General features: G+C 33.6%; 8 protein-coding genes and 1 long non-coding RNA gene across 11 annotated transcripts; 6 read left to right on the top strand and 3 right to left on the bottom strand.

The window, feature by feature from the left end:
* The first annotated feature begins 43220 nt into the window (after window positions 1-43220).
* LOC123654240 (probable serine/threonine-protein kinase DDB_G0282963) lies at window positions 43221-60538 on the top strand. The gene is made up of 19 exons (XM_045590157.1): window positions 43221-43392; window positions 44551-44688; window positions 45628-45825; window positions 48788-48868; window positions 49252-52185; window positions 52269-52352; window positions 52479-52595; window positions 52687-52755; window positions 53503-53613; window positions 53861-53956; window positions 55824-55925; window positions 56076-56171; window positions 58328-58429; window positions 58597-58701; window positions 58783-58863; window positions 59088-59180; window positions 59260-59358; window positions 59453-59520; window positions 59595-60538. Exons 1-19 carry the CDS (start codon window positions 43368-43370, stop codon window positions 60057-60059), a joined length of 5064 nt encoding a protein of 1687 aa, XP_045446113.1. The 5' UTR covers window positions 43221-43367; the 3' UTR covers window positions 60060-60538.
* Window positions 60539-60944: 406 nt separating this feature from the next.
* On the top strand, window positions 60945-77777 carry LOC123654239. The gene is made up of 9 exons (XM_045590156.1): window positions 60945-61096; window positions 68716-68823; window positions 68907-69820; window positions 69911-70035; window positions 70122-70229; window positions 70797-70948; window positions 73998-74129; window positions 74677-74761; window positions 77437-77777. The coding sequence occupies exons 1-9, from the start codon at window positions 61037-61039 to the stop codon at window positions 77544-77546; spliced, it is 1794 nt and encodes a 597-aa protein (XP_045446112.1). The 5' UTR covers window positions 60945-61036; the 3' UTR covers window positions 77547-77777.
* A 6210-nt stretch (window positions 77778-83987) lies between these two features.
* LOC123654237 (protein misato) lies at window positions 83988-86261 on the top strand. 2 transcript variants are annotated; one of them, XM_045590154.1, is made up of 3 exons: window positions 83988-84031; window positions 84089-84600; window positions 84827-86261. In XM_045590154.1, the coding sequence occupies exons 2-3, from the start codon at window positions 84127-84129 to the stop codon at window positions 85985-85987; spliced, it is 1635 nt and encodes a 544-aa protein (XP_045446110.1). In that variant the 5' UTR covers window positions 83988-84031; window positions 84089-84126; the 3' UTR covers window positions 85988-86261. The 2 variants fall into 2 exon arrangements, with proteins under 2 accessions (XP_045446110.1, XP_045446109.1); XM_045590153.1 differs by having other exon boundaries at window positions 83989-84600.
* LOC123654238 (calcium homeostasis endoplasmic reticulum protein) lies at window positions 86097-93367 on the bottom strand. Its single transcript, XM_045590155.1, has 14 exons — window positions 93117-93367; window positions 92867-93037; window positions 92482-92765; window positions 91904-92066; window positions 91669-91816; window positions 91281-91357; window positions 90912-91110; window positions 90269-90836; window positions 89270-89403; window positions 88767-88934; window positions 88500-88609; window positions 87618-87726; window positions 86994-87178; window positions 86097-86304 (listed from the first exon to the last, which is right to left on the bottom strand). The coding sequence occupies exons 1-14, from the start codon at window positions 93139-93141 to the stop codon at window positions 86201-86203; spliced, it is 2445 nt and encodes an 814-aa protein (XP_045446111.1). The 5' UTR covers window positions 93142-93367; the 3' UTR covers window positions 86097-86200.
* A 7088-nt stretch (window positions 93368-100455) lies between these two features.
* Window positions 100456-101854, top strand: LOC123654236 (transcription elongation factor 1 homolog). Of its 2 annotated transcripts, none has more exons than XM_045590151.1 (3): window positions 100456-100560; window positions 100675-100792; window positions 100873-101854. In XM_045590151.1, exons 2-3 carry the CDS (start codon window positions 100677-100679, stop codon window positions 101003-101005), a joined length of 249 nt encoding a protein of 82 aa, XP_045446107.1. In that variant the 5' UTR covers window positions 100456-100560; window positions 100675-100676; the 3' UTR covers window positions 101006-101854. The 2 variants fall into 2 exon arrangements, with proteins under 2 accessions (XP_045446107.1, XP_045446108.1); XM_045590152.1 differs by having other exon boundaries at window positions 100647-100792.
* Window positions 101855-104545: 2691 nt separating this feature from the next.
* Window positions 104546-116171, bottom strand: LOC123654598 (vesicle-fusing ATPase 1-like). Its single transcript, XM_045590494.1, has 16 exons — window positions 115886-116171; window positions 115525-115613; window positions 114837-114966; window positions 114265-114350; window positions 114039-114184; window positions 113609-113747; window positions 112491-112633; window positions 109954-110153; window positions 109448-109580; window positions 109061-109263; window positions 108175-108363; window positions 107838-107970; window positions 106925-107082; window positions 105788-105972; window positions 105483-105641; window positions 104546-104681 (listed from the first exon to the last, which is right to left on the bottom strand). The coding sequence occupies exons 1-16, from the start codon at window positions 115895-115897 to the stop codon at window positions 104546-104548; spliced, it is 2241 nt and encodes a 746-aa protein (XP_045446450.1). The 5' UTR covers window positions 115898-116171.
* A 1561-nt stretch (window positions 116172-117732) lies between these two features.
* On the top strand, window positions 117733-122088 carry LOC123654234. The gene is made up of 9 exons (XM_045590148.1): window positions 117733-117904; window positions 117983-118097; window positions 118293-118527; window positions 119301-119517; window positions 119619-119812; window positions 120072-120232; window positions 120321-120425; window positions 120936-121409; window positions 121773-122088. Exons 1-9 carry the CDS (start codon window positions 117847-117849, stop codon window positions 122056-122058), a joined length of 1845 nt encoding a protein of 614 aa, XP_045446104.1. The 5' UTR covers window positions 117733-117846; the 3' UTR covers window positions 122059-122088.
* A 1303-nt stretch (window positions 122089-123391) lies between these two features.
* On the bottom strand, window positions 123392-125334 carry LOC123654235 (protein FAM32A). Its single transcript, XM_045590149.1, has 2 exons — window positions 124939-125334; window positions 123392-123609 (listed from the first exon to the last, which is right to left on the bottom strand). The coding sequence occupies exons 1-2, from the start codon at window positions 125143-125145 to the stop codon at window positions 123487-123489; spliced, it is 330 nt and encodes a 109-aa protein (XP_045446105.1). The 5' UTR covers window positions 125146-125334; the 3' UTR covers window positions 123392-123486.
* Window positions 125335-141286: 15952 nt separating this feature from the next.
* LOC123654158 lies at window positions 141287-141874 on the top strand. The gene is made up of 2 exons (XR_006743197.1): window positions 141287-141366; window positions 141498-141874. It is a non-coding gene; the product is annotated as an uncharacterized LOC123654158 (long non-coding RNA).
* Window positions 141875-144179: the final 2305 nt, after the last annotated feature.

The following is a 144179-nucleotide window of genomic DNA, read 5'->3' as shown; positions in this document are numbered from 1 at the left end:
AATAAATTTATTATTTTTTGAAGACATTTGTAAATAAACATAATCTAAAATTGGCCACGACGTTAAACCCCTACCTTTTACGAAGCAATTAGAAAGCGGTATAATATTAAGATTTAACTGCTTACAACATGCGGTGATTATTAAATTATTATTATTATGTAATAACCACATGTATATGTATATTATACATATAGGTATGAACATTTTTAGGCACACAAACCTGTGCCGTCGACAGAAGCACTGTAGAGCGAGAACAAGATAAGTCTTTATCAACGCAAATAGCACAGCAATAATTGTTAGAATTGTTGTCTATTTGTCTGTGCGTTCATCATTACATCATTACAGCCTATACAGTCCACTGCTGGACATAGGCCTCCACAAGTTTACGCCGAAAATAACGTGAACTCATGTGTTTTGCCCATAGTCACCACGCTGGGCACGCGAGTTGGTGACCGCAGTACTGGCTTTGTCGCACCGAAGACGCTGCTGCCCGTCTTCGGCCTGTGTATTTCAAAGCCAGCAGTTGGATGGTTATCCCGCCATCGGTCGGCTTCTTAAGTTCCAAGGTTGTTGTGGAACCTTGTTATCCCTTAGTCGCCTCTTACGACACCCACGGGAAGAGAGGGGGTGGCTAAATTCTTTAGTACCGTAGCCACACAGCACTGTCTGTGCGTTAGTGTATGCTAATCTCAGAAACGGCTTATTTGAATTATATGTCGTTTTCACTTATATATTGTAGTAGGCTTCACTTAACAACATTTTAGTGTTTGTTTCATGTCAGTCGGTTTGTAAAAGCTATACCAATTTAAAGAATCACATTGAACATGTAAATACCGAAACGACAAAGTTTATGTTCTAAAATAAATCAAAAGATATATCCAAAAAATGCTGTCCGAAGGCACTATATTCCGGATATATCCAGATATACGCGGACGAAGTCGCGGGCACAGCTAGTCCTTAATAAATTCAAATTTAGATAAATACGCGGGCAAGGATTTAAACGGACTACGAGAGTATAAATGGCAGCGATCATCCTTAATACAAATTTAGCTATGTGGTATTTAGCTAATGAAGTAATGATATATCTTTGTATTCTCCACTGACTTCTGATTAAAGAATAATTAAATGAAAAACAATGTTCACGTGGGTAAATTTACAATCGAATCTATTTAAAATTGTACACAAACATTTAAAAAAAAGATTTTAAAATACAAATCCTTGATATCTATCAAAAATATTATTACAAAAAATATACCACATAAACATAAAATAAGTGTATTAAAATTTGTATTTTTGTGGATACGCAACACTCATCGAAAAGCGTGGTGGCTGTATTTGCGTGCGAGATATTGTTCGAGACGACTTATCTTTATTATTTACGTAAAGTATTGCTAGAGCGAGGTAAACTGTGCGTTTCTTGCGTATTGGTATAGATTTTACATTGATCACGAATACAATTTGCGAAACAATCAAACATTACCTATATTATTATTACTAGCGACCCGCCCCGGCTTCGCACGGGTGCAATGCTGACACTAAATATAATGTCTTTATTTATAGTGTGAAGCTAGCTTATGACATGGTTATTAACATAATAACAACAACATTCAAATATGCGTCGTTAGATTACACGTTGTTACAGAATGCGTTGAAGAAATAAAGGTTCACTGCTCGTTCCCCGTAGGTGATAACGTGATAATATCTAGCCTATATGTTGACCCGACTTCTTAATAATATTCGTGCCAAATTTGAAGTAAATCTATGCAGTACTTTTTGAGTTTATCCCGGACATATATACAGACAAACAGACAAAAATTCTAAAAACTATATTTTTGGCTTCGGTATCGATTGTAGATCACGCCCCAAGTATTCTTAAAAAAAAATTTTCAGTGTACAGTTTTGGCTTTCCTACCCTTTTATTATATGTATATAAATACTGTTATGCAAAAAAAAATCAAAGAGATCATCAATATTAATGTTTTTATAGCGTTAACTGCGAAAACATAGTTATCTAAAAACGTCGAAAGTTTTTAGCCGACGCTGGACATTCCATTTTAAAATCAATTAAGTGAAAGATATAAGTCAACGCCAAAATACGCGGAAACTCGTAACGGTCAACTAGATCTTTCCATATTCATGAATAACATTCAGGGCAAGGTGCTATTCCCGAAAAAACGTTTGGCGCTTTACTTGTCAATTTACCTAACAAATAATATAACTTATTGTCGTTAGAGAGCGATTCATTACTATGAATATTAGATTGAAAACTTATATAAAATAAAGAACAATTTCGAATGTCACCGCCGAAATAAGGAATTTCCATTGGTGGTAATCGAGGTTGAGAGTATATTAAAGATTTTTCTTTATTATTTTTGTATCAAATTCCTTACACAATGAGCGTACACACATAATATAAGAACACATATCTTTAATTTGGAAAGAATTACATTCTCTATTTTAGCGTCATATCTATTGATATAAGTAAAGCGTTATAGTTATCTAATATTCTACTAAATTGATATATCGTACTTATCTCATCCAAAGTTTGTACATATAGGTACTTGAAATAAATATTTCTGTATACTCGCTATTAATAAAAACACGGGTAGATTATTCGAGAAGGTAAGTAATACATATAACAAAGGAAAGCGTCATTTATAGCGTCAGCCGATACATGTAATATGAAAAAGCAAATTTAAAGCGAAGGATAATTATTAAATAGCGAATGAAAACCCCAGATTAATATATGAATTATTCTTATATATAAAATTGAAACAATGTCGACGCGTCCAAATTGGTGGCGTGTTGATCACTTTGTTTAAAGCGTTTTACATTATTTGAATGCTAACTTTGAAACACTAGAATTTTATTAAGATCGTCTTGTTCATTGTTGTCTTGTCAGATTTGTTCTTCGGAAAAGATAATGTTTTTTTCAAACACGGTGAAAAAAAGTCTTGCGCCAGAGACTCTCACTCGCGATTTTGCTTGATTTTTTACTTTTATAACAGTTTATTACATAATCTAGCGCAAGATATGCCATTCAATCACGCGAAGTATTTTCAGGTTCCGTACCTCAAAAGTAAAAAACAGAAACAAAAAACGAGGTATCAAATGAAATTCATATCAAATACTCAGGTCTACTGTCCCTTGGAGCTATGACAAAATCAAATTTCTAAGCCAACGTAATCAAAAGATACAGCCGTTTATGCTTCAGATTTTCGAAAGTCACAAGGGAATCAAAACCGTAACAGGATACTTCACGTGAACTCAGAATTTTGAAATTTGGTACGAAGCAACGTCTTATGAGCACAATTAAGAATAATTGTGTTTGCTAGCAAACAAAAATTCTGTCAAAATTATACGTAAACGTCGAATTCGAAATTAGTGTCGTTGAATGTCACTTTCAAAAGAACCGCGTTGTTCTCGAAAATTCGGTGCATTTTAATTAGCGGCTAGACGGAAATGGGAGTAACGCTATTAGATAGGTAATAATATTTATAGATGGCTAATAATATTTTTAGAAATTATTTATTTTAATATTATATAAAATGGTAAAGACAGGAAGGCATTATCGATAACTGTAGTCAATATACGGATTATTAATTTTTTGATGTCTATGCGGCATGTAATTATCCAAATGTACACTTATTATTAAAGCCAAATCATCTATATGTTTCCATCTCAAATATTTATAAATATCATTATGTAAAAAGAAGCACAACAAAAGAATTAGAAAACAGTCTTTTTTCAAAACTTTTAACACATCAATGAATATTTAACATTATTGATATAATTAATTCTAATATTTAACTTTTTTAACAATAATTTTCAAAATTATAATTTCTGATTTATTTACTATAATTTACTTCGAAATATAAAACAAAATTTACGACAGCAAAAACAAACAAAATTGGTTGTGTAAAATATTTCGTCGTATTTTATTCGTTATATTTGAAAAGTAAAGCAGTCATAAGTTAACTCAAAACTCACAAAGAGACGCAATGCGATAAGATTACCTATATCAATACAGCTTATGACATAGCTTCACTTTGTTCCGTCTAAATTCATACCGTCCGTTGAAAGCTAAACAGGACACAAAGGGCATCAGAGATAAACTATGTAAATCCTCTGCAATACAAACACAAGCCGATCTCTTTCCTGAAACTGGACATTCCATTTATCTATCTAACGGTTATACTAATAGTTGAGTGCTGCTACATCATTAATCTTAAGTTCTCGTTTTAAATGCGTTTCGAGGAAATTTGTAATTTTACTGCAACGAATTTTTATTAAGTTATAACTGAGTATTTGTTGTAGTATTTATTCGTACGCGTATTAAATTCTGAAATATCTTGAGTCTCTTATTTATTTATCTTAATGAAGATAAATTTAAGATTTTTTTTTAAGCTTTCTGTTCTAAATTTATATATTGTATATATAATGAAATCCTACAATCGATTTTAAATCTCTGGAAAGTACTTTAAAGTTTATATTAAAAATGAAGTTTTTAATTGCTAATGTATATCATTCGACTCAAGATTATTGTTAATAATAAAGTTGTGTGGGTTTAGGTGAGCTTCTATTTCTAATCTCTGTTTTTTAAAAGAGTCATGCATTGCTTGCCGATTTGTCTCAACAAAATCTACATTACGATTCGGTGGTATATGACCATAATTATTTTTGAAAGAGTAATATAATTGCAATTTGAATTATCAGTATTCAAGTGCTTTGAAGCCTACTTCAATAAAGATATTTTTGATTTTGATATTTAACCCACTTCAAAAAAGGAGGAGGTTTCTCAATTCGATCCCATATATATATATATATATATGGGATCTATATATATATATATATATATATATATATATATATACCATGATAAAGAAACCAGGATCTCATTGTGGCATTCTAGAGAATCTGTCGAGTACGTTTATTCTATTATTCGTTGTATTACTTGTCGATGTAATTGAAGTCGGTTTTTTTCGTTTCCTAGCAAACAATTATGACTAATACTATATAACCTACTTAAAAACTGAGTTAGGGCACAGCAGGAAATTTCCTGCTCAAATATGGAGCAGCCTGACTGGAGAAGTACCTTGATTACCTCGATTACCTCGATACCAGTGTTGTAGTCATATTGGTGAGTAAGGTGACCAGAGTTCCTAGAGTTAATCGGGGATACAGTCGGCAACGCGCTTGCAATGCTTCTGGTGTTGCAGACGTCTAAAAACGACGGTAATCGCTTATCATCAGGTGAGCCGTACGCTTATTTACCGACCTAGTTATACAAGAAAGAAAAAAAACTATCGCTAACTTTATCTTATTTATTAATAACCAAGTTTAAAAAATAAAAAAGGTTCTGAATACGATTGTATGTTTTAACTCTAAAAGTTGCAAAATTAATTTCTACATAATAAACTACAGTATTGCATCGTCGTGCTTCCTGTAACGCAATATACGAGTATTATAGTGATAACGTACATTATATTGAAGTCTATTCCGATATTCAGTCTCAAATTCCTGAGGCCATCGATCATTTAACTCTTGGCAGAGCATCGATGCCTCGGGGCGCTTTGGCACGCCTCCAGAATCGCGCATCTCTTCAACATAATCTCGTGTAACTTTCGCATAAAAACATTAACCGTTCAAGATTAAAAAGGTATTTTGTGTTGTTATTTTTTAATTTTGTTGCTAATTTTCTGAGTGTATTTTTTTTGTATTTTATATGAAATGTATTTTATATACTACACATAAAAAAATTAAGCGTCTTCATTTTTAGAAACTGATCATTTTTCAAAACATTAACAAATAGCAACATTAACTTATAACATTATTTATCATACTAGGTACTACTGAATTTTTGTTTGTCTTTTGAACTACAGTAAAAGTACTGAATTAATTCTTAAAAATTCAGCATTACTACAAAAGATATTAGTAACCTTAACGAAGACAATAAATAATCATACTAATATTAGCAAAATAATATTAATAACTTCAAGGCAGGTAAAACCGGATGAAACATTGAAGCAAATAATACGAATGAGAAATGTAATGTAATCCTTTTATTATCGTATCTTTTTATCATCACAAATTGAAATAAATCATAAAAAGAACCCATTGATAAAAGTATGTATAACTCTTCCCGCAACAATGCCTATACTATAAAATAACATTCTCTTGTTCAGCTGTTCTTGAAAAAATACTTATTTGAAAAGGACAAAAAAGATACGCTGCTAAGAAATAGCAGTAGCTTTCAAATTGATTAAAGTCAAGTTTGACCTGATTTTATATACTGGTGGTAGCTTTACAATATTCTCATATCTATTCATACAATAAATAGGAATGAAAATCTAATTACGTTTCATAATAAAGAAAATTTTTGGTACATAGCAAAAACAAATTGTAACGATAATGACTACATTAGTATAAATATAAATAGTTAAGCTATATTTAACAGATAAATTACATTAAACTAAAAAAAAAACCTTAAGTATATAATTATATATATACATAATATAATAAAGAAAATGTTTCATGTTAACATGACGACAGTCTCGAACATTACTCCAGAACGTAACTGTGTCAAAGTATATTTTCTAATTAAGCTTGTAAGTTTCCTATAACTTAGGCAAATATGTTATAAACTTGGTCGTCGCAGCGTGTTGCAGGTAGCCATTTTCGTTACATTTCTATGAAGCATAAGTTTCAATAAGTTAAAGACACCGTTGATTTTTTAAGAAATAAAATTCAAATATTAATTTATTTTCATTATTGTCTATCTTTTGTTTCAAATTTTGTAACATAATTAATTAACAAATGCAACAATTTCAACACACAAAAGGTTATTTTCAAATAATTTCAATTATGATTTTATATGATGCAGTTTATAAAAAACTAGGCTATAAACATTCTTAATATCATATCAAAAATACCGACCGTTCCAGCGGGGATCGAATAATAATAATACAAAATAATACAAACAAAAAAAACTAGGTTTTATTTTTAAAAGCATGTAACAGTTATCTTATATTCATTAAAATAAAAACAAAGACTATGCCACTTTCAGAATTTAGGACAACAACGTAAAATAAAAGAGGAACGTCGAGCATACTCTTAAAATGCATAATTATATTTATAGCTACATCGTAGCAATCTCCGTAGCACTCGCGAATCGCGATAACTTACGTAGACGCGGCTTTACTTTGAAACTCCTACGTGCCCTGCACTTAAAAGTTAATAGTTTTAATATTATTAAATGGTTCCACGTTTCTATTACATTCATTAAAATGAATAACAAATAAAAAAATCGTCATTGAAATACGCATGTAGTATATTCCTTACAAAAAACTGAAATATATATATATATATTACTAGCTGACCCCGCAAACGTTGTTTTGACATATATTTTATTAACCCCGTTAACCCCCCCCCCCCCTTTTAACTTAGTGGTATGAAAAATAGATGTTCGATTCTCAGACCTACCGAATATGCACACAAAATTTCATGAGAATCGGTCAAGCCGTTTCGGAGGAGTTTAACTACAAATACCGCGACACGAGAATTTTATATATGAGATAAGTTAATTGTCAATAAATAAATAAAATAATAATTATACAGGTTTTTTTTGTTTGTGACAGTAACAAAGTGTTCATTGCTCGCTATGTAACAACTTAAATGTAATTTTTTTATTTTCATTGTTTTATTCATTGTTCACCTTTTTCGTTTTAATTTTTCAATATCATAAAATAACTGAGAGTACGGAATGGATAAATGGTTATATAGGTTAGTATAAATAAATGATTGTTGTGTGTCTGTGGTGAGTAAGGTGACCAGAGCTCCTGGGGGAGATTCGGGGTAAGGTCGGCAACACGCTTGCAATGCTTCTGGTAATCGCTTACCATCAGGTGAGCCGTACTCTTGTTTGGCGACCTAGTTGTATAAAAATATTATAAATATTTATCATGTCTTATTTTTATCAAAACAGTTGGGATATATTTTTTTTTATATTATCTCATCTGTCATGGCTACGAAAAGAGATACATTTTTTCGATTTTGGAATATTTTTATTTTATTAATCGTTGTAGCGTAATATTTTATAGATTGCTTTCGTCAATGCATTGGCTCTCAAATATCATATCATATATTATATTATTACACTTAGGTTAAGATGTTTGCCTTCCTATTTGGGAAAAATCTCACAATTACTCCACATAAATTGTATATCGCACTGTGAGGATTTATGGGGTAAACTTGAACTGTTAAATACCAACGGTCAAACCGATTATCTGTACATTTGCTCCGTTTATATTCCCCCTCCGGTACAGAAACATATCTTGGAACACTTCATTTTAAATACAAATAATGTAATTGATAAACTTAGCTCCTTTAACATAATCGTTCTTGGGGATTTTAACTTGGATGGTCTGTGTTGGAACTAGACGACTGGCCCTGTACTGACTCCGATAACAACGAATAATTTGTTGAATAACATGATTACTGATTTAATGTCATTAAATGCTCTTACACAGCATAAATGTTGTAAAAATAATAAAAATCGCGTTTTAGACCTAGTAATTAGCTCTCTGGTTATCTCGCAATTGAGCTAAAGCAAGCACCCTCTTTCCGGGATAGAACCATTACATCCTCCTATTGAGTTTTCCGTTAAAATTAACTTTCAGGAAAAGCTCGAATCTTGTATTGGGGCTAGGTTCCGCTTCTACAAAGCTGACTATGACAAAATTACAAGTGCCCTGAATAATATTCTTGGGAGAAGAAATTGTCGAGTTATGATTGCTGTTCTGAGAATTATCATTGCTAAACGTGAAATAATAATGTGCCCAAATCCAAAACATGGTCTAGTAAATATCCATTATGGTTTTCTGCAGCACTGATAAAAGTCATCAATGAAAAATTTAAATATCGTAAAAATGGCAACCCTCGTGATTTAATTACTTTTAAGTTGCTCAGGGAGCGTTGCGCGAAGCTTCATAATCTAAACTATAAATTGTATTTGAATAGGCTGGAAACAACTTTGTCTTCAAACCCTAAACTTTTTTGAAGCTTTATCAAGCGCAAAAAGGGTAAGTCAGTTTCCTATCCTGCCACGATGTCCGAATTAGATGGCGAAGTGGCTTCTTCCGGACCTTGGACAGATATAATATCATAAATAACGGTTCGTTATTAAACCAGTTTTGTGTTGGCGTGTTGGCGTGTCGGCGTGTTGGCGTGTTGGCGTGTTGGCGTGTTGGCGTATTGGCGTGTTGGCGTGTTGGCGTATTGGCGTGTTGGCGTATTGGCACATTGGCGAGTTGGCGTGTTGGCGTGTTGGCGTATTGGCGTATTTGCGTGTTGGCGTGTTGGCGTGTCGGCGTGTTGGCGTGTTGGCGTGTTGGCGTATTGGCGTGTTGGCGTGTTGGCGTATTGGCGTGTTGGCGTGTTGGCGTATTGGCACATTGGCGTGTTGGCGTGTTTTTTTTTTTTTTTTTTTTTTTTTTTTTTTTTTTTTTTTTTTTTTTTTTTTTTTTTATGACTATGCCCCCGCACGTTATGCGAGTCTGTATTCTCGAAACTCATTCATACCAGTTCTCGCATTAATTCTTCCGCACTTTCATTCAGCATACTATATCTTTCTTTCATCCTTCTTCATTCACACTGGCTTAAGGCTCTTAATCATTATGCTTATATACTATGAACTCGGGGATAGTGAGGGTGGGGAACAGATGTATCTTTTATTTCATTTTAACAAGTTGTATCTTACAAACCAATTTTTTAACAGGACTTACGACCTAACTTAAACGAGGGAGCACAGGTATTTCCTTAACTACAACTAACAAATTCTACTATATTATACAAATTATTATATCTAAGAGCTAATATTTTACAGATTTGTTACTTATCCTAATTCCTTAATTTAATAACAATATTATATGTTACATTAAATATTCAATAATATTTATTTAACATATTTTGCTTATGTCTTATTCCTAATGTTAACTATTTTACAAATTTTTTTACAGAATTTAAGGAACAAGTCTCTATCCTTACTGCTTATTAACTCTGATAAGGAGTTTTTGTCTATTTTGGCGTCCATTTCGAACTCCAATTTCTGCCTCTCGCGGTCATGGGCAGGGCACTCCAGAAGAACGTGAAGGACAGACTCCGAACACGCAGGATCGCAGATGCACGATGGACTCTCCTTGCACTTGAAACGATGCAAGTACTCGGAGAATCCACCGTGCCCCGTCAAAACCTGGGTGAGGAACCCGTCCACCTTTATTTTTCCGATGATTCTGTATGCGGCTATCGCGTCAGGGAAGAATACCCTGGTGACGCCAGCCGTTTCACCGCCACGATACCGCTGGTTCCATTCATCAAGCGACTGCATACGAATGCTCCGCTTGATGAATGATACCGGGCAGCTGTCGTAGTCGAAGGCGCGTTTTAGCTTCAGCGCAGCCTCCTTGGCCAGATAGTCGGCACGCTCGTTCCCCTCTAATCCTGCGTGAGCTTTGATCCAGTACAAGCTGACTCGCCTGTTCTGGGACAAAGCCCCTCGCAGATGTTCCCGCGCCTTGACGGCCAGGGGATGGGGGGCTTTCGGATTTTTCAATGTGAGTAGTGCCGACAAGGAGTCTGAATAAATCCCGACTGATCCGGCCAAGTGGTCTGCGGCCATCCGCGCCGCCCGGCATATAGCCAAGAGCTCCGCCTGGTAGACCGTACAGTAGGACGGCAAAGCAAGCTTGAGGGTTTTTGTTTCGGCGGCGCCGGCCCATACGGACAACGCCGCCCCCACTTTGCCCTCAATCTTGCTGCCGTCCGTAAAGATATTGTAATCGTTTGCGCAATTCGCTTTAAATTGATCTTGGTCGGCCAGGCACTCGAACTCGAGGTCGATATGGCAGGCGGGATGCGGAGACCGCAGAGCCGAGGACATCCGCTCCACCTCCCGATTCCCTATCATCCGCTGGGGCACCCCCCTCCGCGCCTCGTATAAGGTCGCTGCTTCGCGAACGCGGAGGTCGAGGGGGAGTATCCCAGCGAGCAACAGTGCCGAGTTCAGGGAGGTGGTCCGGTATGCCCTGCACAGCTTCTGCGCGAAGCCCCGCTGGACCACGTTCAGCTGCTTGCGAATACCTAGCTTGTCCACGGCCGGCGCCCAAACGGCAGCCGCATACAGTATCACAGGCTCAACCACCGCTCTGTAAATAGTGCGGATAACTTCGGGATGGAGGCCCCAGCTGACCTTAGCCGCACGGGCCAGCTGGTGGTAAAAGGCGAGCGCGCGCCTGCAGACGTTTGCAACGTGGGCGTTGAAGGTTAATTTCCGGTCTATGACGACCCCCAGCAGCTTGATCTCGTTCGCTAAGACAATGTCGACCCCGCCCATATGAAGACGCGGGGCGCCATACTTCAGTTTGCGCGTAACAACCATCGCATTTGTCTTGTGAGGCGCAAACCGAAGTTTATTAGTCACGCCCCACGCCCTCACACATTCGAGGGCGGCATTGGCCCGACGCTCGATCTCGAGGGCCGTCTCACCCTCAAACACCAACACCACATCGTCGGCGAACGCCTGCACGTAGTCGCCTTTGGCCTCCAACTCCCGAAGTAGTGGATCCAGGAGCAGGTTCCACAAAATCGGCCCGCCGATAGACCCCTGCACGCAGCCCTTCCCGGTGTCTCTTACGTGCTCCTCCCCCAAGTACCTCACTCTAGCACGCCGGTCGCTCAAGTAACTGCCCAAGAGCCACCGGATATTATCGGGGCACCTTTCCTCAGCCAGTCTGACCCTAATCTTAGGCCACCAAGCGTTGTCGAAGGCGCCCTCTATATCCAGCGAAACCAGCACAACAATCTTTCTCCTCTCCAGATTGTGTCTGATATGCTTCACCAGGGTATAGAGGGCGTCCTCGGTACTACGCTGGGGCATGAATCCAAACTGGCGAGTACTAAGCTTGGGCAAAAGATGGTGCTGCAACCTGGCGACGAGCATTTTTTCCAAAATCTTCCCAAGCACCGGAAGCAGTCCGATCGGACGATACGACTTTGGTGTCGTGTATGTGGCCTTCCCCGGCTTGCGGAGGAAGATCACCGTGGCCTCCTTCCAGGGCCTAGGAAAATATCGGAGCTCGAGGCACTTGTTGAAGAGGCACAGGAAGAGGTCCGGGTCCAATCGGATCGCGTGCAGACATATATCGGCGGTGAAACCGTCCGCACCTGGGGCCTTCTTCGGGTCAAAGGACCGGCTAGCCAACTTCAACTCGATGTGAGTGAAGGGAGGGTCGCTTTGGCCCGAAGAAGTCTCGATGTCGGCCAGCCCGGCCAGGACCCTCACCCGGCGGTGCTCCTCGGAGTCGTCCTCTTCGGAGTCCTCCGGGTAAAAGGTCTCAGCCAAGAGCCGGGCCGAGCCCCTGGCATCTAACCCCATATCGTTTACCACCAGCGGTGGATCAACGTCTCTTCTGGAGGTCCTGCCGAGGACCCTGTAGATCCCCCTCCATACTGATTCCCCATTCTGGCGCTCGCAGAAAGCAACCCAGCTTCGCGTTTGCGCGTGCCTTACCTCGGTCTCATATCTCTCCTTCGCTTCCAGGTACTCTTCCACAACCTTGCGGCGCCTGACCGGCGCTGCACACCTGATCCTACCTTTCCTGGTGGCTACCTCACGCTTAAGCACTGCCAACCCCTCGTTCCACCACGGCATTGAAAGAACCTCCTTGTGCTTGATTTGTGGTATGCTGTTGGTACATGTTTCGTCAATTATGTTTTCTAATTTTATTATTGCTTCGTCCAAAAATGTTTGTGTTTGTATGTTTCGGATTAGGTCTATTGTAAAGTGTTCTCGCGTTTTAATTAGACCCAGTTTCTCATGAAACTGAGCCCAATTCGCCTTTTTTGTGTAAAATTTTCTTGTAGTGTGCCTAATAGTATTTTTGTTGATGTGTCTAATTTTTAATAAGAAGGTGATGGCGTTGTGGTCCGAGTTGGTCAGGTCTTCGCGCACGCGCCAGCCGTCCACCAAGCCAAGCAGGTCAGACGATACAGCAGTTATATCAATATAACTGCTGTACCTTTTGCCGCCCCGGACAGTGTCGAAGGTGGGGGTTTCCCCTTGGTTCAGGAGGCAGAGACCAAGATCCTCCAGGAACCCGTGCAGTTCTTCGCCGCGGCGATTTGTCGCGGGACTTCCCCACCAGACGCAACTGGCATTGGAGTCGCCCCCAATAACAATACTCCGGCCTCCCGTCTCGCGCTGCACCCGGCGCAGATGTGCCAGGTACGAGTCCATCGGCAGGTTGGGCTCGAAGTAAAATGAGACCAGGGCGATTTCCCAGTTGCGAACTCGGATCCCAACCACAGAGATGTTATTTGTGGTGAGTTTCGGGTACTGCATAATGTGAAGGTCCGCGTCAAATACTATGATTGCGGCCTTTACAGTCCCACTTCCATCGTCCGCGCATTGGAAAACCCTGATCCCACTCTGACTCTTCACGCGCCTTATGCCGCCGACGTATGGCTCCTGCACCAAGGCAATCCGCGTACGCAGGCTAGAGGCTTCGATCAGGAAGTCGGAGTATGCCAGCTTACTGCGCTGGAGGTTCGCTTGGAGGATGTTGAGATCCACTGCGTTCGCTGGCCTGCCCTTAGCAGTAAGCTACGGATGAGCGGGCGATGTCATCCCACCTCCTCCTGACGGGACAGTCGTCGCTAAAGGCATTATGGTCAACCTTGTCAAACTTCGCCCGACGACAGTTCCGACAGGTAGGTGGCGACACCGCCGGGTCCTCCGTGCACTGAGCTTTCAGGTGCGGCCCGCCGCAATGGCTACAAAGGTCTGCTGGTTCCTTACAGTATTTCGTGTTGGCGTGTTGGCGTGTTGGCGTATTGGCGTATTTGCGTGTTGGCGTGTTGGCGTGTTGGCGTGTTGGCGTGTTGGCGTGTTGGCGTGTTGGCGTGTATGCGTGTTGGCGTGTTGGCGCATTGGTGTATTGGCGTATTGGCGCATTGGTGTATTGGCGTATTGGCGTGTTGGCGTATTGGCACATTGGCGTGTTGGCGTGTTGGCGTGTTGGCGTGTTGGCGTGTTGGCGTATTTGCGTGTTGGCGTATTGGCACATTAGCGTATTGGCACATTGGCGTGTTGGCGTGTTGGCGCATTGGCGTATTGGCGTGTTGACGTGTTGGCGTATTGGCACATTGGCACATTGGCGTGTTGGCGTGTTGGCGTGTTGGCGTGTTGGCCTGTTGGCGTGTTGGCGTATTGGCGTATTTGCGTGTTGGCGTATTGGCACATTGGCGTATTGGCACATTGGCGTGTTGGCGTGTTGGCGCATTGGCGTATTGGCGTATTTGCGTGTTGGCGTATTGGCACATTGGCGTATTGGCACATTGGCGTGTTGGCGTGTTGGCGCATTGGCGTATTGGCGTGTTGGCGTGTTGGCGTGTTGGCGTGTTGGCGTGTTGACGTGTTGGCGTGTTGGCGTGTATGCGTGTTGGCGTGTTGGCGTGTTGGCGTGTTGGCGCATTGGTGTATTGGCGTATTGGCGTGTTGGCGTATTGGCACATTGGCGTGTTGGCGTGTTGGCGTGTTGGCGTGTTGGCGTGTTGGCGTATTTGCGTGTTGGCGTATTGGCACATTAGCGTATTGGCACATTGGCGTGTTGGCGTGTTGGCGCATTGGCGTATTGGCGTGTTGACGTGTTGGCGTATTGGCACATTGGCACATTGGCGTGTTGGCGTGTTGGCGTGTTGGCGTATTTGCGTGTTGGCGTATTGGCACATTGGCGTATTGGCACATTGGCGTGTTGGCGTGTTGGCGCATTGGCGTATTGGCGTGTTGGCGTGTTGGCGTATTGGCACATTGGCGTGTTGGCGTGTTGGCGTGTTGGCATGTAGGCGTGTTGGCGTGTTGGCGTATTGGCGTATTTGCGTGTTGGCATGTTCGCGTATGCCAGCACATTGGCGTGTTGGCGTGTTGGCATGTTAGCGTGTTGGCGTGTTGGCGTATTGGCGTGTTGGCGTGTTAGCGTATTGGCGTGTTGGCGTGTTGGCGTGTTGGCGTATTGGCGTGTTGGCGTGTTGGCGTGTTGGCGTATTGGCGTGTTGGCGTATTTGCGTGTTGGCGTGTGGCGTATTGGCACATTGGCGTGTTGGCGTGTTGGCGTGTTCTGAAAAAATGTCAATGTTTCCGATTTTAGTAATTTTCCAATATGCAATGAATCAAAATTAATGAATGAAAACTATAGCCATAGTTAATTGTAGCATTCATTCAAACGGGCGTCAGATGTAGCCCGGACGATGACCACTGACTACTGCGCTCAGTCAGGCGTTATACACATTAATTTATAATTTATATGTAGAAAGCCGGTAGAGATAACTGTAGAAGAAGTCTCTTCCAGCTAAGCTGCGGTAGTTGTTTTATTTATTTTTTATTTTATTACTGGACTTTCATTTGGACAAAATATCTGTGTTGTTACGGCAATAAAATATATAGCCGCCCCCTATCTTCCCGTGGGTGTCGTAAGAGGCGACTAAGAGATAACATAGTTCCACTACCACACTCCAAGCTCAAAATCTCATCAAAATCGGCTTACTCGTTCCGTAAACCTTCCTCTTGAAGCCCTCACCATTGGTAAAACCGCATGAAAAGCCGTTCAGTAAATTTTGAGGGAATCGATCACATACACTTTTGGGGACTTATTGTTATAATACACTAACTATTGCCCGCGACTACGTTCGCGTGGTTATGAAGTTATGCATTACTATCAATATGTTTAAGCAAATTATTTTTTTTATTTCAGTCACTTGAAATGCTTATCAGGCTGAGTAATTTTTTAAAAGGCACAATTTAGTATAATTTATTAGGTATTTTTATAAAACCTCTCTATACACCACATTTTTAGTTTTATTTTCAGGCTGCAGTATAAATAACCTAGCAGGCGAACTTATAGCTGCTGTATATGTTTCATACAAACTATCAACCCCAATCAAACGCCCTTAGCAGTGGAATATCAAAAAATCCGTTCTTAGCGGACGTTTACTAACTATAATCTACCTCCCTGCTAAATTTCGTCTTTGTCCATGATGGATGGATCATCCAGCGGTTTTTGAGTTCTCGTGATGAGTGAGTCAGTGACCTTTCTCTTTTATATATCTAGATGACAATGCATTATTTGGACTTCTTTTCATCATCTATAGAGCATACATTTTAAATTTCGTCTCTTACTTTAAAAACAAAGGCCTTTCATACAAACTTCCGACCCCCGTTTTATCCTCTTAGGTGTCGAGTTTCGTAAAATTCATTCTTAGCGGATGTTTACGTCCCATACAAATCCTACTTGCCAAATTTCAAGCTTAGCCGTTTATTAAATCTTCCTCTTGCCAATGGTGGAGCCCTCTCTCCTATGGTAAAACCGCATGAAAATTCATCAAACTTCCAATCCCCGTTTTACCCCCTTAGTGGTCGAATTTAGTAAAATCTGCTCTTAGCGGATGTCTACGCCCTATAAGGAGCCTTTCTGCTAAATTTCAAGTTTGTAGGTGTTATAGTTTCGGAGATTTCGTGATGAGTGAGTCAACCTACCATCTCCCTTTTTAACCCCAAAAGGGAGTTGGTTTCTAAAGATACATTATTTGGACATCTTCTCACCATCTATAGACCATACATTTTAAATTTCAAGTCTCTTACTTCAAAAACATAGGACTTTCGTACAAACTTCCAACCCCCGTTTTACCCCCTTAGGAGTCGAGTTTCGTAAAATCCGTTCTTAGCGAATGTCTACGACCTATAAGGAGCCTACCTGCTAAATGACAAATTTGTAGCTCTTATAGTTTCGGAGATATCGTGATGAGTGAGTCAACCTACCATCCCCCCCTTTAACCCCAAAAGGGAGTTGATTTCTAAAGATACATTATTTGAGCGCCTCCTCACCATCTATAGAGCATACATTTTAAATTTCAAGTCTCTTACGTCAAAAACATAGGACTTTCGTACAAACTTCCAACCCCCGTTTTACCCCCTTAGGGACCGAGTTTCGTAAAATCCGTTCTTAGCGGATGCCTATGTCTTATAAGGAGCTTATCTGCCCAATTTCAAGTTTGTAGGACTTATAGTTTCGGAGATTTCGTGATGAGTGACCTTTCGCTTTTACGAGTATATATGTATAGATTATATATGTATAGATATATAGATATAGATTTATTATTTCTCTATGACAAATAAAACATCACATATCTAACGTATAATAAACTACAACAGAGGCGGTACATCAATTTAACTTCTTCTTGGAACTCGGGAACAAAAAAAACGAATATTCGAGAATATTCAATACTCGAATAAGAAAAAAAGTAGAACGAATCGCCTTCAGTAGATATTCTAATGCTCCGATATCTCTATTGAGCATATTTTCGATTTGTTCTCGCGTCGGTCGCACCGATGTGATTTATGAATAAACGATGTTCCCATACGTTAGTATATATGCAAATATAGCGCATATATCGTGTTATACAGCCCTCATTTATCAGTGCCTTTTTGTAGGTCCCGAAACATTAATGTTGCTGAAGAACATATTTGTTTTTCGTTGGTTTATGCATTTAAATTATACGTTGCTCCTCTCGGTGTGAATGTAATAGGATGACTGATGATCGAAATCAATGACATGAATTGATGCTGAACTCTTATTTTATAAAACGACATTTTTCATTTGATTCATGAAAAAATGTGTTTTTTTTTGTCTAGAAATGATTAATGACATTTGAATTGAAATCGTTATATATTTTGGAAAACTTTCATATTTGTTCAAATAATTTTCCGATATTGAGAAATTAAAGTTACTCTAGGTATAAACCAATCAAACACAAATTAATTGATTTACCTTTTTATCAAAAATGACTTCTACGAGTACCGTCATATAGTAAAACAGATCCGGATCTAGGAAAATGTAACCCTACGTATGTGCAAACAAAGGTTGTAAATCATCTTGTAATAACATGTATAAATTTAACGGTAGTAGTTTTAAAGAAGCGATATTTTATTAATAAGCCAGGCAAGCAATAAGTTTAAATAACACGAATAATTTCTAAGACAAGAACTAATTTCTGTACCTTAGCGAACAAATGAGGGGCTTAGCGGAGAGTCCACAAAAATGTTAATATCTACTTTAAATGAATAAGGCCTGTATTTATTGAATACTAAGTGAAATTATTATTATTATAAAATATATTATACTTCCATGTAGCTTAAATATAACAAAAATTCGTGGTTTTTATTACTGACGACGGCTGATTCTGACTATCTATGTATAATTATATATTAATGCGATTGCAAAAACATATGCTGGTTTCACTATTGTACTTTTTAAATATTTAATTATATAAAAAAAAACTTAATAAAAAAACGTAAAACTTGCATGGCTATAGTTGGTACTTGAGAACCGCAGTCATAGAATTCTTGAAGAACAACAAAACAAAGTAAAAACGAATAAAATAAAATTGCTTAAGCCCACAGCTTTGAGTCGGCTATAGTCAAAAAAAATAATTAAAAATGTACATCAAACAAAAGATGAGAAAATGGAATAGACAGACAGTGAGGGCTATCGATATGTAGTCATTGATAAAATCATCTGTGGAATAAGCATTATAAGTATTATCAATGCCTGGTGTTTGACAAGGGCAAAGACAATTAGACGTTTATTTAAAACTAGCTGTGCCCGCGAATTCCACCGCGTGGAATTTAATAAAACAATTATTGTTCAATTCGCAGAGTTAAATAAACTTAGCCTAAGTTACTCATTATTCATCATTCATTATCAGCTAACTATCTGCCAGAGAAAATCTCGTCAAAATCGGTCCAGCCGTTTCAGAGATTAGCCGAAACAAACAGACAGACAGACAGACAAAAAATATAAAAAAATGTTATTTTGGCATATGTACCGTGTATACATACATATGAATTCAGTAAAAAGTGGTTATTTTAATATTACAAACAGATTCTTCAGTTTAATTTATTTCTATAGATAAAATAAAATGATTTAAATTCGAATTATTCTTCTACAAATAAGTACTTCATTTTACTTTTTCTTCTTTATATTAAATACTAATAAATTTAAAAAGTAAATTGTATGAATATTATATTCCATGAGGTTGTAAAACGGTTTCGTAATGTGATTCAAAAGTTTTATAATATGTAATAAAAGTTTAAAGTTTATGAAAGACACAACCAACCAAAGTCTTCATGTGAGTAATCCGTTCCAGTTTGTAGCTAAAAAGATTTATGAGAAACTTCCCTGAAAACCGCAATGAAACAAATTTAAGACTTTGACTTATTTATAGTCCAAAAACTTAAATACAGCAAATCCGTATTACTTTTGTATGCGCGAAAGTTTGTGACTTTTGTTATTGATATTTCATAATCCACGATGAAATTTATAGCTCTATCTACATATACGTATTCTTAATTTCCACAAAACTATAATGCTACATTTAAATGTCGTAAGCCGTCGAGACTATAGTCTATATGTTATGTATAATATATCGTCTATAAGCTCAGTACGTGATTGAAATGTAATACTTATAATAAACATACATACATATATCTACATATTGAAATTGCGAAAGGAAAAAATACTACTAATTTCATCTGCTGCTCAGACAGACAGTCACACCACTTATCTCGATCTTCAGCTCTACGATTTACATCATAAAAACATTTTTAAGATCACAAATGTTTTACAAATATCATTTTAGCAAATATTTTTACTAATTTGAACGCGATTATGAAACAAAATTTATGCTAAATTATTAATAAAGCCTGTTACAGCAAAAGACAAATGGTTTCATACATTTCTAGAATGCACCGAATAAGCCCTGATTTTACACGGGTACAAATTGTTATTAATGTGAAGCTGTAGGTTTTCTACTGACATAAACATGCTTATTATCGTCGTCTAGAACATGCTTTGAAAGTGTTATAAAATGATATTTTTTTACCTTAATTCTTGTAATATGATTGATTGATCCAGCCTGTAAAAACCCACTACCTATGCCTATAGGTCTCTTACTCTATGTAGGAGATGGCTTATATATCACTTATTTTACTGCCAGTTGAAGGATATGTTCCCTACTATGAGTAACTTCATAAATCTAAGATAACAATCTCCTGGTTGTCCCACAGCTTAACGTACTCTCCGTGGCACGGTGCGGAGACCCATAAGGACAAACACCCACACCGGAAACAAATATTTATAGAGATACAAATATCCAGCCGACCCGACCGGTACCAGACCAATCTTTATTGCGAAGTGTGATTAAAAAATGAATTTATATATGTTTTTATGTATATGCCTATATTCCGGTTTATCATTTCGTAAGCTTCGTTCCTAATCGGAAATATCTACTACCATCCATCACTGGGTGTACTTTTGGCAACGCCACGTTTTTACCTCGATATACTTTGGCACCAATCCAAATTTGTTCATCCTATTTCCCACTTTTTGATCTTTTAGAAATTATTGTTTTTTTTTCTCACAGTTGGTTATAGATAAAATTTAATTAATATTTTAAATTTATATTGGTGGACTTTTAAAAATTGTCGTTAAAAATAAACAAGATTACAATATTATTACTTAGGTTCTTGTTCATTGCACAGATTTTTATTTATCTACTTATTCATTTATTTATTTATTCTTAATGTACACCAAAATACAGACACATATAAAGAAAGATACAATACAAATATATATATAACACAGATTCACTCCGTTTGTGTCTCTGTCGTGTTGTTCCGTCTTTTTTAATTACTGGACCGTCATAAATACTCTCTAGTCACGATTGTTTCAACAAACAATCGATCGTTTTATTAATACTGAACAAAAAAAAAACATTCAAATGACAAATAAAGACAAAGGATAATTAATGCAAATATAGAGAGATACAAAGTTAGAAGAAATACACGGGTTTTATATAACAGCTTGTGGCTGCGTAATAACAAACAATTTCCTAGCTTTGTATCTTTAATCGCCTCCGTTACCAAAGCAATCCCAGGAGCGGCTCCAAATCGACCAAGTTCAAAAAGCATTAATGTTTCGTTTCTGAGCAAACATTTAAATTGAAACGTACTTTTTCTAATAAACGTAGAAAATTTTATGTGTTTGAATCCGTTGAGTTTGAAGGGAATGTTTAAATTAACCTTGTTTGATAGAACACGTAGATAAAGTTGTAAAATCGCAAATAAGTTACAAAGTTGGCTCATTTCGCCCGAAACTCTGCGGGTTTTCGTTATTCACTATTCGCAGGCGCATTCCTTAAATCACAGTGTCCAATAATGACTTCCTGTATAACTTGCGTTGTTTTAAGCTGGTGATACTGTAGTGCTTCCGCCAACATACTTTATTTTACCTGAATTATTTTGACGTTATTTGAACATAGTCAAGTCAATATTGCAAGAAGACAATGGGTCAGTTTTGGAAAAATTTAATTTATCATGTATATACGAGTACTATTAGTATATACATAATTTTCCAGTTTTAAGTTGTTTCATTTCATAATAAATCTACTTAACATAATTTAACTGTTATTATAAACATAATATTTTATAATACCATATATAGTATGTTAAGTATATTTTGTGTATGTAAGATAATAAAAAACATTACAGTGAAGCCGAAACTTTTATTAAAACCACATAATTTAGTTTCCATGCTAATTACAATGCTTTTTTTAATGTTAAAATTAGAAAATTCAAACAACGAAAAATAAATATATTATAATGCAAAACTGTCACCAGCACACAAAGCGAAATAAGACCAATTTAAAACTCAAAAGCAGTACGCAAAACCGGAAAAACGAAATAACATATCTCTTTGTGATGCAAACAACTTTGGCTTCTCAAAAAATCAAAAATGTTCAAGTGCGCTACGGGACGTATTGTTGAGACCAGCGAACCCTCCATCAATCAACCGCAAACATATTTCATCTACGATCCTATCGTCATCCGTTTCACGTAAATTTATTATACAATAGACAATGTATGCAATAAAAAATCTTGCAAAGTATTTGAATATTAAGTTTTCTTTTATTCTGTCAACTGTAATTGTATGGATAACAAAAGTCAAGGATACAGATACGTCTTTATATGTAGAAAATTATTTTATAATACTGCGCTATTGTCTTGATTAAATATTGAGGGGATGAACAAACTGAGGCATTGAGGTAAGAAATAAAATCTGTTTCTATAAAAAAATCCTTAAAATCTTATACAATAAAAAAATATATAAAAATTAATCGTAAAATGTGTTCGTAAGAGCATAACTCAACAACGCCTGGACCAATTTTACTAATTCTTTTTTTAAAATATTTGTTAAAGTCAAGTAAAGAAAGTAAGTAAGTAAGTTTTTTAAAGGATGGTTTTACGGCGAGAAAAATTCGAATAATTTCCGTGAAAACCCTAAAAACAGCCCTTTTCTTTTTCCCCTACAAATGTTTTCTAACTAAAATGTAGAGTGAATTTGAACTTTATTGCTATTCAATAAAGTTCATGTTAAATAATATATTAGGGCGAATTTTACGTAAGTTATTACTTATTAAATTGATCTTATTCAAAGACCGCATTTTAATTTAATTTATATACAGTAAAAATGGTATTAACCATCTATTTCACATTACCTATTATATTGTTGCGGGGGCGTTAACAATGGAAAACTCCCGTTTTTAAACTATCGACTCCAAATTTGGTACGAATCTACTGTATGTGATGTAGAAATGATCGATGAGTGGATTTTAGGATAACTCATGCCCAATAAGGATTACGGGGGTGGGCGTTAACAATGAAAATTTTAAATGTATGTAACTCCGAAACTACTGAACCAATTTTTATCAAATTTTGTACGCATATATAATTTTGTCCAACTTGGGAGATAGGGTAGTTTTTATCTCAATCGGACCTGGTAGGTGGCGCTACTATCGGTATGTAACTCCGAAACTACTGAACCAATTTTTATCAAATTTTGTAAGCATCTGTAATTTTGTCTAACTTGGAAGATATTGTAGTTTTTATCTTAATTGGGTCAGGTAGGTTGCGCTGCTATCGGTATGTAAGCTATCAAATTTGGTAGCTGCTTTCCGGCCAGGACAACGTCTGCCGGGTCCGCTAGTATTAAAATACAATTTTTGTTCTTATACATGTTTTTATTTCTATAGTATACTAGCGACCCGCTCCGGCTTCGCATGGTTGCAAAAACTACCAGCCTTTCTCTACTATATTATACATATAAACCTTCCTCAGGAATCAATTTATTTACTAAAGAAAACCGCATTAAAATCCGTTGCGTAATTTTAAAAATCTAAGCATAAAGATAACTTTTTTTATACTATGTATTTATGTAATATCATTAGACATTACATAAATAAAAAGACAAGGCACTAAAGGTATTCATCTCACGTAAATGCAAACCGCTCGGATAAAGTCTTAAGGCAAGGAATCCGTTTCTGTAATACAATTTGTAGCAATTCAGGGATTTGTAGTAAACTATAAAGAATATTAAAAGAAAGTTATTCCAATATTTCGTTTAAATAAAAAAAGAAACTCTATATCACAGAAAAAAATATTTTATCCATATATAACCTAAAATTTGTTCTCTTCATCCAAGACGACGTGTGGAGCAAACGATAATCTTGATAGATGATTGAATTTCCTACACAAAATATACTAATATTTTTAGGATATTAATAAAAAACAAAATCCATCAAAGTGTATCAAGAACGAAATTGTTTAACAGATATTTTTGAGTACCCATCCGGACTCAGAAATTACCATCTGCATTTTAATAATATTTTCTTCGCGTCTGGATTTCTGGATATTTACTAGTGGCAGTTGTTCCCTCGTTTCTCTTTAAGTTGATTCTATTAGGAATTAAAATTTTATCTTGCTTAAATATACAAGCTGTTTTTTTATCTTTAGTCAATCTACATTGTTTTGTTGCATTCATAATTTGTGTTGTTTTTGTGGTATTACTTTTATAATTGTTTTTATTCTTCTTTCAAATATATATGACAACTGTGTACTGTGTGGCTACGGTACTAAAGAATATAGTCACCCCCTCTCTTCCCGTGGTTGTCGTAAGAGGCGACTAAGGGATAACATAATTTCGCTACCACCTTGGAACTTAAAAAGCCGACCGGTGGCGGGATAACCATCTAACTGCTGGCTTTGAAATACACATGCCTAAGACGGGCAGCAGCGTCTTCGGTGTGGCAAAGCCAGTACTGCGGTCGCCAACCCGCCTGCCCAGCGTATGGACAAAACACATGAGTTCAAGTTATTTTTGGCGTAAACTTGTGGAGGCCTATGTCCAGCAGTGGACTGTATAGGCTGTAATGATGACAAATATTTATATAGTGTACCGGTATATAAATTAAAAGAAAAAGAAGCCCACAATTTATTACCTGTATAGCTGTAATGTTTAGAAAGTTTAGAGCAATTAAATAAACTTTTATAAGTAGAAATATCTAACTAAACTTACAGAAATTACATAACTTAGCCTGAATACATTGGAACAATTGGAGCCTTTGCTGCTTAAAAAAATATTGTGGCTTTCGCTTAATGTTCCATTTTTCTAACAGAAAACTCTTATAATAACTCTTTTACTTTTAATACCAACAAAGCTATTTATTGTAACTTCTAAAAGTCATTTTATTATTGCGCATACAAACTTTCTGATTGCCTCGTTTTAGACATCTGTGTATGTATATTACTACAGGTGAAAGGAAACAGCTACGTGCAAGTCGTCAACTGTTATACAACATTTACGCTTCGCTGCAGACCACGAGTTCCGACATGTCACCTGTAGGATAGAAGTTTTACATAAGAGGGGAAGTGCGATGACTGATTAAAGTTCAGCATTTCAATAAGGTGTTCATATTCAAAATGTACCTTAACGTTTTACATTTTTAAAAATATACCTTTAATTTGTGAATATTGTATCGGGAATTTATTTTCTGTAGAAAGTAACTTCCCGTAAAAATCTTAAACTTAACTGTACATATATATATTTTCTTATAATTTTCGTTTTTCTTTTATTTTCTTTTTTTTTCGTATTTTTGTTTGTTTGATTGTTTGAACGCGCTAATCTCAGAAACTACTGCTCCGATTTGAAAAATTCTTTTAGTGTTAGATAACCAATTTATCGAGGAAGGTTTTATATATAGGCTATATATCATCACGCTAAGACCAAAAAGAGTGGAGCACCAATGAAGAATGTTTCAAAATCGGGGGTTCCTTTTTCCTTTTGAGAGCTACCGCTGCGTGCGGTGTGAAAACAGTTAAAGTTTCGCAAAAATCATGTATCACAGAATTGATCCTCTGTAAAAGTTCCAAAAAAAGTCCGCAACAACATATATCTATCTTTTAAGGCTAGCTCACTATAACCTTTTACATGCTAACCAAGTTTGTTCTAATATAATGCATTATTTGTGAAGATGTTTAAATAAACATGATATTAATCCTTATCTAAATAAATACGTTACTCATCACAAGTATTTAATTTAAAACAAAATAGCCTTTTTACATAATTTGATTTCAATTAGTATCTCAAGAGATATCGCAGTTTTAAAATAACATCGCAGCAAAATAATGATCAAGTATTGCGCGCACCTCTGTTCCACACGGACGAAGTCGCACGCAGAAGCTAGTATGCTAAAAAATATATAATCTTACACAATTAGCTCCAGTAAGTAAGTAGCGTAACTTTGTTCTACAATGAAAAAAACAGGGGCTTCACGCTTTCATTTCTGTAGTTTTTATTTAATAATCGAAGCGTAATGTTAAAGATGTAAATTATTATTTTTAACATGTATTGAAAATTCGTTTTATAAAAATATACAAATACAAATAAGTTTGTATATATCAGTGAATACGTGCCACATACCCATTAGATATGAGATATTTTCTTGAAGATGTATAATTTATGAAGGTATAAAAAAGTTTAATCATGAAATAACCTTGTTTGTTGGTGAACTCGTCAGAATCAATAAAAGTAAACGCGCGTAAACTGTACAGGTATATTTTGAAACCGTATATAATTAAAAATTGTCACTCGCAAGCGAATTAATTATATAAATTAACGCGGAATGCAACACTTGCGAGCAATTTGAGATGGCTGTGTCCTTATTTCGCTCGCTTTAAATCATCCGAGATACTGATTTTCATTTTATTTCAATACTTAATTTAATTTCAACTCATTATCATTTTTTCATTATTGGAATATGAAAGTAGCATTACTGATTTAAAGGATTTCTTCTGACAGAATAATCTGCAATTTAAATACCCCCATGAATCCTCAGTATTTTATGGTGAAGCTATCGCCATGCTTGAAGCTATTCTTTATACTCTTTCACATAACTTAAGACAGACTATTATTTTGACCGCCTCACTTAAGTCCTTTTGCAATTGAAAAAATCCATTTTGTAGCAGATTAAGATTTTCTGCCATTTTAAAGATAAGAGAAATTCTCTTCTTCCACCATCAAAAGGGTCTACAAATCTGCTCGTCTTCATCGGATTCTTAACCGTCCTGGCATTCCTTTGAAATAAAACAGCAGATTCATGTGCTAAAGTTGCTGTATAGACCAACCGGTCTGTACAGCAACAGCTTTAACCATTTTGAAAATTCCTGTTGGAACTTTCGTTTCCTGGTAAAATTCTTCAAAAATGGAGATAGTTAAGTTTACTCATCAATACAAACCTTCCTAGACGCCTTTGGTAATTTCTTTATAGACATGCTAACCGTTGAGTTAGATGCCCAATTTGTCGCTTACGCTTCGTGTAAGAAATTGAAACAGCAATTGAAACATCGGAAAACACTTCTAAATAATTATTATTATTTTTAATGTAACTTTTGTATATACTATAATTACGGTTCAGCCTGTAACATCCCACTGCTAGGTATAGGACTCCAATGCGGGTTGGTTGAGGGAATATCTCCATATTCCCTCATCATTACAGTCTATAAAGTCCACTGCTGGACATAGGCCTCCACAAGTTTACGCCAAAAATAACGTGAACTCATGTGTTTTGTCCATAGGCACCAGGCTGGGCAGGCGGGTTGGTGACCGCAGGGCTGGCTTTGTCGCACCGAAGACGTCTTCGGCCTGTGTATTTCAAAGCCAGCAGTTGGATGGTCATCCCGCCATCGATCGGCTTCTTAAGTTCCAAGGTGGTAGCGGAACTGTGTTATCCCTTAGTCGCCTCTTACGACACCCACGGGATGAGAGGGGGTGGCTATATTCTTTAGTACCGTAGCCACACAGTACGATACTAATACTATACTATACTCCCTACTCTAAAAATAATAACAAATCCATAAACTTATTTTGTAATATATACATTCAAAATTAGTAATATAAAATACGTATATACTTAACTACATACACAGTTACATTATCAGATGACAAAATTAAAGTTAATTATGTAAAAAGACTATGGATTGTTTTAACTTTAAGAATATGAGGCGTTTAATCTACTAGATCGTTCAATAAGTCCCGAGACTAACCTGGAAATGGCGCATATATTAAAAACTCTTTTGATTTTTAAAAAGTACTGGCTATCAATACAAGAATATGTGTCAAATTTTTAAAAATAGAACAATAAAATTATTGATTTTGAAACATTTAAGTGACGCTACGGTTGTAATTTCGATACAATAGAAAAAAACGAGTTTCGCGTGTTGATAAAACATTGTTTTTTAATGGGAAAAAATACCGTTGAAGCACAGCAATGGCTTATAAAATGTTATGCAGGATCAGCTCCCTCTAAAGCAACCATTTGTCGGTGGTATGCCGACTTCAAACGCGGTCGCATGGACACCAATGATGGGGAACGCTCAGGTCGTCCAAATGAAGCAGTGACTCAACAAAATATTAACCAAGTCCTCAAAATCGTATTGGGAGATCGGAAGGTAAAAGTGTGAGAGATAGCCGAGATAGTGAGGATTTCAGCTGGTAGTGTTTTCACTATTTTACATAAAAATTTAGCCATGAAAAAGCTTTTTTCTAAGTGGGTGCCGCGTTTGCTTACAACTAATCAAAAGGAACAACGTATCAATGATTCAGAGCGATGTTTGGCGCTAATGAATCATAATAAAAAGGATTTTTTACGTCGGTATGTAACAATGGATGAAACCTGGATATACCATTTCACTCCGGAATCCAATCGGCAGGCAGCGGAGTGGAGAGCGGCTGGTGAAAGCCGCCCGAAGCGTCCAAAGACTCAGAAATCGGCCGGTAAGGTTATGGCATCTATATTTTGGGATGCGCATGGAATACTTTTCATCGACTACCTTGAAAAGGGGCAAAATATAAATAGTGACTATTACATGTGCTTATTGGAGCGATTGAAGTACGAAATTGCGGATAAACGGCCTCACATGAACAAAAAGAAAGTGGTGTTTCACCAGGACAACGCGCCTTGTCACAAGTCCGTGAGAACGATGGCCAAAATTAACGAATTGGGCTTCGAGTTGCTTCTTCATCCCCCTTATTCGCCAGACTTGGCCCCCAGCGATTACTGGCTGTTTGCAGACCTCAAAAAAATGCTTCAGGGTAAGAAATTTGACTCAAATAGTGAAGTTATCGCAGCAACGGAGGCTTATTTTGAAGCCAAAGACAAATCGTTCTACACACATGGGATAGAAAAGTTAGAAAAGCGTTGGAGGGACTGTATCGAGGAGACTATGTTGATGAATAAAAATTAATTTTATAAAAAAGACCTTTTTTTAGTACTTAGTCTCGGGACTTATTGAACCACGTGTTATCTTTTGGTTAATACATATTTTGGAACCATTAGTTTGTACTCGTATATACAATTTTTGTCTTAGAGACCTTTGAAAGTTCTCTTTACTTAAATCTTTTTCGTCTGAGATGAGTAATGAATACTCCTTCAGTATGTTTGAATTCGAAGGCTAAAGAAGTTGTAAACAAAGTTTGAATCAACGTCCAATTTTATTATATTCTAAGCGAACGGAGATGCAAGTACTAGCAAAGCGTTATATAATTATATAGACAAAAGTAGGCAAATAGCTTCTTAAAAAAATTAAAATGATGATTTTGAATGTTTCGTAATCTTTTAATTGTAAAATAGTGAATGAACCTTACAGGGTATATGTAATGTCATTGTGAATCATTCATAGCCGGTGAAAAAAAATTTAGCTACCATACTGGTGAATTTCGCCAATATGCACAAGGTTATAATAGCTCAGGTGGTAAATCTAGCGGTCCCGAAACCCAAAGACCCAGGTTCGAGTCCAGATGTCTCCAGTCCGATAAAAAAAATTTTGATTCATGTTATTTCTTTTGTGAGAAAAACTATTATTGGGAGCCATTTATAAACGCATCTAATTCGTATCTAAGTGTATTTAAATATATATATATATATATACTCGTAAACAACGTCGAGGTTTAAATAAAAAGAATACGGTAGCAATTACATTAGTAAAGAAACCGATATTTTGCAAACCTTTTTATCCTTTAGGCGATCTTTTGGTACAAATATCAATCAATAACTCTTTATCGATAATCAACTTAAACATAAACTGAAAAATATAACTCTTTCGGATATCTATTGGCGAGTAGTACTTTTTTTTTAATTGGGAGCAACTAGTTGCTTTAACGACACAACAACTAAAGCTACTTCAGTAGTTAGCGTTGTTAAATGTAATTTAAATATAATTAAATATGATTTCCCAAAAACACGATTTACCAAACAAAACAACGCAAGCTCGGTCATAAAGGTACTAATCGTTTATACTTAATACACCTTAGTTGATTATTTCAAATTACTTAAAAATTAAATCAGAAATTATTTTAAGCAATAAAGAACACAGCAGTACCGAAATAATAAAATGTGTATGTAACATAAATTAAAAATTAAAATGAAAAACGGAATATCGCTGATTACATTCACTGCAAAAGAAACCAAGAGTAGCAAGTATATAAGTGTATAAATCTATGGTAGCCACAACGTAGTTTGTATAACTTAATTTTCATGCATTGCCACTAACATCTGTTTCCGAAACTTTTTGAAATAAATTACACTTACTGCTCCAACATATTTAATAATAATAATAAAAAAACCTTATACTAAATGCCTGTTTCAATGAAGAAATCTGTTGTTTTGTAAATATGCAATGCAAACATCTCCTCGTCTACTAATGGGGAGAACTAAGCTTTAATTCTTCTCCTCAATACAGAGAATTTATGAAATTTGGAAGTCTGCTTGGGGATTTGGAGAAGTCAAACCTTACGGAAAGTCCTCAACTCTCTCTCTCAATTATTATTGTAAGGTGGCCAGAGCTCCTGGGGTCAGGGGTCAGCAACGCGTTTACGATGCTTTTGGTGTTGCAGGCTTCTATGGGCTACGATAACCGCTTACTATTAGGTGGTTCGAACGCTTGTACGCTTATTTGGTTGTTTGTTAGTAGGTATAAAAATAGTATGCATTTGCAGCGGTTACAATGCAGTTTTTTTAATTAATTAGTGTATTGTTTGTCACGTTAAAAGATCAATTCAATAAAAATCATTACGCTTTTGAAAAAGAAAGAATAGACACAATTACTCTACACATTATATGTGATTTAATTTATTTATATTCATACCTTATAAATATATTTTTTTGTTATTTTAGCCTATATATATCTATAGTCAGAAATAAATTAGTGGCTGAACTTCTTATATGTTCGACTATTTACTACGAACAATAGTTTGGATCTCGCTTAGTTTTAGAAAAGGAAATTATTGTATTAGTTTTTTCATAATACAGGAAAGTACAAGAAAGTCATAATCACATGACATAAATAAAAGTCATGACGATGATCACAAGAATTGATTTCTCTGACTTTCATTAGTAAGAATGTAAAATATTTTACTTTGGAAGTACACGGGATTTCTCAACGATATACAATTCTCTTTTACAGACCAGTCCAAATGCAACAGGAATGAAATGAAATGAAAAGAACTTCTTTTCTTTTCATTTTTAAAATGTCGTAGCGTATTTCCTTCTAATAAAATATTAAAATTTTGTCTAACATAGACAACTTAGTCTATAAAATAAATCATTATTAAAAATAACAATATTACCATAATACATTAAGTCATTTTTTTAATTCCAAGAATAAGATAACTTTTAAACTGCTTATAAACTATAAACAAGTTTTTCGAAACAATGACTAAGTATGTCGTACTAGGACTGCCTTCAATTTTTGTTCTCAGCTGTAGCATGTGTGTAAATATTTAATATAATTAAAAATGATAGATTGACTTGGTACACATTTTTATCCCCTATTTCACTAATTTAAAAGATAAATTAAATATAATATTTATCTATCTTTACAAATAAATGTGTCTGTTTGTAATATTAAAATAACCGCTTTTTACTAAATGCATATGGATGTATACACGATACATATACCAAAATAACATTTTTTACAATTTTTGTCTGTCTGTTTGTTTGTTCCGGCTAATCTCTAAAGCGGCTGGACCGATTTTAACGGAGCTTTCACTGGCAGATAACTGATGTAATAAGGAGTTACTTAGGCTATTTTTATTTTAGAAATTTATTTATTTTATAACTATGCGATGCGAAAAATAACTTTTTTTGTTAAATTCCACGCGGCCGAAGTCGCGGGCACAGCTAATATTATATATATATGGCCTGTATAAGTTGTTATGGCCAGTTACGCCCGTTGTGGATAAAACGTATTCTGTACATAAGTTACGAATAGACTTTGACAGTAGGGGAGGTAGAATACGTCATTGGGAGATGTTTCGTCTCAATTAGGAAACCACAACTTTTAGATTTAAAATTGCTAATACAAATAAGCCATAAATATAATAAAATTCGATAGTAAAGAAGTATAATATATTAAAAACTTCTATCCGTTTGATACTGTCATCTGTCAAATAGCGCTTACGACAACCGATGGAACTAACATTTCTCTCTAAACCAATCATTAAGTAATGTAGGTTTTGGCTGGACAATGATATGTCCGTCTGGACATTTGTTTGTAACATACCTACATCCATTATCGTCTGTTTCTAAAAGCTGATATACGTGCGTCATTGTGGTATGTGGCTTTGCCGCATAAAAAATTTCGTACATTGTGACAAGAACCTTGTGGCATGGCAACACCTTGCTTCATGTGGCAGACGTCGCAGCTTGAATCCGAGCAGAATGGGCTTTGTGCGACATTTTTGATGCGTCAAACTGGTTTCTAGATTATGTTTTGATTATACTTATTTATTTTAGAATTTATAAAATGAGATAAATCGGTCATGGAGTGGTGTAATTAAAATATTTAGAAATATGTTATAAATAAATAGTAATAATAAACGCCTCACACTAAACGGCTCCCGGTAGGATTATCTCCTGTGTCGGGGGTCCGGAAACTCACACAATACACAAGCGCAAACGCCCAGACCACGGCAAATATCTGTATGGCCATTACAAATGTTAAACTGCAAACGCAGCCACAAACCAGTGCTATGACCGTTGCGCCAACGAGTCGTCAAATTTATTTATTTATTTTCTATTATTAATATATTTATTTATTATTTTTAATACACACAAAATAAGCTGGTACTAATTTTTCTGTTACAGCCATATTCTGCGGTTTCTGTAGAAATTCAACCCTATCTTAATCAATAAAGTAGGCGGACTAAAATTTTACACCATGACGCTTCAAAACTGTGGACTCACTACTGCATACCTCAACCGCCGCAATTTGTAGCATGCCACAAGATGGCACACGTCACAATATGTAGCATGCCACAATGCCGCATATTGTTGTGCCAAGGCGCAAAATAGTCTTAAGATAAGTAACTTAATTCTTGTTGTTATTAATTTTCAATAAATATGTTAATTTACTTATTTAAAATACAACTAAAAAAAGTTCTTAAGATTTTAGAAGTGCTTAAAATTTCAAGCTTCAAGAAAGATTTTCCTTAACACGTTGTATTTACTTTGTGGCTTGAGGTGTATCACAAAACGAGTGAAATTCTAACGTTATAAGACGCCCGCATCGTATACGAAAAATGTAACGAAAAAACTTTTACAATTCTGGCGTGTACTTTTATAAATTGCATACTTAAACGGTTGTCCTTTGCGTAAAATTTTCTACTCGAGTCGGTACTATAGTTGATTGACACTTACGGAATCTCATTGCCATATATACAGGGTTACAGGAAAAGTCGACCTAGATCCGTTAAGGCCGTATAGTACACACCATTTCTGAATGATTTCACTATGGAACCCCCCATCCTAAACTTAACCGTTTTCGAGATATTCGAGTTTTAATTTTTTTTTGTGAAAATGCCCAATTTTTCGGCTATTGAATTGAATATTTTGAATTTTTTTGACTCTTATGATTATTTTTTGGTTTTTTACATGAAGAATGAGATGCTTAATGACCTTAATGACTAAAATTGCACGTAAGTTAACTAAATAGGTCGTTGTAGACGATCGAAACTTAAGAAAATAAGTACAAATTATAAAAAAATATTTTTCTTTTCTGGATATCTCAAAAAATTATTATGGAACTTGCTCTGCAGATGTGCTTAAGAATATCTACATTTTATCAGCTATCTAATGAGGTATAACAACCTAGGGTTGTATTTAAACTCATAGAAAAAAACATAGTTATATAAACATATATGTATTTACATGTATGTCTGCATGTACGTGGGTATATATGTATATATGTCAGTATGTATGTATGTATTTATGTATCTATTTATGTATGTATGTATGTATTTATGTATCTATTTATGTATGTAGGTATGTATGTATGTATATGTTTAATTATTTGAATATTTATAACAAATTTGTAGTAACTTGTACACCTATGCTGACGCTAGACCATTTCCTTTGCCCTAAGGTTGCCTGGAAGAGATCGCTTTTTAGCGATAAGGCCGCCCTTTGTACCTAATGAATATATTGTCAATATTTTCTTTCTTTCTTTGATATGTATTATTTCTGTTTTTGGTGTACAATAAAGTGTATTATTATTATTATTATTATTATAGTTGAAAAGGTTCAGGTAGTAGGTCTAACGTAGGTCGGCTATTGTCCTTCAAGTTAATCCGGTGCGTGTGAACGAGACAACTTAAGATTTATGCAGGTGAGAGTGAGAAAAATAATGTGCAAAAACAAGATCTGAATGGTGATACTTATGAAAATTTCTTAAGAGGTGACTTAGGTGACCTTCTAGATGATCTCCCATTAAAATTACTGCGGGACATGTGGTTTCAACATGATGGCTGCCCTGCTCATTTCAGAAGAAGCGTTAGGGAATGGTTGGACACTAACTATCCTAACAAATGGATTGGACGAGGTGGGCCTTTACCCTGGCCAGCCAGATGTCCCGACCTGACCCCCATGAATTTTTATGTATGGGGGCACATGAAGAGCCTCGTTTACAGTGAGGCCAACCCCATATCGTCAGTGGAAGTTCTCATAAGACGACATAAGAAGAACATTAACCATTGGTGTAGTGAAAAGTGGACTACGTGAAAGAATGAGAAAATGTGTGCGAAATAGAGGTGGACACGTGGAACATGAACTTCAAAAGCATTAGGTGAATAAATGTTATTTTGAACTGATTTATTGTTTCATTTAGCTTACTACAATCACCGACGATCTTGTAATGATGATGGTGCTGAACTTAAGTCAAATTAATTAAATAAGCACTATTTATTCTGACTGCCATGTAGCCTTAGAAACTAAGTTTCACCTTTGAGGTTAATAAATAACCTAGAGTGTTATACTTCGTTGGATAGCTGATAAAATGTAGATGTTTTTAAGCATATCTGCAGAGCAAGTGCCATAATAATTTTTTGAGATATCCAGAAAAGAAAAATATTTTTTTATAATTTGTACTTATTTTCTTAAGTTTCGATCGTCCACAACGACCTATTTATTTAACTTATGTGCAATTTTAGTCATTGAGGTCATTAAGCATCTCATTCTTCATGTAAAAAACCAAAAAATAATCATAAGAGTCAAAAAAATTCAAAATATTCAATTCAATAGCCGAAAAATTGGGCATTTTCATAAAAAAAATTAAAACTCGAATATCTCGAAAACGGTTAAGTTTAGGATGGGGGGTTCCATAGTGAAATCATTCAGAAATGGTGTGTACTACACGCCCTTAACGGATCTAGGTCGACTTTCCTGTAACCCTGTATATACCTTTGTTAATGATACGAATTCTGACACCTTTACTAGTAAATTAGTAATCATAATGTTGATATAAAGGCCGTAGTTTTATATTTTTCTTTATTTGTATATATTGCTTTCATTTCAATAAAGCAAGAATAAAGCTCCTTGACCAATCCTTAGGTAAACAGTCTTATCGCTAAAATATAAACTATATTTTATTTCTTTATAAGAGAGAGATTTGATAATTTTAATAAATTGCCAAAAATATTACATAATGACATAACAGAAACTTTACTACTTTTTTATACCACCAGAGTGACAAGCAATCTAATGCGCCGACTTAATAGTGGGCAGTTTACCGTAGCCTATAAACCCCACTTTTAACAGTATATTCAGAAGCTCTAGTTACCTTACTTATAACGGGAACGCAACATTACTTATGAGAGCAAAATTATTTGACTGCTATTTTCTATAGGGTCTCGGTACTACCCCAGTAGGGCTGCTCTAGATTTTAAGCTAAAGATTATCTGACAACGCAACGGGCAAAACACATGAGTTCACGTCATTTTTGGCGCGAACTGGTGGAGGACTATGTCCAGTAGTAGACTGCAATAGGCTGATATGCCCACCACCTAGGTCCTAGCACATAAAATTTAATGTATTTAGAGTAATTTAACGATATATTATACGTCTATAGCAATAAGATTATCACGAATATCAACGTATGCATTTTTTACGATTAGTAGTTATTGATACAATTTGTATTTAATTGATCCACTTTATCTTTAATATTTAATTGTCAAGTAAACTGAAGTAAGCAAACTTTTTGAAAGACAGTTGAAGGAGATAAATAGAGCTTATCGTAACTAATGTACAGAACATAAAACAAATTTATATAATAGGTGAAACATAATTTTAATAGTGGTACGATTTTGCATACAAATGTTTTAATGACCGTATTGACAGATACCTAAAAATTATGCTTACATAAAAATAGAGACTGTAAAATTTAGTAGTATAGTAGCTGTGTGTAACAAAATATTTTTCATAGCATTAAAATAATCAAAATATTACAAAACAGCACAACTCTATTTCTGTTTTATTGTTTCATAAACATCGTACTGAATAATGTTTTATGAAAATGATTTCATTTCAATTTAGTAACCCAAAGTAAAATCCATATTATTTATATTTAGCATTTGGTTATCTATAAACTACATTATTACAAGTAACAATGTGTATTACTAAGAATAATCGATATAGCAGGCGAACAGTAATACCAACACTTATCAGGTACGCTCTGTTAGAAATGCCTAGCCTCGTTTCAAAGAGAACGCTTTGACCTGCGATATTAAACTACTAAACGCTAAAACAATGTTTCGTCGTACCTACATTGCTGCAGAGCCTGAAACGTTTCATTGCATTGCAAAATGCCTTGGAGACACATTCCAGTACTTTTCTGAAGATTCTTCCAGTAGTAAATGCATTTTTATTAAAAAGAACTCAAGGCAATTGATATTCAACTTTTATCGCTTTTCCCTGATACCAAAAACTTCAATTTCAAAAATACTATAACTGACATTTTAAAATTAACGATTTTCTTATTCTAGTGGTAAGAGTAAAACAGTCTTTTACGTAATATGAAGAGTTTAATATAGAAAGTTTAATTCAATAAGCTTGATGCTTGACGGAGCTGATTCACAATGGAGCTATAAAGCGAGCTGGCATGTGGCCAAAAGAAGGAAGGTAAGTCGAGAGCAATCCGTGTAATGTACAAATTATTTCTTTATTATTTACTATGGTAAAACTCTAAATTACACATTTTTTTCTTTATGTACAAAGTTTATTAATCATTATACATATTTACAATTCACAATAATTTACCCTAATTATTCGTAAATTAATTACTTGAAACACAGCAACTAGCTTATTGACATTAAAATTTTAAAAAAATATATTTTACAAATAAAATGTCACTATGCAATTCTCTCTTTTATGTCGAATAATCGATTCTTTTTTTGCTATTTGAATGAATGTAGTGGGCAACATGGAGTGTTGAACGTTTGATGAGTAATAAAACTGACAATGTTATCATTATAAAATCTTTTAATTTAATAATCACCCTTAGTAATCATTCTTTAATAATAATTAAGTATCTTTGGGAACCTTTGTAGTATAATTTAATTGTTTATTTTATATATAATAAAAGTACTGGTAATGGTCAAAAAGTATGATAAGTCTTATCTTACCCCTTAAGGGGGGAAAGATGGGGTATCTCTAGAGGCAATATGGGGTACAGCTAAACCTAAACCCATTACTACTGACAAAATTCACGCGTAAACGTTGAATCTTTATCCTCGTCCTCTACTCCAACACAGCTGCAATGTGCCCATTTTCGCATGAAGAACAAGCAGCCTAACCTACATTTGACTCTAAGTAACGACAACTGCAGTACAAGCAAGGATTATTTTCAACATCACTGTCACTGTTTTCTCTTGATGATCCGGTCTTGGCTACTTTTTTCTTTTTATTCCTCTCTACTTTTTCCTAGTGTTTTTTCGAAGATTTCTTTAGCTCTTTCATCCCTTATTTATTTATTTTTATTTTCATCGACAAGCCTCATTTTCTCTATAGTCTCTTCTAGTTCATATTTATATGGAGAGGAAGTAATGATAGCAGTTTTTCTCTGTTTTCTCTATGTCCTCCTTTTTAAGGTATTTTTTCGAGTTGCTGGGAGAGGCATTAGTTATTGAGACTAATTAAAGAAAAATGTGATTGTTATGGAGTACTTGGCCGTTTATTTTCTTCTGTGTCATCCAGCCTAAAAACAACCGGGTGTGATGGCTGGTATTGTGGCAGGTGGCGCGTTAGATATAGGTACCTACAGTCATGTCAGTCAGTACTAACTGAACCTTTAATAGTTTTGTAGCAAACTCATTTAGTCAGTCAGTCAGTCAGTCAGTCAGTCAGCTCAGCCTATTGCAGTCCACTGCTGGACATAGGCCTCCCCAAGTTCGCGCCAAACATCCCGGTTTTCCGCAATCTTCCATCCTCCAGCCCACATCGGCAATCTTACGTAGATCGTCGGTCCAACGGACCGGAGGACGTCACACACTGCGTTTGCCAAGACGCGGTCTCCACTCCAGGACCCGTCTGCTCCAACGGTCATCAGTCCTGCGACAAAGATGACCAGCCCACTTCCTGTCAAAGAACTGATTGAGACGCTCAATAGCATGCATGTTGTTAAACTGGTTAAATCGGGCGGACATACTGATGCACCCATAATATAAGGTATATTATGGGTGTATACAATCTAGAGACAATTTAAATACTTGGAACACATATGACTGCAGACCTCAAAGACAATGCTGATATTAAACGGGAACGAAGGGCTCTATCAGTCAGAGCAAATATGATAGCTCGTAGGTTCGCTAACTGCTTGTTTGGCGCCTACTGTACCAACTTCTACACTAGCAGCCTATGGAGAGATTATTCGGGTCCAATATAACAACACATTTAGGGTGCTGATGGGTCTGCCCCGTTGTTGCAATGCACCTGGCATGTTCGCGGAGGCGCGTGTGCATGTGCTGTTTCTGGGCCACAATGCATCAGCGTGCGTGACTTGTGCGGCGGGTGCGTGCCAGCCCCAACAGAATCCTAAGAATGATAGTAGGCGGACTGGACTATCCCTACATGTTGCGCTCCTGTGGACTACATGCTCCCAGCAGTCAACTGTCCTACTAACTTAAAATAAGACATCAAGAACAGTGAAATTCGAAATTTTAATTTTAATTAAAGGTCCTTATATTAAGTTTTTAATTGATTGAATTTTTATTTTTAATTTGTAATTTTAATTGAATTTTGATTCAATATAATTTATTTTGTTACCATTTATTTTTAATATAACTAGATCGGAAAACAAGCGTACGGCTCACCTGATGGTAAGCAATTACCGTAGCTTATAAATTAATGTCTACAACACCAGGAGCATCGTAAGCGTGTTACTGACTCTATCCCCAATTCCCCCCTGGAACTCCGGCCACCTCCTCACCAAGAGGAACACAACACTGCTCGAAAACAGTATTATTTACTACAATAAATGTTAAAGATTTAAGTATTGTAGAGAACTTCTGAACTAAGGTTCTCTAAGTAAAAGTCTTTCAGTATTTTGTCACGAACTTCTTTATCTCTAAACGCGTGGAAACACGTCTTAAGTTTTGTTTTTCTAAACAAAACATATACCTACTTAATGTCTGTAAAACTTGTCAAAATGTACCTAACGTGCGTATGTATGTAACGTATTTTTTTGCATAATATTTTTTGTGCCGAAACTGAAACAGTTTTAAAAGTATGGTACATTTTTGTTATGCATAATCCACAATAGCTTAACTTCAATGGGATAATCATATGTAATTTTTAATTTTACTAATATAACTAGTATCATGCTGCTCGAAACAAAATATGCGGTGTACTTTGTTCATAGGACCGTTTGATCCCAAGCTTCACGTATGCTATCTACGTCCCTTTTGTCCGAGGAAAAAACTTCAGTTTTCAGTAAAAAGACAATTTTTTACCAGCGCTTCCAAAGTCATTTTGTACGTAAAAGTTTGTTATGCACATATGTTTTAATTACTTAATTCATGTCGAGCATTAAGCATTTGTTAGTAAATTCGGATTGATATTTTTAGTAAAATACGCAAAAATTATGATGAATGATGTAGCTATCGTGCACGAAGATTGTGAAAAACCGCGGCGAACCGCGCGAGCTTGGGGAGACATATTATGTCCAGCAGTGGAATACAATAAGCTGAAGCGAGTAAGCTATCGAATATAAAATACCAAAAACGTTCATTTAATATCAACTAAGGAATTTTAGGTCATGAACTCCTTAAAATATTATACTCCTTATAATATTACTTTTACAATAAGTAGTAGTCTTTCCTCTATCGTCATCTGTCCTATTAATCTGATATGTGGCGGACTGCGTTCATTTTATAATAAATAGTTCCTTAGATTTGAGCCTAATCACAATCAGGATGAAATCTAATAATAAGTAATACAACGTAAGTAGATGAAAAAAATTAACAAACGCACTAGTAGAAATTAAGATTTTCGAGGGTTTCCCTCGATTTCTGTGGGATACGGTATGTGGTACGATCCTTGAGATATCTCCTTTTCAACAAAAAAAGATTTATCAAAAGCGGTTCATAAACGACGAAGTAATCCCCGAACATACATTAAAAATATATATCGACTGTATATAATTATATACAGTCGAATCAAATAACCTCCTCCTTTTTTGAAGTCGGTTACAAAAAAGGAAAAAAATAATGGAAGTAAGTAGGTACCTGGTTAGGATTCTTCGTTTGCTAATTGAGTTCCCAATTATTTTCATATCTGCAATTTTCTTTCATTTGTATGTAATGTGTCTCAAACCTGGCTATAAATAAATGAAAAGACTAGATTAGTTAAAAAGTCAAACTTACGATATTTATTTTAAATCTATAATCAGTTAGACATTTAGGTACTCTCCTTGACAGTATTATCGCCTGTTTGAAAGAACGCAGAACTACGAGCCAAAATAAAACGGGTCTAACATCGTTGTCGTACTTTCTGAGGGTCATCAGGAAGATATAATGCCATTTCTGTACCCTTGATGTCTTTTTAAGTGCGGACCCACTTAACCCTAACGCGGACTATTGGCCCGTCTACGCTTCGCAATTACCGATGAAAATAGGGATAAAAGATTTAGCTTCATCAATTGTCTTCTTTATTTCTTTCTACTTCATACTTTATAGCAGTAACATTTTTAATATAACTATAATTTTTATTCTATTTTATATATATTCTATTTTATATATATTTTTTTGGAAACAAACGGTATTACATCAATATACAGAAATACAAAACACAATAATCATCATGTACCACTTAACCAAAAATACAAATATATTTAAAAAAAATATGTTTAAAAAATCACAATTATCAAAATTAAGAATCTAAATTACAATTAAATTCAAAGTCAAAATTAAATTAAAATCAAAAAATAAAATCAAATTAAGAAGAACACCACGAATATCATAACATCGATCAAAGATAGGTATATTAAATCAACGCGTTCATCACATGCAATTTAAATTTATTGAGAAAGCGATGAAAAATGTCAATATTTATAAACAAATTATTGTACTGGGCACAATTTCTGTTAATAAACATGTTTTTATAAAATTTTGTTCTTGTATCTGGGACGTCAAATGTGATTTTATGTCTAGAATTTAAACGTGGACACTTAACATTTAATTTTGAAACCAAATATGATGAGTCAATTCCTTGGTTCACAATTTTATACAACAAAACTTGATCTCGCTGAACACACCGGTCAACGGCCGCCATAGTTTTTATCGAAACATTCAAATTTTCCGAAGAAATTGCTGTTACATTCTTTAGGTACCTGTCGTGTATCCGGTGGATTTTATAAATATAACACCCGTACTGAGGATTCCAAACAGTACAGTTTAACTGAGGTGGGCACAGCAGTAATTTCCTGCTCAAAATCTGGAGCAGCCCGACTGGGGTAGTAACTCGACCTTACAGAAGATCACAGCTAAATAATACTGTTTTCAAGGAGTATTGTGTTCCTGTTGGTAAGTAAGGTGACCAGAACTCCTGGGGGGATTGGGGATTGGGTCGGCAACGCGCTTGCGATGCCTCTGGTGTTGCTGGTGTCTATAAGCTACGGTAATCTCTTACCATCAGGTGAGCCGTACGCTTGTTTGCCGACCTAGTGACATAAAAAAAAGACTAGAATAGATCTAACAAATGCATTATACAAAAGTGTGTAAGTGGACTATTCAATGTAACCCCCAGGAGGTTTATGAAATTTGCCTCAAATTATAAATAAATACATTATACTATTCATTATTTTTACTAAAGAAAAATGTCACTCACTTCAGCCTAATACAGTCCTCTGCTGGACATAGGCCTCCACAAGTTTACGCCAAAAATAACGTGAACTCATGTGTGTTGCCCATAGTCACCATGCTGGGCAGGCGGGTTGGTGACCGCAGTACTGGCTTTGTCGCACCGAAGACGCTGCTGCCCGTCTTCGGCCTGTGTATTTCAAAGCCAGCAGTTGGATGGTTATCCCGCCATCGGTCGGCTTCTTAAGTTCCAAGGTGGTAGTGGAACTGTATTATCCCTTAGTCGCCTCTTACGACACCTACAGAAAGAGAAGGGGCGGCTATATTCTTACAGCCGTAATGACACAGAAAAATGTATAATATTCTAATTATAATTTTCTTTCTTTTTACTTGGATTTACATTACTAAATAATAATAAAAAAAATTGTTTAACCAGTCTGTACGTATAGTTACTATATTACAATAAAATGAAATGAGATGGATGAAATTGAGAAATACATACGACAGTAACAGAGTTATATAAACCAGATACTTTTTCGAAATAAATTAAATACAAGTACACAAGTAGTACTTCGTGTCCATAGACTATCTGAAAAGGTTTTTGTTTGTGTTTTTATTATTTTCATAGAAAAGTTTTCTTTTAGCAGTTTAGCATATGGGCCTTTATAAGCCATTATTATTTTAAAACTTACTATTCGAAAAATGATATCTTATTATTTATCAATATCATTATTGCTAATATGATTCGATTCAGTAGAATATATTCGAAAACCAAGCAAGTAAATAGAAAAGAAAAAGAAAAACAAAATAAACCAATTATTTTGTTAATCGTGGACCAAGAACAGCATTATGTTGATAGTACAGAAAGGCTTTAGGTGTACTACTTACAACCTTTGGGTTAATACTACATAATACCTACAATAAATTTGTCTAGGCATTATAAAACTATTTTTCTAATATTATTAATTTCTAAACAAAATTTAAATATTCATAAATATTGATTTATTTATTTTTTTAAAATAACATAATTAAAAATAATTTGTTGTCTGTTTCCTAGGCGGAAACGCACAATGTTGCCATGATTTGGCACGCGTCGTTTTTGAATTGACAGTTCACAGCGTCTCAACAGCTGTTCGACCATTATCATCAACCTCGAAGCATCATTTTGAAAAACTTGCTGTACTACACGTGTCTGCAAAACTTATTAAGAATTATATTTATCGTATTTTAATATTTATTTTGAACATGGAAGAAGACGCAGGGATCAAAGGTTTGTAACTATTTTATATTAAAGTAACAAAAAATTAATACTACGCATTATCAATAATTTGTCCGGTAATACCCATGCTTTTAAATTCCATGCTTTATGATGTAAATGTGGTTGTTGTAATAGGTATATTTTGACTATTGTCTTGAAGTACTTGCTTCCCTTGTTGCATTTTATCGCATGGCTGAAAGTTATACTTCATGAAATATTTGGTAAAAACTAAGGTCCCGGTAAATTATCAATTTATTGTATTGCATCGGCGTCCACTTTCGAGGGTATTTATTTTATCTTCCTGAATCAAATTTCCCTATTAATATAAAGACAATATAATGAAAAATCACAGCAAAATAGCTATGGAGATATTTCAGTTTTTTTTTTTTTAATTTTAAACTACCAAAATGTCTTCATCATCTCCTGTATTTGATATAGGAAAAAAATAATAACAATGATCTTTATTAGCACCAATGTCATTTGGCTTAAGGATGCCAGGACAAAGCAATTTCTTTGTATGATTAAATTAATGCTTCAATTAGTCATATAACAATTTATGTTTATTTTATGTTGTATACTATCCTTAATAATGATATATCATTAATTTTAAAGAAAATGAAATAATATGAAACAAGTAATACTTATCTATTTATAATTTTTGCACCATTAATTGTTTATTTAATTATATATAAAAAAAATTAAAAAAATGTTTTTATTATTTAGTTCATATGCCAACCTATAGTATAGACATACATTTAATAGTTACAGTAGTATACTTGTGCTTTTCTCTGCTAATTTACATAAATTATGTAGTAGAATATTGCAAAAATTAAAATTTATTTGATTGAAACATTGAATTGAAACATTAACAAAATGTTAGTAAAATAAAATTGAATCACTGAATGCAGAACCAAATTGGGCTTTTTTTTTTCAAATTTTCTTTTACTTTGTAAATAGGTTCTTATGCAATGATAAATTTCAGAAAATGTACTGATTATTTCAACTTCAGATACAGTTTGCAAGACATGATATCTTTCAGGTTACCTACTTTTAAATATATAATATAAGAAGTAAAAAATGGTTTATTGGTTAAGCTTTTAGCATCTTACCTTACTGCTTATTATTATTATTAAACCTTATAAATAAATAAAATTATTATAAACATTTCAGCTCCTGTGACTCGTCTAAGGAGAAGAATTTCCCTAGAACAGTCCGAAGAGAGCAAATCACCTGCACTCAACACTCCGACTAAAAAGAGAGGTGGAAGACGAACAGCTAAACCTGACTTGGAGCTTATTGATGAAAATTGTAATTTATACATTTTTATAATTTTGTAAATAATTTTAAAATATTTTTTCCATATTAATATATCTTTATAATTGTGTTTGCTCGCAAACGAAAAAAAAACCGACTTCAATTACATCGACAAGTAATACACGTAGATCGACGACAAAATAGTCAAGCAACTACGCGTTATCAAAGATTATTCAAAAAGTAGTTATCAAATCTCGATAAAATTTATATGTGACCAGATGATAAACACCAGCTTTCGATTAAATTAAAAATTATCAAAATCGGTCCACCCAGTAAAAAGTTATTGCGGATTTTCGAGAGATTCCCTCGATTCCTCTGGGATCCCATCATCAGATCCTGGTTTCCTTATCATGGTACCAAACTAGGGATATCCCCTTTCCAACAAAAAAAGAATTATCAAAATCGGTACATCCAGTAGAAAGTTATGCGCTATAATACAACGTAGGTCGACGAAAAAAGCGTCAAGTAAAAACGCATTATTAGATATAACTCGAAAAGTAGTTGTTAGATCTCAAATAAATTTAAATGGGACCAATTGGCACACACCACCTTTCGATTAAAACAAAATTTGTCGAAATCGATTTACCCGGTCAAAAGTTCTAATGTAACATACATAAAAAAAAAATACAGTCGAATTGAGAACCTCCTCCTTTTTTGGAAGTCGGTTAAAAATACACACAGTTGTCTGTTCCTAAAATATGAAACTTATTCCGTGTGTTATAGGTAATAGCCACCTTAAAACACCTTTTTTTTTCTTTTGTAACTAATACCTGTATAAATGATAACGTGTATATGTATATTAGACCCAGAATTGGGATATTATTTACTATATATTAATTCCAAGTAATAACATTCTTAAATATAATAACATTTTTAAATCATTATTTTAGATCTACAGAAAAAATTAAAATTGTAACTTATATTTTTTGTTAGCCCCAGATAATGAAACCACAAAGAAGACAGCAAAAAAAGTACCAATAAAGGATCTGATTGACACCGTTGAAGAAAAACCTGTTACACCCTCAAGACGCAGTACAAGAATTAAATCAAACACAAGTATAGTATCAGAAACTGCCGTAGCAGTTGGATCTCCGAGAGCTAAAAGGGCTGCTAGAAGGCTATCACAAGTTGGTATGTATGAGATTCTTTATTTTATAATAGGGAATTTACAATTTTAAAGTCACTTGCGGGCACAGAGGCTTAGCTGAGGTAGGGCACAGCAGGAATTTCCTGCTCAAAATATGGAGCAGCCCGACTGGGGTAGTACCTCGACCTTACAGAAGATCACAGCAAAATAATACTGTTTTCAAGCAGTATTGTGTTTCTGTTGGTGAGTAAGGTGACCAGAGCTCCTGGGGGATTGGGGATTGGGTCTGCAACGCGCTTGCGATGCTTCTGGTGTTGCAGGTGTCTATAAGCTACGGTAATCGCTTACCATCAGGTGAGCCGTACGCTTGTTTGCCGACCTAGTGACATAAAAAAAAGATGAACCTTAAGTAAAAAATGTATATGATCTTAAAAATTTGACTCTCACAGTTTTCAAATCTTGACTAAAAGCAAACTTATAGCAAAAAAAAAACAACTAAATTTTTCAAGATGGCTGAGGACGCGCGTTCGAAATCTTGTTATACAATGTTAAGTTAGGCGTTTCTAAGCTTTTTCCACAAAATAATCTAAAATCAGCTTCTTATTTCATATGTATTTCTTCTAAATATTAATTTTTTTAACAAAACGACTGGAGTGAACATCCTTGATTGTATATAATTGAATTAAATAGTGTTAAAAAACAAGTAAACAACACAAGCGAAATTGAAATTTGCGAAATGCGCCACTGACCAATAGTGGTCAAATATGACGTCACAATATAAGCACGTGGTATTTGGCGGCGTCTATATCCAAATTGTGTACTGTAATTGAAAAAGAAGTTGTATTTTGTTTTTATTACTGCTCTGCTATTATTAAATGTGATTTTTTTTTATCAATAGCAATGACTGAACTGTTTTACATACCGTCATCTGTTCCTAAAGTAAGCAACTTAATGCTTGTGTTATAGGCGCTGTGTGGCTACGGCATTAAAGAATATAGCCACTCCCTCTCTTCTAGTGGATGTCGTAAGAGGCGACTAACAGATAACAGTTTCACTACCACCTTAGAACTTATAAAGCCAACCGATGACGGGATAGCCATCCAACTGCTGGCTTTGAAATACAGAGGCCGAAGACGGGCAGCAACGTCTTAGGTGCGACAAAGCCAGCCCTGTGGTCACTAACCCCCCTGCCCAGCGTGGTGACTATGGGCAACACACATGAGTTCGCGCCATTTTTGGCACAAACTTGTGGAGGCCTATGTCCAGCAGTGGACTGCAATAGGCTGAAATGATGATGATGACAGCCGACTGGTATAGCTACATTTTTTTTTTCAATAAACACTTAAATAATACATATATAAATAAATATATGTATTACACCCAGCCTCAGGGTGGGAGTCGAACCCACAACCCCCGGAGCAGAAAGCAGGGTCACTACAAACTGTAGTATAGTGTAGTAGTGTTGTGTGCCTCTTAAGGTGGCCAGTGCCCTAAGGCAGGGTTGGCAACGTGCTTGCAATAAATCTGGTGTAGCAGGCATCTATAGGCTATGGTAACCACTTACCATAATATGCAACATATGCTTGTTAACCAACCTAATTGTATAAAAAAATATGCTCTATGTTATACATAATAGTTAATTTTCTGTGTATGAATTGTTAGTGAGCTTCACAACAATAGAAACTCAATATTGGAAATACTCCATTGTTCTCATGACCTTAGACTATTGTATGCGTTTTAATTTGCAATTTAGGAAAATAACACTGTTTCATGTACTTTTAGTATTTTAGCACCATAGTATACACAAAATGTATAAAAAGTTTTTTTAGCAGAAAATGGCTAATTAAATAAAATTAAAGATACTAAATTGAGAACAATAGTGGTAATCGATAGATGTTATACATTATGAACCCATATACACAATATCTGAAGAAAAGAAAAACAAGAAAACTATGAGTTCAAAGTTTACAAGAGATGGAAAGTGTGAGAGTGATTTGAAAGAAGAGTGAATGCAGCAAACAGGGTGAATGGAACTTTGCACTCCTTTATGAGCAGTCGGAAGGTGTCTAACAAGGCTCGTTTGGCTGTGCATGAGGGGTGTTGGTTCCGATGCTCATGTACGGAAGTGAAAGTTGGGTATGGCAGAAGAAACATGAAAGCAGGATAAATGCACTTGAGATGAGAGCATTAAGAATTATGATAGGAGTTAAATTGAGTGACAGGATAAGAAATAGTGAGATAAGGAAACGTTGTGGTCTGAAAGAAGATGTAGTGACAAAAATTGAGAAGGGTATGCTCAGATGGTTTGGTCACGTCGAGAGAATAAGTGAAGAACGATTGCCGAAAAAAATCTAAGGCGAGTGTGGATGGAAGGGTTGGAAGGGGTAGACCTAGGCGGACGTACCGATCTCTTCCGACGGGGCTGAAAGGCCATCACCGTGGGCGCGGTGGTAGTATGCGCAAGCGGTCACACTGCGTTCCACTAAGGTGCCGGCGGATAAAAGATGTGGGTTTTAGTGGTGTCTGGCATTGCACCACACGCCGGGAGCTCCACACTCCCGTCACTCTCGGGTGGCGGGGTCAATGCGTAAATAGCATTTCCCTATCTATAAAAAAAAAGGCGGACGTTCCGAGACCAAATAAGGGACGTCTTAAAAAAGGGCCAGGTCAAGAATACCCTAAACCAAAGAGCATGTATGAAGGGAATAATGAAAGTGAACGAAACGAAAGAAATATGTAAGGGTCGTAGCAAGTGGAAAGAAGTGGTCTCTGCCTGTCCCTACGGGAATGCGGCGTGATTATATGTATGTATGTTATACATTATCTTAAGAATTCAAGCACTTTTAAAAATATTTAAATTTTTTAACATATATAAATATGTGAAAAGTACAACTAACCAATAAAAAATCATTGCATATTCCACACATATATGGTAGTAATATAATATAATCCAAAACATTTTATTAAATAATCATATATGCATTTGTTATTTTTGACATCTTACAGGAAGTGACTCTGAAGCACCGCTAACACCTGTCAGGCAGACTCGAAGAACCAGAAAAGATTCTACTTCTAGTATTGAAAAAGGTTAAACATTTTTAAAGTAAAATTAAATATTACTCATTTAGGCAACTACTCGCACCACTAAACCAGAGTGATTGTGGTTCCGCTCGGGATGGATATTTGTAATTTTACAAATATTTCTTTCCGGTTTGAATCTCTGTCCTTGTGGGACTACCCACCGTGCTTCGGAGAGCATGTTAAGCCATCGGTCTCAGTTTTTATCATAAATATCTGATGGTAGAGCAGCGTAGTGGATTAAGCTCTAATACTTTTCCTACATAGAGAAAAAGGCCTGAGGCCTGTGACCTGTGTGAGGGATGATACTGGCTGAATGCAATTACTCATTTAGTTTCTCTACTTATAAATAATTACAGTACCGGTTCTAATAATCACATTTAATATTTCAGTTGAGGCCCCACCCACAAAACCAGCTTTACACATAACTGATGTTATTATAGAGGAACCAGAAAATACTACATCAAAATCTTCAAGTGGAACAAATGACACTAATACATCTCCAACGAATATCCGTAAAAGTCCGCGCCTACAAGATAAAGTTAAGAAAAATAACCCTGATAACGAGAAAAAAAATGTTGAACAAACTAAGCCCCATAAACAAACTGAAGAAATACATAACTCGACTCAAGAATCAAAAGACGAACTGTCAAATGAAGGAAAATATTCTCAAAAAAGTAGACTATCAGCAACTACTTCAGACTTGATAAAAAAGTTAAAAACTCCAATCAAGGCAGAAAACACAAACCTCAATAAAAGTACATCAGCCTTAGAAACTCAACTAGAAGGTAAACAAAAACGAAAAAGAACAAAGTCGTGGACAACTTTAACTGTTTCAAATGAAAATAATTTCTACAGTGACAATGAAGATGTGAAGAAAAAATTGAGAGAAAGGACTAACGGGAGAATATCCTTAGATCAAACAAATAAATTAAATTCAAGTGATGGTTTGAATACAAGTTTTGGACAAAATATAAATGACAAATCATTTTTAAAGAAAAAAAAGAATAACAGAAATAACTTTGTGGCAGAAAACATCAACACATCATTAAGAGACAGTAACAACCAGACTATGAATGAAAAAAATGATGAAAAATCTTCGGTATCCCTAAATAACTCTCAAAAGAATTATGCAAGTGAAACAATTAAATTGTTTGAGAAGGATCCTAGTGCTAACATACACACTACGGTGTTCATTGAAGATGATTCAGATACAAATTCTGGAAAAGTTAATACTCAAAACAGATATGAGCATGAAGATCAATGTGTTCCTGAAGTAGAACATACTAACCAACTTGAAAAGAATAGTTCTCAGATTTCTGTTTCATCAGGGAAACTTTCAAATATTGTGAATAAATCTAAAAGTGGAGCCATATTGAATGATAGCTGTGAACCAATGGATATTGATGAAACAATACCTGAAAACCTAGTTATATCTGAAGTAAACTCAAGTTCACCTGTAGTGTTATTAGAGAGAAGTATATCTAAAGGAAGAAATACATCTGGAAGAAAATCGTCCCTATCACAAAATGTAAATAAAAGTGGGAATGAAAATAAAAGTACTTTAATATTGTCACAACTTAAAGACTCAAGTTCTACTGACATAAATAATGTTACAAAATCTCCTCAAAATAAAGATATTTATTTAAAAGCTACAGATGATTTAAACACTTCTCAAGAAAATGATGCTAATAAAAGAAATCTGTCACTCAATTATGTAACTACAAGTACTCCTTTACAACAAAATAAGTTGACTAAATTGAGTAATATTAACACATCTATTATTGCATGTAACAATGGTGTAAAAGATGTAGAAACTAATAAATTAAATCAGTCTAAAAATGAAAGTAAAGTATCTAATAAAGTGGAAAATGAAACTGCAACGAATAAGTTAGTTTTAAATAATTCTGTAAGTGATAATAATAAATCAAACAATGAAATGGATAAGAGTGCAAGTAAAAATGAACATATTTCTAATAAATATTCTGCCAAAGATTCAGATTCAGAAGAAGAATTGCATAATCATGAAAATGAAAATCAAAAAGGTAAAAATAACTCATTTACCAAAATTCCAAGTCAGTCAAATACATTAAATGATACTGATTCTGATGATGAAGAATCACATAACACAAGTAACTTGTTAGATGACAAGGCTGAGGATGCTGGTGATGACTATGAATCAGGTGATAGTCTAGACGAAAATGCCCGTCAATATCTAAAAGAAAATGAGATATTGGAAAAAGGAGAAACTTTGTCGTCGGAAAATGAATTATCTAATGACTCTGACTATGAAAAAGATTCTTTCGTCGTAAGCTCAGATGAAGAAGATAATGAATTATTAGAAGGCACTGAAGATGATCTATCTATGAGTGATAATGAACTTAAAATGACTGCTAAATCAAAGAAGAAGTTCAATGAACGGAAAAAGAAAGAACAAAAAAATGCCTCTAGGGAAATGTTTGAATCGCGACATAAACTAAATAAGAGTAATAGTTCCGAAACAGGAAAGTTGAAAAAACCAATACAACAACAATCAAGTTCAGAATCTGAAGATGAAACAGAAATAAAAACTAAGAAACATAACAGAATGAGATTGGATTCCAGTCAGGAAGTCAGTTTACTGGAAGACAAAAATGAACAAAAAGTTAGAAAGAAAAAATCTAAACGCTTATCTGAAAGTATTTGTGATGACAACGCTTTGAATGAAAATGAAATAACTGTTTGTAATGAGGGTTTAAAAGAAACTAATCCTTTATCAAGTAGTTTAAAAGATGAACCAAAAACACCACAGAAAGCCGATGCTTCAATAGCGTTCATTAACTCAGATGATCCAAATGTTCAAAATGACTTAACAAAAACTCAAACAGAAATCGAAGATCCTCTAGAAGATTCAATGGCTGAAGACGAATCTCTGAGTAGTGAAAATGAGAATATCATTCAAAATTATGATTCTGTGCTCGAAGGCTTAAAAAAGACAAATAAGGCCAAATCTAAGGAATGTGATATTTCATTAAACATTGATAAGAAACAAAATAAAAAGAAAAATATGGCTATTGTTGATGAACTAAACTTAACTCAAGTTAAATCTACTAAAAAATTAAAGAATATAAGTAAACAAAAAAAAAGCATTGCAGAAAATGAAACGTCAAAATTAGACTTAGATGATAGCGCATCATCAGATTCAATTGATTTACAGTTATTGTTTTCTGAAGATAGTAATAGTAGTGACAATATAAAAAATAAACCAAATATTTCTAGTTCTAACAAAGAACGCTTTGTCCCATTGAAAAATACGGAAGGCAACACAAATATACGAGAAAATATAGGTAATTTTTAGAGCATGTTTTTAATTAATTAATGGTAGAATTTCCATTTTTGTAATAATTCTTTATATTACTTTGTTTTTCAGAAACTAGCATCAACTCTGAAGTATCCTTTCATCAAAGCTCCAATAAAAAGAGCAAAAAAGACAAATCTGTAGACATTTCTGATGGTAAATATATTTACGAAAATACAACATTAAGTAACGAAACTGTTATAATATCATCATGTATATTTATGAGACCATTTCATTTAGTTTTTGTTTTAAAACCTTTTTAATAATTTAAAAACATTGCAGATGACTCCAATGAAAATGGTGTAGGGTTCTTTATTGATACGGAAGGCACGCTCAACAATTCTGCAAACAGAAGCAATTCAGAAAGCAAAAATAAGAAAATATCTCTTAAAAGCCATGGTAAGAATAATAATTGAAGTAGCATTAAGATGTCCTACATCTGCTTAAATTTGTAGATGGTATTAAATATTGTTTTTTGTACTTTTTTTAGATACCACTGATTCAGATTCAAATGAAATAGCAGCTGAAAAAGACAAAAGCTTGCATATTGAAAAAACTGGTATCAAATTTAATATTTCCTTAATTAAACTAGTTATTCAATTTCTACTATTATATCTATACGGCAGCAGCGTCTTCGGTGCGACAAAACCAGCCCTGCGGTCACCAACCCATCTGCCCAGTGTGGTGACTATGGGCAAAACACATGAGTTCACGCCATTTTTGGCGCGAACTTGTGGAGACCTATGTCCAGTAGTGGACTGTATTAGGCTGAAGTGATGATGATGAGTGTGTGTGATGTGAAGTGATTATATCTATCTATTCTATTCACATTATAATTAATGTTTTAAATTACTGACCTTAAAAACTCTTCTCTAACGACCTAAACCTTGCAGTACAGTAATACCCCGACTTACGCTACCTCGACTTACGCGAATTCGGAGTTACGCGATTTAATTTTCTCGTCTATTCGTTTTTTGTTTGACTCCCCCCTCCCGCATTACTATTCGTTCAGTTTACAACAGGCACAGACGTATAGTGCGGAATCGGCGCGTAGGTACATAAGTTACGATTTTGTGTTTTTTGGGAATCGATAGTCAGATCAATTACGAAAAGTACCCCGCAAAACTGTACCCCGACTTACGCGAATTCGACTTACGCGGATAGCGCTCAGTCCCACCTATCGCGTAAGTCCGGGGTATTACTGTATAACAAATGTGTTGACACAAATAAAATTACAAGACACTAGATATCTTTCAAGTAGTATAAATTATGTTTAACAGAAATCATATTTTTTTTTTCATTTCAGTTGCTGATGAAAACTCAGACTCGGATGCTCCTAAAGAGATACCATTCAAGAACGAAAAACGATTATCAAAAGCACCAAATAACATAACAGAAGTTAGAGAAAATGAGACAGGTATTTTTTTTTTGTGTGGATGTATGTGAAATGCAACCACAGTAAAGATCCAAGTTTATCCATAGTAAACTACATACTTGTGCGTTCCAGTCCTTTTGTTCACCTTTACAGTAAAATATAGTTAGTTAATATGTATATACATGTATAAGATAATTCTATCTTTATAAAAAAATCAAAGTTACAACAGTACATCACTATAAATCTCTTTGGATCAAAGAAAATGTAGGTAATTTTTTGTTGTTTTCAGATACTACAATACAAGCTAACGACAAATCATTTATAAAAACCCCTGGTAGTAATAAAAAGAAAAACCGTATATCTCAATCAGAACAAGAACAAGAAGGTAAATAAATATACTCAACTTATACCTGTAATATTTGACTTATAAGTAATGCTTAATGTTACGATTTTGGACAAGACAAATATTTAAATTATTATTTATAAATTTCTTATTTTTTTTTCCACTGATTTTTTCATCTACTATTATTGAAATGTAATTTTTTATTTATTTTTATAAGTAAGCCGGCAAATAAGCGTACCTGATGTTAAGCGATTATCGTAGTTTATAGACGCCTGCAACACAAGAAGCATCGCAAGTGCGTTGCCGACCCAATCCCCAGTCGCTCTGGTTACCTTATTCACCAACAAGAACACAATACTGCTTCAAAACAGTATTATTTAGCTGTGATCTTCTGTAAGGTCGGTACTACCCCAATCGGGCTGATCCATTTTTTGAGAAGGAAATTTCCTGCTATGCTACCTCAGTTGATTAATTAATTTTATAATAATTAATTGTTTTTAGATAATACATTGCAAGTTAGCGACAAATCATTGCTTAAAATTACTGGTAGTAATAAAAAAAAAAACGCGTGTCTAGAATGTTCAACTTATATTCATTTTTAACCGATTTCCAAAAAAGGAGGAGGTTTTCAATTCGACTGTTTTTTTTTTTTTTTGTTTTTTTTATGTATGTTAACATCAGAACTTTTGACCGGGTGGACCGATTTCGACAATTTTTTTTTTTAATCGAAAGGTGGTGTGTGTCAATTGGTCCTATTTAAATTTATTTGAGATCTAACAACTAGTTTTCGAGTTATATCTAATAATGCGTTTTTACTTGATGCTTTTTTCGTTGACCTACGTTGTATTGTACCGCATAACTTTCTACTGGATGTACCGATTTTGATATTTCTTTTTTTGTTGGAAAGGAGATATCCCTAGTTTGGTACCATGATAAGGAAACCAGGATCTGATGATGGGATCCCCGAGAAATCGAGGGAAACTCGAAAATAACTTTTTACTGGGTGTACCGATTTTGATAATTTTTAATTTTATCGAAAGCGGGTGTTTATCATGTGGTCACATTTAAATTTTATCGAGATCTGATAACTACTTTTTGAGTAATCTTTGATAACACGTAGTTACTTGACTATTTTTTCGTCAATCTACGTTGTATTACTCGTCGATGTAATTGAAGTCGGTTTTTTTTCGTTTACGAGCAAACACAATTATTTTTTTCTATTTTGCATAATTGCAATTTTATTGTCCTATATTTTATACTTGACTAGCTTCTGCCCTCGACTTCGTCCGCGTGAATATGAAATATTCAATTATACATGATTTTTGCGAAACTTTAACTGTTTACGCAGCGGAAGCTCTCAAAAGAAAAAAAAAACCGATTTCGAAACATTCATCATTGGTGCTCCGCTCCTATTGGTACCTATTGGTGGTATTGGCGCCTTATGATATATAGCTCATAGCTTTCCTCCATAAATGGGCTATCTAACACTGAAGAATTTTTCAAATCGGACTAGTAGTTCCTGAGATTAGCGCGCTCAAGCAAACAAACCAACTCTTCAGCTTTGTAATATTAGTACAGATAACTATGAATTTTTTCTTGCTTAAATTTCACACAAATCAAGTTCTTCTGAACATTCTTGTTCATTTCGAGAAATTTCCAAATTTATTTAAAACTCTTATATAGGCTATAGAAAACGTTGAAAAATTGTACTTCAATAAACTAATTCATTGTTAGAAATTCTGTTTTGTCCAAACTTTACAAACAAAGCAGTTATAAATACAGAAAGACTCTTAGTTATTTGAACAGTCTTTAAAAAATTTATTTAAAAACCTTATTTGGACTTCTTTAATGGTATATTTTGATAACATAAAACCTTATTATCACAAATATTCATTTCATTTGATTGCAGATGAGGATAGCGCCCCACCTGACATGTTCTTCAATGAAACAAAAACGAGTGCAAAGAAAAAGAAACGAATTTCAAAAACTTCTGAGAATAATAATCAAAATGGTAATTTATAAACAAATTTGACTTATAATTATTAAGTAATGCTTAATGTTGCCAAAAGTGGATAAGACAATATTTAAATTATAGTTTTTATATATGTTAATTCTTTATACCTTTATTGGAATGTCATTTTTTATAATTTATCTTTTTCAGATACTACATTGCAAGCTAGCAACAAGTCACTATTAAAAACTCCTGATAGTAATAAACAGAAGAAACGCATGTCTCAAGCAGAACAGCGACAAGAAGGTATACAAACATTTCAACTTATATTTCATTTCGCTTTTTTTTATTTATATTATTATAATATAGTCTATATATACAAACATATTCGACTACGCTCATAAATTGAGAGAGAAACAAAAGAATCTTTAGCTGTACTCTATTTAGCATATTTAATATAGGAGCTACACTACATTACTTTTACAAATATACTGAAATACTATGACTAAACTCACTAAACAACAAAATTATATTTACAGTTTCTCAAAATGCAATACCGCAATCGTAAAAAATAACAAACTCACCAAAATAACGAACATCATATGAGAACAAATGCGTTGTCCATACTCCATACTGATTATATAACGAAATAAATAATCTAATGTGTATATAAAGTTATTTGACGACGCGTTGGCGCAGCGGTCACAGAACTGACTGTTGCACTGGCGGTCGCGGGTTCTATCCCCGCTCACTACAGATATTTGTATTGGCCATATAGATGTTCTGGATGTCGATATATATAGTGTGTTGCGATAACCCACCGCCGCCCTGTCAAAAGGCATTAAGGATCCAACGTATTCTATCGGACAGCATGGCTGTACTTTAAGCACTAGGCAGTAATTCGATCAACTCTAGTCTTATATACAAATGTCACCAAACCCTGGAAGTATTGCCCTCACATATTAGGGTAATCCTCCAGTGGATAAAAGGACATAGCGAATCCACGGAAACGATACCGCCGATGAGCTAGCAAGACAGGGGTCCAATACAAAGGTCGCTGGCCCGACCATCTTAATGCCGCTACCATTTGGACAATTCGACGGGTGCAAAGTAAAAAGAGTTATATACAAAACAGCTACTTTTCAGGAGAGCGCATAATAGGAAAAAGTGCTCCCATTTTGACAATTTCAAACAAAATTTGTTGAAATTTTCATCACTGCTACATTATTTACAAAGACAAACACTTGTATATTTCATTTTTTCTAATTATGTTTAATTTACGAGGTATTGCAGTTGTCTGCCTCTACATTGTGCTTAAAAATATGACAACTGAATTAACTACCACTTGGTCGTTTCTACATAGGAATTAAGGAATCTGAATATAATAAGGTATGTTTCATATATTTCAGTAAGAATGAAAAGTATGACTTTTCCGATTCCAAAAATTTCCAAAAACGTTTTTCCATGTCTATTGTGATATATTCAAATTGTTTACTATTATGATAACACTTTCACACAAACCTTAATACGTAAAAAACCAAAACAAACAAACATTGTTGCCGGCCGGCGAAGCACATACCATCTGACTCATGACACAATAGGAAGGAACGTGCGCCCCCCGCATGGACTGCGTAAAAGCTGCCAGGCGGTAGTTGAACGCATGTACGTCGTGTAATTTTACAAAACAGCAGTACTTGTCTTCTTTTACTTGACAAAAGTACTAGAAATGAGGCGATATTTGTATTTTTTATTTTGCCATGTTGTAGAATATAAAGTTTATAGTTCGTTACTGCAATAAAAAAAAATCTCAAAATTGTAGTTAACTTTTTTTATTTTGCACTCGTCGAATTGCGCTCGTGGGTAAGGCAACATACACGTGCGAGTTGCACGCATATATATATATATATATATATATATTAAATACCAATAGATAATATGTGTTGTGTAAGTGCTATATGCGTAATATGGGTATATAAATATAATAATAAATAAATTATAAGCTTTCCACAAGTTATTCAATCTCACTATATTCAAAACACCTGGAAGCCAGAAAAAACCAGACTCAGGTTTAGAACAGAAAAGTCGTTGAAGACAAAAATTTATTATTTAATACAAAACTTTTGTTTTCTAACGTTTACGCGAATTTCACTCATAACTCATATAATGAAACAACTTTTTCGGAATTTATCGCGGTTTATTAGGTTTTTTAGATGCCCCATGTTTCAGATACTTTACAGCAACCAAAATTCGAAAAGGTTGTTTTAGTATAATAATACAAAACTATTGAACAACTTAAATAATTCTAGTAACAAAGTATATTTGTTTTTTTTTTTTTCAAAATGCTAAAACATATTCAATCTTGAATAAATATGCACAAGCAATTAGTTTATCTCAGTATGTGTAAAATAATATTAAGTATTTGTCTAAAAACACCTTTAACCAAAATAAATATCTTGTTTCAGAAACAGAAAATATATCAGAACTATTACTTGATAGTTCTAAACTAAAATCCCCAGGAATCAATCCCAAGAAGTTGAAAGCCACAGAAACCCAAGAGCTAAAACGTATGTTTGATATTTTTTATTAATTTAACAAAAATATAAAAATTTAGAATTCCTTATAACTAAATTAAACGATACATAGTCGACAAATTGTTTATTTGTCAATAAAACCACAGTTTTCATGTAGAAAATCATATATTCCTATATAGACAAACAGTGTTTTTTTTTAGCTATTGAAAATGAAGAACATTATGTAAACTTCGGAAGTGCTAAAAAGTCCAAGAGAAGTAGCTCAAGTTCCTCTATAATTGAAGCACCATTGTTGTCAACATTAGGTAAAAATAAATTAGTAAAACAAAAAATTTAATTGAAAAATTTGTTTATTTCTTAATACAAACATTTATATTTTATCGCAGTACATTCTGAGAGTAATGATACTAGTGCTAAGAAACGCAAAAGGAAATCATCTCTTAACACTCAAGAAGATATAGTTGAAGGTATATTATTTAAATTATTATCATAATTATGATCTATTTATCAGTATCTAATAAAACTAAAGCATGAAACCTAGCCTAATGTGTTGATTATAGGAGATATAAACTCAAAAAACTACTTATTTATGACTAACCACATCTTAGGATCTTAATCATTGTGTGACTCTTAATACAATTCAAACTATACACTTTATTAATGTTAAAAATACAACAATACATTTTTTTAGATGTCCTCGATACTCTTAAAAAGTCAAACAATTCATTGGTCAATAGTCCGAAAAAAAAGAGGAAAATGTCTCAAAATGAAGAAATTATTTCAAGTAAGATTATTAATGAACGAATTTTACTTTTAGTAATTAGGTATGTTATCATATCTTGAGTAATTTTTCATGTATGTAGTTGCAGAACCCACTGTTGAAGAACATCAATTAGAGCCTCATAATGTTAGTAAAGAGAAAAAGTTTAAGAAAGAACGTCAAAATGTAGTAAATAATACAGGTAAAATTAAGCAAACAACAATTCATAGCAATTATAACACCTACTCAAACAAAATCATAAATAAATTTTGTATTTTTTATATTTTGTTTTATAGAATTGCCAAAACTAAGCAAGAGTAGCAAAAGAAAGCGAGATGAAGATGAAGAATATAGCATTTCTAAGGTAAAGAGTTTTTAATTCATTTGAATTCAGATATAATAATCATATGATTATTTTTATTTTTTATTTTTTTTTAGGTTGTCAAACAAAATTCATTTGATAAAGTACATGTACCCCGTTTGCCTGCCAGTATTTTAAAGCAACTGGATGACAAATCACAACCAATCTCTATACCTAAGAAGCCGAAAGTAATTTCAACAACTGAATTCATAGTTGTGGAAGCCAAAAAACGAAAAAATAAACCATCGAGTTATTTAGAAGAAAGCGTTTACCTCAATGACGATGAAGCCTTGGACAAAAAACGTAAAAAACGACTTCAAAAACCAAAAGTTTTACCCTTCGTACCTACTGCCTTGACTTCTGCTAGTGGCTATACATCTAACTTTAAAGTCAATGTAATACCGAGTGAAATAAAATTTGTTGCACAATCTAACATGATCAGTAACTTTAAAGATGACTATTTATTCAATAAAAAAATAAAACGTCATGGAACCTATGAGTTATACAAAAGAAACAGAAATATTAAATTATCAAAATTCTAATTTCTTATAGTTATTAGACCTACATACCTAGTTTTCTTCATGACTAAATAATGCTAGTGAATTTTACTCAATGCCTCAATAAAAATGCCAATTAATTCTAGTTTTAATTCTATTTTTTTTTTTTTGTATGCTAGCTATGTGACTAGAGATTTGTTAAGTTTTATTAATTGTCTTCATATTTTGTGTCGTCTTTTTAAAATGTTGATTTCCTTTTTAATGTATAAAATTTGTTGACTTAAAATCTTGAATAATATTTTAATATTAAATTTTTAATAATTATCACTATGCTTATATTTGTTGACATGCATTTGTTTTTGTTTAAGGACTTCTAATTCTTTTTTTATAAATGTAATGATGGCCGTTTATAATTCGCGCCATAATTGGTTTCCTGTATTTTATGTTATTGTAGATGGCGCTGGAAATAACACACTCGGTATCGCCCATGTGCCATGTTTTTAATTAAATATTAATTGTACCTTCATTGACTTGTTATTTCTATCTGTAAAAATACATTTAAACGGAAAATAATTTTACCAAAAATGATACTTTTTACATTTTAAGCCGACAAACTATTAAAACACTTCCCGCCTTAATCATGCCGGTGTAAACAAACCGCCATGTTGTTGAAAATACATGAGTCACGTTAAAAGGGAAGTCGTTTGTTCACTTGATTTTAGATATCGCTAATATGAAATAAATTCGAAAAAAATATATATTTTCTTAATAAATTGTAATTTTTTTCATTTAAAAATCCAGAACTTATATTTAATAAAAAAAGGAGGTTAACAAATATGACGTCAATGTTCGAGCTATTTTCAACCAATGCCTTTAATTGTTAGGCTGTCACGTGGTCCAAGTCAACCAATAGAAATCCAAACCATTCGTTGTGTACTTTTTCACATTATAGCAAAACAGAATACATAGTCTATGGAGTGAGTGGTGTTATATTTGTCAATTTCATGACGCCAAAAACGTAAATGTGTGAAATTCAGGATTATTCTATCGAGCATAAGGATATTTATTGCAATAAATATTCGGTAAGTGTAGTTGCGTTTGTAGAAGTTATTTTTTACATGATTTATATCATGATATGGCTAATAAGAAAGTAACAGACCCGTGTCCCGCTCTTTTTAATGTCATTCATTCATAAAACATCTTTCGTGTCATATAATTTATATAATGTTCTCATGAGAAAGTGTCGTCTGTATAGATTACTGTAAAGTATTTGTCTTTTCATTATGTGTCAAAGTGGCGGGAAATTGTCCCATTTTGTTACGTAGTCTTCCTTGTTAGAATCGTTACATGTTATAACTGTCATACAAAATTTTGTAAAATCTTATACTTTTTTTTTGAAATTTTTGGAAAAACAACGTACAATTTTAAGTAATATTTACTTTTATAATATAACATTCATAAAACACGAGGTGTATAAGAAATTGTAACGGATGAAATTGATACATGTTTTGTCTCTTTCGCGCGCATTCATCGACTTTACGTTAGATAAGGACAGCGTATTATTATTATTTATAGAGTTATTTTAGTAATTACTAATTTGTTTTGTTTGTTTTTTTCAATCCATTGCATTACAACAATAGTTTAAGTCAATTAATAATTCAGTAACAACTTTATTCATGTAGATAAATACTAAAACGGCGCCAATCTGCCGTCAATGAACTTAACGTAAGTTGTAAATACATTTGCGATATTATACACATACACACATAAATACTCGTGGTAAGTTTGCATAACTTAATGCATGTGTTCTGTATTATCTATACATCACATTTTACTTGTAATATAATTGATATATATATATTTTTAAATGGTCTTGACTCTGTCTACGCTACGAAGTAGTAATGCGGTTCCCACGGCCGGTTCCGAGCGAGAATTTCAAAACGTTTAACAATGAGTGCACCTCGTCTATGTAATTGTGTGTTACCGAACGAATGTGCTTGTGTGTGGCTTTTGCCACAGCGTAAATAGGACTGATTAAATTATTTACGAATAAATATAATTTTTTACTTAATATACCAAAATATTATTTCTATTACGATTAATTTTAAATATTACTTCCATCCAGTAGTATAAAAATGTATTCTTAGTAAAAATCATTAATTTCAATACATTTCGTTTACGTTTACATAATAATTATATTTGTGTTTTTGATTTAAAAAAAAAAACATTTCTGATATAAACAATCACAATATAATAAAGTTATTATTGATCGCTATCAATGTAATGTTGATAAAAAATTATAAAAATAAAATTAAACATCTAAACAAACTGATTAAGCTAGTCTGTAGGAAGTGCACTCTACGAAAAAAGGACTGGCTGCAACCTGTTGTAGTGTGTGTATATGTGAATGTAGTCGTTTTTGTATAGGGATACCAGACGCACACACCTGTAGTTATTCTGTCAGCCGTTACAGTCTCCCCTAATGTTAACGGTTAGAGTTCCGAGTGAGCGAAAACAAAAGGTTCCTTCCTATTTTATTAATTTTCTCTTAAATTTTACAATGCCTCCTTTTCTTGCTCGCTATGACCTGGAATTCTAATTTTTCCGTCATTTTAATTGATACTCAGCAAACCTTGTACTCACATAAAATTATTAATTATCTTACTTTATACATGTTATTAGAATGATAAATAATTTAATACATACCGTATATTAATGTTATAAAGTGCAAAAGTTTGTTTAAAGTCAGTAATTCTAGTTTAATCAATTGTTTAAAAAATCTACTTGTATAAGCCTATTTATCGGGAAATTTTATAAACATTAATCAATACATAGCATTTTTAGGAACAAACCAGAATACACAAACGCTGGAAAAATGATAGTAAAATTTACTTGCCGCTTGTGTCAAAATATCCATCATATTTTTAGGCTTAATAATTCTTTCTTAATGTTTCATCATCATCATCATTTCAGCCTATTGCAGTCCACTGCTGGACATAGGCCTCCACAAGATCGCGTCAAAAATACGTGAACTCATGTGTGTTGCCGATAGTCACCACGCTGGGCAGGCCAACCACCAACCCGGTGACCGCATGTTTAGGCTAAGAAATTACCCTACTAGCCAAATTTCTTATAGATAGGTTTCATTAATATACATTGCTATATTGAATCGATTAGTAACTTAGGCACGTAGTTTAATAGTTAGACTCTTTCCTGTTTATTTGAACGCGTTAATCTGTGAAGTGGTGTTTTTATTTGAAGAAAATTGAAGCTGTAAAACATGACGTATTTTTTATAGGTATTTGTTAGTATGTATCTACTTTTACGTGAGTATAGTTTTAAATAAAACGGTGTGGGTCGTCTAGTAGTTGTATAGTAATACAGTAATGAAATAATAATAATGTTTGTAAGTTTTACGCCGAGTTGCACGAAAAGAAATTAAAATTTAAGTAGTGATTAAACTAATTTAATCGCAAGATTTGTATGAAATTCTTGTGATTAAATTAGTTTAATCTCTACTTAAATTTTAATTTTGTTTTGTGCAACTCGGCGTTAATGTGTTAATCTCAGGATATAATTATGGTATTAATTGAAATTATTTGTGTATTAGTATGTGTATTGGGAAAGTTTATGGCTACAAATTATTGGACATCGTAATGATGTGATCAATCAATTTTTTTTAAAACCATTGGTATAAAAACGGGAGAAACCGCTAGGGTCAAACGATTATTATACTTTTTAGAGTTAGGGTTCCGTACCTCAAAGGGAAAAACGGAACCCTTATAGGATCACTCTGTTGTCCGTCTGTCTGTCAATTTTCTCAGGAACGAGTGAAGGTATTTAGCTGAAATTCATATCAATTGCTCAGGTCTACTGTCCCTTAGAACTGTGAAAAAATCAAACTTCTAAGCCAACGCAATCAAAAGTCACAGCCGTTTATGTTGCAAAATTCCGACACTCGTAAGGGAATCAAAACCTACAGGGTACTTCCCGTAAACTCAGAATCTTGAAATTCAGTACAAAGCAACGTCTTATAAGCACAGATAAAGGAAAAATTGCGAAAAGCATAATTTTTTTGTTACATCATATAATAAAAATATTTTTTATAATTTTTGTACGGAATCCTTGGTTCGCGAGTCTGACTTGCACTTGGTCGGTTGTTTTATTAAAACTTAAATTAACTAATAAAGTACGTTTTGGTTACTAGGCATATCTTTGTACATAAAAACCGATTTGAGTTCTTTTTAATAAAGCAAAAATATGAGTTTTCCATGCTCTTTAAAATCTTTTTAGGAATATCGAAAAAAGCTTTCATCAATACCTTATATAAGAAAACAATCATATTCATTATATGTTTAACAATTTCCTTAAAATATTTTTGCATTAAGAGTTTAATAAAAAATGTCTATAAATTTCCCATGAATGATGCGTACTACCTACTTATCACGTAAGGCCGAGTCAGTAAAACTTTACGCAGAGGGCGTCGACCTGGCAGGTGTCATCGTTATACAAATAACGAATAATTTGAGCGTTCAAAATAAAAGTAAACATATACAACTAGTTAAAATTAATTTGTGTAATTAATAAGCGTTCTTTCAAAGTTATTCTTGATCCTTACATTCAATTATTCTCAAGTTTGTATCTGCTTAAGTCGAGATATAACAAATTATATAAAAGTTTACGCAGGGAATATTTCAGTTTCCCTCCCTTTTGGCGGGGAAGTAGACGGAGGGGAGTGACTGCACAGTACATCCAATCAATACGGAACCCCACCTTTTGCCATCCAACACTGCGCGCGCAGGAAGAAAACTCGAACAGAATTATTTTCGCGCCAAGCAACTTTCTATCGGTTTTCAGTTACCTTATTTCTATTTACCTTGATTGAATGATCAAAACTCAACAATCGTCTAAAGTCTACACTGAAATATATTATTAGTCTTTTTGACTATCTTAAGGTATAAAATTACAATTACTTAAAGTTTAGAAAGATCTAAGTTTGATATGAAGGATTGTATTCTATCCGTTTGAAATAGGTACATGTTATTTTACACAGTAAGGTCGCATCTTGTTTATATGCATAATTTTTAAATTTTCATTATTTTATTAAGATTTATGAACAAACACTTAGGTGGTTTAGCATAAGGTGTATATACTGAAACCCTATATTCATGCTCAAGTTATTATTAAATATATAAATAACAACACCTAATAAACGTCTAACGCACTCAACGCTCCCACTATTATTTACTCCTGTGTTAGAGTCCTGCGACATTATGAGAGCCAATCGCAGGGTTGCTAGAGACTTTACAGATAGGTAAATATGTGGAAGCAGTAGACTACTTTTGTTAATATGTTTGTTTGCAATAAATTTTTAGCGGTAATGCTAACTTCCATCGTAGACATAAGGTAGGTAATTTGCACAAGCAGACTGCGACGAGTTCAAGGCGATCGAGCGCGGTCAGGTTCGAGGACACAAGGCGGCCCCTTACAGTGCCTCTATGGCCCCCCACTATCATTTTCACGAGCAATGCTGAAATAATGCCTTGAATTTGTTACATAAATGATTCCGGAAAACAAATAGAAAATTATACTTATAGGACCTACCCGATAAAAAGACCATACAAATGTTATAAATGTGAATGATTGGTTAAAATATTATGGGCTTGTGAATAAAAAAATACATAAATAAGTATGTTAAAAAATAAGCAGACTGATTTTGCTCTTCTCAACTACCTGCAACACATACATAACAACCCATTTGTAACGTAGGTATAAAATATATATGTTACACCTATACACAAAAGCTTTTGGTATCAATAAATGTGAGAAATGATCCAAATATTTTTTTTATATATTTAACGACCGAATATGCTAAAAATAAAAAAATCATCAAGATAAAAGGTAATATATATCCTGTTTATGGGAACAAGTTTCAATTAAAATAATGCGTAACTTAGTAAACGTTTCTATTACAATTTTATACACCTATTAGCGATGGAGAATCTACTTCAATTCTAAATTAAAATCTTAATATATTGTTATTACTTGTGCAAGTTATTTGATTATTCATAAAATTAAAGATTCAATTTAAATGTATGTACTCTCATCGTTTATCTTAGTACTTAAGAAACATTTCAAAAATATCTTTTAATAGTTCCTATTTCATATCGCACGTAAGCGAGATGAACTCTAAGTAATAAAGAGCGAGTTCATGGCCCTCTGCGGCATGGCTGTACTCCGGCACTCACAAGACGGATGTACAGACGTTTTCGGCCTGTGAAACATTTTAACATAAAAACAGAGAATGATAAAACGTTCATGACACGTGTTACGTACCTATTCATTCGGATTAAAAAGAAAAATGTTTTAAATACGTATACGAATACGTTTTAAATACCTATATGTTGAAGTCGTTACAGTATTATGTAGCAATATTATCCCTGCAAAAAATAACTAACTCGACAAAATGAATTATGTTCATTTAAACAAATAACAAAATAGTAAAAAATTATCATAAAATATACATTATATATTATTGTGTGATCGTATCTCATATGTGACACAGTCCTTTATTACAGTTTTATATTTTAAGATAAAATGTATATTTTGAATAATTGTTTTATCGTAAAATGCGTGCAGCCTGCCTAAACAAGCTCAAAGGGCGCGGTATGGTGGCTGCGATGTCATTAGGGGCCGATTCACCCTCTTTCGATCTCATATAGCTATCTCTGTCTGCCACCCCAACTTTTAAGTTTCTAGCGGATCCAGAGAATTATTTCACATATAATAAAAACAATAATTACCGAATCTCGTAACATAGAGTAGAATGTAGTGTTTGTTTGTATTTTTATCATTCAAAAAGTTTTACGATAAGGTTTAGTAAAAGGTAAACTATAAAAAAAAACGGTAAACTTTGTCTGTGATTGGCTAAAGATATGGTACTCACGTTTTCTCTTATCTGTCAGTGCACTCATTTCATTTCATTATTCAGAATAATATTTTGTATGTGTATGTTGTACAACATGATAAACAATCATGTTCTTTATATATAATAAATTGTAAGCTGTTTTAAAATGAGAAATAAATGTGATATTTGGTCAATATATTATCAGAACTTATTAATTACATAAGTAATTAATTCTAACTACCAATATAAGTTAAACTGCTACATATTTATTTTGTATTTAACTTTCCAACATATAAACACAAACTACCGTAATATAAAAGAATGCGTATTTAAATTAGTGTGGCATCATAATTATCAGTAATCTCCAATATATTTCTAATAAAATAATAAATACACATATTTTATTTAAATTAATCTAATCGTAGTGTAAATAATTTATAATACTGTACTAAAACATAAATAATAATAAATAAATAAAACGATTGAACATCGCTGTCGATATCTTGTCCTTCTTGTAACTTGCTAGTTTATGCCCTTCTTTTACTTTTATTTCATGATTGACCCTTACACCAAACAACCCCGACAAAAAATAAGCCATAAAATAATGACTACTTTGCCTTGACTACGAACGTGCATATATTTAATTATTAAGACAAAAATATTTTGTTATTCTTTGAAAGGGTTATTGTTCTTGTTATATAAATGATACAAAGTATATTATAATTTATATCTTAACAATTTAACTGAGGTCACAGCAGGAATTTCCTGCTCAAAATATGGAGCAGCCCGACTGGGGTAGTACCTCGACCTTACAGAAGATCACAGCAAAATAATACTGTTTTCAACCAGTATTATGTTCCTGTTGGTGATTTAGGTGACCAGAGCTCCTAGGGGGGATTGGGTCGGCAACGCGCTTGCGATGCTTTTGGTGTTGCAGGTCTATAGGCTACGGTAATCTCTTACCATCAGGTGAGCCGTACGCTTGTTTGCCGACCTAGTGATACATAAAAAAAAATATTATATAATATTACAAGTTTAAAATTAAAATTCTCCGAATAGTTATAAACGTTTAACAATTTCTGATCGGAAGATGAAAGTGAATTATTTTCTTATACATAGTTCAAAGAGACCACGTGATAACATAAGAAGACGTCTATTTATAGCATCGTTAAAGTTTCGACAAAAAAATATCGTCCCGAACGTAGAAGCCTTTCCGATGTAACATTCGGTGTTAAGGTTTTTTATACGTATACCTACTAGGTAGTGGCACGGCGTGTGATCCAGTCCGGTCCCTCGATAAATAATGAATAAATTGTTGGTGTAGGTCTTTGTTAAAATGCATTCTAATAATATACGTTATTCATATCGTGTGACAAAATAAATTCTTATATAATTTACGTACTTACGTAAGGTACCTCCATAGAACTTTATAAATCAAAATGTACGTATATAAATAGACATAATTAATTTAATGAACCTACGTTCAAATGATATTAATTGGGTATACCAGATACGTCCTTGTAATGAACCCGTTTGAGACAACATTATAAATATAGTCTCTCTCTTTCCCTGCTACGGCAACGCATACCAAAAGACAAAAACAGGTTTCACTACAGAGTAGTAGAACTCATTCCTGTCTTCCTTTCGTCACGAAAAAATGCTTGCTATTTATGAAATAAAATGGCGCGAAAGTTTTCTTGCCGTTGTATTACCTATGTATGCAGAAAATATTTTTATGAATAGAACTATAAAAATATTTTCATATTGATTAATCGTGTGTATTTTAATTTATAGGCGTGCTTAGACATGGATTTGTATATAACCGATTCACTCCAGGACATGCTGGATATGGACATTAAAAATGAAATAGCAACAGACCTAAGCAGCATAACCGATTTTTCGGTCAGTATCGGAAAGTTTATATTAATAAAATGTACATTAGTAGTATGAAACGGATTGTATTTAATAATTAAATAAATTTTCAGGATTCGCTGGGATTGAATTTTTCAGAAATGCCTCCATTACTAGACATGGATACAGACAACTCTGTAACATGGCTCAACAACTCCTCTTCAAGCTTTGTACATAATCTTGATTTATACGGTTCCGAAGCAAACGCTGTTATGGTTAATCCAAATTCAGTTATGCCATCTACGTTTGCGGAAACACCAATTAAAAGCGTTGTAAAGGAAGAGGCTTCCAACCTATTGCTAACATCTGCTGCTAATAATGACCTAAATAATAGTACTTCGTTATCGAGTCCCAAAGAAGAAAAAAGTCACTTAACATTCTCTCCAAATGCCATAAAAGTTTCGAAAGTACAGGAGCCCGATGAACCGCCTCCTAAAAAGCTAGAAGAAGCGACACAAATGGTTATTTACTTAAGAAAACAAGATAAAACCGTAGTAAAAGATTTATTAAAAGATTTAGACTTAGATACAAATAAAACCAAAATAGGTACGATACCAACAATAACTCCTACAGTTCGAATAAAAACAAGTCAGTCTGAAATATTGAAAGTAAACAATAAGAATTGTTCAATTTTAAATAGTAGTCAAAAAATAACACAATCGTTAGGAACTAAAACTATAATATCCGGTAATATACACATACTGGATGCTCAACAATCTAGGACAATTTTAGCTAATGGTCACAAAAATCAAGCGACAATATTAATTGATAATTCATCATTAAATAATAGTAGACAAATAATAAAAACAGCTGTCAGCGGTGCGTTCACCGTGGACACGAGCCAAGCTAAATATGTAAATAACACTAGCAAAACAGTAGCGGGAGAATTTCCAAAGCCGGCCTATTCGTATTCATGTTTAATTGCAATGGCGCTAAAGAATTCCAGAACGGGAAGTTTACCAGTGTCAGAAATTTATAATTTTATGTGGTGAGCATATATATTTTTTTCTTAATGGTTAAAAAATCGTTTTCTCTATTCATCGCTTCAACTTATGCAACGCGTTTGTTTTGTTTTTAGTCAACATTTTCCTTACTTCAAAACAGCACCGAATGGGTGGAAGAACTCCGTCCGACATAATCTTAGTCTCAATAAGTGTTTTGAAAAGATAGAGAAACCTTCGACAAATGGAAGTCAAAGAAAAGGTAAGAATGACGACTAGATGATTAAAATGTATTTGTCTTATTTGTTACTAAGGAACCGAATTAAAAGACAAATGTTACTATTATAGGATGCTTATGGGCCATGAATCCTTCAAAAGTGGGAAAAATGGACGAAGAAGTTCAAAAATGGTCAAGAAAAGATCCACAAGCTATTAAGAAAGCTATGATATATCCAGGTAAGTAACAATTAGTAAGATATAACTTATCAAACATTTTTTAAAGATTATTGAGATGATTATATGTGAATGAAATTTGTACCCGTTTTTTTCATAAACCATAAAATATAAAATAAATCTAATGATTGAATAAACAAGTGAACAACAGTTATAAATGATTTTATAACTGTTACAGCATTTTAACATTTTATGAGCAGACTATGAGATGTACTTTCCACATATTTAAGAATGGTACTTTTACAACGTGAATCATGCTATGTATACTAATAACACTCGAAAAACTTAAAAAGATATATTTTTATTGATCAGAGCTTAATCCACTATGCTGCTCTACTGCCGGTTGGTGGATATATTTCCTACTAATATAACAACCGAGGTCGATAGCTTAACATACTCTCCGAGTTATGGTGGCGAGACCAATAAACACAGACCTCAAGACCGAAAACAAATATTCGCACACATACAAACATCCATCCTGAGCGGGAATCGACAATCCGCAAACACGGGTATTTAGGGACCTGGACGCAATAATAATGTAATTAAAAAATAATTAAATGAATATTGCAGAGAGCCTAGAAGCATTGGAGCGCGGCGAGATGAAGTACAGCGGCTTCGGGAGCGACAATGACGTTGACGATGACGCTGACGCTGACGCGGACCTCGACGACTTCGACGTCGACACCGACGGCAAGGACGACGAGGAAACCGTGGTCGAGCAGGTAACTGACTCCTTTTTATATACAACTAGGTCGGCAAAAAAGCGCACGGCTCGCCTGATGGTAAGCGATTACCGTGGCTTTTAGCCTGCAATACCAGAAGCATCGCAAGCACTTCACGGACCCAACACTCCCCAGGAGCTGTGGCTAACTTACTCGCCACAAGAACATAACATTACTTGAGAACAGTGTTATTAAGCTGTGACCTTCTGTAAGGTCATGGTACTTTCCCAGACGGACTGTCAGATTTTGAGCAACCTGCTGTGCCCTACCTCAGTGATAGTGATGATGACGAGTTAGCGCAACGGTCACAACACTACTTATAGCTTTTGCGCTAGCCCATGTTTGTGTTTTTACTTATGTATTGTATATGTTTCCGGACTCTCGACTCGGGAGTAAATCCTAGTGGGGGTCGTTGAGTGCGTGGCGTTTAAAATAAACATTTGCCGTAAAGTTACAAATGTTTAATTGTTATTTTACATAGTATTAAAAAATTCCGCAATCTGTTTTCTATTTTATAAAACATAAATCAATAATCATTCTTCTTCACACATCGCGTAACAATAATTTTTTAACCATAAATACCATATAAAATTAATTAAAATCCTTCAATATTAACTCAATCTATACTGATATAGTAAAGCTAAAAAATTAAAAATTAAACAACCAAAAAAGCAAACGTAGTAAAAATAGAGGTATTACTAAGTTATATGTGGTATTTCAGTTTTGTAATTAATAGTTGTTTATAAAACCGGTATTCGTTTATTATATTTAATTTTACTTTAATTTGTATAATAAATAAAGTCGTCAATTTCAAATTCTTAATATATATATATTTAATTTGTATCACCTTTACTACTTACTTTAGTATTTTCTACATTGGTAATTATAAATAATTATTTAAATTTCTACAAACATTATAACAATTGATAGTAACATTTAGAAAGAATAATAATTTCGTTCATATTTACATAGCAAAAAATAAACAATAGACCTGTTTTCGCTTTTCTTAAGTTGTGTGAGATAAGTAGTTGACATTGAGCAGTATACTTATTGGAATATTATTTGTACAAAACTAAAAAAAAATTAGATTGATTTTAATTTTTAAGATAATTTTAATTATTAAATTCGATTGATTTTTGCTGGCATACTTAAGTTTTCATTCTTAAATCACAATAACAATATTTAATTGATCTGACTTAAGTTGTACAATCCATATAGATTTATTGGTCTATTTTACGATATGTATTTGGTTAGAGTATTTAAAAGTAACAAACAAATATGGTATACAGTCACCAAACAAATGTAACATTGCTAAAATATTCAAAAACATCTTTCGTTCTCGAGTCGGTATAAAATGGACTTTTATTCTAAGTGAGTGACCTCTTGAATGCTAATAATATCGTGTTATTCAATGATACGATAGCAAACCTTCAATGTCAAGGCGTAATGTCATCGACGTTAATGCTTTTTTTTTCCTTAAGTTCCTCGAAAGTAGAATAATATTTTCTGATTTGTTATTAAATCTATACATACAATAAAATGGTAGAAACGTCAAAACTGTACGTTGATTTTTTTTTAAAAAAAGAATACTTGGGGTGTGATCTACAATCGATACCTAAGCCAAAAATATAGTTTTTAGAATTTTTGTCTATCTGTATGTAATGTCCCGGACATAAACTCAAAAAGTACCGCATGGATTTACTTCAAATTTGGCACGAATATTATTAAGAAGTCGGGTCAACATACAGGCTACATATTATGCTATCACCTACCGGGAACGAGTAGTGAACCTTTATTTCCTCAACCCATTCTGTAACAACGTGTAATCTAACGACGCATATTTGAATTTTGTTGTTATTATTATTATTTTTTTTTTATATTGCGCATATTTGAATGTTGTTGTTATTATGTTAATAACCATGCTATATAAGCTAGCTTCACACTATAAAAATCACGCAATATAAGTAACTAAGCCGATAAACATAATTAAATGAATATAAGTAGACAAGACAATTTTAAAGCGGCGCCATCTATGAGATTTTTATGTAGATATGAAATGTAAAGAAGAAACGGGTAAATGAATGTTATTTTAAAAGGTATAATAATCGTAGGTATTTTTGGTGCTGTATAGCGTTCACGCAGACGACGTCGCGGGCAGCAGCTAGTAGATTCATAATATTTAATGTCGATTTACTATATTTACAATAAAATATACTTATATTACTTTTTAATTAAATTAAAATTTTAATAGATCCTATGTATGTTTGTGAGTTAAACAAAATAGGTATTTGTATTTATCAATACGACACTTTTACGACTACGATTTGTTTATACTCTTCTATGATAGATAAACAATTATTTTTATTTTGTGTCACTTGACACAAAACCGTCTTTGCAGTTGCCGAATTTGTTAATTGTTCAATATTCCGAATATTATAAAGACCCCAGGTAGGAACGAAGTTCCTTCGGATAGTATAGAAGCAACACAATTTGGAGAAAAAATGTTGAATTTTATATATATTTTCTAGTTCTTGATTTTTTTTTAATTTTGTTGATTGGTTTTTAATTACGTACATAAAAGTATTTAGGAAATTTAGTATTTTAGAAAATAACAAATACCGTAAAATAAAACAAATCAAACAAAATAATAATAATAATAAAACTTTTCCTGGAAGAATATTCCACAAATATTCATATCTTCATCACACAATCTTCTTCGCGCATACATAAAAATTTAAACTCGCGTTGTGTCCCAAAACATATATCTGGGCGACCATACGCACTACGTGTGACTTGTATGACGCGTATACTGAAACCGTTATTTCATAAGCTATTTTATCAGAGATACAATTGCTGTATGGACTTGACTCACGCAACCAGGAAGCAAAAAGAATTGATAGAGGGTGCTGTCCCAGCTACACGCTTATCCACAGCCTGAGATAGCGTTCCTAGATTAGCGTTAAAATTTATATATTCTAACACGCTGTCTAAAAAATTTACAATACAGCAACATGTGTGACGAGTCTGATGTTAGTTTGGCGTGTTGCAGGAGGTGTCTGACAATGAGCTGGAGGTGGAGGAGGTGGAGGGCACGGGCATGGTGGGCGGCACCTACCGCTTACTAGCCGCTGGACCTTCTCTCGCTTCCTATGTCGACGCGGATGATGGCAGCGACGTCGAGGTAAGCCTAGCCACTATATTTTATACAAACTATGTGTATACTGGGTTGTAAACGGTTACCATAGCCTAGTGGTCCGAGGAGGCACCCATAGTGTTCCGCAAAAGCGATGTAAAGGCAGTCTCGCTAGACTATAACTAAGTACTCCAGCTCTTGCCACTATAGCAATTTGTTGTCCGTGGTAAAAATACATTTAGACAACTGATCCCTCATTACTAAAAGGTCCTCAAAAAAACCTCTGCCATAGCCTCTGTACGCCTGCAACGCCAGAAGCATCACAAGATCGTTACCGACCCTCCCCAAAAGCTCTGGCTTCTGTACTCACCGCAAGAACACAACTTACTAAGACAACACACTACAACTACTTAAGAGCAGTGTTATTTGGCTGTGATTTTCTATTAGGTTGAGGTACCACGCCAGTCGGGCTCCTCCAGATTTCAGATAGTATATAATCTGCTGTACCGTTACCACAATCATGTCCCGCCGAAATTCTTAAAACTTGTACTATAACTAGACTTGTATCTTCATGTGCTATAATTATTGTTGACAGGTATTGGATCAGTCGTATGAAGAAATAGATATTGATGTAACAAAACCTGTCAAACTAGACTTATCTGTTTCAGAAAACTATACAAGTAAGTATTTTGTTTTAGCTAATTTCAGTTCTTTAATTAGAATTTTGTCGTAGGTACATTTTATTTAATATATTCTATTTTTTGGAATAGTCCTAAATAGTAAACAAAAATGGCGTACTTCCGACCACAGACAATAGAGTAATATTGTAAGTATAGTAAAGTGACACAAAGAGCAAATGAATGAACAATATTAATAAGCCATAGATGAATATAAAATTCATTTTATTTTCAAATAAAATGAATTTTATATTCGTATAACGCTAACATATCGCTAAAATTATTTCAAAACCTAATAATATATTGAATATTTTTGCTAAGAATTGTACAGGTTACAGAATTACGAAAAAAAAAAATAATATTAATCGAGCATCGAGCATAAAAGGCAACGATCCACTTTGTATGGGGGTTTCGGCCCCGAGTGGACAGTCACTGAAAATAATAATTATATATCAAGTTAGTAATACTAACAAGAAGGAATTAGAAAAATGATATAGTTTTGTGTCCAGGTATTTCATTTTTTGTTTTTTTGTGGATAATTACAAAAAGGTTTCTGAAAAAAAAAATCATTGTTTTGTTATTTTTGTTTTACTATGTTATCTAAAAACTAGGCAGGTAGATTTATAAAATCTTGAAACCTTTTCCAGCCCAAAAACCAAATAATTGTCATGACATGGGCACAACAACCTACTGTCCGTCGACCAACCATGCAATTGCAATAATATTTTTTTTATGGCTTCCCTGCCTGACCTTTATTGTTTACATATAAAATAAATACAAAATATATTTTCCTACTTATGAATATGCCTACTGTTTATTTTACGTCGCAGTAGTGATGAATTCTCGGTTGACGGAAAACCTTTCAGTAGGTTGCTATATCACTATGAAAGTATGAAAGCAATATATATGGAAGTCAAATGAATGTATGACGCGTCTGTAGTTTAGGGTTGCCATAATAAATGATATTTTCAATAAACAACTAAATCGATTAAATCGATAATCGAATTTAATATAATTAATTGCTTGCTTTTTATTTAGTCAATAACAATGTTTCTAAAATAGTTTATTTTTCACCAAAGTTAAATGTTTTTTACTAAAGACACTTTTATAGACTTTTTTATTATTAATTCGATTTAACAATGCTTTTAATCGATTTTAACAAATAATTGATTTAAAAATATTTTGAAATCGATTGTTCGTTAATAATAATTGTTTGTTTAAGACTGGCAACGTGGTATAATCAAATCATCAACCGAAAATAAACTAGAAGTATGTAATTAATGAATTAAAATACTTATTAAATAAACTTTTTATCAGTTTATATTGATACAAATGAAAATCACGTATAATCATGATTTAATATATGAAAATTTTTGGTATATTTGTTTTTTTTTTTGTATGAATTCTGTTCACGCTGGGCCGAAAATGGACAGTCCCCTTTATATTTCGTTTATGTGAAATGGTCGGTAAAAAAGACGCCAAAAATAAAATTTACAACAAAATAGGGCCGCCTGTGTCTAAAAAACAGTCGACCCTATTAATATTATTGTCACATTATTTGTATTTACTATGAATAAAAAACCTGGCGCCAGCGGCACACTCTCTCTAACATCTACAAAAAAGGACTAATAACATTGTACTTCACGAAGCTCTCACTGGGTAATCCTAAGTCTCATCCTAAAGTCTCAAAATTTTTTCCTGTAAACTACAGTAATCGTTTATGCCGTTGCTATGTGGTATACATTAATATTATATGGGATAGCGTTAAAAATGTTCAGGATGAAATTGTAATTCAGAAATATTCATAATATAAAATAAAACCTTTACAATGAACACTTTACCATAAATGATTGACATTTGCAATATTTTGTAAGCATTTTTTGCGCTCAACATAAAAAAATAATAAAAAAAAAACAATTAATAACAAAATACGAATTAATAACAAATCGCTTTACAGTAATATTATTTAACAAGTTATAATTCGTGAAAATTTAAAATATAGTTAAAGAACATGGCCTATTTTATCGCTCATGCTGTTCATTCACTTATACTCATTCACCTCTAAAAATATACTGACCACATCCCTATTTGCCTTTTAAAAAAAGATATTGAAATGTCATATTCGAAAATATTAGTTATCTATACTCTCGCAATTCGTATTTTAGTAGTTTTTATGTGTTTAAAATGATAAATTGATATTTGTTTTTTAGTGAAATAAATAGTAAATGGACTTTTACAAATGTCCTTAAGCGAATGTGTTGTAAAAGTGAGTGATAAATGCGTAAAAAACGTGAATTACGATTGACAGCGGCTTGTTTACCAAATAGGACTCTTCCAAAAAAACGGAATATACCTACTTTATTCGTGTTTCAACAACTTTTTTACTAGGAGCTCCGGGAGATGAACTATAGGAAAATGAAAAAATTATAGTTTTTATAAATAAAAAATATGAAAATATAGTTATAAGTTATACTCGTAAAATTTAAAATTGTTTTTAGGAAAAAATCTTGCAAAATCGGTTTTTTGGGCCTCTTAACTGTGTGTCACCCCTTAAATAACGCATAAAAGCAATGTCACAAAGCTAGTCAGTTTACTGCGCACGAAACTTTAAATATACGCATAGAAAATACAAGAGAAAAAGTATGTTTATATTAAAGTTTATGTTTCTTATATTTCAGTACATACAGCGAAAAGGGCGAAAACCAGCTTCATATACCAACCTGTCACAACTCAATCGCATACGAGCAGAAGAAAAACTCCACTCGTCAACAGAGTAGCCCTTGTTTAAAGAAAACGACCGTACGAACATAGTCCAATATTAACTTTCGACGTTCTTAGTCAAAGTCTTCACCGGTGACGCTGTAAAGGCCAGAAGGCAACAGTAAGAAACATTTACAAAAAAAAATCTTGGTCCAAGAATTTACGTATTGGTCAAAAAATCAGCACGACGTGAATTAAACGAAGATCATCCCAGTGAAAGTTCCAATGTTATCATAAAACGAAGTAAATATAAGTGTAATGCTAGTGTAGTAGTTGCGTGTGTCGTATGTGACAGTTCAGTGATAGTCTGTACCAGATACGTGTATTTACGTTTTACGAAAATGGAACACTTGTTACATATCGTACACTGTAAATTTTTTAATTATTAAGACAAAATAAATCACGGCAGTATTAACTGCCTTGTTTGTAATCATTTTGTTTATATCTCGAAATCAGTAAATAGAGTAAAGTAAGCTTATAAATAAGTGGTTTCTTAACCATACACTATCAGTACAAAACGCGTTTTGCTACCCTGGTAATCAGTTTTCTTTTGAAATTAAAATGTGATATTGTATTAAAACATTTTAAATATACCAAAACTATTACTACAGTAGCAAAAATTATAGCGGGTATATTAATAAAGCTCCCACCGCTTGTACATATTTATTTTTATTGTATGCATTTTATTTGTTGACACTGGCAGCTTGATCTTGTTTCTCGAAAAATATTTCTGAGCTACTCCGTTTTACATTCATTCTTTTAAATATACTCACTCTTTATTTTAAAAGCGCGAGTACATTTGACAAGTTATGAATATACAATAATAGTATTTGACATGAAATTATCAAAGAAAACAGGGATTTGATTGATAAAAATTAAAATAATGCTTGTAATTTAATGATTATGTTACTGTTAATCTATAATCAATTTTGTGTTCTATTCATAATAGGCTTTTCAGCCTTTTTTCATAATTTTCGCGTTCTGATTGTTATCTCTTATTTGTTTATCCTATATTTTATCATATTTAATAAATATTTGTAGTTATTCTGTTACAAAATACACCATTGACATAGGAAACACTATAAATTGTGAAAACTTTGCTGGTCAATGTATATGTTGATGTGTTTGTCTCCAAATATAAATTAAAAAAAAAAAAAAAAAAAAAAAAAACTGGTATTTTCGTAGTAGATTCGACCACGACTTTTTTTTTCTTGCTTCAAGCTTCTTAATTTCTTCCAAGTCTATATTTTCTTAATTACTGTATATATATATATATTCTAAATTACAGTATTAGTTTTATACTATTATTTGATACAATGTGGGAAAATGTTAGAGATATTTTGTTTTTAATTATGTCAATTTGCATTGGTAGATAAAACTTATAATGACACATATACATATTAATATATAATAACAATATATGATATAAGATTAAATTTGAATATGTTTTCCTTGTACAGTCAACTGTTGATAATTCAAACCTCTATGTTTCGAATTAATTGTCGAATGATTGGCAAATCTCTTATAAAATATGGTTTTTGATACATTCCGTAATTTGAAAAGATAATAGTCCATAAATAACAAAAATAATCGCAATATTTCAAAATTGTTTCACCTAAACACTCGCTCGATATATAAACATCTTTAAAATACATTTAAATGATTATGTTAGGCGATGCAATTTGGACTTTTGGAGTTCAATAATCAATATATATTTGCTAAACATTTTTTTTAAATATTATATTGGATATTTGCTAATCGTGTTCGTGAGACATTGTACGATTCAAAATATACTACTTACATTAATAATTTTTGCATTTTAAACATTTTAACCTCTCAACATTCCGAACTATTAGTACATATTATAAAGATATCTTCGAATTATCGAAAGTAGACTGTAACGAACAAAGTAATATATAACAAACCAAAACAAATTTCCTCAAAAATTGTGGTATAGGTATATTTAATTGTTACATTTTAGTATTTTGATAAACTTAATTAAATTAAGTATAATTTCTGTTTGTTTGTGAGTTCGGAATTATATTGTATACTTAACAATTACGAATGCAATTTACTTGACTTTTATTTTATCGAATGGCGACTTCTCTATGTGTACGTGTAGGAAAACGATGAGATAAAGTTGTAGTAGATATGGTTGTGACTTGATTTGGCTTAGAAAGATACGTTGGAAGTAGAAAGCAAATGAAGTAACAGGAATTTTGTTTCCTAACTAGTTTTATTAAATAATTATATACCTATTATATCTATAAAGTTGACAATCAATGTAGATTTGTTCTACGTCGACAGTTATGTCACATTGTCAACATTTACCTACTAAAACGTTTGTGGTGCAATAAAATGATATTGGTGTTTTAGCTAAAACTGTATTTGGCAAAGGATAAACTGTCAACTGATTATAAATCTGCACTATAAGATCTCTATAAAAATAAATATGAGGTTAACAGACACATGTTTACGTCCTTTAAGTATTTGCAATAATTTTATTGCATCTGCATCTTTGTAAGTACGATTTGCCACCAATATGTACCTTAAAATCCAGTGACGAATTTTTAAGGAATTTAGTGTAGCAATCTCTAAAAATTAAAGTTCATTTAGATTAGTTGAAAACTGTGATATGAGATTTGCTATTTAATCACATAAATTACGAGTTGATATCGTTGACTATGGGACCTGTGGACCATTTTATGTCCAAGGATAATAATATGAGCAATAAATACATAAAAATATTAAATGTCAAGAATGTGGGTCTCTTATTTTAATATGCATTTTGATCCCATATGGTGGACGTAATTGTGTGTCGTACCTAGGAACAGTCAGCAATTGGTCTAGATTGCTAGAAAAGTGTGGCGGTCAATGAATAAGAATAAAAGTATTTGGGGCCTGTTTGAGGTAGTAGTACGAAAATGCCACTGGGCTTGTAGTACGAGTGAATTGTAGGGTTGAGTGTAGATTGAATTAATATAGACATATGTAACTTTCAAGTGCTACTAGATTTAGCACACGATTGTAACTTTCACACGATATAGGAATTTATTAATCAACGTCGGTTAAGATTGTTAGATATTATAGCGTGCAATTGTGTAAATATTTTCCTCTCTTAGGTTCTAAACAGAAATCTTGCTTATAATTTACGAATGCTTTAAATACGAAATTAGTTCAAAGATGTCATTTTTAATAGTTATTGATCTTTATACATTTTTGCAATAAATAAAAATTGTTACAATTAATGGCCATAATGATCACAATAGTCGAATAGTTGTAATTGCTATGTATCATAAACCAAGAAATGTATTTTTCCACTGCCAGTATTTCAACATCCATATTAATCTAAGACTTACTATATAAGGGTAGCGGTAGTTTAGGTTATTAGCATTAGATTAAGTCAGCTAAGTTGAATGATTTTTAATAATTTTTTGGTAATAAAAATGAATTGAGTATGTGTGATTTTTTTCTTTTTCCGTTGACTATTTTATAATCTTTTTTTTTTTACAAAGAAATAATAATATCAAACTAACTAAACCTTGATAAAACAACAATAAAAATGTTCACTAAAATATAGTCATGCAGCCGGTAGTAACGAAACGGCCAAGCCACATATTTTGACTAAGGTGTAGAGTTTGTGAAGTTAGGGCTTGTAGAGTTAGGGCGTATAGAGTTAGAAGCTTGGCTCTACATGAGATTTGATAACTTTTTGACAGTGCGAGCCATATGATCTCGTCTTGGCAACATTTTACATAAAAATGTTTTTGGTGGGATTTCACTTCTTTTTGTAAGTTGCTTGTGACAATATTAAAGCCGCATTTTACCTCCGACACATTTTATACCATAAATATCATCCAATCTTCACCATATTCGGTTTAAGCACGCTGTTTTTGATTTTATGTTGAACTGATTTGCAAACGGTAATCTCCGCCAAAACTTAAATACCAAAATTACAAAATGTAAATTTACGACATAAACTAATAACCGATTTTTATTTTTTATGTATTTTATTATTATTATTAACAACAAGGAGTCCCTATATCAATTTTCAGACCTCTAGCATCAAATTTGCGGAAGTCTCATACAAACTTCCATCCCCTAGTTTAAGGGGTTGGGGGGTAAAAGTTCCAAGTTTTAGAATTTTACTACTTTACTAGCTTACATACCAAATTTCAGCTTTCTGGGACTTCAGGAAGTACTCTAAGAATTTTGATGATCATCAGTGAGTGACGAAATCGGGGTTTTTAGATATCAATAAAATCTAAAGTATAAGATCTATGCAATTGAAACTTTATATGTTTAATAAGTCCACTATTGACATCATATCCCCAGAATTTTGTTTATCTGGTGTAATCCAAACGCAAGTTATGAGGGTTCAAAAAAACGACGAAGCGCTTCGAGAAGAAAAGATAGGTAGTGCTTTTAGTTTGTTTTTTTTTTGGCTCGTCTTGGCGGGGGCACTATCGTGCCCCCAGAATAGAGAATGATAATAGGTTAAAAAGTGGTTTACTAGCGATACGCTCGACTTCGCACGGTAGTAAACAAGTAAAAATGTTAAGGTTTCTTAACCTTTGATATCTTCTATAAAGTAGATATTCACTAATGAGACAGTCATAAGCTTCATTATATAAAAAAGTACTGTCGCAATTATTGGGATTAATATTGTAATAAAGCAATGTAAACAACATAAATATGCATAGTGTGAAATATTCGACAAAAAGTAAAATATTTATTTTTTATCAACCGACTTTTAAAAAAGGAGGAGGTTCATAATTCGACTGTATTTTTTTATGTATGTTATTTCAGAGCTTTTTATTGGGTAGGAAGACCGATTTTGATGTTTCTTTTTTTAATCAAAAGCTAATACTTGTCATGTGGTCTCATTTAAATAATATAATCGAGTCATAATGAGTACCTACTTTTTGAGTAATCTTGGTGCGAGGGAGTGCCTGTGCTCATGTTAACATTGGCTCTGCTATATAATTGTTTTTTTTTTTTAAATATAAAAGTTTGTTAATTTAAATGAAAAAAGACAAATGCGTGAAATAAGCCGAGAATTAACCAGACAAATGGTATCAATGGTACAAATGGTATTCAAAGCTTTCTACCAGAGAAATATTGAAGAAAGTAACCCATTAATATAACAACAATATATTTCATATTCAGGAAAGAAAAAAGTGCAAAAAAACTAGAAAATTTCTGTCTATAGGTACCTATACTTTATTGCATTCAAAAAATACATGTAAAATTAACATAATAATAAGGTTTATGGCAAAGGTGGACTTATGTCTGAAAGAGATTTCTTCCAGTCAACCTATGTTATAATCTCAAATAAATAAATATTATAACCTCAAAGAACACTAAAGAAAAATTAAGTCAACTAATTAAAATAATGACAGTAACGCCATCTATCAGCTAATAGCAAACCTATTTACAAGCTACACACCAAATCCTGAGCAAGAAAAATTAACACCTAGGATTTTGTCGCGACGCTACCTTTTGTTAAATGGCCACATTCACTACAACGACACAGTGTTTTATCCACTAGAGGGCAGTAATAGTTTATTCTTTATAAATATACTTCTTCTTCTTCAGGTTAAAATAACTTTTTACAAATAATGTACTTTATTTTTGAGCTATCGCTTCCTTTTCAATTGAATCAAGTCTAATAACAACTTTTTGAATAATCCTTGATAGCTAATTTTTGAATACCCCATTATCTTAAGGACAGGAATAGTTTTTTTAGGACATGACACTGAATGTAACTTGCGTTCCCGTAATAACTTGCTTGTGGTACCTCTTTGTCGCTCTAATGCGTATAGTAATTCCTTCTCTACTAAAGTAATCAAACTGGAATTCCCTGCCCAATAACATCCGTCAAGCAGTCTAAATATTTTTAAGAATCGTTTGCACAAATACTACTCAACTCTTACATAGTTTTAATTATGATATAATAATGTATACTATTGGTATATTGTTTTTATTTGTATGAATATATTTTGTATGTATTGTTTCTATATGTACATGTGTATGTTTATGTAGGTATATAGCATTTAAATGTATGAATATTGTATTATATAACTATGTTTAGTATTATAAATTGATTTAATTATGTGTGATAAACTTGCGTTGTTGATTGCGCACTTTTACCAAAATATTTTTCCTATACTACTTCTATTAAAGGTTGCCTGGAAGATTTCGCTATAAGCGATAAGACCGCCTTTGCATACATTATTTGTTTTCGTATCAAATTGTTCTTAAATGTATCTTCTTTTTTGTGTGCAATAAAACTATAAATAAATAAAATAAAAATAGTGCGTATTTACTTGGTCCATGTTATTGAATTCTCAGTAGTAGTAGAATAAAGTCAGTTTTTTTTGCGTTTGCATGCAAAATTGCCAATGATTTTATTTATGAAAATTGCAAACATTTATCTATGGACCGCATAAATTTGGCATCATGAGTCATTCATGACATTGACAACCATCCCATGATTTGTTTCGATACCAAAACAATAGTTTAGTTTTAAAACTGTTATTTTCAATTCTAATATTTCACAGATGAAATAAAAATTTAAAACAAATGAAATATAATTCTAATTTACTATGTCTACACGAGAGATACTCACACTGCAATTTGGTCAGTACTCAAATTATGTCGGTGCACATTTTTGGAATATACAAGAATTGAGTTTCGACTACACTGGTACTGTAAAGACTGAATGTAATCATGATATTTTATACCGAGAGGGTCGAACTGCGACGGGCGATATTACTTATACCCCACGTCTGCTCTTGGTAGATTTAAAGGGTTCTCTCAAGACCCTTCCTGTAAGTGGTGGATTAGAAGAGCAAAATGTAGAAGAGAATCTTCCGTGGAATGCTGTTGAAAAAATTAAACAGCCAGAACCCAAAAAAAATGAGTATCTAAAGAATATTGATTCAAAAAATCCATCTAATGTTGAAAGTAAACAATATAATTTAGACCAGGAAGTAGACACATGGACTGATTATTTGTATCCTAGGTTTCATCCTCGCACTGTAAATATCGTCAAAGAATATCAATCTGGAAATGAAAATGTACGTACATAATTTGAAGCCTGTTTTGTTAATTTTTTTTTTCAAACCTCTTTCAAGTAATACTTCTTCATTTAACATATAAAATTTCTACTCAATGTAAAGATTCTTAATTCTCTTACTATTTTAAAAATAAATATCCTTTACTATTATTATTACTCAATGTAAAGATTCTTAATTCTCTTACCATTTTAAAAATAAATATCATTTACTATTTATTATGTTTCAGGAAAGTTTTGACATAAATGTTTCTGGCAAGCAAATTTGGAAATCAGATTTTGGTGAATCATTCACTGATAATATTAGAAAATATGTCGAAGAATGTGACAATATGCAAGGTTTTCAAATAAACTTTGATTGCACAGATGGGTTTGCAGGACTAGCTTTGGGTTGCATTGAACATATTTCTGACGAGTATACAAAGAGTATATTAGTACATCCAATTATAGCTTCTCATTTTGCTGATAACAGTCCCTCAACAGATGAAGAAAGAGAAAAATCTACTTTAAAAGATTCAATGAGATTAGTAAACATTGCTCTATCAATTGAGGAATTGTCACAACATGCTACTTTATTTGTGCCTTTATGTATGGGGGAAAGAGGATGGAGAAAACCTGGTAATCCCAGATTATTTGACTATGTTAATTATAAACCCGAACTGTACTATCATTCTTCTGCTTTAATGGCGTCAGCTTTAGATACTTTAAGTCAAAAGTACAGACACAAAAGTAATTTTTATACTATGTCTGACATATGCACTGACATGACTGGGTATGGAAGGAAGATGGCTTGTGCGTCTCTTGGAATCCCCTTAGCTTTAAATGAATCAGAATACCTCATTGATTATTTAAATAAAACAACTAAACCCCTTTATAAATCAATAACACCTAGTTGTAAAATCGCTACAGACAAGCTTTTCCAGCTTATAACTGTCAGAGGAATACCTGAGACATATCTCAAAGCCCCTTTGAAAGAAGCTAAGGAGCAGATGAATCTCCCTGCTTATAGATGCAACAACATTCAAGAAATGTTTGAACTGTTCTTTCAAGCTAACAATTTCCTGTCAGCAACCAATGTAACTGTTTGTGAGAAAGCACAAGAGTTGAGAACTCCATATCCATCCATTTTTTCAAATAACTTGAATAAGTATGGATTTATTAGAAATGACAGTCAAGCAGAAAAAGTGGAAAGTTGTCCAGTTTTAGCTGGATACCATAATGGAAATTTCATGGCTGATATGTTGGAGAAACTTCATAGAGATGTAAGCAGAATTAAATTTGCTAAACTGCACAAATTCCAACAAGAGGGATTAGAGTATGCCGATTACAAAGAAAGTTTAGATAGGTTGTCAGAGTTTAAGGATAATTATGAAGATAATTTTGAGCTCTGAAACGACAGAAGCATTTTTTATGAATTATATTTTTGTTCAAGTTATAAATAGTTTCAGTTTAATAAATAAGGTACAAATAATGTAAAAGTAAGTTTATAATAAAATAAAGTAAAATTCATACAACTTTATTTAAGATGATTTAGATAAAATAAATCAATCTCATCCACACAATCTCAATTATACACATTTACATCTAAATACTATCTATGGTGATCACGATGATCTTTCTAACGCTCTTTCTTTCATTCTTGTAATAAATGCTGCACCTTTGTTCTTTCTGAAGTTTTCATAGGGGTCATTCAAATTAACCCCAACACCTGCAACAATTTTATAACTGATGTTAGTTTTAGTTTTTGGATAATTAAAATACATATATTTTTTTTTATATCACTAGGTCGGCAAACAAGCGTACGGCTCACCTGATGGTAAGCGATTACCGTAGCTTATAGACACCAGCAACACCAGACGCATCACAAGCGCGTTGCCGACCCAATCCCCAATCCCCCCAGGAGCTCTGGTCACCTTACTCATCAACAGGAGCACAACACTGTTTAAAAACAGTATTATTTTGCTGTGATCTTCTGTAAGATTGAGGTACTACCCCAGTCGGGCTGCTCCATATTTTGAGCAGGAAATTCCTGCTGTGCCCTACCTCAGATTAAAAAGATAATGCATTTTCCAAAGAAATATCTCAACAAGCACCGAACAGTCATAAATACCAAATTAAGGATTTTCATACACATTTTTTAAACTAAAACCTAGAAAGGAGGTTGGAGTAGTACCCTAATCTTACAGAAGATCACATCATTATCACTTATTACGTATGTTTAAACTCCTAGGGAGAGTTGGGGTAGTTTCAGCAACATGTTTTGCGATGCTTCTGTTGCAGGCGTTTATAGGCTATGGTAATAGCTTCCATCAGGTGAGCCATAATCTTGTTTACGAACCTAGTTGTATAAAATATATATTAGGCGAGTCGAGAATAATCTTGTGCTTCGAAATTTACCTTTGTACTGATCTTGTCGGTCTCGAACGGCACCACCACTGATGGGTTCTGCAATGCCTTGACCGGTCGCGCCCAGCCCACCCGCACTCCAGCCCATCTTCTGTAAGAGCTGGTGACCTTTGTTGCTTGCATCAAGTCCACTGGATCCACTGGATCCACCAGATGAGCCCGCTAGCCCTGCGCCTCTACAATAATAGCAGTCAGTGAGATGACGTCGAATAGCAATATAGAATAAACTCCAGTTTCTATATTCAAAAAATTATTTATTATGCTCATCAACCGTTTAATTTTTAGCACAGCATGAGCAAACTTAAGGACTATATTTTTTTACATAGAAGCTCAGTAGCTTAAACATCATTCAAATGACCAACATTATAAAAATAGATTTGAAATGTCGTCAAGTGTGACTCCGCTGGACTGTGACAAACATTGGGGACGACACTGCGCAATAAATAAATAACTTAGCAACAAGTCGGACCCATGGAGTGTGTTTGTGAATTAAATTTTTTTTTAACTCAGCATTTGTGCTTCCTACGGAAGAAAATCCTACGGGACCGTTCAGTTTGAAGCGTATATTTATTTATTGATAAACGAGGTCTTTATGCTTTAGACAAGTTGACTAACAAGAAGGCGGGCGGGGAGGGCGAACGCGACCGCTCCACTCGGCGTACTCTCGGCGAACCTCGCGGCGAACGCGAACGCGAACGAGACCGCGAACGTGACCTCCTCCGACCTGAACCACACACGAAAAATCATAAACAATTAAACAACTTATTTTAAGACTTAACAATTTGTTTTCACCGGAAAAATATATTTTTTTTTAATTACAGATGTGTGAAATTTAGTGATGTTTATTTCGTGTAATTATATAGTAAAACACAACACAGTTTTCTTAAAGAGTAACTGCTTTCTTGTCAATTCTTTTCTACAGAATTTACAATCAGCTGTAGCTTAACTTTGAACTATTATAAACTAATTTAGACAAGTATAATTTTAATTTGTAACATGATGATTTAAAGGTGCTTTTGTAGCCTACTTGAATAAAGTAATATTTTATATTCATTTTGAATGGTCCAGTAGGTGGTTCTCATTTTATACCTATGTTAAAAATTTCACCTTTTTTCATATAATACTGCTTAAAGGCGGTTATAGCACGTGCTTTGTAAAAAGTAAGTTATAAAAACATAATTTTATGCTGGTCCTAACAATAATTATTATTAGTATATGACATTTTTACTCAAATATAAATTATAGCTGTAGGAACTGGAAAATGGCTTTAATTGAATTTAGTGTGATATGAACAGATTTTGATGATGCTGGAACAAAGACTCAAACAAACAGATAAAACTTAAAAAATAAATAATTGCCTTTTATTATACTAATGATATAGGTAGACCTGTAGAATTAGTTTTTCCTAAATATGTACAGTTGCCACATGTACAGCTATTGTTCAGTCACCATTTTATTATATGTAATACTAAGAAATCAATGAATAAATAAACTCACTGTCTCTGTCCCTGTCTCTGTCTCGCCTCCATGAAGGTTTTCTGCGCGGTGATGGCGATCGTGATCGGGACTTTTTTGGCGATGATTTCTCTGGTGTCCTACTTAATGATCTAATTTACAAGAAATTCAATATTAGATGAAGAAAAAAAAAAAGAAAAATGTATTTTAAAAATAATAAATAATACATAAAAAGATAACACGATTATTTCTAGTTTCTTTAAGACTTATGTCAATAAATTTTAAGTAGTCATATTTCAAAAATTATACCTGTATCTCCTCCCTGGTGGAGTCGGTTGTTTTTGTAAGTCTTTTGGGACGGGACTTGGAGATTTCGATTTTTGTCTTAGGCCTTGAGCGATTGCTTCTTCTTTATTCTTTCTTGCCGCATTCTTGGCTTTATAATATTCATATAAACCTAATTTTTCCCACCCCTCACTAAAAATGAAAAATCATATTTAATTTCTAAAATGCTTATATGTATAATTTTATGTTATATTTTTTTATTATACACGAGAGCACACGAAACATACAAAATACATATGGATTACATAAAGGAGAAGGTTTTCCTTTTTGAGATTTGTTACTGTCCACTAAATCAGGGTATTATTTAATGAGTAGAGATTATCTAAACGTGTTTAATAATTTATTTAAAAAAAAAAAGAAAAGTTTTAAATCACTACTACTTGTTTACATATGAATTACAGAAGAGACAATTTGTTCAGTAGTGAAGCCCAGACAAGTTGTTACATTACAGTTCCAATTATACTTACTTGTCTCGAGGTCTTTCATGGTTTGGTGATGCATAGAAAGCATCAACAGCGGCCAGAAGTCTTTCATTAGGCGGCGCGGGCGGCGGAAGACGGATCTTTGCAGGGTCTAAGGGCTTGTACTTGTCGTCTTCCAGCTAAAAATATTATAACATTTAAATACAATTATTATACAATACTAAAGAATATAGCCACCCCCTCTCTTCCCGTGGGTGTCGTAAGAGGCGACTAAGGGATAACACAGTTCCGCTACCACCTTAGAACTTAAAAAGCCGACCGATGGCGGGATAACCATCCAACTGCTGGTTTTGAAATACACAGGCCGAAGACGGGCAGCAGCGTCATCGGTGCGACAAAGCCAGTAACTGCGGTCACCAAAAATAAAATTTGGACTAGGAGTTATTTCGTTATCTACAACATTAACAGGACTCTTTTTTTTTTATATCATACCAAAAATCGACCGTTCCAGCGGGGATCGAACCTGCATCTCTGACTGACCGTGTCGGTGCTCTAGCCAATTAAGATGATGTACCCGCTAGATCGAAATTTTTGATATGATGATTTTATATTCGGTCTAAGATGATAACTGTGTAACTGCACAACTCCTTAGTTTCTTTAAGGGGTTCTACAGGAGCTTAGTATGTGACTGTTGGTATTCACTTTTACTTTATCAACACTTTTTAGGGCTAAGAAAAATAATAGGTTTTGCAGAAGTATGTTGCCAGAGTAGCTAGTACATTAAAACAAAGTAAAATTTAAAAAAGGGCTAGTAATAGTTTTCCACATAGAATGTGATCTGTTACACCTACATTAACCCCAATTTGAAGGAACATAGCTGGAGTTGAATATTCTATAATTATATTAATTACTATATGTAAAAAGGTAACTTTCAGTTCTGGCATAATTTTTCAAAAAACAAACTGAATACCAATCAATGTTTTTTTTTTCATTTCATAATACATGCTTTATAAAGGTTACACTTAAGATACTATATTGTCTTACCATAATTAAAGGCACCATTAACCCAGCTGGCAACTCAAAGTACGGTACGGATGGCATTAGTTCTTCATTGTTAATTTCAGGGAATGGTGGAAAACCAGGAGGTGGTTTACTGAGATCTGGGAGGCCATTCTGGAATGCTAATAACGTACTTTCTTGTGGTTTAAAACCAGGTGGCGGTTGGGAGAAATTTACATTTGGAAGATTTGATAAATCAGGCTCATCCATATCATGCTTTTTTTGACTTGTAATTTGATCAAATGTTTGACTGTCATAACTATTTTCATTACCACTTATACTATTATTTGAGGGATAATTGTCACCACTCTCACTACCATATTGCTGGTGGCTAGAATTAAAGCTTGGATCATAACCACCCATTTTTTGGTAACCTTGATCGCCAAAATTGTTCACTTGAAAAGGATTCTGCATGTTATTCTGTTGCTGGTTGTCTTTATTATGATCATGACTGTTCTCATGTGCATGTAACTCCATTGCATGTTTCTGCATTTCCATTTGTTGTATTTGTTGCATTGTGTGTGCGACAAAAGCTTGGTGTTGTGTCTGGTAACTGAAAGAAAACAAAATAAAGATACACATCGATTTATGTATAGATAAATTGCTTGTAAGATGCAAATTCACATACTTCTCAAATGTAGCTTTAGTTTGTTGTGTCAAATGTGCAATGGCATTAGAATGCTGGGCGATAAGGTTATTTTGATACTCCTGATAGGAAGTTGTAGGGCTTTTCATCTTTTCAATGACTGCGGAATCAAAGTAGTTTGACTTAGACTCCCATAAACGCAGCAACTTGTTCAACTTGGCTTCCTGTTCTTCTGTGACAGCTGAAACAGGAAGATAATTAAAGAGTTGTCTTACAAGCAAAGATGAATCAAGCAAGTTACCTGACTGGTCAACCACAATTGATGACGTTCTAGATGCTTTAAATGTAGATGAATATGCACAATCGAACAAGAGACCTAAATCTTTGAGGACATTATTATAAATATGTTACCTATACTGGCATTGCAAAACATTGGAACCACCACATTTTCCAAATTTTTCTTGAGATCTTCTGCGTTTTTGCGTGCACTGTAATTAGGAATAATTGTATCATAGACACCAAATTTGCAATGATTGCATGGGTGACAATATAAAAACAATAAATAACACTTATGTGTATGTAGAGGCAAGTATAAATAGAACCCTGTTTATTATTGAATAATAAATATAATTAATTCAAAATTTGAATACCCTTTTGTAAAACTTGTGAAATGTTAATACAAATATTTGATAGGAAAGCAAATGAATTATTATTTAACACATTGTGCGACACTCTTTTTAAAATAATTATGTAAGCCCCCTAAATTATCACAATGAGAAAGTATAATATATGAACTAACCAGTGGTGTAAAACATCGTTGACAAGATAAATGATGTGCAGCTTTTGGGAGAATGGTGCACCAGGCTGAGTCACTTTTCGCAGGAGATGTTGTGATATCACCTTGCCCGCATCATGAGAAGTTGCATGTTGCAAAATCCATCCTTTTCCTAAAACAAAATATAACATAAGAAAAATATTTAATAACTTCAAAACATTATATCTTTATAAGCCTAATTTTTTACAACATTAGGTACCTGTAGAAATGCTGTCCTTAGTACATGTGTCAATAATTGGTTGTAAGATGGCGTCCAGCTCTGAGAGGCTTATATTATTTTCTTCGGCCATTATTTGAATGGTCTCCACTTGAGCTTTACTCACCAGTTCATTGATTTTAGCTTGCTGTTGTTGTATCAACACCTACAATACAATTAATATTATTTGCCAAAAATCACATAAATTTGAAAAACTTATAGAAATAGAAGAGGTGATTAGGAAAAGTCAATTTATAAAATAAAATGACACCACCTTAATGCTGTGTGATTGATTGTTGACTATTTCTATTTTTATTTACATTGTTCTAAATTTCTATTAATTACATGCAAATGAGATTTAAATAGTATCAAAATAGAAAACATGCACTGTATAGTAAAAACTACCTGCCTGTTATGTAAATATACTGAAAGTCAGTCATAAAACATTTTACAAAGTTAAAAAATAAATAAACTGAAAGAATTTTAAGCATCTCACCAGTCAATATATAAGACAACTGTTAAGTATCATTTTGAATTTAGAATTGAAATAAGAAGTTATAGAAAAATAATTGGAAGCATACCGTGTGCTGAGCATTGAGATTGTTTTCCGACTGAGTAATTTGTTCCTTAAGCATGTTGATCTGAGCGTTGACGTTGTCGATGTCTGCGGAGTGCGGCTTGCCGGGCGGCACGGAGGCGGCCGCCAGCCACTGCTGCAGCGCGGGCGCCGCCGCCATCGATGCCACCAGGCCCAGCTGTGCTGGCGTCGCGCTGGCCTGTTGGGGCATTACATATTGCCTGTTCTGTGCCATATAAGCCCCAGCGGGAGCGGGTGCCGCCTGGCCACCGGCTGATTGCTTTAGAACTATAAACAGCGGAGGGTCACTTGAAACGGTTATAACAAAACGCAAGCAGCGATCGGGCGCGACCGCGATTATCTATTTCCACCATCGTCAATATGCTTACTTGCTTGCTCTGTCGTCACTTTATATTGGTAATAATTGAAGTACTCCCCGCCGTACAGAAAACTGAACTTGGGGTTGTTTTTTTGTTTTGTCTTGGTCATTTTTTCAAATTCTGGGCCATTTCTTGCCACGAACTGTGCAAGTTTGTCAATTATATTACGCAGATCTTGATCTGAAAATGCAAATGGGGTTGTAACAATATCCAAAAGTTTCAGATTTATTAATATCCAATAAGAGGAAGTAAGACTTACCTTGCGGCGGTTGTGGAAGCTCCATTTTGTATAAATTTTGAGGTTAGCATCAAGTTATTTTAAGATGACGATAGCGACATAAGTGTATTTGGATTAATTCGGTTATTTACAACGATGCTAAAGTCATAACACATTAATTTAATGTTAAAACAGAACTCTGAGAAAGTTCAGAAACGCAATCTATAGTCAGCCATTTGTAATTGTTGATTAGAGAATACAGATAAAAAAAGCCAAGTTATTGTACAGTACTACAGTAGTACAGTCAGTAAGTTAAAAGTTTAAAACAAGTTAAAACTGTTAAATAATAAATTCAAGCTTCTAAATTTAAAGCACTATATTATAATTTAATTCTCCTTAGTCTTTACAGCTTGAATAATAAAATGCAAAAAGGTAAAGAAGAAATTAATTATAATTAGTGATTTATAAAATACAAAAGATTCATTCGTTTTGTTATATGGATAGATTGGATAATATAGATGAATGAATGAATGAATGCATAGTGTAGATTTTTTTTTGATTTGTCGAGTGCTGCGGCCCTATCAGCCTTTACAGCATACCGGCACAGGCCACAGAGCACATTGAATATATAGGTACTCACCGGTGCAGTGTAGGTTTCTTTGTCTAAGAGTGAGAGGTAGTCTTGAGTAGCACATGTACTAAAAGGTTACGTTACTTAGTAATGTACGAAATGTAATAGTCACTCGCTCTAGTAAACGCCAATCGCTATTCGGACTTAATCGGACTAATCGTACATTGTAACTTACAGTCCTATCAACTATCACAGTTCACCGCAGTCATATTTTTTGTTTAGCGTAGGTAAGTAAGAATTGAGAATTTTAGTGATTTAAAAAACCTTTTAAATACACTTTTACGTAAAAGGAATTTGTTTACATTATATTTATGGAAATCAAATAGTGTGTATAATGAGGTTTATTTCACAATCGTATCTTTAGTGCTAGAAGACAAAAAAAAAATATATCAAAATAATGAAAAAAAAAGTATTTCAACCTGTACACTGTTTTGTAGCCAGATACTGTAAGTACTAATAGTACTAATAAGGTGTACTGGTACATTTTTCGAATTGTACAAATAGAGTGCGCACCTGACAACGTCCGATTAAGCCCACGACTAGTGAGAGGGACCGGGTTCTATAGACACCGGCAAAGTGTAGAAGAAAGGAGCACAATCTTATATGAGGATTCAGTTGAAAAAGTATCCGCTAACAGACGTTGTTATAGTTCAAAATGCAACCGAATTGTCGCTAACAACACAAAAAGTATGATATGAAGTGAGCAATTACAGAAAACGAGAAGTATCGAAAAACATTTGGTATATAAACCCAAACAGTTACTGTGAGATAACTTTGAATGTCAAAAAATTATTGTGGATTATGAAGAGTTTTGCAAGTGTATTAAGTGTATATAAAGTGACAATTGTGATTAAAATTGTAAAAACGAAAGTATTTCTATCCGTTATCTATCTACCTCTCTTTATTCTTTAATTTTTAGTGCTTTATTTGTAAATTACCCTAGTTCTACAGTGGCGTCTCCTATTTAATGACTTTGAACAGACACTTTCTGATATATAAAGATGATGCTCCTTTTTTTCTACATTCCACATTAATAGAAAGTTGAATAAACCGGTAACAGCTCCTAACGTTTTGACACTGCACTAATTGTAAGCTTGGAAGGGACTTTAAGCCGTCGGCATTGATAATTATTCAAACAACTTGATAATTATCGTAAGTCTTGGTATGAAATTAACACTAATCTTTTTATTATTACATATTCATCATGAATTATTGCGGCCAAAAACGGCGAAGAAGAGTAAATTTATCAGCCAGTAGTATCGGTAAGAGACTGTTATTCAAATGAAAGCTGAATTTTAAAATTTATACATTATTACAACCATGCAAGCCTTATCTAGAAACTAATTCTAGAAAAATAAAAAAAATTCTATCATTTTTCGTAAATGTTGTTTTAAAATTTATCCCCAATAGGGAAAGGCAAAGGACTATAATCCATACAGCCTAGTCTGAATTTGTAAGTTTCGTTCTGATATATCAAAAGGCCGGAGCCAAGTCTGAAGTAACTTTATTGTTCTTCTGATTCGATGACTGGTAGAGTAAGGCCGAAACCAAGTCTGAAATTTCATATTTTCGTCTACTCTTCTTTGTCTATAAGTGATAGGCGAGGTCGAAACCAAGTCTGTAATAGGCCGAAGCCTGAAATATCAAAATAAAATTTCACATCCGATGAATGAAGGTCCTGATCCTGTTTCAAATATCATTGATAGTATTGCAAATAAATTCAAATATACTAGTATAGTTATCCAAATTAGTCAATAAATCTTGTGTATTGCGCGGGACATTTTTTGGTCCAGAAGTTGATAACAAGTTGGCTATAAATAAGAGGCGTTCCAGATTAAAAGCGGAGCATTCAAAAAATATGTGATCTAAAGACTGTGTAGAGTTGTTGGTGCAATGTGGGCAAACGGGCGATGAGATGATACGCATACGATTCAAATGTGCATTAAATCTGCAATGTCCAAATCTCAAGCGGCATAGTATTGTATAATATTTTCTGCTTCTATGTTGATGCGATTTAGTAAACCAAGGACTTTTTCCAATATCTTGATTTATCTGAGCATACCAAGATCCTTTTCTTAACAAGGTTTGTCGCCAAAGATCACGCCAATCAGATAGGATTTTTGATTTAATAGCAACTAATAGATCAGTGTATGGTACGGCAACATTCTCATCAACAGGGCTGCCGCTGTCACTGTCAACAATTGAACGTGCCAGAAAGTCCACATGTTCATTTCCCCTTACTCCTATATGTGAAGGTGTCCACAATAATTTGATGTTGTAGTTTCTTCTGGATAGTTGATAAAGGAGATGTCTTATTTCTAAAATGATGAAGTTTGTATTAGCACTGAATTGATAATTATCTAAAGCCTTTAGAACGCTCATACTGTCAGTAATGATCAGCCAATATTGATTAGTTTGTTTTTTAATGAATTCTAGGGCAGCAGTAATTGCTAGAGCTTCAGCTGTAAATATTGATATCTCCTTTTTCAATCTGACGCCTTGGCCAAACTTCAGATGAGGTACATAATAGGCCATGGAAACATTTATATCATTTTTTGATCCATCTGTGTAAACTTGTTTGAACTTATCAGAGTATTGTGCTATGAGGTTGTAAACTTCCTGGCGCTCTTTTAGCTTATGGTCAATAATAATATCGATTTGATTAATAAGACAGTCAAACTCCTTTTCGTAACACATCCAATTGCTAGAACTGTGTATTTTGTGTTGGTTATTTAGATTTAACATGAATGAATATTCGAAGAGAATAAATGGGTTATTAGAAGTTAATGGAGCATTTACAGGATATTTACTATGTAAGTAATTAAGCTTTTTAATTAGAGGATGATTACTAATGGAAAACAGTTTTAGCAAAAAACAGTATTTCAAATATTTAAATCTAAGGTGTAAAGGGGAAATGTTGCACTCGACCTGTAACGAATTAATTGGGGTTGTTTTCATGGCGCCAGTGATAAGTCTCAGGCTGTGATTTTGAATAATATTTAATTTGTTAACCAACTTGTCATTAGCAGAAAAACATAGAAATCCATATTCAAAATGACTGCGTACAAGAGATTTATATAGGGTAAGAAGGATTTTTGGATCAGAACCCCAATATGTTTTTGCAAGAGACTTTAAAATATTAAGAGCCTTAAGAGCTCTATCAACTATGTGGTCTACATATTTGTTCCATGATAAGTTATTCATGAATATAACACCTAAAAATTTAACTTCATTTGTGATAAGAAGAGATATATTATTATAGTTTATTTTAATTCTTTCAGACCCTACTTTATTAAAAACTATGACTTTAGACTTTTCAAAGCTAATGTCCAATGCAAGATAATTAAAATAAGAATTTAATTTAACTAAAGCTTCGTTTAACTTAAGATTTAGGGTAGTTATATTATTACTAGAACAATAGACTACCAAATCATCAGCAAACTGTAAATTGTATATATGAGAGCCTAGAATTAAGTTTAATCTATGTATATAAAGTGTGAAAATCAATGGACTCAAAATGCTACCTTGACATGTACCTTTATGAGAAAGCCTTGGACCAATAAGTCTATTATTATACTTAACAAATACCTTCCTACTGTGCAAAAAATTAAAAATCCATTGTATAACTTTTACAGGTAAACCAATCGCAGCTAATTCCGTGGATAGAATATGATGGTTAACATTATTAAAGGCTCCAACTACATCGAAGAAAACTCCAGCGAGAGCTTGCTTTGATTGTATAGCATTATAAATATCAAGATGTAAGTGAGCAATGCTCACCCTTGAAGACCTGCCTCTTCTAAAACCAAACTGATTAGAAGGTAAAATATGATTAGACTCTATGAAATGTTCCAATCTTTGTTTTAAAAGTTGTTCAAATATTTTTCCCATGCAAGAAGTCAATGCTATAGGTCTATATGAATCAAAGTTAAACTTGTCCTTGTTGGGTTTTAAGATAGGTACTAAACAATCAACCTTCCAATCCATAGGAATAAGATTATGCTCCCAAAGAAGATTCAGGATATTTAATAAAATTAGTTTAGATTGAGAAGACAGGTGTTTAAGCATTTTATATGAAATGTAGTCAAGGCCAGGTGTAGAGTCTTTTCTGGATGAAATAGCAGAATTTAATTCGACAATGGTAAAAGATTTTATAATAAAATTTTGATTAGGAAGAATATGGCAGAAAGAATTAAGATTAAAGGCTGGCTCTACAGTATCTGGAGTATATTTTTTGAGAAAATCAAAGATCCAAGAATAGTCAGAGTTGTTATGGGAAGGTGGAGAATAGCTTTTGTTAAATTTTCGCATATACGTCCAAATGACTGATATAGGAGTCGATCTGTTAAATTGTTCACAAAGTTTTATCCAACTGTTTCTTCTCTCATTTCTGATAATATATTTTTTGGTGGCTTGTAGTCTTTTAAAATTAATGTAATTAGCCTCAGTGGGATCAGATTTAAAAGTCAAATAAGCGTTTTTGCTATTTAATACGGCTTTGGTGCAATTGAAATTCCACCAAGGAAGAAGTTTTTTTTTTTATTTAAGTTAGAAGGAGAGCATGAAGATAAAGCTGTATTAACCAAAGAGTGCTTAGAAATAGAAGATGATTTCCACAGTGCTGAGTGTAAAATATCTGTAAATTTTGTGTAGTTATGAAGGGGGTCTTGTGTATCAAGAGAAAATTCAGTGAGCAATAGTTGGACATTTAAATTATAAATGTTCCAATCAACGTTGTTCAGGTTAGGGAAGCAGGGTAGTGAGCTACTATTGGGAATAGGAGTGGCATTGTAATGATTGTTATTAAGTAAAATTTTTGTGATTACAGGAAAGTGGTAGCTGCCTAAGGGATCGTCATGTACTGACCAGTCACACTCTAGAGCCAATGAAGGTGATACTATGGTTAAGTCAAGAGCATTCTGTCTCCATATGTGCGAACCAACAGTGGTCATACTTCCGTCATTAAGTATAACCAAATTATTGTTATTGATAGACTCTAGAATGTCTTTGCCTCGACAATTAGAAGTAGAACAGCCCCAGGCTGAGTTTAGGCCATTAAAATCTCCTGCTAGGAAGATTGGTTCTGGTAAACTTTTAATTAACCTGTCTAGTTTAGATTTAGAAAAAGCAGGATTGCAATTAGTTGGACTGTAAAAGCTTATGATAGTAAGTTCTTTGTTGCTAGAGTATTTTATACGAACAACAACATTTTGAATGGAGTCATCATAAAAAGTATCAATTTTAGAATAAGAAATAGAGCTATGTATTAATATGGCTACGCCATTGTGGGTGTTTCCTGAATCAAGACGAATTACATTGTAATGACGTATCTTAAATTTTTGACAAGGCTTTAACCAAGTCTCACAAATTAACGCAATGTGAATATTTTTGTCCAAAAGGAAATAATTAAAAATATGTTGATTGTGTAGAATACTCTGAGCATTCCATTGCACAATATTTAAAGTATCCATAAAGTACAAATTATTTATTAGTAACCTTTTTTAATGTATCTTGCAGGACATTTTTAATATTTTGGGAAGAGATAGGTATTTCATTATTTTTGTTTAGTGTTATAAGTTTTACTAAAGCTTCTGTAATAGATTTGAGTATTATTTCGGAATTTAAAAGAGATAAGAACTGATCAGTTTTGTTTAATGATGGAAAGTGAGAGCTGTTTAAAACATCAACAAAGCTTTTTTTCTGAAATTTATCTCTGTTAAGCTGGATTTTTTCTTTTTTAACAGGGCATGCAGGGGATATGGCAATGTGATTGCCAGAGCAGTGACAGCAACTGGCTGCAGTATAAGGAGTCTGACAATCTTTAAAATTGTGACCTTCGCCACAAATGCTGCATCTTTGTGAATTTTTACAGAATTTTGCAATATGACCATATCTTAAACACTTTAGACACTGCTTTACTGGCGGGATGTACTGCCGTACTTCGAACCGCCAGCTGTTGAGGTCCACACTATCTGGTAAATTGGGACAGGAAAAGGTTATAGAAATTGTTTTTGTGGGGATTAATTTTATTTCTCCATTTTCTCTTACACGTCGCATAAATCTACGTATAGATATAATATTTTTCGTGCTAGTTAGAGCTGAATATATTTCTTTATTGGATAATTCTATAGGCACATGAGAAATTACCCCAGTGACCTCTGTAGCGGCAGCCGGAAGGGAAGCTTTAAGTTTGTACCCATCAAGATATTTTTTGTTGCCTAAGACCGCGTTAGCAAAAGCAGGTCTATCAAAGATAACTCCAACTTTACTTTTATTAATGCGTTTTAGTTGTTTCACGCCTTTATTATATTTTTTTATGCTATTAGCGAGTGTCATCATGTCTCTTGTTCCGATTGGCTTGTCAGCCTCTGTACTCTCCAGGAATACAATATAGTCAAAATTACCCCCGTTCTCAGGGTAGTGCCGCACGTAATCGGCTACCCGAAACGGGGCATACCTTTCGGCGTCTGTTAGCTCAACAGATTTTATGGACTCGGAGTCGGAGCTCAACGAGTCGTCCTCAGCGTTACCTTCCTCCTTCTTTTTCCTTTTCTTACTTCTCCCCATCTCTTGATTAATTTATAAGTATTTATTTATAAAAAACTCCAGTGAATGAATTATAAAATTAATAAAATATTTTTGAATAAAAAGACCGCCTTTTCACTTCAAAGTTCCCGCGCTTTTCCATTTTCGTAAATATATCATAATAAAATATCTATAATCTGCCGTCATTTGTAAAATGTCACAATTGTGTTTCTCTATGCTCCATGGTATTGTTATATTGACAATCGTCGTATAAAACTGGATTGTTTGTAGTTTTCTTAAAAATTACAATAAAATAAACAAAAAACACCGGTAAGTTTGCTAATATAACACATTTAAGTAATATTTGATGTAAATTATTTTTAAAAAAGTTGCTTAATTTTCAATCTTATTTATAGAAACAGGTTTATAGTGTTTTCGTTCCAGACATGGGTCGCCGCAAATCAAAACGAAAGCCTCCACCAAAAAGGAAAGCTATAGAACCACTGGATCAACAGTTCAACTGCCCTTTTTGTAATCATGAAAAGTCTTGTGAAGTAAAAATGTTCGTATAAGTATAACGTCTTTTTAATTAATTTCGTATTATTGAATGAACAAAATATATTGAATGTTGTTTTATTATAGGGATCGTGCAAGGAATACGGCTAGAATACAATGTCGGGTTTGTCTGGAAGATTTCCAAACAACAACCAATGTTTTGTCAGAACCCATAGATGTTTATAATGATTGGGTGGATGCCTGCGAAACTGCTAATTAGTTTTAAGGTTGTCTTTAGGTAATTATAACAAATGTATATTTTAAAAGAGTGTTTCGTTTAAACTTGAAAAACTATTATTTTCATTGCTTTGAGCTTGACAAGTTCAATTATAATTTGTTTCTACCTTAAATTTAATACTAGGACCAATAAAGTATCACTGAGACAGAACAAATACATAAGCTAGGGATGTATTTGTCAAAAACAAACTAGCCATTCTGAACTATTTTAGTTCAAGCACATCTGGTTGTTCCTGTAATTGTGCTCTATTGGGCATATGGTAGGTCCTAAAGGTGATCTATGAGGAATACATGTTACAACAACCACTAAGATTCTACAAATTAAAAATAATATTAAAAATAACGAAATAGGCTTGTGTAGACAAGTCCTTGTCTATTTTAGTTTTATTTATCATCTCGTATTAAATATAGTAGCATTTTAAGCATATACTAATTTGTTTTAATAATTATTTCATTGTACTGTGTAAGTAGGCATGTGAGGGATTGCACTTAGTTTATTTACCTTGATACTGATTGATAACTGTAATTAAGACCTTAAATATTTAAAACCTCATTATAATATACATGTTAAAAAAAAAACGACTGAAGATATTTACTTTGCCTTTATGTTATAATTTTAACATGAAAGTGGGACCCAGCATTTTAATTCTCTACCACTGAGTTTATCTAAATTTATTACTATTATGTTTTTTTTCATAATTTTTTTATTACTGCATAAACATCTGTGGTCAATTATGTTGAACAAGCTATGGATAAGAAAAATGAATTCTCTAAACCGTGATGTAAAATGTTTCATCTTTTGACTTTATGGAAATATACTTTATTTTAGTTCTTTGAGCTTTTTATTTATTATCTTCCATGTAATATTGTATATAAAAACTACAAAAACATTATAATGTTTTAAATTAATAATTTTTAATTTTAATACTGCCCGTAAATTTCATTATTGAAATAAAAAACTTGCTTAATTCAATCTTGGACTTAGGTTTATTCAAAGAAAAAAATATTTAGGTAATCGTCAATTGTTTTATTTCAATTAGTTTATGAGAATAAAATTGTATCAGCAAATGCCCGTAAATCTTACATCGAGAAATATATAAGATATGATTTACCCCATTCCATTTTAATAGAATGTCTGTAAACAAATAATAAAAATTTATGTATTAACCCATCTGTTGAACTTTTAATTCAACTGAAGTAATGAAGATAGATATATTTTTAACAATTTTATTTATTAACAACATCCATAATTATGGTAAACAATAAAAAAAGTAAGAATATATATTTAAGATTTTGACAATTCTTTTTGCTATCTGTGACATTCTATTACAGTGGATTGTATTTTGTATATTCATTTATACATTCATATCAATTCCTTTGGACTTCTGGATGTCCCCAAAACTCCAATAAACAATATACCCGCTGAAATACCTAATTTGAGTTTAAAATTCACAATACACTCACGAATAATCATTTTAGTTCTATTTATTATTTCATGCAGACTACTTGTTCTATAAGTATAATTTTAATAGAGATTTTTTAATAAATATACGTAAATTACGTATTTTAAACATTCAACATTTCTTTGTGATTGAATACATGGCTCAATGAATGTGAAATGGAATGTTCTATGCATATAATGCATGCAACAGCAACAAATAGGTGCAAAGGCATTTATTGATTATAAATATATTGAACTATTAACAAGTTATATCTTTAAATATATTAATAATATGTTTCCGAATAGCTAAAATTCTTCCATTTAGATATACTCATTTTATAAATTATTTATCATCAATTTGGCAACATATTATATTTTTGATAGTAATTCAATAACTTGATTTCGAGAGTGGTTGATTTTTCCATTTGATAAAGATTTGAACTGCTAAGTACAACACCAAAAGCTAAATATCATTTTATTACTAATTAATTGTACTCTTCAATGTAACTGTTTACGCCATAAATTGTAAAGGTTCTACCTCTACATTTAACAATGCTTGCAATTCTATAATACTAGAATAATAAAAACTTCGTATTGACATTTTCCCTTAAAAAGCTACGCCTATTTATTATGTTATAACGATCAAATATACTTATTTCATTAAAATAAACAGCGTTAAGCTGCATCACATTTACCTAACAAAAAATAAATAATATTGCCTTCAAAACTATACATTACATTATACAAAAAATTGAGCTATTGCCTAGACTTACAACCCTGGGATTTCCGTAACCATGTAGTCGTTGCAAAATAGCTAGGTGGATGAAAAAATTTTCTATAAAAGAATAATATTTACAAACATACTATTGTGATTTCTACAAAATAGGGATACATACTTGGAGAGTACGATACATGGTTACTGGAGTCGCATACCACTCATACCCTTGAGCTTAAGCTGTGTAAAGAAGGTTTATTAGGGCGTAAATAGCTCAGAATAGGCGTATAAGCATTCCTATCGATATTAAAACAAGTGGAATGTATAATTTTCACACAACTACCCAGCAACTTGTAATATCAGTAACGTAAAGGCAAGAAATTTATATAATAATATAATGTAATTAGTATGAAAAGCATAACGTCAATTAAGCGTTTATATAGTTAAAATTTACCAATGTCAACAAACGAGTCATACTGCAGATCGTTATTGTCGCTAATGTTCTGATCTTCTGAATTAAAAACATCGGGGTAATTAGTTTGAAGTGTTACCACAGCATTGTCCCTATCGCTCACTGCTGTGTTGTCTGAGCTGTCACTGTTATTACTATCGACATATTCATATAACCTGTTCTTGTCTTTCTCTTCTAAGCTCACTTCATACATACTCATTACTGGAGATATATCTTCCACCTTGACGGCGTCATGCGAATTCGAAAGCTCAGCGTCGTCGTAAGTTATAAAAGGTATTTCAACATGAGATGAAGAAGCCTCTTCGGTGAAACGACTAAAGTCCCCTAACTCTGACAAATTCAATGATATAGTGTTATATTCCCGGGCACGAGATGTATCTACCGATTCTTGAACGTTGCGGTCACATTTGAGTACGTCAGCGACGGCGTTGTTTTTAAGAGAGTACGAGTTGTCGTCGGATAAATCCGCTTCGGCGTTTAGAGTTACTGAATCTTCGTCTCTATCTTGCAAGTGTTCCAAATCATCGACGCATCGGGTGGAGTCGTCACTATCGGATACGATAAGTTCTAAGCTACGATCTAGCAAGCCGGTGTCGGTGTAAGTCGACATTTCGTCTTCGAAAACGATTTCGACACTTCGTATTCTCATCAGGGGCATCTTGGCGGGAGATATCTCGTTACCCTTAGCAGTTCTTCCTAATCGGTGGTGACTAGAGTCCAAGGATTCGCACACACTGACGTCGTCGTAGTCGATCTCGTAGCTTCTTAGGTCGGAAGCGCAGGGGGAGCTCTCGGTGGCTCGATAGCTGGGTTTGGATGTACAGGTATGTGCGTGTGTGTCGGGTGAGAGCGTGCCTGTGGTATGCGTGTGTAATCCCTAAGGTTGCAATAAATCTTATTGTACGGAGGTCCCAAGGTCGAGACCGCCCTCTTCTTGCATCTTTGTGACGAATTTGAATACTCTCGAATCCTCGTCGGTTTGTTTCACCATGTCGATTAGGGCTAAAAGCTTCTTGATGCCAATGAAAATCCTGTGAAAAAAGAATTCATTATTATTTTGTGTGCTGTGTGGTTACGGTAGTGAGAATAAATCCACCCCCTCTCTTCCCGTGGGTGTCGTAAGAGGCGACTAAGGGATAACAGTTCCACTATCACCTTGGAACTTAAAAAGCCAACCACCGCGGAATAACCATCCAACTGCTGGATTTGAAATATATAGGCCAAAAACGGGCAGCAGCGTCTTTGGTGCAACAAAGCTAGCCCTGCGAAGATAGCGCGAACTTGTTGGAGGCCTATGTCCCGCAATGGACTGTATTAGGCTGAAGTGAGTGATTATTTTTTATTTCTCCACGTCTGTGTGTATACTAACTTGGCGCCGCTCTGCTCCAGCAGCTCCACGTCTATGTGTATACTAACTTGGGCCGCTCTGCTCCAGCACCTCCACATCTATGTGTATACTAACTTGGCGCCGCTCTGCTCCAGCACCTCCACGTCTGTGTGTATACTAACTTGGCGTCGCTCTGCTCCAGCACCTCCACGTCTGTGTGTATACTAACTTGGGCCGCTCTGCTCCAGCACCTCCACGTCTGTGTGTATACTAACTTGGGCCGCTCTGCTCCAGCACCTCCACGTCTGTGTGTATACTAACTTGGGCCGCTCTGCTCCAGCACCTCCACGTCTGTGTGTATACTAACTTGGGCCGCTCTGCTCCAGCACCTCCACGTCTGTGTGTATACTAACTTGGGCCGCTCTGCTCCAGCACCTCCACGTCTGTGTGTATACTAACTTGGGCCGCTCTGCTCCAGCACCTCCACGTCTGTGTGTATACTAACTTGGCGCCGCGCAGGTCGCGCTGGATGGTGGCGAGGTCGCGGCGCGAGAAGGCGTCGCTCTGCTCCAGCACGGCCATGACGTGCTCGGGCTGCGACAGGTTGGGCACGTGCAGCACGCCGGTGAAAGCTGACAGCATTTCCATGTCCTCCAGGACTTGTCTGTAAGTTTAGTTTGCAATGGTTATTTAACTTTATTTAGTAATAATATTACAATTCATTATTTGAATTGATTAAGCTTGCAAATTCGTTCCTATAACAATACCATACCATATAAATTTTAAGAAACCTTCATTAATTTTGCTTACCTCCGACTGCTGGTACACAAAATGAGTAGTTTTCTGCCTTTAGGTGGCTGTTTCTTAAGCAGCACAAGTAGAGCTTGCAACGTGAGGTTAGAGTACCGCGGGCCGATGGAACCGTAGTCGAGGAGACGCTCGATATTATCAACCAGGATGCAAGACAAAGTTGAACGATACGCGTCGTCGAAGTACTGGAAATATTATTTTTATTTTATAATATACTAGCGACCCGCCCCGGCTTCGCACAGGTGCAATGCTGATACTAAATATACTACAGAATGTTTATTTATAGTATGAAGCTAGCTTATAGCATGTTTATCAACATAATACAACAACATTCAAATATGCGACGTTAGATTACATGTTGTTACAGAACGCGTTGAAGAAATAAAGGTTCACTGCTCGTTCCCTGTAGGTGATAGCGTGATAATATGTAGCCTATATGTTGACCCGACTTCTTCATAATATTCGTGCCAAATTTGAAGTAAATCCATGCAGTACTTTTTGAGTTTATCCCGGACATACATACAGACAAACAGACAAAAATTTTAAAAACTATATTTTTGACTTCGGTATCAATTGTAAATCACACCCCAAGTATTCTTAAAAAAAAAAATTCAATGTACAGTTTTGACTTTCCTACCATTTTATTATATATATAGATGTAGTATTTATATACTAAATACAAATAAATAAAATTGGAATGTCTGTTTGTAATATAAAAATAACCGCTTTTTACTAAATGCATATGGATTTATACACAGTACATTTAACAAAATGACATTTTTTACAATTTTTGTCTGTCTGTCTGTTTATTTCGGCTAATCTCTGAAATGGCTGGACCCGTTTTTGACGAGACTTTCACTGGTAGATAGCTGATGTAGTAAAGAGTAACTTAGGGTACTTTTATTTTAGAAATTTATTTATTTTGTAGCTCTGAGTTCAGAACTGAACAAAAACAGTTTTGTTATGTTCCACGCGGACGAAGTTGCAGGCGCAGCTAGTTATAAATATATCTGGTAATAGTGTCTTAAGAATTGTATTTATATTATTATAATTTTTTGACACAAAGAGGGGATGGATAAAAATAAAAATTATTGAGAAAACAATATAAAAAGAAAAATTTATTAAACATTGTCATACCTTTCGGATTTGTAAACATTTGGCAGTTTCAGTATAGCCGACCATATCTTCGGGCGAGCAAACCTTGACAAATGGGAAGTCAGATAGTTTAGCCAGTTCTGCAGCGAGTGCCGTCTTTCCACTATTGGGTGGTCCTTCTAACAACACCGATACTAGACCTGGTAAAAATTGTATGACTAGTTTTATTTATCTTATAATTACTAGCGAATTTGACGATTTATTCAGTTATCCAGACATTCGGTTTAGTCATTGCTATGAAGCTAAACGATTAAGCTTGCAAATTCGTTCCTATAACAATACCATACCAAATAAATTTTAAGAAACCTTCATTAATTTTCTTACCTCCGACTGCTGGTACACAAAATGAGTAGTTTTCTGCCTTTGGGTGGCTGTTTCTTAAGCAGCACAAGTAGAGCTTGCAACGTGAGGTTAGAGAACCGCGGGCCGATGAGACCGTAGTTAGACGCCGCGTTGGCGCAACGGTTACTGCCATGGATTGTAATTGTTGCGCTGGCGGTTGCGGGTTCGATCCCCGCACATGACATACATTTGTATTGGCCATACACGTGTTTGTCATGGTCTGGGTGTTTGTGCATTCCTTGTGGGTCTCCCCACCGTGCCTCGGAGAGCACGTTAAGCCGTTGGTCCCGGTTGTTATCATGTACACCTGATAGCGATCGTTACTCATAGTAGGGAGTATATCCACCAACCCGCATTGGAGCAGCGTGGTGGATTAAGCTCTAATCCTTCTTCTACATGGGGAAAGAGGCCTATGCCCAGTTGTGGGATATTACAGGCTGAAGCGTATGAAGCTAAATGCTATTTTTTAATGTTAACAAGACTGATTACAAAATTTAATACTTCAATAATTTTGGGACATTGTATCAAAATAAAAGGACATTAAAATCCTTACCACTGGTTTCTGTCGCCCTTGCCTGCTGGATATACAATTGTCCATCTTCTAAGAGGGATGTAACTGGATTTCCCCAGTTAATAATGCCACGCATCAGGAAGTTTTCTAAGGCTTCTGCGGCTGTACCAAATGCCTGAAAAAATTATTCACTTTGATTAAAGATGAAGTGTATGAATTCATATCTCTTCTTATAAACTATTATAAAGATAATTAACGCTTTTCTTTTTGATCAGCTAATCAAAAAAAAAAAAAAACAGGAAACCGCTCCTATAACAAATTCGATTAGTCACGACATTATTGAACCTGCGACCTTTTGTTATATCGTATTATAACTTACTGGTTTAACATCATTTTCTAATGCATGTAGGAAGTCTCCCTTTTCCACCATGAGCTTCTCCATAGCCTCGGGGTCCACTTCCACCTTGGTGGACGCTTTGATGAGTCGGTTCATAGCAGTGGACTGAGCCGCGCGTACTAGACCTTCGAGCTCCGCACCGGAGAAGTTCTTAGTCAGGGTCGCTAGTTCCTGTGATATGGTGGAATATATTACAACTATTGCGATAAAATTTTTGTACTAAGAAGTGTGTCTTTTTTTGTGTGATACGATCAGGGCGACCTTCTCCAGGTGCTCTGTCCACCTTACTTACCACAGGACCACAATAGTATCTGAGAGCAGTATTATTATTTATATTATTTAGCTGTGATCATCCACAAGATTGAGGTACTTCCCCAAAGAGGCTGCTCACGCTTTTGAGCAGGATATTTTCTGCTGCGCCATACCTCTATGAGTATGGTTTATGGTAGGTATGATGTTTATTCATGTCAAAAGAACAGCCTTTTAAGTCAATGTCAAAAGAACAGCCTTTTCAGAGGGTAGTTATAGAATATAGAAGTTTGTAAATTTTTATGTATCTATTTTAGTTGATTTTTCACTAGCAGATAACTAATGTCGAAAAAAAAAAAACAACTTAGGCTACGGTTGTTTAAAAAAATATAGTTTCAATTAATAAAAGGTAAATTTCACAAAGTTATTTTGCAACATAACTTTGTGAAATTTACCTTTGATTTGTTAATTTTTTTTAGCAGATGTTTAGATGTGATTGTCGTCAATTATTATAAAAATATCTTTGGCATGTTGATTAAGTTTTGAAACTTCATTGCAACTAAAATATTATTAAAATCAAAACTCACACAAATCCTTAAGTCATAAGAGATAAACCCACCTTGCAGTCGACATCCTCAGCAATCTTCTTGTATTCCTTCATACGTTTAGTATGGATGTTCAAAATCTGAACGCGACCATTCTCATCAGGCAAACCTATTTCCATCTGAACCTCTAAACGACCAGGTCTAAGCAAAGCCTCGTCAATCATATCTCGTCTGTTCGTCATCCCGATCACCAAAATATTGTTCAATTGATCCACACCTAAGATATCAAAAATAACTCGGATAAGTCAAAAATACATATTATTGATTTATTAAATAAATATTGAACATTCTTCTGGAGTTTTCTGAAAGGTACAACAGATTAAGATTAAGAAAAAATTAAGTTCTTTTCTAAACGTATTTTCATAGCATATATTGTTTAGATATTTTTAAGTTTTACGTACCATCGATCTTAGATAGTAGTTGGTTAACAACAGTGTCATGGACCCCGGTGTTCCCTCCGACCGAGCCTCTGGCTTTACATATAGCGTCGATTTCGTCGAAGATTATTATGTGAAGACCGCTATTTGGCCCGCACTATAAAATTAACACATGTTGTAGATAAATTGACAACTTAATAGGCTTTTGTTAAGTAATTAATTATATCGAAGTTCTGCAAAACTGAAATTTATGACTATTATTTTTGGGGTTATTAGTAAGCATTTTCAAATTAGACTATGTGATTAAGATTTCTTATTTGATTTTTGATTCCATCACAAAAAAGTACTAACAAACTAAACCTATACCCAGAACCTATAGCCAGATTAGTTTGTTAGCAATAAAGATATTTAGTAAGTCGACAGGTAATTATTTATTATCATTTGCATACGATATTTTAAACAAAAATTAGTTCCTCTAACACCTGAGACCTTAATACCATATTTTAATTAACAATAATTATACTAAATACCCTTTTCTCTTCTTCTTCAGCATCCGCAAACAATCTTCTGATGTTGGCCTCACTCTCACCGACATATTTGTCCAAGATTTGAGGACCATTTACAATTTTGGGTTCCCTTGCGTTTAACATTTTGCCGATTTGTCGTGCCATTAAAGTTTTACCAGTACCAGGCGGGCCATATAAAAGTATACCCTTTACGTGTTTGCAGCCTGAAATTAGCGATTCATTTATTTAAAATACACTTAATTATAATAAATGAAGATATTTATCAATGACTAGTTACTATATTCTCAAAACGATTCGTTTTACATACGAACATACGAACAGTTCAACTTTGAACATGTTCTAAAATTGAACGATGAAGTGCACTTAAATGATTTAACCCATGCCCCAAGTTCAGTATTATGTCGAAATTATTATAATATTAGTATTAAAATAATTGTGTTTGCTGGCAAACGAAAAAAAAACCGATTTCAATTACATCGACGAGTAATAAATGGAGATAGACGAAAAAATAGTCAAGTAAATACGCATTATCAAAGATTACTCCAAACGCCAACTTTTAGATATATATACATAATCGGTCGTAATAGTAATTTTAATAGATAGAAATGTCCATTCATCCTCACCAACATTCGCGACATATACAGGTTGGCGCAATAGAACTTGCATATTGCATCACATTTTTTTTGCGGGGCGCGTGGGCGGTGAAAACTAACTACCGTTGGATACGCACGGTCATGGAGTTTTAGACACAATGAGTCACTTCGATGGGAAGCGTCGCGCATTTTACAAGACCTTGTAGTTCATACAAGTTCTGAATATGGACTACGACGAATTAGTAAAACTCCGCGTGTTAATTAAAATATGGGTAAAGCGTTATAAAGGGACCGGTTTAACGTTTAAATCACAAGCAAAAGGTCGTCTTAGAACATCTAGGACAATATTGAGAGAATTATGCAGTCTGTACGAGAAGATCCACGATTGTCTACTCGCAAGAGATCTTCTCTCTTACACTTATCGCGATGAAGTTTGCAACGAATTTTAAACTTGGATCTTAAGCTGCATTCATACAAGCTGCAATTAAGACAATAATTAAAAGAGTGTGACTTTAGAAAAAGGCTCACATTTGCTAATGAAACGCTTACTCAATTTTCCAATTTTGACAGTATCATTTTCTCTGATGAGGCTCTGATATTTCCATATAAATATAAGGTGCATTTTCATGCTGACGCTTGACGCTGGTTTTAAGCGTCAAATTTAGTCACGTGATAAATAAATAAATAAATAAATAAATATTTACACAATACACACACGGTTGTCTGTTCCTAAAGTAAGCAACTTAATGCTTGTGTTATAGGTAACAGCCGACTGGTATATAGCTACATATTTTTTTTCGATAAACATACTTATAAATAATACATATATAAATATATAAATAAATATTTATATTACACCCAGACTCGGGGTGGGAATCGAACCCACAACCCTCGGAGCAGAAAGCAGGGTCACTACAAACTGCGCCAACGGGCTAGTGATAAGAATTGAACTATGCGACATCTAGAAAAAATTCAAAATAAAATTCTAGTAATTTTAAGAATAGTAAATTCTAGGACATGGTTTCAATAAGACGAAGCTACCAGTCCCACGTCAAATGACTCCATGGTGATTGTGAAACAGATGTACCTAGGCAGAGCTCGAAAACAGGATATCCCGTGGCCCACTCGTAGTCCATATTTGACGCTTCCTGTCTTTTTTTATCTTCCTGACTTCCTGACTTATTTTCTATATTTATTATACCTCAAACACAGTCTACAGTAATAATCCGAGAAACATCGACCAGCTCAAGGAGAATATCCGTGGTAAAACGGCCGTAATAACATCAGCATTACTAAAGAAAATTTTCAATAATTTCCGTTCGCGGTTAGAGGAGTGCCATCGTAGACAGGGTTATTATTTTGATTTAGATGATATTTATTAAAAAAAAAAAACATAAACCTCAGTTACTACTTTACCATCCCTTACTTTTATTTTAACTATGAATAAATAAATATCTTATAACATTCACACATTCGTCTGTTCCTAAATGTAAGCAATTTAATGCTTGTTGCTTTTTTTAAATAATTATACATTCGAAATAATCTATAAGTACTAATAAATAATGAGTCATTTTTTTTTTGTTCGGTTATAGTGCGAAAACTACTGAACCGATCAGAATAATATGTAGCTATACCATAAGATGCAGCGTGTTTCGGAGAAGGTTTTAAGTACATGATATGTTGGTGATTACTTATCGTGTAAAAAAGTTTAAGACGGACAGAGGTCGTTAGTATATATATTAATATATAAATACAAATATGGACCATGACTCAGGCGTGAATCGAACCCGCAACCCGCGAAACAGAATGCAGGGCCACTATAAACTGCGCCAACGGGTTAGTCATTTCTAACTTTAACTTTAGTATTTATTTTTTAAATATATTTTTAAATATGCATCTTCTATTGCGCCACCTGTATTATTATAGATTTTAAAACTAGAAACTAACCCAATTGCTCAACAACTTCTGGTGGGAAGACGCGAGAAGCGAAAGCTCTTCTGAAAATTGCGTTGAATTCTTTGTCCAAACCACCGATTCCCATTTTGCCGAAATCCCAGTCTGGGTTGATGATGGATTGACGTGGCTGTTTGCTGTACAAAGTATTTTGCAAGTATCAATTTAATATTCAAATTAAGTATGTACATTTCAATTGTTTTGAATGCATTTTGTAAACTTTACCTACTATTTGACGACAATTAGTAGTTACAAAATAAAGAGATGTTAAATATTTACAATTAGATGTTTAATGATATATTCTTATATTTACAACTACCGTTTAGTTATCTGGTTGTTCAAATTGTATTCATATATTCCTTATTAAAAAAAAAAGTATTTGTTACTACATAGGCTGTTCGACTCCAAACTGCGTTCCTTTAAAGGGAGGTTCCGTAGATGTTCCGTAGATGTAGATGTATAGATAACGTTACACGTGAAAAAAAACCTAGTTCTTTTTTAAATTTTACTTTGCCTTCATATAGTAGCTACTCTGTCAAGCACTTCTCCATACCTAATCGTCTAATATCTACTATTTTTCTTAGTCCAAAACGTCGGTAAAATGAAATATTAATTCTAAGTGCCGCATACAACTAAAGAACCGCGTATGGAAACGATTTTTTTTTTTTTTGTAGAATGTTTTCATTCATTATAATAAAACATTTTTTTCGAATTTTCCGAAAAAGTAGTGTAAGTACCGTTGAGGACCTCCCGTGACTATGGTTGCTGTAAACTATCCGAAACGTCGGGCAAAAAATCCCGTCGCGAAAAAATCCGAAAAAGTTGTTTTCATTATAACGATTGAAATTCGCGTAAACATTAGAAAACAATAATGTTTTCATTGCAAATTATAGCCGTGCTAACGCGCTCACGAAAGGTATTATGCGGAACGAGACCATCAAAGTAGCTCATCTATTTAAACAAAGTCAATGTCTTAAAACTAAAGTCGAAACCACAAAAGTCGAAATTTTAAAGTCAATCAATAGTACACAATCATATCATGTTTAATAGAAAAAGTTAAGTTACATATTTTGTTTTCAATGTGTTATGTTACAATAACTTCATTAACTTACCCTTTAGCTTTGCCAACAAGGTTAAGAGAAGAGTTCTCTGCCTTATCAAATTGTATGCAGGCATCGGGAAGCAACCTGCCCATCCTGACTCGACGAGGCACTGCTTTAGTTCCAGCAGCTAAAGCTTGTACATCCACAGCTAAATAAATGAAATTTTGAAATTAATTTCATACAATAATTATGTAATATTAAATAAATTTATACACAAATATGAATAAGAACTCCAATAGTAAATAATATTTCCATACAAACAAAAATTATTATCAACATTTTATCTATTAAGACAATTTAATTAGATTTTCAAACTATGACTGGGGTATTTTTTAGAAAAAAAAAGAAATATATGGCTATATACAGTTTGCATAAATTGTATATATTTTTTTATTAAATCTATGCAATAATGATTATTTATTTAATTTTAAAAAATTACCTTCCAGATTCTTAACAATAAGCGATAACACTTTCTTCTCCTGGAATGAAAAAGCAAGTTGCTGTCCAACTGTAAATATTTGATTCGAGAATTGAATGAGAAAGTCACGAGCCATCTGTTCCGAGTCATACTGCTCCAAAGATGTTCTACAAATATAAAACAATGTTTTTCATTCAAAGTCACAATGAATATGCAAAACATTTATTTATGTAATATTTAGACTTACGTCTTCTTTAACATGAAATCTGCTTCTAATGTAACACTGCATAAGCAATCAGCGCTTTGGGGCTTAAAAGGCTTCACATCAATGCTCTGTAACAATAGTATTTTAGTTACACAATCTATTATCAGAAATACTACCAATTAATTATTTACAAATTTGATTAGAATTTTTTTGCAACAAAAATATTATTTGATATTGCTAATACAAAACAATATTATTTCATTTTTTGGTATGTTTTGTTAACAAAAAATATTGTTGAAAATGATTTAGAGTTATATTATTAAAATGTCATTATTATTGGCCAATTAGTGCAGTTTGTAGTGACCCTGATTTCTGCTCCAGGGATTGTGGGTTTGATTCCCACCCCAAATGGGTGTAATATATATATATAATTGATTATAGATGTATTATTTATATGTAGGTTTAATGAAAAAAAAAATGTAGTTATAACAATCAGCTGTTACATAAAACACAAGCTTTAGTTGCTTACTTTAGGAACAGACGACTGTGTGTGTATGTTGTAGATATTTATTTATTTATATGATTATTATTTAATTTTACATTAGTCAAAGTACCTGTCCAATGGACAAAGTGGCCCATTTCCTTTGAGGTGCTGAGAAACCAACCGTACCTCGGTCAACCCCGTTGTAAAACCTGACGCTGAAGACAAAGTGCTGTGAAGGCCCAGTAGTGATCTCAACATGTCTAAAGAACAACATTTTTATTTTATTTTTTGCATCAGAATTATGGCAAGCAAATATTTTTTTAATTTAATTAACTAATGAATAATAATATAATTATAAATATAAATGCCAATTATAAAAAACAACTTATAGCATTTTGTAAAAATATTTATATAAAAATTGATAAGTATTTTAATAAATAATGAAGGTTTATTTCACTAGTAATGTATAAATTATTACAAATTTAGTCCATTTACTGAAAGAAGATCAAACATCAAGGCTATTAATACAATTAGTTTGTCGATAATAATTTTCATTTCATTTTGTTCTAATAATATTTATTCATTTAAAATAAGATGTATTTTAATTAAAATAAAATTAGTAATTATATTTTTAGTTAATAATAAATTAATAAACTTTTATGTTAATTGTTTTTTTAATTATCTTACAGTACATTTATTACTTGTTGCAATGAAAATAAAAAATCTTACAAATATTCTGTAAATACATAAATGAGTATTGTGGAATCAATGAATAGTGAAATCACACAAAACGAAATTGTAGTATTTGGATCACTTACTTAACATCACTGGGAAAATCATCCGGGTTGATAAGAGCGCAGTTGGTGACTGCTAATTCGTCCGAAGGACATTTTGCTGCTTTCATGCGCTAAAATAAAATATTTTTATATTCGCATGGCTGTTTTTTTAATTGTAATATAAATAATAATATATGGTTTATAACGAATATATCGCGCAATAATAATTAACGGTCTTAAATTGATTGTAAATAATAAATAAACAATTTTTACATTAATTTTATTAAAATTATTTATGATAATTATGAAGTAATTGCTAAATTGTTTTTTTTTTTTTTTTATGGAAGCAGATAAATGTCGAATTTAAACAGACATTGTAAATTATATTTTTTCTTTTACTTACCATTGCAGACATTTTAAACTAATTTAATTTTCTATATAACTGCAATGTTATGACAATAATGATTCACGTTGATTGACGTGACGTCAGCGTGCAATCAATAGACTGTTTCGGGTTTCCTACAACCCATTGAGGCAACGAATGTATACGCAAGGGACTGCAGTAAATTATTTTGGCTAAGAACTATTGGTTTAACCGATCAATACGTGATTTAGTATTGCCACTACTTAAGGTTCACATACATATTTTTATTGATAATTATCGTATTTTTTACGCTATACCATATTGTTGAATGTATATTATATATTGACTATATTAAAAATCAAAATAATTCGTATAAAAATCGAATTGATTAATGTGTAGGTAATGATAAATATGGTATATAGAGTATGAGTTTTCGATGTCATAGTAAGGTGTTGCCTCTAATAGACTAGAGCTGAATAGTATCACTTCCAGTCAGTGTTCGTATTTTCAGTAGATACAGTGTCGAAAAAAAGAAATACTCGAGAGAAGATACCTTTGAGGAAGTAGAACAAAATGTAGGTATACACTAAATGATGATTGATCCAGTTTTTATGGCCCCACAGTTGAGCAAAACTTATTTCATGATATAGGATGAGGGTTGGAGCGTAAAGGACCATGCTGTTTCATTAAGAGTTAGCGGATAGTTTTCCATATCGAGTTATGAAAGGTTATTACTTGTTTTTGTACGCAACAACCACTCTGATGTAATGGTGCGTGTATTCTCTTCCCGTTCAGCAGACCTAGACCTTGGCTATCTTGATAGCCACCACTGACCATCAAGGTTTAGTTGTCAACCGGTCTTTGATGTCAACTAAGCATTACTCATAACATTGGTATTGCGTATCGTATTAAGTGGATTTGAGCTTACGGTAAAGTAAGCCATGTGGCTACGGCAGTAAAGAATATAGCCACCCCCTCTTTTCCCGTGGCTGTCTTAAGAGGTGACTAGGGATAACACAGTTCCACTACCACCTTGGAACTTAAAAAGCCGACCGTAGGTGGTGTGGTGGCATCTATCTCGCGACATACAAACTAGAGAAAACTGACGTATCCTAAACAACCTTTAAAATATATATACAAGAAACCGACAACAACCGTCGGAGCAATAGCCCACCAGACTCAACGCTCATCTAGTCGGAGGATCCTCCATTTGCGATGGTTAATGAGGAACTTCACAGCCTATTCCTCGTTTCCCCGAAAGCGGGATAGCCATCCAAATGCTGGCTATGAAATACACAGGTCGAAGACGGGCAGCAGCGTCTTTGGTGTGATAAAGCCAGCCCTGCGGTTACCAACCCGCCTGCCCAGCGTGGTGACTATGAGCAACACACATGAGTTCTCGCCATTTTTAGCGTGAACTTATGGGGGCCTATGTCCAGCAGTGGACTGCGATAGGCCGATGTGATGATGATGAAGATGAGCTTACGGTGCTTTGCGGTGCCTTTCATCACGCTACTTGAACAACCCTAGTTATTGTCGATATTATGCGGCTAAGTCAAATAGGACCTCAGGATGAATATTGGTATTTGTACAAATACTTCTTTCCGGTTCGGATGCCTGTTCTTGTGGGTTATACTCATCAACCCAAGCAGCGTGGTGGATAAAGGTCCAATCCTTTTCCCACATGCAGAAAGAGGTATATGCCCAGCAATGAGATGTTACAGGCTGAATCGTCGTCGTATGTTCTTTTAATTTAAATAACAATTAATTTCAAAATTCAACGTTCGAATATTATAAAGAAGTTTAATATCGATTATCGTTTGTATCGTTATCATAACTATTTTGTTTCATGCTACAAATTACAATATCTATTTGTCTATGTACTCAAGCTCAAGCCCGGTTTGAATCTGTGAGCTGTCATTAACTTCTGTGATACTGGAATTTTCATAATAAGTTTTTTATTTTATTTAAATGACTCAATAAATACTATTACACCTATTATGGCTTCAATATCACTCAAATATATTTTCCTTCTTCTTTCAATAGCTATATGCACAAGTAAGTTGTATTTTAATATATCATTTTGATATCAGAATAAACATTAAGGAAACGCCCAATTTAAATTTTGTTTTGCAGTTTCCTCAATATCTGCTGATTGTACGATACCCATCGTTTTAAGGAACACATGGTTTTCTTTTGAAAATGGAAAACAAACGATTACTGATATTAATGCTAGTGAGATGACAACAAGGTACAATAAACATTGTTTTAAAAATTACTCAAATAAATACTTGTACAATAAAATATAAAAAAGAACGTCAAATGCAAATGGTATGAAAATTTATCAAAAAATAATTGAGGCAGAAACGTTTGGCTTTTTATAATTTGAAATAAATATGCATTTTCTTACATTATTGTTTTATTATTTTATGTGGTTTAATTTCAGGGGTGTTTGTGTTAACATTAAGGCAGATTATCATGTAAACTACACTATGGTATTCCGATATACCAACTGTTATTATTGTGTTAAGCTCATAGTTCGAACTGTGAATGTTATTGAGAAAATTGAAACACCGTGTGTTGATATAGGGCAAGATGAAGAGCCTACAGTTGAAAGAGTGTGCAAGGGGCTTAATCCTGACCAGTCTTTAACTACGTTGTTTTCTGAAAATGCTGTCCCAGTAAGTATAACCCTTAATTAGGCGCATTAAGAAAATCACCCAATTAGTCACATGGGGTCAATTTTGTTGAAACAAAACAAAATTGAATAAGGAGTGTATGAAATAAATAAAATAAAGATTGGATTATATAAAATATTAATGTTCTTTATTATCTTTAACTTTCATAAACACAAATATAGCTCTGACTTAAAATTTAAACAAATCACTAATTTCTTATAACACAGGAATCACTTAGCAGAAAGGTACTAATTTTAGTAGAAAGGTATGCAGAGCAGTACGTGGGATAGTTATTAGTTAACGGGGCGGAGACTAACACCGTGCAGGTGCTGAGTCTATCGTGTGGCAGAAGTAGAAATTCAGAGCAGTTCCAACGACTTGCGACCTAGGTGTAGGTTTAAGGAGATTGAGACACCCCTTTGACATGTACATCAACTGTGTGATGCCAAATTATAGATCGTAATATGATATGTAACAATTAATTCGTTTGTACAAATTAATTAATGAAAGAGTCTAGGTTAAGCTACTAGCAGGATATAAAAAGTGCACTGTGCCAAGCCAGAGCCAAGACTGCCTTAGCTGCGGTTGCACCTTTCGTTTTATACAAGTTAGAATAACTCGAGTAATATAATGAGTGAGGGTAGGTAACTATCGAACAATGTACTAGGTGGCGTGATCGGTGCATCTGTACCTGTAGTTTATAAATTCCTTGCTAATTGCGTACGACAGTGCATGTGCCGAGATATGATATAATATACAAATGTATCTTTATTCAGGTTAATTGCCGATCTTCACTGGAAGGTGTATGGCAGTTTGCATATCAGAATCGTTTTAGATTTACCGGTGAATGTAATCATCCAGATGCTCAGATCAAATCATGTCAAACAGCAGGAACACAATTTCTGATAACAAATCAGAAGTTTAACATTACATATAGGAAGTGTCCTGGGATGTCTGGTACATTTGATGGTGTTGTTGAGTTCAGTTGCTTAGGTATGGAAAAAAATGAATTTAAGGACGCAAATTGAGTGATATATAATATCATTTTTGAGTTTCAATTTTGATGCTGACAAAATATTATAATTTTATTTAAGGTCATTGGTTTGTCGATAAAAATCATTTCTTTGCTGTTGCAAATACAAAGGAGTCACGTAAGGATGAAAGATACCGTTGCTTCTTAAAGAACAGAGATGATGATCTATATATTGGAGCATCTATTACTCCCCAGTGCAACACCTTAAAAACTGTTGAGAAATCACCAGAGAGGTATAGAATTAACCCAGTCAAGGTATGTATTTAATATTATAATTCTCTATAAAATTTTAATGGTATAAAAGTTTTTGTATAATTTAATTATTTGAGTAATTTTACTCTGATATCATTTTAATATTGATTTAACCATCTATAATAATAAAATGTAGTTCTAGAGCAGTGTTTATTACTAGGTTATGTAAATATTAGGTTGAGTGTTTATAATCATAACCAATGATTATTGAAAAAAAAAACTATCTCAAAAAATTATATCAATATCAATTTAATAATTTAAGGCAGAAGTAGTGGAACCAGGATGTCGTTTACCGCAAAACTTTTCAGGCAGTTGGATCAACACTGCCAATATTGATGCAGATGTGGTCATAAATGAAACGCACATTATTGAAACTTATTACCCTGATGAGGGAAGATTTAGGCGTACTATTTATGTATGCAGGTAATCATCCCCAGCAGCACACCTTTAAGTACTACCATTATTTTAGTTATTGTAGGTACTAAACTATGGTTTATTTTCTATTTTGCAGAGAACAACGTGATACTCGTGTAATGATGGCTAGACTTACTGTTGATGGCTGTCAGAAGGATTATGTTTGTTTCGATTTTGTTCCTCAACATCATAATGTTATAAGGTTATCACTTATACCAATATAATAAAGCTGAGTCTGTTTGTTTATAAGAATCTCACATTAAAGCAATGCATTAAAAGAAAATAATCATTTTGCTCTAAAAAGTCTCACATACGAAACTGTAAAACTATTCCAATTGTATTGCAATAACAGATAAATGAAATATTTTATTATTTTAATTGACACAAAAAAAAAACATTTTACCAAATTTTCATATATTAAATTTAAAATGTGATATAGATGGCTTATATATAGCTGCGTAGATAATATAGCTGTCCGACGACAAAAGCATCATAATATACAAACATTATGTACGTGATATTTTGTGTGCAAAGTAGATGATGATCATGATGAGATAAAGTAGTTTTTTTTTGTTACTTGTTGTTGTGTTGTGGTAGCTTCACTTTTAACCATAATTAAAAGAGCTTTTGAAGCCTATTTGAGTAAAGTTATTTTTGATTTCAATTTTGAGATTTGTAAAAGTTTTACTTTAATAATCTATATTAATTTCAGATACCGTAAAGGTTTAGCAATGATTCAGAGTAACTTTCACACAGTCTGCTCATGGGTACAGTTTAAGAATCAAGTGAAATGGCGATACGATATATTTCTAAAGAAAAATCCGACACCCATACGTTGTCCTGTCGCTGGCAAATTTAAATTTACACAAAGGGGTGATGTTAAATTTGAAACTAGAATTCTGGGTGGTGTAACATTAAGCCCTCGACCGAATTTGTACTGCAAATTAAATATAAGCGATTTTTCAGTATGTGATGTTGATCAAAAAACTATTCAAATTAAGGAAAATTACTGTCTGTCTGTGGACTATTTGGGTAGACCTGTTGATATATACAGTGATCCCGATTATAGAATGAATTGTATAGGTTACTGGAAAGAGAATTTGAAATCATATCTCATCACATATGATGAGTTGGATCCCTTCTCAAAGTACAGATGTTGGGTGTATCAGAGAGCCGATTTGAACAGGTAAAATAATCTTCAAAAAATATTTTTTTTATGCATATATCCATTATTATTACTTTATTTTTTCGTAGTTTTAGAAATTGTCATTATTAGACAAACATTATTAAAAACACAATAAGATATTGTGTGTTAAAAATATCGACTCTCAATGCAATGTAAAGTTATGCGAAATAACGCCGCAATACTAATACGAGTCTTAAACAAACAACGGTGGTGGTACAAGGGTGTAATACATATTACAACTCTATGATTTTTCGAGTTTAGCAATGCGACGCGACATCGCGTTACCCTGTCTGTCGCTACGTTATAAGTTATCTGTAGTTTAAATGGTATTAAATTAAAATATTATTATCCTAACTCTTACAGGGTTCTTATGTCTCAAGCTCTGGGTCCATACTGTGATTTGAAACAAGACGTTACCTCATGGAACTATACAGAGGGCGCAGCAGTCGCCGTAGAAATGGAAGAGTATGAAAGAGAAAGAGATCAATGTCCCATGCATTTTGATGATGGCAGTGATCCTTGGTCAACGAAAGAAAATTATATAAAAGTTTTCTCCTTTAGTTACTCATTTTGGAGAAGTAATGGTGCTTCAACAATACATATATGTACTCCACTGTATATATTTGCCTTGATGTATTTATTGAAATAGTTATCATACAATACGGACAATTTAAACTTATGGCCGCTTTTCTATATCATAAAGATATTAACTTAAGGCAGCATTTCTACACAAATTGTTTTCAGTGCATTTTTAAATTTTGTTTAAATTACATTTCATAGTCATGCATTTATATTTTATGAGGACTAGTCTTATAATCTTTAAAAATTGTGACGTTTTCAATATTTACTTGACTTACTACTACTATATATAAAATTAAGTCAGAAAACACGCAGCTCGCCTGATGGTAAGCGATTGCTGTAACTTATAGATACCTGCAATACCAGAAGCATCGCAAGTGCGTTGCTGTACACACAATCACCCCCAAGAACTCTGATCACCTTTCTCAGCACAGGAACACAACATTACTTGAAAGCAGTGTTATTTAACTGTAATCTTCTGTAAGGTCGAGAGATAGTTTCTCAGTCAGGCTGTTTCACATTTTGAACAAAATCCTAATGCCCTACCTCGAAACATTTAAAAAAAATTATAAAAGAAAAAAAGAAGTCATTTTATAATTATCTTTTGAAAACATTCCTGTAAAATTACTATTGTAGCCAATGAAAAGACTGCATAATTCTAATTGACTACTTTTATTTATTTATGAAAGGTAATTAAACACTCCAAAATGATTTTATATAATATTGAACTCTTGGTCTGGGTTAACAAGCTCATAGATTAAAGTCCTTTAGTTACTGCTTAGTACTGACTGGAATTGAGTTTCTCATTATTGTAGTTATATTACAGTGTGAAATATATTAATGAAGTCCAGAATATAAAACATATTAAGAAATTTCATTCATTACTTCGATCAACTTAATATTTCGTTTCCAAAAGTTGAGAATATATGTATTGTATACTTATGTGTAAGTTTTGACAAACTGATTACTTAATAAAATTAATGTATATATTTTATAAACAATTTTTTATAAGGAATCTTAAAATATAGGTTAATTATGTTCGTCCTTTTATTTAAATTAAATTTTTAACAACAAAACTATATACAGATAGTTTTGTTGTTAAAAAATAGGTTGTTAAGGTAGGTTGAAAGTAACTTTTGTATTTGTGAAATATTATTTTGTATTACTATTGTAATATTTTACATGTGTATGTTAATTTTAGGCAATTAATTGAAAGATTTTTTTTTTGTTATTATAGCAGTAGTTAGATAACAAACGTGTCCAATTATAATTTAGGTGTAAGTATTACACATTTGCCTTTTTAAAAATGTTTCATGTGTAATTATGTGATTTATATAAAATAATTAAATTGATATTATTATGTTATTATGAACCTGATTCAATCCGTCCAATAAAAATGCTTATTTTAATTTGTAATTTCTTTATACCTTTTAACTTAATAGTATGCAAGTAGATTATAACTTATATTAATAAAGAATGTAATAAAATAATATGGCTTTTATTTTGTCCATGATACTTTTGGGATATCGAAGTGTTCTGTCAAGCTGTCAAGGTGTTGGTTAAACTTCTCTACTCGCTGTTTGTGAGTCATTTCAGCTTTTTGGAGAATCCTTTGTTTTTGCTGAAAAAGAATAAAATATTTTTAATTTCCTGCTTTGTTATAAACTGGATATGTGTGATTAGAAATATAATTCATCACAGCAGCCTTTTGCAGTCCACTACTGGACATGGGCCTCAACAAGTTCACGCCAAAAATGGCGTGAACTCATATGTTTTGCTCATAGTCACCAAGCTTGGCAGGCGGGTTGGTGACTGCAGGGCTGGCTTTGTCGCACCGAAGACGCTGCTGCCCGTCTTTGGCCTGTGTATTTCAAAGCCAGCAGTTAGATGGTTATCCCGCCATCGGTCGGCTTTATAAGTTCCAAGGTGGTAGTGGAACTGTACTATCCCTTAGTCGCCTCTTACGACACCCATGGGAAGAGCGGGGGTGGCTATATTCTTTGATGCTGTAACCAGCATTATAATTGTTCATTGCAAACAAAAAAAAGCGCCTTTAATTTACATTGAAAAGTAATAAAATGAGAAGTTAAATACACATTTAGGTGGGACTATATAACAAGTACGAGTTTTTTAATAAAAAAGAAAGATCAAAATCAGTACACCCAATAAAAAACTTGGTGAGATATTAGCACACAAAAAATACAGCCAAATTAAGAATATCCTCATATTTGGAGGCAGTTAAAAGTATAATGCTTTTGAATTATCATTTGCCTTCATATCAAAATAAAAAAAAGCATATACTTTTATTTCGTCGGGTTAATAAATGAATCTTTCCCATAAGTCAGATGAAATCGATCCACAAGGATTTGTAAACACATATAAAACAAGCACGAGTGCACAAAAGCAAACTTCTATGACCTATAGATATATTTTCACCAGACTGTAATCAAACCACAGTTAGTCGGCAAACAAACAGGTTATACCTAGTACCTAAACAGTTTGGCTGCTCCTTTTGACCAGTTTTTTCTATTTATTTTCAGATAAGAAAAGCAGTCTGTGTTAATTCGGGTCTTCAACTATAGGTATATACCACATATCAAGTGTATCCTACATACATTAATCAAAGCAAAGATGTTGTAGTCATACTTCTTTCTATACTTACAAACTTTAATAATGACAAAATTTAATGATTGCCGAATATTGTTATTTGTATATATCTTTACAACATTACACCCACGATCATGTTCTTAAGTAAGCAACTTAATGCTTGTGTTATAGGTAACAGCTGACTTGTATAGCTACATTTTTTTTTTTCGATAAACATACATACAAATAATACATATATAAGTAATTATATATATTACACTCAGACTCGGCGTGGGAATCGAACCCATAACCCCCGGAGCAGAAAGCAGGTATGCGCTATTGGAAAATGTTACATCGTAATTACCATTTTTTCTTGCATCTTCTGGAACGCTAGTTCTGCTTTTGTTTTATCCGACTTTGCCTGTTGTTTTATTTGTTGTTTAACTTCGTTTTCTATTGCTTTCTCGGTTTCTTTGTTAGCTTTCTTCTTCTTTTTCTTTTTTATTCCAGAAGTATCCTTGATTCGTAATTGCGCTCTGTTAACGCAAGCATATTCATCTTCTTCCCCCATTTTAAGGTTTTACTAAAATTAAATGTATTGTTTTTCAAGAATTACAGGGGCTCGTAATTCTTTTCGTTTTGCTTTCAATAATTCACCAATTTGTTATGTTAATATTTTGTTTTTCCAGATGATTACACACATTAGACAGATAAGACATGGCGATCTGAAATCGATTCATCGAAGAATCGATTCCTCAGACCAAATAAATTGATTTCTTAAATCGAATTGTTGTACTGAATCGATATTTCACCCTTTAAAATCGATATTAGATTTTTTCTGTTTTGGTTAATTACTCAAAAACTCGCGAAATAGTATTCCTTGTATCCACTTTCTCAGTTCACTATCTACTCTTCATATTTTCTTTTTCAGTTTGCTATCACTCACTCATCTCTTTCTCTATACACCCTCATCCTTTATGTCAATGTACTCTCAAAAAAATAAAATGAAAAATAAAAGACAAATAGCAAACAAAAATTTATTTACAAAACAGAATTATTGAACCAATGATTGATTTCAGTCGGTAGAGCCTTAAACCCTTGCACTGCTTCCTTATATCTTCAACCGAAACCGCTAAAGTAAATAACTTATATTCTTTCTGTATCCGACCGGTCGTTGTATCTGTGTATGGAGTCGGTGTTTTTACTGGCATTATCTACGGGGAATTTCAGGGGCGATAAATCGATATAGCTATATAGGATTCATTTTTAGAAAATGTCGTTTTATCCCTGTTTTCAGAATAAGAAGACGAAGAAGAAGAAGGAGGAGGAGGAGGGGGAGAAGGAAGGGGGAAGGAGAAGAAGAAGATGGAGGGGGAGAAGGAGAAGAAGGAGGAGAAGGAGGAAAAGAAGAAGAAGGAAAAGGAGAAGAAGGAGTAGAAGGAGAAGGAGAAGAAGAAGGAGGAGGAGACGGAGCTGGATAAGGAGAAGAACAAGGAGAAGTTTAAGGAGAAGAAGAAGGAGGAGGAGGAGGATATGGGAAAGGAAGAAGGAGGTGAGGGAGAAGAATAAGTAGAAGGAGTAGAAGAAGAAGAAGAAGAAGAATAAGTAGGAGGAGGAGGAGAAGAAGAAGAAGGCGGAGGAGTAGAAGGAGAAGAAGAAGAAGGAGGAGGAGAAGGAGGAGGAGAAGGAGAAGAAGGAGGAGGAGGAGAAGAAGGGGGAGAAGGAGATGAAGGAGGAGAAGAAGAAGGAGAAGGAGAAGAAGAAGATGAAGAAGGAGGAGAAGAAGGAGACAAAGAAGTAGAAGAAGAAGAAGTAGAAGAAGAAGAAGGAGAAGAAGTAGAAGGAAAAGAAGTAGAAGAAGGAGAAGAAGGAGAAGAAGGAGAAGGAAAAGGAAGAGGAGAAGGAGAAGGAGAAGGAGAAGGAGAAGGAGAAGGAGAAGGAGAAGGAGAAGGAGAAGGGGAAGGGGAAGGGGAAGGGGAAGGGGAAGGGGAAGGGGAAGGGGAAGGGGAAGGGGAAGGGGAAGGGGAAGGGGAAGGGGAAGGGGAAGGAGAAGGAGAAGGAGAAGGAGAAGGAGAAGGAGAAGAAGAAGGAGAAGAAGGAGGAGAAGGAGGAGAAGGAGGAGAAGAAGGGGAAGAAGGAGAAGAAGGAGAAGAAGGAGAAGAGGGGGGAGAAGGAGAAAGAGAAGGAGAAGGATGTTGTAATATGTACTGGCTATCAAGCCTAATGTGTTTTGTATTCTTTTTATATTTTGAATTATGTTTTGTTATTATATGTCACTTCATTAAAATTATTGAGAAGTCAAACAATAGTTTTATTCTAAAATATTAAAATATTTACTACAAAGGAGAGGGAGAAGTAGTAGAAGTAGTAGTAGAAGTAGTAGAAGAAGTAGTAGAAGAAGAAGGGATTTCCCATTGTGGGATTTCCCTTAGTAAGGTCTTCTTCCTCAGCCTAAGGCTATTCGCCGTTGTGTAGTGTGTTTGGTATATTCAATGAATGCGTAATAATTGTCATTATTCTTTTAATAGTTATTATTGGTAAGTAATAATAATTATTTGAACAATTATTTGTTTTCTAGGTATATAAGTAAAATTCAATCGAAAGTATTTCTTATATTAAGTTATCACAAACTCATCGTATCCATTGTAATTTACACTAAAACAGAATCACTTACCAGAACATCTTTAAACAATTGTACATTAACAGTATAATAACAAAATTTCTCAAAACTTCTGTTATCTTCAAAATTCTGTTTTTATCAGTTGGAACGATTTGTTGAGTTAACGGAAATTATTGCGCCAATATTACTCAAATATCCTAAAGCGCCGATAATGCTAATTGCACAGCTGTTAGAATTTAGAAATGATTTTATAAATATATTGAGACCACTAGAAGTGATAACTAAAGAAATATCGGGCGGAGACTATGTTACAGCCAGTAAAATTATACCAATTGTATCTTGTCTGACTACCTATAATACTAACAAAACTTCAACTGATATTTGTGCTAAAACAAGAATTTTAAATATGGACGGTTTAAAGAAAAAATATTTGGAAATATTGAACAAGTTCATTTGTTACATGCTGCGCTGTTCATAGTGAAGAATTAGACGAAATAGAAGGGACTGATATGGAAAAAGAAATTTGGGATTTTCATAACTTACTTTTAAAAAAGCAACTCTCTACGCGTAATACACGTGCACTGGAAAGTCTGGGCTTAAACGAAGAATTTAAACATTATTTAATGATCCTATACTTTACTGGCAAGAAAAAATATATATTTATCACCATTTTCATTCAATAGCCGTGATGTATATGAGTGTTGTGTAAATCATTAGGAACTTTAAGCTATATTATCTATAGATAATCTGATAGCGATTCGCTGATAGTCTGGCTCAAAGAGCAACACGGAGGGGAGTAGCTATGTACAGGCGTTCCCCTCTGTCAAGGTATAAGGCCAAATGGCCATATGCGTACAATAAAACTAGTTGCAGCCGCACTGATCACTAGACTAAATCTAGTTGCGCGATTGAATCAACGTCCTTCAAAAAATGCCAAATTGTTCTGTTTTTTGCTTCAAAAAAAGATCTGTCACGTCAAATTTACTAAAACATGGCGTTACCTTTCATACGTAAGTATTTTTTAATCACATTATTACTTGTATACTACTTTTAAACCTTTTTTAAACTTAAAAATTACAAATATTATCGGTCGTGTTGACTCGATTTGTTTACCAACATAGGCCACTCGCCCTCATACAATATGCGGATCGGTCGAGCGACTGATCGGAGTCTATTTCCGAGAAGTCACCGTCGCCGAGCGATAGTGTTGTTACCGGTTTGTTTGTAGATAGTTATCGATAAAAACGGCAAAGGCAAAAGAGGTGACAGACATTTTTGAGATCTTGATTTATTTATAATATAATATTGCTAGCTTTTTTTAATAAACATAGTTATATAATAAAATTGCATTAAATTAAATATAATACGCGTATTACGAGTATTAATACATTTTACTAGAATTACTTAATGTGAACTTCGACCATAATGTTTTATATAAAAATTTGGCAGGTTTTCTGAAAATCCAAATTTAAGGGATACATGGAAAAAAATTGTAATAACAGACAGACCTGGACGCCCACAAAAAATAGTGTAATTTGTTCAGATCATATCAATACCACTAACTTTCAAGTGTTGGCGAACAATAGAAGGATTAGTCAAGGGCACCAAACCAACACTAACGCCACACTGTTTTTGTCCCGTAAATTTTTTTTTGTCTCATGTACAAGGTAATCAAGATATGGTTCACCTTTGTCATAGTAGTGAAACGAAACTTAAATTTGTCAACTTTGAAAATTAACAATGTTAAATCCATCCTTTCAGAGTCATCAACAAATCATTAAATCTAGCAGATGACAGGCTATCATCTTATGATGCCATTAGTGCTACGCTCCCTATTCCTGATTCGTTGACATCACAGTGTACATCATCAACTCCTCAAAATGTGGGTTAATTTTAAATCGTTTATTGTAGACTGGCATTGTTTGGCACAACAACGTTGCACCAAACGTATTGTGACATAATTATAATAGTTAGACATATGCTGTCGCGACGCTTTTTAACCGACTTCCAAAAAGGGAGGAGGGTCTCAGTTCGAGTGTATTTTTTATGTATGTTACTTCAGAACTTTTGACTGGGTGGACCAATTTTGATAATTTCTAATTTAATAGAAAGCTGATGTTTATCATGTGGTTGCGCTTAAATTTCATCGAGATCTGATAACATCTTTTTGAGTAACCTTTGATAACGCGTATATATTACATATATTGTATTACTTGTCGATGTAATTGAAGTCAGTTTTTTTTTTTCGTTTGCGAGCAAATACAATTATAGTAGATAATGATGTATTCTACAAAGTCTTACTACATTTTGTATTTCTATTATCATTAGTTTTTGCAGCGCACGCAATGTAAGGAATTTTTCAGGATATTTTTTTATCCCTTGGGTTACATTATTGGAGTTTTAGTAAAGATCCCTAATATTTTTAAAAATATAGTATAACCTATGTCGCTCAAGGATAGTGTAGCTTCTCAACGATGAAATAATTTTTGAATCGGTCCAATAGTTTCGGAGCCTATTCAATGCTAACAAACAAACAATCAAATCTTTACTCTTTATAATCGTTTATTTTACATGAAGATGTTTGATTTGTAGTATATAATAAATTAAGTCTATTTTTACAATAATATCTTACCTTTGTATCACTTTAAAAACATTATTTCCCTAACCGAGTAGTTGAATTTATCGATAATGTATATCGACAGTTGTTACAACCACGGCTGTTAGCAACTTTTCAGTGTAGTTGCGGCGTGTCATTATACTGTAATGACATAGAATGTATCTATGTGTGTGTGAAAAATGTAAGTGTGATTTTAATTTAGTATGTGTGAGTTTCGTAGTGACAGACGATTATTTTTGTGTGGGAATTAGATAAAGTGTGCATGTGTGTAATTTCCCCCCGCAAAAAATGACAGAAAGTTTTGTATCGGTAACAAACGCAATGGCCACTCCCCTCCGTGTTGCTCTATGGTCTGGCTAATGAAAGTTGATACTCAAAAATCTCAGCATATTTAAAAAACCACACCTTTACACTTCTCATCTTCTCATCTTGTTTATTTAATTTACAAATTTGTGTAGTTTTAAACTAATATTTGAAAACTGTTGTATTTTTATTTATTTTTTGAAATATAGAAATAATTTTTTTTGAAGAAAGTAGAATTCGCTTACTGCGTTCTGCTCTGGGCGAAGAATTGAAAACTACCAGCTTTATTTGCGAATGACATTTCAATCTAGAGGGTGCCATTAAAAGTGACCGAGATATTTTAAAAGATAGTAAGTAGTATATAGTATATCGGAATTCGCGTATGAATATCGGAAAATTCATTTGAAGAAGAAAGCTGAGCTAAAGACATATTATATTATTAGTGACAGCAATGACAACAATAATACATAGTTTGTTATCAGATAATGAGCTTCCTAAAATAATATAAATAATAATATAACTAAAGCTTTTATTTAATTCCACGTTTCTCGGAATATTTTTTGCCAGAGCTGTCAATGGCAACAAAACTTCCCGCGTAAGGATTTAAACGTTATACTTACTTTTTGAAAAATGGCGCGTTTTACCGCCAAAAATTCTGTCTCCTAAATTGAGACCATTTGTCCAACATTACGTTCGGACTCCTTGTATCTACAATTCGTCGGTTGAATGTCTTTCAGTTGTGCGAATGTGATATAAACTGGAGAAAATACGAAGGTGATAAGTCAGTGCGGTTGAGATAACAGTCTCAATTTAATTTTGAAAACAGGCAAATAGTCAGACTTTAATTGTTACACCTTAACCTCAAGCAACTGCAGAAATAATAACACTTCGAGCTACCAACTCGAAAAGTGCCGTTGACGCTGAGAGTAACGCTTTACAGTACTTTTAGCATGTTGTAAAATGTATTGGATGCCAGCATTGTTTTTATCGATACGAGTAGCAAGCGTCAATTTACATTTTAACAAAAAAAAATGTATAGATATATTTGAATGAATTATAATTTATTAATTTAATATAGCAATTTAATTAAAAAAAAATTAGCAGTCGTTTTCGTTAGCTGACAAACACAAGCAAGTAGATAGTATAATTATGTATTTATGATGAATCAATACAGCTATAAAATTATAGGTAGGAGCGATCAACTGATTCAATTAACTTTAATTTTGAAATTATATAAATTACAAAATTTTAAAAAAAAAATCAAGACTCTATCAAGTTTTTAATCAAACGAATAGGGAGTCTGATATAATTGAATATAGACTAGGACTATATTTGTACTATATAGGAAAAAAAGTTCTGTCCAAAATCATACAACAATAAATATTACCCTAACTACATATAGATAATTTTATTTAAAGCTTGTATTGACTGTGGAGCTTAACTACTAATGTGCTGGATAGGAATTACCCATTTTAGGATCCTTATTAACATACAATTTAACATAAAAACTTCTATCCTCAGTTGCGTCGATTTTAAGCCAAAATATATTTGTGTTTGTGTTGTTTTCCTCATCCAGATGATCATAGATAAAATGGTTTATTTTAGTATCTATCAAATGATCTAGGTAATATTAAAAGGGAGTAATAAATACCTACATATTTAATCATACAAAATACAGATGCAGATAATGATTTGATGAATCATTTTAATGTTCAATTTGTAAGATGTTGTGTAGAAAAAGAAGAGCAGAAATAAAACTAAATATCAATGAAAACTTGGCAACAAGAGCAGCAAAACTTTTGACTAATCAAAATATTTTAATTAAATAAACTAAATTGTATTTTTATATTGCTGTTAAAAACTTTTACTTGCAATGACTTCCCGAAATCTTCTATAGACTAACAGGCATAGCGTCAAATAATAGATTTGCTTGAGTAACCAAAGCGCGTTAACGCACTAGGGTGGCAGGTTACTTGTAGTAAATATCATAAATAAATATGTGATTGTTCCATGACAAAAGAACAGGAATGAATGGCATTTCTTGGCCTTATCGGAGCGGCGCACGCGCTCCGCCCGCCGCTGACGCGTACGGCTCCGAGATTAGTTCGATTTGCAGCCACGTGGCGCCACGTGCGATCTCACTACCCGCTAAATAAGATTAACGGATTTGCACACTACAGATTGCACATGAATGGGCAGGAAGTGTAAAGTGAAACGCCTGTAATGAGATCGTTGTGGAATCTTCTACCGTTATAAATTGTTTCAATTCACGATTGTTGAAGTTATACATCTTTTGGCGCGCTAGGGAATAATGATGAGAGTAAATTTTTACGATGCGCGTGAAAACCGTCACAAAAAACCGACACCCTGAAGTTAGCTAGTCAACGAAGAAGAAATTACCAACCTGAAGTTAGCTAGCCGATGAAGTATAACTTCTTACGTGTGTACATAATTACACACACATTTTTTAAAGAGTTATAGTTAGTACATATGGACCTAACCTACTTGTCGTACCTATCAGAACCGAAACAGTTGAGAAAAAAGCAACGTTTTGTTTACTGTATATATATATACTCATTATTTTTTATATTGAAGATGAACTAAAACCTAACTATTCATATGATACTTTAGGTCAATACACTGTGACTTTAAACTTATTTTCAGAAACATATTAGACAGCAAATTGCTTACTTAAACTACACAATTTAGGTACCTAAGCACCTACTTAAAGAAGTAATACCACAGGATAACACTTAAGACATTATTCTAAAGTTCGAAAACGTAGGCAGTCATAATCGACTTCAATTTCATTCAAGCTTTATAAAGAAATGAAAAAATAATATTGTTACTTATAGATATATATAGTCGTGTTTATTAGATTAGCATTTACTGTAATAGTCATACTTGACTTTGTTTGTACTGGCTTCTCTCGTGCGAAATCAGATGGCTTAGCACGTCACATTCGCGTAATAAATCTGAATAAATCGTCGACTCTAGTACAGAACAATACGTGGCTTCTAATAGACATTAATATGGCATTAGCTGTAAGGGTGGCGGCGCACGCCAGTGACGCCTTGTTTGCTAAACTGGCCTAATCCGCTATTTGTACCGTGGGTACCATGAGAGATTGATAGATTAGGACACGTTGTTATTTAAAAAAAAGTTGTGTATGTATCGTATGTATATTTGTAAATTTACTGTTATTTTGACACTTGATTTAATATATAAAATGCAGAAATAGTGACAGTTTATAATAGTTTTTCAATATGTTTAAATTATAATTTTTTTAACGTCTTAATACATCGTTAATAAGTTTAAGTCTAAGTTCCGAACTAGATGTGATCTTCATTCATCTGCTTAATGGATAGAAATTAAATTATTATCTTCTTTAGTATCTTAAAGATAAATCGCGAACAGGTTGGCTGGAAAATTCTTGGTTGGAATATTCGTCAACCACCATTAAACCAGACTTTTAGAAGGCGATTCCATATCATTGTATTCGCAATAAAACACGGCTCATTTTGATGTAAGATTTATTCATTAAACATATAGGTGAAAGTAACTAGAACAATATAATGAAACAACTTTTTCGGAAACATGGTAATGGGTGGACCTCTCGTATGGTTGCTGTAAAGTATCCGAAAGGTCGGGCATTTAAAAAAACTCAATAAGCTGCAATAAAATCCAAAATAGTTGTTTAATTATAATGATCAAAATTTGCGTAAACAATAGAATATATATATATATATATATATATATAGAGAACGATATATATTAATATCTGCTGTGTGGTTACGGCAGTAAAGAATAAGGCCACCCTCTCTCTTTCCGTGGGTGTGGTAAGAGGCTTGGAACTTAAAAAGCCGACCGATTGCGGGATAAGTATCCAACTGCTGGCTTTGAAATACACCGGCCGAAGACGGGCAGTAGCGTCTTCGGTGCGACAAAGCCAGCCCTCCGGCCACCAACCCGCCTGCCCAGCGTGGTTATTATGGGTAAAGAGTTCACGCCATTTTTGGCGTGAACTTGTGGAGGCCTATGTCTAGCAGTGAACTGAGATAAGCTGAAGTGATATTAATATACTTTTTTATATCTGCCAATCCAGTACCTATATCGGAAAAATAATAGACAACCCAACCTGTGCATTTTCTGCAGGCTTCATATTGTTGGTAGGTATAAAATTTATTATTGTAGCTCGTAGGTACATTTTTAAGTAAAGATAAAATATTCAATTTTGAATTAAATATAGCCTGGACAGAAATTTTTAGTCAACCCTTTCGCGACTATTTTTTTAATATAAAAAATAAATATAAAATAATTTTCATTCATTAAGCAGATGGGTGGAGTTCGTCTCTACTTTAAATCTCCTAATATACTTATTTAAGTCAATTATTAAATAATTATTCGCAAAGGCATATAAAAAATAGCATTGTAGCTTACGATAGAATAAAATACCAAATAGAACGAAATTGAGCGTTAATTACGGTCACCTAACGCAAAGGTCACGCACACAAAGCATGCTCACCCTACTCAGTTGCAGAATGTTCGCTTTGACTTCTGAGAGGAAATCCTTTTCCCACGAGCTTTATTCAAACATATGTAAAGCGTATGATGGATGACGCGAACGCCTATAACCGGGGGACGGCCGCTTAAATCACAATCATTTGGTCCCCAAATTTTCGGCGGTCATAGAACGACCAGGACTAAATTTATAATGTAATGGATACTACTAGAGTTCATTCAGTGAAAGAGTTAAAACGACACACGTCGAAATGATTGCGCATTTTATTGTTGAAGGGAGAATATTAATTTACAAACTTCTTAGACCGGAAACGCATAAAACCATTAACTCATAATACCTACCGTGCATACGGTTAATAAATTAAGTAATATATATATTAACTTATGCGCTTGAAACAATCAAACTTATGATGATTTATAAATGTGTATTTTACGCAAAAATTGTCAGTGAATTCCGAGTGAGATTGGGTGGAGGCTTCAAAGTTTTCCCATTACGCAACTCGCAGACATTAGCGGCCCGCTTAGGTTCATTAAAATTTGTCAGCTCCCCGTACACGAGTAACTTCCAAATGGATGTAGAAACTCGTTTAAGTGAAACTCAGCTGACGTAAAAAGTTCGCCGGATTTCGACTTGCCAGTTTTTTCGACACCATCAATTTCTCAGCCCGTCAAGAAGATTTTTTGCACTCGTAATGCGGAAAAAGAGTAATTTAAGTTTTCCAGGAGAGTCGTTGCGTGGGAATTATGATCTTACCAAAGTGTGATTGATTTATGAAATTTTCGTTTTCTAGTCAGCTGATTAAGAGATCTAAGAAGTTTCGACGAGACAAACGTCTAGTCATCTATAATTCGCCATTTTAATTTGTCTTGTAAAACTTGATTTAGAACATTAAAACTTTACATTTGTGTCGCACTATAAGTCTCTTTCGGTTATAAGCTTTTAGTTTGGATAGGTACTTACACAATACACAAACTTTGATAGTAAAGAATACTGCTATATTTCATGACCCTTATATTATTAAATATACTTTTTAACATAATAAAAATATTCAAATTAATTTTGTATTTACAAAAGATTTTAAATTAGCATGGTTATTTTTATTTAAAATTATTCAAAAACCGGGATATTTACCATGTTTTTTATTTTCATTTTGCGGTGCACGATATTTTCGACAGTCGTGAACAAGACATTCGCAGTTAATGTCGAAATATTATCGAACTCCGAAAAATGAAAATAAAAAACATGGTAAATTGTTACGCTTAAAGATAGTATTTCATGTCTGTTTTATTAACGTATACTTACCTAAGTTTTAAAATCATGGTAAGAATATTTTTATTAAAGTGTAAAATACAATTATTATTTAGTAAGTAATACAAAATAATTATTAATAATAAACAAAAATTAAAATCGATACGAAATGCCCACACTTTCTCCCCTACAGTGGGGTTGTTAAACGTTTGCAATCAGATTCTCGACCACCCCTGGACCAGTGCGTTATTGTTCCGTTTTATGATCGAGGGGGTTAAATGAGCCCTAGAACATTCGGGGGTGTCACTGAGAGCCCAATAGTTTAGCTTTAAATAACAGATGTAATTGTGTTTGGATGATTAAATCGAATCTGAGCAGTTTTTTCTAAAGCCATTATCAGTTGGCATTTTTAATATTTTACACGATGTTAAAGTTTAACGGCGATCGTCTTATTTTTCGTGTCTTTTTAAGTTATCTATATTTTCTTGGTTAAAAGTTGTGTTTGATGTTCGAAAAAAAATAAATTATAATGTCATTAGTAGCTATTTAAAAACAAAATCTCAAAGTAAGACAAGACGTGCCGGATATTGTATATTTGTATTCGTGAAAAGATTTTTAAAATAGTTTTAGTACTAACATTATCAACATAATACTTTTGTAATTGTATTTATTTTTGATATCAGTTAATTTATATGAAAGTCAATTATATATCAGTGGCGTTCGTTCGTTACCGCGGGAGCAATCAACGGTGGTAATGTTAGTAACATTTGAGATGGTATCATCGCAGTAAATCAGATTTATTTGAGGGGTGAACTCTATCTCTAGCGGAATCGTTAGGTTATTTACTTTTTTTAGTTTGTTTCATACATTTTTCTTTAGATTTTATTTTATTGTTCATGTTAATTAGAAACATTAAGTAGGTATCTATTCAAGTTATGTAGTGCTATTTGTAAATGTATAACGACCTCGGACCTGAAGACCAACCGTACGTATGACCTACAAAAACCATTTGCAGGAATCCAGGTGCAACCATTGTCCCAAAAGTTTAAATTTCTAACGATAACGTGCATGAGTTAATTTTTTTTGGATTTTGTTAATTTCTATTTTTAAAGTTAAAAAAGAATCACAAAGTAATTCATTAAAACATCGTTTAGTTAAAATTCAATATAAGTTAAGCACTAGCTCGCGGTCGGTAATAGATAATGAACACGCGTCGCGACGCACGCGCATCAAGTCGCTCTAATTCACACTTCCTGACTCACGGGTGTTGGGTGTCGAGGGAGCAAAGAATATAAATGAATTCAAACATCGTGTCGGACACAAAACGTATGCTTGTGTCATTGTTAATTTAAAAAAAGACAATATATATATATATATTTTTTTTTTTCAATATTTTTTCAACATTTATTTTGACCTAATTACATACGAGCGAGCAATACATTTTAATCAGTTATAACTAATATAAACTTGTACTTAATAATGCTTTAATCTTAGTTTAGAATATTTGTTCTAAACTAACACTAAAGGCACAGTTATTACTGAATTTTTTTTTTTTATTATGATTATCTTTTTAATTGTATAATTAAACTTGTCAAATAAATGTATCTACACACTTAAGTTTTATTATTATTACGTTAACGTAATTTAAACTTCTGGTTATATTTTTGTGTAATATACGCCGAGGAATTCTAAAGCTAGCAGATGTTACAATTATATAAACCGCTATTACAACTAGAACAACGGTGTTGACACACATTACAGAAGTAGTATTTGTGGTTATAGGACAACTTGGGGTGAGTTACAACTCGCATTTGTTTTGCGTGTATGTGAGAATGTTAGCGCTACATTTTGCACAATTAAAGCATTATTAAGCTGTCTATTCTATTAACTGTCTGATTCTATTCAGTGTAATGTTATTGTCATGAATTTATGTTGTCGTTACATTGTATTTTACTGCTATATCAGTGTTCAAGTCTGTTAGAACTGTGTGATTTTAAATGAAATTTTTTAAACTTTTCAAAAGCAGCAAAAATGGAAAATAAATAAGGCTGTTAGTAATTTACTTCAGCTTATGTCATATTTAATTTTTACCCGACTGCCAAGGAAGGGTTATGTTTTTCGCGCGTATCTTGTATGTATGTATATTTGTATGTAATATTCTTTACTACCTCATATTTCCATAACCACTGAACGGATTTACATAATTGAGGTATCGTTAGGTTCGTCTTAGCTGCCCAAGTGTTCTTAGATAGGTGACATTAAAAAAAATCAAACATGGCGGCTGCGCGAAGCCATTGTAGTTAATGAAAAAAAAAAATTTTTTTTCTCGAATACTACAATATGGGTATCAAATTGAAGGGCACAATACAAGGATTTTAAAAAGGTATATCATGATTATCAATTAATATAATATATCTCGGCTCTTTGAAGCACTGTTATTATTTAACGGAAAAAATTACGAAGTCTTGAGTGGGTGATCACAAATTGTTTTACACAATATAACACTTTATTAGAAACGTACAATCTATGCGTACAATTCTATCTAACGGAAGTTCTAGAGTAGTAGTAACAGCGAATAATATGCTTACTATTCTTGTTATGAAAATTGTATCGAAGATGCTGGAGTTGAATGTTTAGAACAAGAAAAAAATATTTAACACCATAATATTTTTGTATCACGTAGCCGTCTGTACCTCTTTCGTAATAGAATCCGTTATTATGATTATTAATTGTATTTTTTATTCTTTACTAATAAGTAAATTTAGATAATGTGAATACGAACTGAGGCATAGTGTTTGTTATATTTTTGAATTAATTACGTCTTGTAGAGTAAAATTTTTTATTTATATAAATATCTTCTAAGAGGATGAGGTTAAATGATGAGAGATTACTCATAAGTATCTAAGGATAATTTAATAGTTATTATAGTGAAATTGATTTATTATTGTTTGACTTAAATACAACTTAATATTATATAAATAATAAATAAATTGGAAGAAACGAAACGTAACCTAGGTACTTGTTTATAATAAAATGAGGATGGTAAATTATTATGATAATAATTACTATTTACACTATAAAAATATAAATATTAGCGAGCTTTTATGTGGAAAATTAAAACAGTATACATAAAGGCGTCCACACACTACGTAGCGGCGGAAATGGCGTCTAACCGGATATTGTATCGCGCCTTCATCTCCGGCGAGCTTCCGCTTCCTCGTGCCTCGTGCGTCGCCTAATTACTAGTACATATAAGCATACGAAATATTCGACGTATGTCTGTTGCACATTTATATTTTTAAAATCTGAGATAAATAGACAGAAGAAAATCCACTTAATACAATAGATAAATTAGATATGCAGAAAAAAAATTATCGAATTTTTAAGACATTGTGAAATAATACCTATTGCTATTTATTGTATAGATTAAATAATCGTTTTAAATACTCCAAGTGTAATGAATTCTATATAATCGAATACTCTTGAAGTATTTAAAGAGATTAATATTCTTTTGTTACGATATAAGAACTAAAGTCCTTTGAACGACGAGTACACAATACAGGGAGGTCCAATAGAGATCACTTAATTCTCTACTTGCAAAAATCGCTTAAACGCTTAATCCGAACGATCCTTTCAAACAAAAGGAGCTCGAGTGACTGCGGTAACAGACCTCTTTAGACGTGATGACTTCACGCTGCTCTGCCTTATCGACGTCATCAGCAAACCTCCTTCTATGCGAAAATGGGCTTTTACAGTGGTTCTCGCTTTTTACGGGCTCTGATTATTTTTTTAAAATACTAACGCACTATTTATGAGAGGGGCTTTTTATGTAAGATATGTCTTGTTAAATCTATTTTCTGTTAATTTCTTAAAGTTGTATTTAATATTTATAGCAGTCGTTCGTTTCGAATATTCACATTAGTACTGGCTAAACTTTGCGTAATTTGTAGATTTATTTAAAAACTTCTTCTTTAAACAAAGTTTTAATTTACAACAATTAATTTAATGCACTTGAAATTCCTGTAGACTCGTTGTTTTAATTTTGATTATTTTATGGACATATTTGTTGGATAATTGTTTTAGTATAATATCTAATAATAAATAACATATAAGCAAGAGAATTAACGATCTATATTAAATTCCAATTATATTTACAGCTTTACACATTCAATATCGGTCTCTTAATGTAAAAAAGAAGGAACGATATTTTAAACAATACAAAAATACAGTCAAATGAACAACTGAAACCCGAAATGACACGAGCTTATCGCGAACAGAAATCGAATCAGAAACATTTATTGAAATTGTGATTCTCTATACGTTAGCTATACCTACGGTACACGTTATAATAATTATTTGGCGGGCGCGATTATACAGATTTAGATAGGCTCCGACGACGCAGATAACCTCTTACATAGCTCATAGCATATAGCACCACCCTGCGTACCGTCCGCAGGGAAATGATTTGTTTATTTATTTTATTTATTTGGGTCAACAATAGCGTTATTTCAATACTTATATAATACACGACTAAATCTATACAATTCTGGAAATGTTATTTATTTATTTTCACAAAATGAATACCTAGATTGAATTTTTATTTTATTTTATTTAAAACATTATTCATACGAAATTATTTATTTATTTTCACAAAACGAGTGCCTAGATTGAATTTTTATTTTATTTTAGATATCTAAAACATTATTCATACGAAATAAATAAAATATTGCTCTAATCTAGGTATAAAGATATTTATGTTGCTACAATTTATATTCTACTTATACACAGTAGTTTGTGAACTAGGTAGGTAAAGGAGAATATATACTATTGATTTTTTTACCAACGTTAAATGTAGTAAAACAATACATGTAATTTTTAAACACGCGAAAAGACAAACAATACGCAGCTCTATAGAGATAATATTTTTTTCCAAATTAATATAACCGTTTATCCGCTAGCAGGTTTAGTACGAGAATATCTATACTAATATTATAAAGCTGAAGAGTATGTTTGTTTGTTTTAACGCGCTAATCTCAGAAACTACCGATTAAATTTGAAAAATTCTCTCAGTGTTAGGTAGCCCATTTGTCGAGGAAGGCTATAGGCTATAATATTATAACGCTAAGACCATACGAGCGGTGCACCAATGAAGAATGTTTCAAAATCGGTTTTTTTTCCTTTTGAGAGCTTCGCTGCGTGCGCTGCGTAAACAGTAAAGTTTTCGAAAAAATCATGTATGACAGAATTGTTCCTATTCCACGCGGACGAAGTCATGGGCAGAGAAGCTAGTAGAAAATAAAAAATATAAATATTTTCATACTTTATTTTCCTATAAAAATAAATGATAAAGAGTAATTGTCCAAAAACCGTTTTTCGTTACTTTTGAGTTTAAAAAAATTTAATCACACTCAGATTAACGCTTATTTATTTGTTTCAGCTTTAAATTTTGTAAGGACCCCACCACAAGGACCAAAATACAGCGGTAAGTACTAATAAAATTTAGTCTATTTAATATTTTAGAACCAGTGTCATATTTTCATTCGCATAAACTGTGCTCTGATTATTATAAATAAAATTACCCTTGTTTACTTAATGTTTTTTATTTAATTGTAGGACTAATGAGAATTAAATCCAAGAGGATTCTAATTATCTCTAATAGCTTTTCTATAATGGTATATATATATATATATATATATATATCAGAGCCGAAAGTCATATAGGTATAAATAAAGCCAGTTGTTTTTGCGAATGGTATTTTCGGATTTCTAAAGGATCTTACGGGGGTGGCATAGCTTCGAGGATGCGCCCTGGGCGGGGGAGGGCCGTGACGTCACGTCCTATCTCGGCGGCCATCTTGGATTATCTCGTCGCACCTGCGGGGTGCGGGACGTCAGTATCGACCGCGCTAGCCGTGCACATTTTTCAGGGAAACCCTAAATTTGAAGTAAATCTACTTGAACTGTTTAATAATTATCTTTTCACTCACAAAATACAGTAGTTTGTTCTTTATTACCCTATTTACTTATAATGTATTAAATGCAGACTAATTATTTATAAGTCCTAAATATTTATGTAAGTTTGTAAGTATGTTACAGTTATTACTACCACCGAATATCAATTGGTAAGTATTCTTCTTCGAATTTTTTATCACGTAGTAACATATTATACAGAACCGTAATAGGTACCATATTATAGGTACCTTATATATCTATTATATATATAAAAGCGAAAAGTCACTCACTCATCACGAAATCTCCGAAACTATAATATTCACAAACTTGAAATTTAGTAGGTAGGCTCCTTATAGCACGTAAACACCCGCTAAGGACGGATTTAACGAAACTCGACCCCGGGGGTAAAACGGGGTTTGGAAGTTTGTATGAAAGTCCTATGTTTTTGAAGTAAGAGACTTGAAATTTAAAATGTATACTCGATAAATGTGAGAAGGTGTCCAAATAATGTATCTTTAGAAATCAACTCCTTTTTGGGGTTAAAACTGGGAATGGTAGGTTGACTCACTCATCACGAAATTTCCGAAACTATAACAGCTACAAACTTGAAATTTAGCAGGTAGGTTCCTTATAGGTCGTTTATATCCGCTAAGAACGAATTTCACGAAACTCGACCCCTAAGATGATAAAACGAGGGTTGGAATTTTGTATGAAAGTCCTATGTTTTTGAAGTAAGAGACTTGAAATTTAAAATGTACGCTCTATAGATGGTGAGAAATTGTCATAAAATAATTTTTAACAAAAAAAAAAACCGACTTCAAAAAGGAAACTAAAAAGTGAAAAATAGATTTACTTAGTACAAAGTAATTCGTATTTTGATTTAGTTAGTCAGAAATGATTAAATAAATATTTTATAATTTTGAAGTCGGTGCCAAGTAAAACAATAACTACAACATAACAAAAACAAAACATACACAATACACAAGCACAAACACCCAGAACATGACAAACATCTATATGGCCAATACAAATGTCTGTCGTGCGCGGGGATTGAACCCACTAACGCCAGCGCAACAGCCGGTGCTGTGACCGCTGCGCTAACGCGTCGACATACTATGAGTAAAGTTCGCTATCAGGTGTACGTAATAACAACCGGGACTGACAGCCTAGCGTGTTCTCCGAGGCTAGGTTGGGAGAACCACAAGGATTAACAACTAGACCGAAAATAAATATTTGTATAAACATAAATATCCACTCCAAGCGGGAATAGAACCCGCGACCGTCGGTGTTTAGGCGCCGCCGACACGGCACATGCACCATTATATCAAAGCGGTCATCAAACAGCAAAAGGTAACTGCTGTAAATTGTTGAGAAATTCCCTCGAGTGTTTATGGGCTCCATCATCAAACCTGGTCCTGCGACACAGATGATCACACAGCAGGTAATTGCTATAAATCGTTGAAAAGTTCCCTTGACTATCCTTCGTCTCCATCATCAGACTTTAATGGCACTTGTAACTCATATAGGTGCAAAGTTCTCATCAATAGAAACGAATTAAGTTCAAACAGCAGGTAATTGCTATAAGTCGTTGAAGAGTTCCCTTGACTATCTTTCGTCTCCATCATCAGACTGAAATGGCACTTACAACTCATATATATGCAAAGTTCTCATCAATAGAAACGAATTAAGTTCAAACAGCAGGTAATTGCTATAAATCGTTGAAGAGTTCCCTCGACTATCTTTCTTCTCCATCATCAGATCGACTCCAGACCTTTATTAAATAGTAGTGCTTTATAGTACTTAATGAAAACATGATTAAATTTACTAGTCACCCTTACGATTTTTGAAAGTTTCCCTCGACTTTTTTGGGATCCCATCATCAGATCCTGGTTTCCTTATCATGGTACCAAACTATGAATATCTTCTTTCCAACAAAAAAAGAATTATCAAAATCGGTTTATAAACGAAGAAGTTATCTCCGAACATACATAAAAAAATATATATATACGGTGGAATTGAGTAACCTCCTCCTTTTTTTGAAGTCGGTTAAAAATTATGTATCTTTAGAAATCAACTCCCTTTTGGGGTTAAAACGGGGGATGGTAGGTTGACTCACTCATCACGAAATCTCCGAAACTGTAACAGCTACAAACTTGAAATTTGGCAGGTAGGTTCCTTATAGAGCGTAGACATGCGCTATATATATAAGAAAAAGGTCACTGACTCACTCAGCACGAGAACTCACAAACCGCTGCATGGTCCATCCATCCAGGATGGACAAAGATGAAATTTGGCAGGGAGGTAGATTATATAGTAGACGACCGCTAAGAACGGATTTTGCGAT

The sequence above is a fragment of the Melitaea cinxia genome, chromosome 6, assembly GCF_905220565.1.
Source record: "Melitaea cinxia chromosome 6, ilMelCinx1.1, whole genome shotgun sequence".
NCBI classification, from domain to species: domain Eukaryota; kingdom Metazoa; phylum Arthropoda; class Insecta; order Lepidoptera; family Nymphalidae; genus Melitaea; species Melitaea cinxia.
This window is presented reverse-complemented; position numbering and strand designations above follow the sequence as displayed.

What these genes read in the sequence shown, in the direction of transcription:
- LOC123654240 (XM_045590157.1), top strand. Translation starts at nt 43,368, where the DNA reads ATGGAAGAAGACGCAGGGATCAAAG. An exon ending in AAATATACGAGAAAATATAG is followed by an intron (nt 52,186 to 52,268) that starts GTAATTTTTAGA and finishes TTTGTTTTTCAG; the next exon opens with AAACTAGCATCAACTCTGAA. An exon ending in AATATCTCTTAAAAGCCATG is followed by an intron (nt 52,596 to 52,686) that starts GTAAGAATAATA and finishes TACTTTTTTTAG; the next exon opens with ATACCACTGATTCAGATTCA.
- LOC123654239 (XM_045590156.1), top strand. Translation starts at nt 61,037, where the DNA reads ATGTGTGAAATTCAGGATTATTCTATCGAGCATAAGGATATTTATTGC. An exon ending in TTTATTGCAATAAATATTCG is followed by an intron (nt 61,097 to 68,715) that starts GTAAGTGTAGTT and finishes TTTAATTTATAG; the next exon opens with GCGTGCTTAGACATGGATTT. An exon ending in TGTTTCAGAAAACTATACAA is followed by an intron (nt 74,762 to 77,436) that starts GTAAGTATTTTG and finishes CTTATATTTCAG; the next exon opens with TACATACAGCGAAAAGGGCG.
- LOC123654237 (XM_045590154.1), top strand. Translation starts at nt 84,127, where the DNA reads ATGTCTACACGAGAGATACTCACACTGCAATTTGGTCAGTACTCAAAT. An exon ending in ATCAATCTGGAAATGAAAAT is followed by an intron (nt 84,601 to 84,826) that starts GTACGTACATAA and finishes ATTATGTTTCAG; the next exon opens with GAAAGTTTTGACATAAATGT.
- LOC123654238 (XM_045590155.1), bottom strand. Translation starts at nt 93,141, where the DNA reads ATGGAGCTTCCACAACCGCCGCAAG. An exon ending in TAATGGTGCCTTTAATTATG is followed by an intron (nt 89,404 to 90,268) that starts GTAAGACAATAT and finishes TAATATTTTTAG; the next exon opens with CTGGAAGACGACAAGTACAA. An exon ending in CCGACAAGATCAGTACAAAG is followed by an intron (nt 86,305 to 86,993) that starts GTAAATTTCGAA and finishes AAATTGTTGCAG; the next exon opens with GTGTTGGGGTTAATTTGAAT.
- LOC123654236 (XM_045590151.1), top strand. Translation starts at nt 100,677, where the DNA reads ATGGGTCGCCGCAAATCAAAACGAAAGCCTCCACCAAAAAGGAAAGCT. An exon ending in AAGTCTTGTGAAGTAAAAAT is followed by an intron (nt 100,793 to 100,872) that starts GTTCGTATAAGT and finishes GTTTTATTATAG; the next exon opens with GGATCGTGCAAGGAATACGG.
- LOC123654598 (XM_045590494.1), bottom strand. An exon ending in AGAAGTTGTTGAGCAATTGG is followed by an intron (nt 110,154 to 112,490) that starts GTTAGTTTCTAG and finishes CGCTAATTTCAG; the next exon opens with GCTGCAAACACGTAAAGGGT. An exon ending in TTGTGTACCAGCAGTCGGAG is followed by an intron (nt 105,642 to 105,787) that starts GTAAGCAAAATT and finishes CTAAACTTACAG; the next exon opens with ACAAGTCCTGGAGGACATGG.
- LOC123654234 (XM_045590148.1), top strand. Translation starts at nt 117,847, where the DNA reads ATGGCTTCAATATCACTCAAATATATTTTCCTTCTTCTTTCAATAGCT. An exon ending in GCTAGTGAGATGACAACAAG is followed by an intron (nt 118,098 to 118,292) that starts GTACAATAAACA and finishes GTTTAATTTCAG; the next exon opens with GGGTGTTTGTGTTAACATTA. An exon ending in ATAGAATTAACCCAGTCAAG is followed by an intron (nt 119,813 to 120,071) that starts GTATGTATTTAA and finishes TAATAATTTAAG; the next exon opens with GCAGAAGTAGTGGAACCAGG.
- LOC123654235 (XM_045590149.1), bottom strand. Translation starts at nt 125,145, where the DNA reads ATGGGGGAAGAAGATGAATATGCTTGCGTTAACAGAGCGCAATTACGA. An exon ending in AGAAGATGCAAGAAAAAATG is followed by an intron (nt 123,610 to 124,938) that starts GTAATTACGATG and finishes ATTCTTTTTCAG; the next exon opens with CAAAAACAAAGGATTCTCCA.